At 42.7% G+C, this 144,179-nt stretch overlaps 3 protein-coding genes, 2 long non-coding RNA genes and 1 pseudogene across 12 annotated transcripts in view; 3 read left to right on the top strand and 3 right to left on the bottom strand.

Annotated features, from left to right (window-relative positions):
• LOC118380458 (zinc finger protein ZFP2-like) overlaps window positions 1-963 on the top strand; it is an 11,931-nt gene extending 10,968 nt beyond the window's left edge. Inside the window, exons 3-4 of one of the 3 annotated variants that reach the window (XR_008107953.1) lie at window positions 1-227; window positions 358-963. The exon at window positions 1-227 is cut by the window's left edge and continues 2,775 nt beyond it. The gene's annotated coding sequence lies outside the window, so the exon portion shown is untranslated. The other 2 variants (XR_008107952.1, XM_052504930.1) reach the window with 2 other exon arrangements.
• A 1,476-nt stretch (window positions 964-2,439) lies between these two features.
• Window positions 2,440-4,346, bottom strand: LOC127920918 (uncharacterized). Of its 5 annotated transcripts, none has more exons than XR_008107960.1 (4): window positions 4,279-4,319; window positions 4,114-4,225; window positions 3,848-4,004; window positions 2,440-3,794 (listed from the first exon to the last, which is right to left on the bottom strand). It is a non-coding gene; the product is annotated as an uncharacterized LOC127920918 (long non-coding RNA). The 5 variants fall into 5 exon arrangements; XR_008107957.1 differs by having other exon boundaries at window positions 2,441-3,794; window positions 4,114-4,236; window positions 4,304-4,342; XR_008107956.1 differs by lacking the exon at window positions 4,114-4,225 and having other exon boundaries at window positions 2,487-3,794; window positions 3,848-4,043; window positions 4,304-4,346.
• A 35,635-nt stretch (window positions 4,347-39,981) lies between these two features.
• On the top strand, window positions 39,982-60,241 carry LOC118380852 (myosin heavy chain, fast skeletal muscle). Its single transcript, XM_052504933.1, has 41 exons — window positions 39,982-39,998; window positions 40,544-40,589; window positions 40,722-40,949; window positions 41,306-41,452; window positions 41,644-41,800; window positions 42,279-42,306; window positions 42,571-42,685; window positions 42,808-42,900; window positions 43,078-43,138; window positions 43,260-43,358; window positions 43,687-43,790; window positions 44,220-44,358; window positions 44,639-44,757; window positions 44,925-45,074; window positions 45,169-45,339; window positions 45,556-45,859; window positions 46,183-46,247; window positions 46,343-46,430; window positions 46,547-46,664; window positions 46,824-46,947; window positions 47,328-47,464; window positions 48,017-48,272; window positions 48,459-48,701; window positions 49,052-49,228; window positions 49,325-49,470; window positions 49,930-50,020; window positions 50,357-50,746; window positions 50,868-50,994; window positions 52,470-52,588; window positions 53,569-53,765; window positions 53,924-54,107; window positions 54,224-54,389; window positions 54,703-54,827; window positions 54,989-55,297; window positions 55,505-55,708; window positions 55,857-55,982; window positions 56,110-56,280; window positions 59,194-59,298; window positions 59,395-59,490; window positions 59,609-59,740; window positions 60,109-60,241. The coding sequence occupies exons 3-41, from the start codon at window positions 40,734-40,736 to the stop codon at window positions 60,127-60,129; spliced, it is 5,820 nt and encodes a 1,939-aa protein (XP_052360893.1). The 5' UTR covers window positions 39,982-39,998; window positions 40,544-40,589; window positions 40,722-40,733; the 3' UTR covers window positions 60,130-60,241.
• Window positions 50,557-101,394, bottom strand: LOC127920919 (uncharacterized). The gene is made up of 2 exons (XR_008107962.1): window positions 101,355-101,394; window positions 50,557-50,710 (listed from the first exon to the last, which is right to left on the bottom strand). It is a non-coding gene; the product is annotated as an uncharacterized LOC127920919 (long non-coding RNA).
• Window positions 88,477-109,153, top strand: LOC118380854 (myosin heavy chain, fast skeletal muscle-like; annotated as a pseudogene). The gene is made up of 41 exons (XR_008107961.1): window positions 88,477-88,495; window positions 89,392-89,437; window positions 89,571-89,798; window positions 90,199-90,345; window positions 90,556-90,712; window positions 91,298-91,325; window positions 91,590-91,700; window positions 91,835-91,927; window positions 92,103-92,163; window positions 92,293-92,391; window positions 92,721-92,824; window positions 93,250-93,388; window positions 93,633-93,751; window positions 93,921-94,070; window positions 94,165-94,335; window positions 94,552-94,855; window positions 95,213-95,277; window positions 95,371-95,458; window positions 95,575-95,692; window positions 95,846-95,969; window positions 97,932-98,068; window positions 98,595-98,850; window positions 99,034-99,276; window positions 99,622-99,798; window positions 99,895-100,040; window positions 100,507-100,597; window positions 101,001-101,390; window positions 101,512-101,638; window positions 102,360-102,478; window positions 103,589-103,785; window positions 103,922-104,105; window positions 104,231-104,396; window positions 104,758-104,882; window positions 105,058-105,366; window positions 105,581-105,784; window positions 105,933-106,058; window positions 106,196-106,366; window positions 107,995-108,099; window positions 108,195-108,290; window positions 108,409-108,540; window positions 109,021-109,153. The product of XR_008107961.1 is annotated as a myosin heavy chain, fast skeletal muscle-like (transcript).
• An 8,167-nt stretch (window positions 109,154-117,320) lies between these two features.
• On the bottom strand, window positions 117,321-135,158 carry LOC118379277 (myosin heavy chain, fast skeletal muscle-like). Its single transcript, XM_052504932.1, has 40 exons — window positions 135,107-135,158; window positions 134,748-134,975; window positions 134,266-134,412; window positions 133,899-134,055; window positions 133,492-133,519; window positions 133,119-133,227; window positions 132,859-132,951; window positions 132,625-132,685; window positions 132,390-132,488; window positions 131,947-132,050; window positions 130,631-130,769; window positions 130,286-130,404; window positions 129,973-130,122; window positions 129,708-129,878; window positions 129,188-129,491; window positions 128,769-128,833; window positions 128,586-128,673; window positions 128,352-128,469; window positions 127,925-128,048; window positions 127,433-127,569; window positions 126,707-126,962; window positions 126,254-126,496; window positions 125,809-125,985; window positions 125,567-125,712; window positions 125,304-125,394; window positions 124,586-124,975; window positions 124,338-124,464; window positions 124,032-124,150; window positions 123,570-123,766; window positions 123,261-123,444; window positions 122,959-123,124; window positions 122,679-122,803; window positions 122,212-122,520; window positions 121,795-121,998; window positions 121,512-121,637; window positions 121,203-121,373; window positions 118,531-118,635; window positions 118,355-118,450; window positions 117,759-117,890; window positions 117,321-117,453 (listed from the first exon to the last, which is right to left on the bottom strand). The coding sequence occupies exons 2-40, from the start codon at window positions 134,961-134,963 to the stop codon at window positions 117,433-117,435; spliced, it is 5,814 nt and encodes a 1,937-aa protein (XP_052360892.1). The 5' UTR covers window positions 134,964-134,975; window positions 135,107-135,158; the 3' UTR covers window positions 117,321-117,432.
• Window positions 135,159-144,179: the final 9,021 nt, after the last annotated feature.

Here is a 144,179-nt window from a genome sequence, read left to right as displayed (position 1 = left end):
ATGTTAGCATGTCTTGGGGATCCCCTGTTATTGTAATGGTGAGATGTTAGCATGTCTTGGGGATCCTCTGTTATTGGTAAAGGTGAGATATTAGTATGTCTTGGGGATCCTCTGTTATGGTAACATCTCACCATTACCAATGTCTTGGTGATCCCCTGTTATTGTAATGGTGAGATGTTAGTATGTCTTGGGGATCCTCTGTTATTGTAATGGTGAGATGTTAGTATGTCTTGGGGATCCCCTGTTATTGTGATGGTGAGATGTTAGTATGTCTTGGGGATCCTCTGTTATTGTGATGGTGAGATGTTAGTATGTCTTGGGGATCCCCTGATATTGGTAATGATGAGATGTTACCAGGTCTTGGGGATCCCCTGTTATTGATAATAGTGAGAGGTTAGAATATCTTGAGGATCCCCTGTTATTGTAATGGTGAAAGGTTAGCATGTCCCCTGTTATTGGTAATGGTGAGGGTGTGATCTTTGTACCATTTTATATTTTTCTTGTCTCAAATGAAAATATCACATTTTGCCATCTCCATCTTGGGTTACAAACACTACACTGGTCTGTTCAGTGGCAGGGTAAGGCTTCGTCTTGGGGATCCCCTGTTATTGGTACTGGTGAGGAGTTAGCATGTTTTGGGGATCCCCTGTTATTGTAATGGAGAAAGGTTAGCATGTCCCCTGTTATTGGTACTGGTGAGGAGTTAGCATGTTTTGGGGTATAATATTTGTGCCTCTAATTTTCACACTCACCATTATTATTCATTGGTTCAGGATGATCTGTAATCATGGTAGCATCCACATGAATGTAGAAGTGTTCAGAAACCTATTCTATTATTTACAGTATGTGACTCAAATGAAACAACACATTATGTACCCTTTATTTACATTGGGCACGCCCAATTTTTCAGTTTTTGATTTGTTAAAAAAGTTTGAAATATCCAATAAATGTCGTTCCACTTCATGATTGTGTCCCACTTGTTGTTGATTCTTCACAAAAAAAATACAGTTTTATATCTTTATGTTTGAAGCCTGAAATGTGGCAAAAGGTCGCAAAGTTCAAGGGGGCCGAATACTTTCGCAAGGCACTGTATATCCATTGTTTTTGTCAAAATTGCTCAAGCTCATTAAATTTGTTTAGGAATCATTGATGGATTGCAGTATTCAAACCTAGTCTCTGTTTTTTTAGGCAAATTTAAATCAGGACTGAGACTAGACGATTCCAGAACACTTAACACCTCTTGGAAATCCATTTTGGTGTGTCTTTGGCAAAAACATTTGTGTAATTCTGGATAAGAGCGTCTGCTAAATGACTTAAATGTAAATGTAATTGTCTGGCTGAAAAGTTGTATCCTATCCCAGGGTTTTCAGAAGACAGGCTGTTTTTCTCCTTTCATATTTCATTGGATCCTGACAAACTTCCCACTCCCAGCCAACGGCAAGCATACCCATAACATGATGCTGCCACCACAATACTTGAAATTAGACTGTTTCAGTCTGTGTTGGATTGGATTTGAACCAACCTTGTAGTTTTTAATTTATGCCAAAAAGTTTTGTCTTGCAGTATTACTTAACAGCCTTGTTGCTAACAGAATGGGAGTGGATTCTTTAACACAGGCGTCTTCCTTTTCATTTTGTCATACAGGCCAGTAACATGGAGGGAATCAAATCAAATTGTATTGGTTACATGGTTAGCAGATGTTAATGCCAGTGTAGCGAATGCAATGATGTTAATCCCTTTTGGATTTTTTAAACTATTGTGGTGGCAGCATCATGTTATGGGTATGCTTGTCACCGGCAGGGAAGTGGATTATGAACAGGTTCTGAAAGAGGAAACATTAACTACTTGACAAAGGAAGGTTAGCTGGAAAGTCAGTCTGTGTGACACATTATTGTAGCTATTAGAAAGCTATTCATCACGAAACTTGAACAAAAAATGGATTTTCATGACATTTAATCCACAGATGGATTCTATAGAGGAAGGATTGTTGACATATATTTGACATTTGTATTATTTCAACTAATTGAAGTTGTAACATTCAGTAACAGCTGAACGGAACATGATGAGAGGCGGGGAGGCGGGGAGGCGGTGAGTGTGTTGTCCACTTCCATTCAAGTCGATTGGCGAAGTTACATTGACATTGTTGTCATATTGGCTTAGATGTGATTGATGGTAGAAGGACTTGAATTTAACATTGAGCATTGATCAAATCAAAGTTTATTTGTCACGTGCGCTGAATACAACAGGTGTAGGTAGACCTTACAGTGAAATGCTTACTTACAGGCTCTAACCAATAGTGCAAAAAATGTATTGGGTGAACAATAGGTAGGTAAAGAAATAAAACAACAGTAAAAAGACAGGCTATATACAGTAGTGAGGCTATATACAGTAGTGAGGCTATATAGAGTAGTGAGGCTATAAAAGCAGAGAGGCTATATACAGTAGAGAGGCTATAACAGCAGAGAGGCTATATACAGTAGAGAGGCTATAAAAGTAGCAAGGATACATACCGGTTAGTCAGACTGATAGAGGTAGTATGTACATGTAGATATGGTTAAAGTGACTATGCAAATATGATGAACAGAGAGTAGCAGTAGCCTAAAAGAGGGGTTGGTGGGTGGGACACAATGCAGATAGCCCGGATAGCCACTGTGCGGGAGCACTGGTTGGTCGGCCCAATTGAGGTAGTAGTTAAAGTGACTATGCATATATGATAACCAGAGAGTAGCAGCAGCGTAAAAAGAGGGGTTGGGGGAGGCACACAATGCAAATAGTCTGGGTAGCCATTTGATTACCTGTTCAGGGGTCTTATGGCTTGGGGGTAAAAACTGTTGAGAAGCCTTTTTGTCCTAGACTTGGCACTCCGGTACTGCTTGCCGTGCGGTAGTAGAGAGAACATTCAATGACTGGGGTGACTGGGGTCTTTGACAATTTTTAGAGCCTTCCTCTGACACCGCCTGGTGTAGAGGTACTGGATGGCAGGCAGCTTAGCCCCAGTGATGTACTGGGCCGTACACACTACCCTCTGTAGTGCCTTGCTGTCAGAGGTCGAGCTATTGCCGTACCAGGCAGTGATGCAACCAGTCAGGCAGGATGCTTTCGATGTTGCAGCTGTAGAACCTTTTGAGGATCTGAGGACCCATGCCAAATCTTTTTAGTTTCCTGAGGGGGAATAGGCTTTGTCGTGCCCTCTTCATGACTGTCTTGGTGTGTTTGGACCATTCTCGTTTGTTGTTGATGTGGACACCAAGGAACTTGAAACTCTCAACCTGCTCCACTACAGCCCTGTTGATGAGAATGGGGGCATGCTCGGTCCTCCTTTTTCTGTAGTCCACAATCATCGCCTTCTTAAGAAGCCGGTGGCCACCAGCTTTTTAATGTTTTGCTACACTGTACCTAATGAACACAACCCTGATTCTGATCCAACAAGTTGAGTACAACATTATTTAGATGATTGCGATACTAAAGTTGACTGTTATTATGACTGTTTGATATATTATGAGTTTTTTGGTACATGGCCCTGTTCGTGGGATAAATTGCAGGACTATTAATTAAGCAGAGGCTCCTGTCATCAGGTCTTCAGTCATCCCAGATATAACAGCTGCTATAGAGGTCAAAGCTGTTACCAAAGTAGCAGTTAATCTGGACAACCTTCTCTTCAACACCTTCTATTCAACTCATTGGTGGCCACCAGCTTCTTAATGTTTTGCTACACTGTGCCTAATGAACACAACCCTGGAGGTCAAGACTATTACCAAATCAGCAGTTAAACTGGACAACCTTCTATTCAACTCCTTCTATTCAACTCCTTCTATTCAACTCCTTCTATTCAACACCTATTCAACACCTTCTATTCAACTCCTTCTATTCAACTCCTTCTATTCAACTCCTTCTATTCAACACCTTCTATTCAACTCCTTCTATTCAACTCCTTCTATTCAACACCTTCTATTCAACTCCTTCTATTCAACACCTTCTATTCAACTCCTTCTATTCAACTCCTTCTATTCAACACCTTCTATTCAACTCCTTCTATTCAACACCTTCTATTCAACTCCTTCTATTCAACACCTTCTATTCAACTCCTTCTATTCAACTCCTTCTATTCAACACCTATTCAACTCCTTCTATTCAACACCTTCTATTCAACTCCTTCTATTCAACACCTTCTATTCAACTCCTTCTATTCAACTCCTTCTATTCAACTCCTTCTATTCAACACCTTCTATTCAACTCCTTCTATTCAACTCCTTCTATTCAACACCTTCTATTCAACACCTATTCAACTCCTTCTATTCAACACCTTCTATTCAACACCTTCACAGGTAGACATGATAATTTCTCATTTTCCCCATGATTTAAATCAGTCTTTCAATTGTGCGACTGAATGTGAAGTCTTTCATTTCTAAACAGTGATCTTTAGTGGGATCATCTAGTGGATTGGACTGTCACTTGTCCTTTCTGTTCCAAAAGGCTAGGCTAGGAAGAGTCCCCTGCTCCCCCAGAGACACTTGTGTTCCAACAGCTGCAGCTGAAGGGAGGTTGTGGGATTCCCAGTTTTATTGATGTTCTCTGTTATGGACTTTACTTTTCTTGTCCTTGACTGTGTCTTCCTGCGATCTCTGTTGTTTTTACATTTGAAAGTCTAAAAATAAAGCTGTCCAAAAGAAGCAGGTATTTGATTGGTCCGTTTAATGGACATATCAGATATAAGTCTGTTCCGTATATGGTCACATCCTCTGGTGCACAGCTCACATGGCATCAGATCTACCAATAAACCAATGTCAAAATACCTGAGATATATTGCTGTGGAAGCTGGATGTATTTCTGACACCCATTTCTGAACATGGCCATGTTGGGATTGTAAATGATCTGTTGCTTTGGAACACTTGTGACTACTATGGACTGTATGGGATCAGATTGGAGTTTCATGACCAGCTCAGCAGGTTTGATACCATCGCTATGAGGCAGGGTCATAAAGTAATCATAAAAAACTTTAGGCTGCATGTATTTCTGACATCCAGTTTTGGATCACGGCCATGTTAGAAGGTCACTGACGAGGTAATAATATGGACTATTTGTTTGTCTAAAGATGTTTCTCTTTGTAAATGTATTAGATTAATATTACATTTATCCCTCCATTGACTTCACACTGCATGCTGAAAGGTGAAGACCTCATACCTTTACTGTGGACCACAGAGAGATCCGATACAGGCCAGCACATTGTTTTGACCTTATTAGTCTACCATGAGGTCCTGACATTGCTGACACCGTCATAGATTTACAGCAAGACATGATCTGGGAAATAAGATCTGAATGAACCAAGCCAAGACTGGTTGTTTTGTGGATCCTTGCCACCTCATGTGACATTTCATATCCAGATTTAGATTTTTATTGGCTGTGACATTTGAATGGATTGAATCATGGTAAAAAAAAAATTGATGTGAGCCAAGGCTCTGGGGTGTCTCAGGTCAAGTCCTGTCTGTGGTGGTTAAACTACGTTGCGATCATTTAAAGCCTTAAAATGTATTGGATCAAGACTTACTATGCGATCCTCCCAAGGACCTACTAAAATACATAAAATATGTACAATAACAGTTTTATAATGACAGTTCACTCAACTTCTTAATGACATCTGTCAGTTAATAACAGTATATTAGGGGCCTGGAACTCCTGTTCTGGACAGACCATCCAGTTAATAACAGTATATCAGAGGCCTGTAACTCCTGTTCTGGACAGCCCATCCAGTTAATAACAGTATATCAGAGGCCTGTAACTCCTGTTCTGGACAGACCATCCAGTTAATAACAGTATATCAGGGGCCTGGAACTCCTGTTCTGGACAGCCCATCCACATGGTGTGCAGGCTCTTGTTCCACACCAGCACCACAGCAGGTTCAGCTAAATCAGAGAGGAAGAGGCAAAGTGAGAAGTTTTCCTCCTCTCAAATCTGCCCACGAAGTGAGGAATTTTTGCATGGAGGTCAATGAGAGTGTCGAATTGGTGTATGCTGTCACAGATGTATTAATGACACAAATATATGTATGTATGTATGTATGTATGTATGTATGTATGTATGTATGTATGTATGTATGTATGTATGTATGTATGTTAACCCATATATTTATCAGTTTATGCTAAATGCTATGACTTTGTTATGTTTATCCTGGTGGTCTCCTAAGTTTGTAGCTGTATGTTGCTGCAGTTGTAAACCCTTTCCCTTTATCTAGTCACCTTGAGCCACCTTTTATGTTGATGAACACTTTACTGTTCAGTCCATTCTCTCTACCTGGTCACCTGTGTAGCTGTTTACTGGGCACTTTACTGTTCAGTCCATTCTGTCTACCTGGTCACCTGTGTAGCTGTTTACTGGGCACTTTACTGTTCAGTCCATTCTCTCTACCTGGTCACCTGTGTAGCTGTTTACTGGGCACTTTACTGTTCAGTCCATTCTCTCTACCTGGTCACCTGTGTAGCTGTTTACTGGGCACTTTACTGTTCAGTCCATTCTCTCTACCTGGTCACCTGTGTAGCTGTTTACTGGGCACTTTACTGTTCAGTCCATTCTCTCTACCTGGTCACCTGTGTAGCTGTTTACTGGGCACTTTACTGTTCAGTCCATTCTCTCTACCTGGTCACCTGTGTAGCTGTTTACTGGGCACTTTACTGTTCAGTCCATTCTCTCTACCTGGTCACCTGTGTAGCTGTTTACTGGGCACTTTACTGTTCAGTCCATTCTCTCTACCTGGTCACCTGTGTAGCTGTTTACTGGGCACTTTACTGTTCAGTCCATTCTCTCTACCTGGTCACCTGTGTAGCTGTTTACTGGGCACTTTACTGTTCAGTCCATTCTCTCTACCTGGTCACCTGTGTAGCTGTTTACTGGGCACTTTACTGTTCAGTCCATTCTCTCTACCTGGTCACCTGTGTAGCTGTTTACTGGGCACTTTACTGTTCAGTCCATTCTCTCTACCTGGTCACCTGTGTAGCTGTTTACTGGGCACTTTACTGTTCAGTCCATTCTCTCTACCTGGTCACCTGTGTAGCTGTTTACTGGGCACTTTACTGTTCAGTCCATTCTCTCTACCTGGTCACCTGTGTAGCTGTTTACTGGGCACTTTACTGTTCAGTCCATTCTCTCTACCTGGTCACCTGTGTAGCTGTTTACTGGGCACTTTACTGTTCAGTCCATTCTCTCTACCTGGTCACCTGTGTAGCTGTTTACTGGGCACTTTACTGTTCAGTCCATTCTCTCTACCTGGTCACCTGTGTAGCTGTTTACTGGGCACTTTACTGTTCAGTCCATTCTCTCTACCTGGTCACCTGTGTAGCTGTTTACTGGGCACTTTACTGTTCAGTCCATTCTCTCTGGTCACCTGGTCACCTGTGGTCACCTGTGCTGTTTACTGGGCACTTTACTGTTCAGTCCATTCTCTCTACCTGGTCACCTGTGTAGCTGTTTACTTTTACTGTTCAGTCCATTCTCTCTACTGGTCACCTGTGTAGCTGTTTACTGGGCACTTTACTGTTCAGTCCATTCTCTCTACCTGGTCACCTGTGTAGCTGTTTACTGGGCACTTTACTGTTCAGTCCATTCTCTCTACCTGGTCACCTGTGTAGCTGTTTACTGGGCACTTTACTGTTCAGTCCATTCTCTCTACCTGGTCACTTTACTGTTCAGTCCATTCTCTCTACCTGGTCACCTGTGTAGCTGTTTACTGGGCACTTTACTGTTCAGTCCATTCTCTCTACCTGGTCACCTGTGTAGCTGTTTACTGGGCACTTTACTGTTCAGTCCATTCTCTCTACCTGGTCACCTGTGTAGCTGTTTACTGGGCACTTTACTGTTCAGTCCATTCTCTCTACCTGGTCACCTGTGTAGCTGTTTACTGGGCACTTTACTGTTCAGTCCATTCACCTGTGTAGCTGTTACCTGGTCACCTGTGTAGCTGTTTACTGGGCACTTTACTGTTCAGTCCATTCTCTCTACCTGGTCACCTGTGTAGCTGTTTACTGGGCACTTTACTGTTCAGTCCATTCTCTCTACCTGGTCACCTGTGTAGCTGTTTACTGGGCACTTTACTGTTCAGTCCATTCTCTCTACCTGGTCACCTGTGTAGCTGTTTACTGGGCACTTTACTGTTCAGTCCATTCTCTCTACCTGGTCACCTGTGTAGCTGTTTACTGGGCACTTTACTGTTCAGTCCATTCTCTCTACCTGGTCACCTGTGTAGCTGTTTACTGGGCACTTTACTGTTCAGTCCATTCTCTCTACCTGGTCACCTGTGTAGCTGTTTACTGGGCACTTTACTGTTCAGTCCATTCTCTCTACCTGGTCACCTGTGTAGCTGTTTACTGGGCACTTTACTGTTCAGTCCATTCTCTCTACCTGGTCACCTGTGTAGCTGTTTACTGGGCACTTTACTGTTCAGTCCATTCTCTCTACCTGGTCACCTGTGTAGCTGTTTACTGGGCACTTTACTGTTCAGTCCATTCTCTCTACCTGGTCACCTGTGTAGCTGTTTACTGGGCACTTTACTGTTCAGTCCATTCTCTCTACCTGGTCACCTGTGTAGCTGTTTACTGGGCACTTTACTGTTCAGTCCATTCTCTCTACCTGGTCACCTGTGTAGCTGTTTACTGGGCACTTTACTGTTCAGTCCATTCTCTCTACCTGGTCACCTGTGTAGCTGTTTACTGGGCACTTTACTGTTCAGTCCATTCTCTCTACCTGGTCACCTGTGTAGCTGTTTCTCTCTACTGGGCACTTTACTGTTCAGTCCATTCTCTCTACCTGGTCACCTGTGTAGCTGTTTACTGGGCACTTTACTGTTCAGTCCATTCTCTCTACCTGGTCACCTGTGTAGCTGTTTACTGGGCACTTTACTGTTCAGTCCATTCTCTCTACCTGGTCACCTGTGTAGCTGTTTACTGGGCACTTTACTGTTCAGTCCATTCTCTCCTGGTCACCTGGTCACCTGTCCATTCTCTCTACCTGTAGCTGTTTACTGGGCACTTTACTGTTCAGTCCATTCTCTCTACCTGGTCACCTGTGTAGCTGTTTACTGGGCACTTTACTGTTCAGTCCATTCTCTCTACCTGGTCACCTGTGTAGCTGTTTACTGGGCACTTTACTGTTCAGTCCATTCTCTCTACCTGGTCACCTGTGTAGCTGTTTACTGGGCACTTTACTGTTCAGTCCATTCTCTCTACCTGGTCACCTGTGTAGCTGTTTACTGGGCACTTTACTGTTCAGTCCATTCTCTCTACCTGGTCACCTGTGTAGCTGTTTACTGGGCACTTTACTGTTCAGTCCATTCTCTACCTGGTCACCTGTGTAGCTGTTTACTGGGCACTTTACTGTTCAGTCCATTCTCTCTACCTGGTCACCTGTGTAGCTGTTTACTGGGCACTTTACTGTTCAGTCCATTCTCTCTACCTGGTCACCTGTGTAGCTGTTTACTGGGCACTTTACTGTTCAGTCCATTCTCTCTACCTGGTCACCTGTGTAGCTGTTTACTGGGCACTTTACTGTTCAGTCCATTCTCTCTACCTGGTCACCTGTGTAGCTGTTTACTGGGCACTTTACTGTTCAGTCCATTCTCTCTACCTGGTCACCTGTGTAGCTGTTTACTGGGCACTTTACTGTTCAGTCCATTCTCTCTACCTGGTCACCTGTGTAGCTGTTTACTGGGCACTTTACTGTTCAGTCCATTCTCTCTACCTGGTCACCTGTGTAGCTGTTTACTGGGCACTTTACTGTTCAGTCCATTCTCTCTACCTGGTCACCTGTGTCCAGCTGTGTTACTGGGCACTTTACTGTTCAGTCCATTCTCTCTACCTGGTCACCTGTGTAGCTGTTTACTGGGCACTTTACTGTTCAGTCCATTCTCTCTACCTGGTCACCTGTGTAGCTGTTTACTGGGCACTTTACTGTTCAGTCCATTCTCTCTACCTGGTCACCTGTGTAGCTGTTTACTGGGCACTTTACTGTTCAGTCCATTCTCTCTACCTGGTCACCTGTGTAGCTGTTTACTGGGCACTTTACTGTTCAGTCCATTCTCTCTACCTGGTCACCTGTGTAGCTGTTTACTGGGCACTTTACTGTTCAGTCCATTCTCTCTACCTGGTCACCTGTGTAGCTGTTTACTGGGCACTTTACTGTTCAGTCCATTCTCTCCTGGTACCTGGTCACCTGTGTAGCTGTTTACTCTGGGCACTTTACTGTTCAGTCCATTCTCTCTACCTGGTCACCTGTGTAGCTGTTTACTGGGCACTTTACTGTTCAGTCCATTCTCTCTACCTGGTCACCTGTGTAGCTGTTTACTGGGCACTTTACTGTTCAGTCCATTCTCTCTACCTGGTCACCTGTGTAGCTGTTTACTGGGCACTTTACTGTTCAGTCCATTCTCTCTACCTGGTCACCTGTGTAGCTGTTTACTGGGCACTTTACTGTTCAGTCCATTCTCTCAGTCCATTCTCTACCTGGTCACCTGTGTAGCTGTTTACTGGGCACTTTACTGTTCAGTCCATTCTCTCTACCTGGTCACCTGTGTCCAGGTCTGTTTGTTTACTGGGCACTTTACTGTTCAGTCCATTCTCTCTACCTGGTCACCTGTGTAGCTGTTTACTGGGCACTTTACTGTTCAGTCCATTCTCTCTACCTGGTCACCTGTGTAGCTGTTTACTGGGCACTTTACTGTTCAGTCCATTCTCTCTACCTGGTCACCTGTGTAGCTGTTTACTGGGCACTTTACTGTTCAGTCCATTCTCTCTACCTGGTCACCTGTGTAGCTGTTTACTGGGCACTTTACTGTTCAGTCCATTCTCTCTACCTGGTCACCTGTGTAGCTGTTTACTGGGCACTTTACTGTTCAGTCCATTCTCTCTACCTGGTCACCTGTGTAGCTGTTTACTGGGCACTTTACTGTTCAGTCCATTCTCTCTACCTGGTCACCTGTGTAGCTGTTTACTGGGCACTTTACTGTTCAGTCCATTCTCTCTACCTGGTCACCTGTGTAGCTGTTTACTGGGCACTTTACTGTTCAGTCCATTCTCTCTACCTGGTCACCTGTGTAGCTGTTTACTGGGCACTTTACTGTTCAGTCCATTCTCTCTACCTGGTCACCTGTGTAGCTGTTTACTGGGCACTTTACTGTTCAGTCCATTCTCTCTACCTGGTCACCTGGCTCTACCTTGTAATTCATGCACCTTTTATGTTGATTTTCCTAATATGTTCCCCTCTTGTTTCTCCTCCAGACCACCACATCCTTCCACAACCTAACCTTCCTACCGGCCTCAAGCTCCAACTCTTAAACCTTAATCAACATCCGTTCCAAACCCTCCCCTATGAACTCTGTGTTCCTGTTCCACTGTGTAATAAATACCCTAAACCCTCCCCTATGAACTCTGTGTTCCTGTTCCACTGTGTAATAAATACCCTAAACCCTCCCCTATGTGCTCTGGGTTGGTGTTCAGATGTGTGTAATAAATACCCTAAACCTGGATTCCTACTTTAATCTCCGTCCCCTCATTGTTCCAAACCCTCCCCTATGAACTCTGTGTTCCTGTTCCACTGTGTAATAAATACCATAAACCCTCCCCTATGTGCTCTGGGTTGGTGTTCAGATGTGTGTAATAAATACCCTAAACCCTCCCCTATGAACTCTGGGTTGGTGTTCAGATGTGTTTAATAAATACCCTAAACCCTCCCCTATGAACTCTGGGTTGGTGTTCAGATGTGTGTAATAAATACCCTAAACCCTCCCCTATGAACTCTGGGTTGGTGTTCAGATGTGTTTAATAAATACCATAAACCTGGATTCCTCCTCTCCATCTCCTCAATGCATTATTCTTGCCGACTCGTCATGTTGGCAGCAGAAAATCCTAAACCAGTCAGTTATATAGAAAATGTCCTACTACATTTTGTTTTTAAAATCATAATCCTAAAAAATACATTTTCTTTAATGTAACGCTTAATTTCTTAAATATGGTTCAGTATGTTAGAAATTCAATTCAGTTAATTCAGGAAGTAAAACTGAAATTAAAATCTTTCACAATACTTTGAAATGACAAATAATTTCAGTTTGCTTCCTGAATTGACCCCAGCCCTGATCTCGATACAGCGCTCACTGCATTGTGAGAAGACCATTACTGTAAAGTCAGTTGAGATCTTTGTGGCCAAATGCACAGTTGTCTAGTTGGGTATGACAGCTGTATATTCCTCTGACACTGATCTAAGGTCAGTTTTATCCAGGAGGGTAACTTCTGCCCAGAGAAAGTTTGGAGCTAAACATGCCCCTCAAATACAAAAACGCAGGTCATAGATCATGCAAGATCTTTGCACATTAAAATCAATATCATAAACATTTAGTCTGCATGGTGCTAATGTTCTCTCCACCCACAAACACAGCAAGTAAATATATTGTCTAATAACAGTGGTATCGGTGCCAGAATTAGGCTGCGTTGGCAGATATACCAAACAATAAACCTTGGCTGCAGTGAAGATGAGATCACAGTCCAGGAAATGAAAAGGCCTTGATGGGATCCTTCCAGATGGTCACCCTGCTCAACTAGTGTATCCAGCAGATATGGGGCTTCTTGTACTGATGTGCTGGGTGGTTTGATGGGATCCTTCCAGATGGCCAGCCAGTATCCAGTAGCTCCCCCATACAAACAGGGTGTATTCAGTGAGGTGAAATGTTCTGAACATTGCTGATAGAAATGTATTGAATAAAGCTGACATGATTCCATGATTCCTGACAGACAGTGATATCTGTTGTTCACAATACATTTCTATCGAGCCGTTTCACTCTGTTGATCAGTAGTTTATCTGCACCATGTTAGACACAACATGCATTTAAACAACTATTTGAACTTAGAGGTTTGAAAACAGAAGAGGTGATCAACATTGAAGAATGTGAAATGCCTGGCTTGAAAGAAGAACTTGCTCAGTTACATGTATTAAAAATAATTTGAACCAAAATCTCTGCTGATGGTGACTCCTTTACAAGTTCCTTGAGCTGTGTTTTAGAAAGATTTTCAAACTGTAATGTAAAGGATTAATCAAGCCAGGTCCTTGCTATTCTTCGGGCCATAGATGAGACCAAAAAATGCTGCCCTTGCTAAAATAGATTCTTCCCAGTAAACAAAATTACGTTGAAAAGATGTCTGAAACACGTATTTTCCAGACTTTGAAGTTAGGCTCAATTTAGGTTCTGAATGAAAGGTGAAAATGTATTTTCCATGTGTTTAAAATACATATTTTACAGAACTAGAAAAGGCACATTTTCCAGAAGTTGAAGAATACGTATTTTCCAGACCTTGAAATCAGGTTCATTTTCGGTTCTGAATTGAAGTTCAAATATGTATTTTCTGGATGTTGAAATCAGGCAAATTTTTGGTTCTGAATGAAAGTTCAAAATAAGTAATATATAGACGTCTATGTTTGGGCCAAATCAAGGCTGGTCCAGCCCGAACAAAATCTGAACCAAACGTAGACGTCTATGATTGGGCCAAATCGAGGCTGGTCCAGACCGAACAAAATCTGAACCAAACGTAGACGTCTATGATTGGGCCAAATCAAGGCTGGTCCAGACCGAACAAAATCTGAACCAAACGTAGACGTCTATGATTGGGCCAAATCGAGGCTGGTCCAGACCGAACAAAATCTGAACCAAACGTAGATGTCTATGATTGGGCCAAATCAAGGCTGGTCCAGACCGGACAAAATCTGAACCAAACGTAGACGTCTATGATTGGGCCAAATCGAAGCTGGTCCAGACCGTACAAAATCTGAACCAAACGTAGACGTCTATGATTGAAGCCTAGACGTCTATGATTGAAGCTGGAGCCTATCATGTCGGCCTTCGTACTGGGCTGTAGCCTTTCATGTCAGCCTTCGTACTGGGCTGTAGCCTATCATGTCGGCCTTCATACTGGGCTGTAGCCTATCATGTCGTCCTTCGTACTGGGCTGTAGCCTATCATGACGGTCTTCGTACTGGGCTGTAGCCTATCATGTCGGCCTGCAATGGGATTTTATGAATGCCCATCCATGGGGAAGGCCCGGCGTTTGTAAAACAGGCCGTTGCATTGGCTTTATTAGTCCTGATTCCTGTGACTAATCAATTTGGCTATTTAAGCCCTGAATATCAGCTACCCAACTTTATCAGGCGTCATCATTGTCTTGTTTTGCACACTTTGCACAAAATAATAAAATGCGGTAATAGAGGATATTTCTTAACGTAGCTCTTTACTAGCTAGCTATAACTGCCATGTTCACGTATCTCCAACCAGGATCAAACTGACCATGACCTAACCATCTGGGTGGTCTTAACCAATCATAGCACAGTATGATATGGCGGTAAAATGTATCCAATTACACATATGAATATTACAATCATGAGCCTATTTACAATGTGTTTACACAGCAGGAAATCCAAAATAAGTATATTTTTCGGGGAGATGGAGGAGAGAGGAATGAGAGAAGAGGAAGAAGAGATACCTGTCAAGGAAGAAGAGGAGGAATCTGGACAAAGAAGTAAATACATTAGAAACCTCACTCACCAGAGGGGTCTATATGAGAGCTGTTTTAATATATTTGTATATAATGTGAGACCTCTTAGGGGTCTACTACACAGCAGAATCAATGAGTTAGCCAGTTAACTTTGACAACCAAAAAGACCTATTGATTTCCAAGTTAATTAAGAAATATAAACTTCAATATGTGTTTTTGGTTGTTGATTTAATTACACCATCCCAATTTCACACTTATCTTTCTAAAAAATGTTAAATCATTAATCATGTTAAGTAGTATACCTCTCTGAGCTCTCACATTTCTTAAAAACAATATTAAAAACAGCAACAAACACACACATATCACCTATAACGTCAACCTGCCATTAAATTCTATATATAATATTTACTATCTACACACACGCATGAATAGAATAGATTATAACTGTAATGACTGTGTTACTGACTGACTGTTCTCTCTCTTTCCAGGTGGGGGAGCTGTGGGCTGACCTGGTACCCAGTGTGACCAGTCTCCTGGGGGTCCTCCTGTGGTAACCAATGGACAAATCTCCATTGAAAAGGATTTTTAGGCTTAACTTGTGTTTAGTAAACCACCCTTTCAAGTTAGTCAGGTTTGTCAGGCATATGTTTTTGATAGGTTTAAATAGTGTACTGTGTATTCAGCCTTACCCATCGCCCCACCTTCCACTCTCAGACCCCCCTTCCACACCCAGACCCCTCTCCCAGACAACCACCCAGACCCCCTTCCACCCCCAGACCCCTTCCACCCCAGACCCCTCTCCCAGACCCACTTCCACCCCCAGACCCCCTTTCACTCCCAGACCCCTCTCCCAGACCCCCTTCCACACCCAGACCCCTCTCCCAGACAACCACCCAGACCCCCTTCCACCCCCAGACCCCTTTCACTCCCAGACCCCTCACCCAGACCCCCTTCCACACCCAGACCCCTCTCCCAGACAACCACCCAGACCCACTTCCACCCCCAGACCCCTCTCTCAGATCCCCTTCCACACCCAGACCCCTCTCAAAGACAACCACCCAGACCCCCTTCCACCCCAAGACCCCCTTCCACACCCAGACCCCTCTCCCAGACAACCACCCAGACCCCTCACCCAGACCCCCTTCCACTCCCAGACCCCTCTCTCAGACCCCCTTCCACCCCCAGACCCCTTTCCAACTCCAGCCCCCTCTCCCAGACCCCTTTCCACCCCCAGATCCCTCTCCCAGACCCCCTTCCACCCTCAAACCCTTCTCTCAGACCCCTTTCCACTCCCAGACCCCCATCCACTCCCAGACCCCTCTCCCACCCCCAGATTGGGAAAACATAGAATTATCGTTTATCAGTTTCTCTGTGACCGCTGATAACTACACAAAGTTGACTACGAATACAAAGTTGGCAATATATTTTCAATTGATACAAACAAGCAACATATAAAACGAAGCTTATAAAACTACATTCAATGTAAATAGTGTGCGGAAATAGGCCTATTTCAATCATATTGATATTCGTTTCATGTTCAATTAATTGGATTCTATTTTGCTACTTGTAGACTACTGTCTGTAATTTGTCTCAATTTATTTAATGATGGGTAGCCTAACATGTGCGCAATGATGCGCCAAATCGGTGATTTAGTGCCGTTTAATTGGGTAAGCATTACAATAAGCCACATCAAAATGTGGAAATACCTCTCTAGAAGCCGATCCGTCGTCGGTATGGTGAAATAATTGTAGTGTTAAGGTAAGATTTGAATGGAGAAAACTGATCCGAGAGCAGTGCTCCCTTTCTTCCGATCTTATATCAGTATCCACACATGCTCCAAGGACGCACTTAGCGACCGTTCTCTCTGCGTGGTGTTTTGTGAAACGCATTTTTACAACTTCGACGGTTGTAGGAAAGTTGCATCATTAAAACACTCCTAAGACTAAATTCCATCGCTATCTGGAAACTGGGCACTGAGCATTTCAATGGCAAAAGGAGGGTCGGGGAAATAAATAACGAAGTTATTTTCGTTAAATAAACACAATGATGATTTGAAAATAAAAAGAAGGCATGTGGGCTTTAACATTCTGTCATAGAAAGAACATGTTCAACTTCATAAAAAGCACGTTTTCCAATCTCAAGAGGTTAAATAAAAAATATATACTATAGTATGTGCCTACTATGTGCCAAATAAAGTAACAGAGTTGACTGTACCAGAGTTGACTAACATAGTTGACTGTAGCAGGGTTGACTGTACCAGTGTTGATTGTACCAGAGTTGACTGTACAGAGTTGACTGTAACAGGGTTGACTGTACCAGTGTTGATTGTACCAGAGTTGACTGTAAAAGAGTTGACTGTAAAAGAGTTGACTGTACCAGAGTTGACTGTAAAAGAGTTGACTGTAACAGAGTTGACTGTACCAGAGTTGATTGTAACAGAGTTGACTTTACCAGAGTTGACTGTAACAGGGTTGACTGTATCAGAGTTGACTGTAACAGAGTTGACTGTAACAGAGTTGACTGTAACAGAGTTGACTGTAACAGGGTTGACTGTAACAGGGTTGACTGTAACAGAGTTGACTGTAACAGGGTTGACTGTAACAGAGTTGACTGTAACAGGGTTGACTGTAACAGAGTTGACTGTAACAGAGTTGACTGTAACAGAGTTGACTGTACCAGAGTTGACTGTAACAGAGTTGACTGTAACAGGGTTGACTGTACCAGAGTTGACTGTAGCAGAGTTGACTGTAACAGGGTTGACTGTAACAGAGTTGACTGTAACAGAGTTGACTGTAACAGGGTTGACTGTAACAGAGTTGACTGTAACAGAGTTGACTGTAGCAGAGTTGACTGTAACAGAGTTGACTGTAACAGAGTTGACTGTAACAGAGTTGACTGTAACAGAGTTGACTGTAACAGGGTTGACTGTAACAGAGTTGACTGTAACAGAGTTGACTGTAACAGGGTTGACTGTAACAGAGTTGACTGTAACAGAGTTGACTGTAACAGAGTTGACTGTACCAGAGTTGACTGTAACAGGGTTGACTGTAGCAGAGTTGACTGTAACAGGGTTGACTGTAACAGAGTTGACTGTAACAGGGTTGACTGTAACAGAGTTGACTGTAACAGGGTTGACTGTAACAGAGTTGACTGTACCAGTGTTGACTGTAACAGAGTTGACTGTAACAGAGTTGACTGTAGCAGTGTTGACTGTAACAGAGTTGACTGTAACAGAGTTGACTGTAGCAGTGTTGACTGTAACAGAGTTGACTGTAACAGTAACAACAGAGTTGACTGTAACAGAGTTGACTGTAGCAGAGTTGACTGTAACAGGGTTGACTGTAACAGAGTTGACTAACATAGTTGACTGTAGCAGGGTTGACTGTAACAGAGTTGACTGTAACAGGGTTGACTGTAACAGAGTTGACTGTAACAGAGTTGACTGTACCAGAGTTGACTGTAACAGAGTTGACTGTAACAGAGTTGACTGTAACAGAGTTGACTGTAACAGGGTTGACTGTACAGAGTTGACTGTAACAGAGTTGACTGTAACAGGGTTGACTGTAACAGAGTTGACTGTAACAGAGTTGACTGTAACAGAGTTGACTGTACCAGAGTTGACTGTAACAGGGTTGACTGTAACAGAGTTGACTGTAACAGGGTTGACTGTAACAGAGTTGACTGTAACAGGGTTGACTGTAACAGAGTTGACTGTAACAGAGTTGACTGTAACAGAGTTGACTGTAACAGAGTTGACTGTAACAGAGTTGACTGTAACAGAGTTGACTGTAACAGAGTTGACTGTAACAGAGTTGACTGTACCAGAGTTGACTGTAACAGAGTTGACTGTAACAGAGTTGACTGTAACAGGGTTGAATGTACAGAGTTGACTGTAACAGAGTTGACTGTAACAGAGTTGACTGTAACAGAGTTGACTGTAGCAGGTTGACTGTAACAGGTTGACTGTTACAGAGTTGACTGTAACAGAGTTGACTGTAACAGAGTTGACTGTAACAGGGTTGACTGTACCAGAGTTGACTGTAACAGAGTTGACTGTAACAGGGTTGACTGTACCAGAGTTGACTGTTACAGAGTTGACTGTAACAGAGTTGACTGTAACAGAGTTGACTGTAACAGAGTTGACTGTAACAGAGTTGACTGTAACAGAGTTGACTGTAACAGAGTTGACTGTAACAGAGTTGACTGTAACAGAGTTGACTGTAACAGAGTTGACTGTAACAGAGTTGACTGTAGCAGGGTTGACTGTAACAGAGTTGACTGTAACAGAGTTGACTGTAACAGAGTTGACTGTAACAGAGTTGACTGTAGCAGAGTTGACTGTAACAGAGTTGACTGTAGCAGAGTTGACTGTAGCAGGGTTGACTGTAACAGAGTTGACTGTAGCAGGGTTGACTGTAACAGAGTTGACTGTAACAGAGTTGACTGTAACAGAGTTGACTGTAACAGAGTTGACTGTAACAGGGTTGACTGTAGCAGGGTTGACTGTAACAGAGTTGACGATTTCATCTTAAATCAGCCATAAATCCCCCTGTGAAGCTTGTTGTGTGCAACAGGGAGTGGCAATTGAGTGCAAGCTACACATTTTTTGTTGTTTTTAAACAATTTCTAGCCTGTATATCTATGGGTAACATGGTTGACCTATTATGCTCAGCCCACTCAGTTTTCCACCACAAAACACCAGAACATTTAACCAGCTCACCTGTTTAGAAACAGTTCAACTGTTTTTACACTATGACTTGACTATTATACTGAACAAAAATATAGAAACACTTCATGTAAAGTGTTGGTCCCATGTTTCATGAGGTGAAATAAAAGATCCCATAAATTTCCCATATGCACAAAAAAACATTTCTCTCACATTTTGTGCACAAATGTGTTTACATCCCTGTTAGTGAGAATATCTCGTTTGCCAAGATAATCCCTCCACCTGACAGGTGTGGCATATCAAGAAGCTGATTAAACAACATGATCATTACACAGGTGCACTTTGTGCTGGGGACAATAAAAGGCCACTCTAAAATGCTAGTCCACACCTGTTGTTTCTCTCTGCATTGCTGGGAAGGGCCCATAAGTAAGCATTTCACGGCTAGTCCACACCTGTTGTTTCTCTCTGCATTGAGTGGGTAGGGGCTGAGTTACAGTGACAGCATGGAATTCAAATGAGGAGATGGACAGGAGAGAGAGGGAAAAGAGAATCTCCATTTAAGTTATCCATGTCTCTGTCATGGACCAAAAAGGGCAGCATAGGCTGAAATGACCGCAGATGACCGCAGATCCACAGTTCAGACACTGCCGAAGTCCAGGAATTCCACATAGGCTGTGTGCGCGCAGGGTCCACTAAATTAGAAGGGTTGGCAGCCATGGGCAGTGGGGCGCCATGGACGTCTGTAGAACCTACAAGTAGAGGAACGAACAGAGATAGAAAACACACACATAGATGACAAAGCTACAAAATAGCCAAAATTATATAACCTAAAAATAATGAAGATACTCAAGTGAGAGCCTTCCTCTCTTTCCTTCCTCTGAATAACTCTGTACATCTTTGAATAACTCAGAACATTTTTGTTTCGGAGACAGTCTTAGTTTCGGAGACAACACCGCCTCTTACAGCTGCTGCTGAAAAAAACAAGGGAGACACTAAGTACCCAGTCTAATTGCTGATTGCCTAGCAGAGGTGAAGAAAAATACCCCCCTAGAAGACAACAGGCCTACGAATTAGCACGACAATTAGATAAACAGGCCTGAAAATGAATCTATGTCCACAGCAACAGTCACAAGTACTGACCAATAGACAGCTCAAACAACAATTATTAAGTAGGCTACTAGGTAGAGGGTCGGAACTTGAATTAAATTGCCCTAGCAACAACTTACTGAATCAAAAAAGACACTTGATACTCTTGAAGGAGCTGATGGCCTTAGATGAGACTGGGGTACAGAGACTGGGGTACAGAGACTGGAGCACTGAGACTGGGGTGCTGAGACTGGGACACAGAGACTGGGGCACAGAGACTGGGACACATAGACTGGGGCACAGAGACTGGGGCACAGAGACTGGGACACAGAGACTGGGGAACTGAGACTGGGGCACTGAGACTGGGGCACAGAGACTGGGGCACAGAGACTGGGGCACAGAGACTGGGACACAGAGACTGGGGCACAGAGACTGGGGCACAGAGACTGGGGCACAGAGACTGGGGCACAGAGACTGGGGCACAGAGACTGGGACACAGAGACTGGGGAACTGAGACTGGGGCACTGAGACTGGGGCACAGAGACTGGGGCACAGAGACTGGGACACTGAGACTGGGGCACTGAGACTGGGGCACAGAGACTGGGACACAGAGACTGGGACACTGACACTGGGACACTGAGACTGGGGCCAAGTGAGTCTCATGAAATAGTCAGGGAAGACAGGTAAGGACACTCCCTCTTAAAACACCCAACACTTACCAAGACTATAACACAAATTGTCCTGAAATGTTTCTTACATTTCTGCTGCTCAGCCTCCCCCTCCCTGCACATTTCTCTCTTTAATCCCCCTCTTCTGAACTGTGAACCAATATGATGACTGTATGTACAGAGTTGACTGGTGACTGTAACAGATTGACTGTACACAGTAGTTGACTGTAACCCTCAACCGATATGACTGTACGCAGATGTCTCACCCTCAACCGTAACAGATGTTGACTGTCTCAACCCTCAGGGTTGACTGTAACAGAGTTGACTCAACCCTCAACCGATATTGACTGATGACAGAGTTGACTGTAACCCTCAACCGATATGATCGTACGATGACAGCCGATGTCTCAACCCTCAACCGATATGATCAGATGGTTGACTGTAACCCTCAGATATGATGACTGATGACGTAGCCGATGTCTCAACCTCAACCGATATGATCGACACGATGACGTATGTCTCAACCCTCAGATATGATCTGTACACATGACGTTGACTCAACCCTCAACCGTATATGATCGTGACTGTAACAGAGTTGACTGTAACAGAGTTGATGACAGGATGACTGTAACTCAACCCTCAACCGATTGACTGTAACACGATTGACTGTAGCATGTCTCAACCCTCAACCGATTGATCGACACGATGACGTAGCCGATGTCTCAACCCTCAGCCGATATGATCGACACGATGACGTAGCCGATGTCTCAACCCTCAGTTGACTGTAACTCAACCCTCAGAGATATGATCTGACAGATGACGTAGCCGATGTCTCAGATTGACTGTACAGATGTTGACTGTCTCAACCCTCAACCGATATGATTGACTGACGTAGCCGATGTCTCAACCCTCAACAGAGTTGACTGTACGACCCTGATATGATCGACACGATTGACCCTCAACCGATATGACGTTGATGACGTAGCCGATGTCTCAACCCTCAACAGATCGACACGTTGACTGTAGCCGATGTCTCAACCCTGTATGATCAGAGTTGACTGTAGCCGATGTCTCAACCCTCAACCGATATGATCGACACGATGACGTAGCCGATGTCTCAACCCTCAACCGATATGATCGACACGATGACGTAGCCGATGTCTCAACCCTCAACCGATATGATCGACACGATGACTTAGCCTATGTCTCTGCCTCATATTTCTGAACAGCAGAAAGAACAACCCTGTGGCTATTTGAATGAACATTCCAAAAAATACATCTATTTTCTAGGCTAATTTAGGATGTAGGCTACAACCTTCTCTGTCTGTTTTCAGTGAGGATATTGCAGTAGCAGAATCAGGGCTCAGTCTACACATAGCATTGGGTCAAAACAATCTGCCTTCTAACCACACGTTTACATTTGTAATGATGGTGTAATATTTATATCGTTGCCTGAGTTGCTGAGTACCACATGATTTGATAGACTGTGCATGATTGAAATTCGCCACAGTAGCTGTTCCAACTCTGGGCAGCTGAAGCGTGTAGCCGCTAACCAGAGTTTGATAGTGGGAGAGTTCGTTTTGCAACAGGCCCCGTGCCTACTGCTATTTGTCATATCATGCTGAAAAAAAGAACACTACCTACTTTGAATGGCCTGTCTGCCTCCTGCTTAGCCATTGTGTGCAATGAATGAAAAATAAAATGTAATTGCTGTTTAGACTGCCTGTCTGTGTCTTGCTTGTGTTTGATATACTAACTATAAATAGACTGCCTGTTATTTGTGTCGTACTTATGTTAGCAATAGCCTACTGTTACTGTGACAATACAGATGCAAGATGCAAGCAACATGGTTTAATGACTACAGTTTACAACAGCAACAGGACAGACAGACTGTACTCAGACGGAATCCGACCCAGGGACTAGGCGCATCTTCCAATGATAGCGTGCTGAGAAATCCAGGGAGTGTGTCCGGATGGGTAGGAAGGAGCACAGCAGATAATCCACACAAGGGCGGCGAGAGAAGAGCACAGACACACGACACAACCTCAGGAAGTAACAACGATCTGACAACAAGAAACACTGGTTACAGAACATATAAAGGGAAGATAAGTGGTTCCAGCTGGAGCAGACAATCAGGCCGAGATTGGGAAAATGCACGCCCACACAAACGAGAGAGAGAGAGAGAGAGAGAGAAAAAGAGAGGCAGTGGATTCATGAACCGTGACATACCCCCCTAGGAACGCCTCTTGGCGTTCCCAGGCGAAGCCTGTCGATTGAAATCATCGATAAGGGAGTGATCCAGAATGTCCCTAGCAGGTACCCAACTTCTCTCCTCCGGGCATAACCCTCCCAGTCCACCAGGTACTGGAATCCGCGTCCCCTCCTTCTAGAGTCCAAAATACAATTGACAGAAAAGGTGGGTTCCCCATCAACAAGTCGTGGCGGCGGGGGAACCGGGACCGGCGGGTTAATGCGTGCCTGAAACACAGGTTTTATTTTAGACACATGAAAGGTAGGATGAATTCTCCTATACGCCGGAGGAAGTTATCCACCGCCACCGGACTAATGATCCTGGTGACTCTGAACGGGCATAAATTTGGGGGCAAGTTTGTTCCGGATCGGAGTGGAATGTTCTTAGTAGAAAGCCACACTCTTTGGCCAACGACGTATACCGGAGGCTTCGACATCGGCTGCCTGTGCGCGCCCCCACCCGGAGAAGAGTCTCACGGGCTCTGCTCCATGCGTAGGCACCTCTGGATGAAAGCGTGAGCCATGAAGGAACAGTGACCTCGGACTCCGTACTGGGAAAGATAGGTGGCTGGTAACCTAAACTACACTCAAATGGAGAGAGACCCGTAGCTGCCACTGGCACACATAGATGAGCGCTCAACCATAGAAGTTGTTGACTCCAGGAAGAGGGATTCTTAGAAACCAAACATAATGAAGATAAATCTTGGTTGGCCCTCTCCGTTTGACCGTTGCTCTGGGGATGAAACCCTGAAGACAGGCTGACACTTTGTAACCTACAAAACTCTTGCCAAAACTTGGACACAAATTGGGGCCCCTGTCAGAAACTACGTCCATCGGCAGGCCATGTAGCGAAAGACGTGATCCACGACAGCTACCGCTGTCTCCTTGGCAGATGGTAATTTAGGCAAGGGAATAAAATGAGGCCTTCGAGAACCGGTCCACCACGGTCACCACCGTCTTGCCCTGGGAGGGTGGGAGGCCGGTAACAAAATCTAGCGCGATGTGGGACCAGGGTCTCGAAGGGACCGACAGCGGTAGTAACCCATCTGGGGGTCGATTAGAAGTCTTCCCAGTGGCACAAACCGAGCAAGCCAAGACAAAACTGTGAATGTCACAGCCATCAGTGGCCATAAAAGCGTTGCTTAACCAAAAGCTAGTGCGGCTGACTCCTGGATGACACGCTACGTTGGAGCAATGGCCCCACCGAATAACATCGGACCGACACCCCTCCGGCACAAACAACCAATTAGGCGGGCAACCGGGCGGGTAGAGGCGTTACCCCTTCTAAGGCCGTTTTGACCCTCGATTCAACCTCCCATGTGAGTGTGGATACCACTAGGGTCCCGGGTAGGATGTACTCGGGAGTGGATGGGCGTTCGGAATGGTCAAAAATGCGAGAATCGGGTTTGACATTCTTGGAACCCGGGCGACGAGAGAGAGAAGTCAAAACGTCCGAAAAAGAGTGCCCACCGCGCCTGTCTGGAGTTGAGTCGCTGGGTTCTGATATATTCCAAATTCTTGTGATCGGTCCAAACTATAAAAGGTACCCCGAACCCTCTAACCAATGGCGCCACTCCTCCAGTGCTACTTCACTGCCAACAACTCTCTGGCCACTCGAGACTGCAGGTGATAACCGATGGGAAAGGAACACAGGGATCTTGTCGCAGAAGAGAACGTTGGGAAAGTACACCTACCCCCACCTCTGGGGCACCTCTAGAACTGACGGGGGACTAGAGGATGGGAGCACACAAAGCGGCTCTTGAGTTTGGCAATGCAGCCTCGAGGACCACCTGAACGGCACTCTGGGGAGGTTAAGGCGGTAAGAGGAGCGACTATCTGACTAAAGTGGGGCACTAGAGACTGGGAATCCCAGAAACCTCTGGGGCACTTAGGAATCTGGGCTTGGCCAATCCACCACAGCCTTAACCTTGTCAGGATCCATGAATACCTTCAGTCGAGACGATGAACCTAGGAATGGGGCATTTCTCCGTCTTGACAAAAGTCCATTCTCCAACAACCTCTGAAGCACTCGTCTGACGTGCTGGGCACGTGTTCCTGGAGAGAAGAAGAAAAAATCAGTATGTCATCCAGGTAAACATATATGAACTGATCAATCATATCTCTCAGCACGTCATTGACGAGTGCCTGGAAAACCGCTGGGGAGTTGGATAGCCCAAAAGGCATGACCAAATATTCAAGTGCCCTCTGGGGTGTTAAACATTCGTCCCCCCTTATGGGATACATTACGTAAATCCAACTTAGTGAACACGGATGCTCCCTGTAACCTTTCAAAGGCTGAGGACATCAACGGTAAGGGATAGGTATTCTTCACTGTGATGTTATTCAACCCACGGTAATCAACGCAAGGACGCAGAGATCCGTCCTTCTTTCCCACAAAGAAGAACCCCGCCCCGCTGGGAGAAGAGGAAGGACAATGAATCCAGATGCCAGAGAATCAGAGATGTATCTCTCCATAGCCTCCCTCTCAGGAACAGAGAGTGAATATAACTTGCCTTTAGGCGGAGACTCACCTGGCAATAATTCTATTGCACAGTCGTAGGGACGATGCGGAGGAAGAGAAGCAGCACGGGACTTACTGAACACCTCCTTCAGGTCGAGGTATTCAACGGGCACGTTAGACAAATCCACTGCCTCCTCTAGAAACACAGAATCAGACACAGACGAACAGGCAGACACTAAACAGGACTCAAGACACTTGTTACTCCACATGGATATAGAGTTATGACCCCAGTCAACTCTGGGGTTGTGTTGGGTGAGCCAAGGGTGGCCGAGAACTAATGGTGCAAGGGGTGAGTCCATGAGTAGAAATGATAGTGTCTCAGTGTGATTGCCAGAAGTGATGAGTGTGATAGGTTCAGTGGTGTGAGAAATGTTGGGGAGTTCTTGACCATTGAGAGCGTTGACGGATATCTTGTGCGTGAGTGAGGTGATAGGAATCTGGAGTTTGTGAGCGAGCTTGAAGTCCATGAAATTACCCTCTGCTCCTGAGTCCAGTAAGGCTTGGGTGTCGTGCGTGTGGGTGGCCCATCTTAGTCTTACCGGGAGGAGAGTAGATGATGAGGTCTTCTCTGTGGTGACACCACCCGATAGTAGCCTCATGTTTACTACCCCTGATCTTTTACCGGGCAGGAGTGGATAAAGTGGCCCGCTCTACCACAGTAGAGACAGAGTCCTTGGGATCTCCGCCTCTCCCTCTCTTCCCGGGAGGCGAGCTCTCCCCAGCTGCATGGGTTCGTGAGCGGAGGCTGAACTGTGTTCCCGCCGCTGGCATGCCCGCCCTCCGTGTTTATACGGTCTGTTAGGGCATGCTCAGAAACTCAGAACGTCGACCCTCAAGGCTAGTTCCACTAGTCCATTTAAACTCCTGGGAAGGTCCAGAACATAAATCTCCTTCTGGATCCGGTCCTCCAGCCCATGCAGGAACATGTCCCACTGCGCCTCCTCGTTCCACTGACACTCTGCGGCCAGAGTGCGGAATCTGGAGTATTCCGATACTGAACGGTCTCCTTGCGAAGGTCAGCGAGTAGGGCTGGCCGCCTCCCTACCCGCCACGGCCCGATCGAAGACCCTTCTCATCTCCTCGGAGAGTGTCTGGAAAGAGGTGCAGCATGGGTCCTGGTTCGCCCACACCGCCGTTCCCCAAAGAGCCGCTTTGCCTGAAGCAGTGTGAGTATGAATGCTACCTGATAGACTGTTCACGGTTGAAGGTCCGTGGCTGCAACGAGAAATGCATGGAACATCTCGTTCTGCAATAGTCAGGATCACCTGAATAACCCTCTGGTGTCGCATGATTGAAATCCGGCTCTGGCGGGGCGGGTTGAACTGCCGGTGTAGGTGGCGCAGCGGAACCCCTCAGATGTTGTAATTGTTGGATCAGCTGGGATACCTGCGTCGCAAGGGCTTGTACTGCCCGATCTGTGCTGGAGATGTTCTCCTCTTGTTGATCCATTCTCGTGATACTGCGGGAAATGAATTCGGTCAGACTCGTTGAACTCGCTGCATCCATGGTATGGTCAGATCGTTCTGTGACAATACAGGGCGGATGCAAGATGCAAGCAACGATGGTTTAATGACTACAGTTTACAATGCAATGGACAGACAATAAAAATGTAGGGACTGTTGTCTTCCAATGATAGCGTGCTGAGAAATCTGGGGAGTGTCCGGATGGGTAGGAAGGAGCACAGCAGATAATCCACACAAGGGTTTGATATAGCACAGACACTACACAACCTCAGGGAAGTAACAACGATCTGACAACAAGAAACACTGGTTACAGAACATATAAAGGGAAGATAAGTGGTTCCAGCTGGAGCAGACAATCAGGCCGAGATTGGGAACCACGCCCACACAAACCAGTGGATTCTGTTACAACAGACAAAGAAGTTTGTAGACTACGCTAAAATAGACAAAGGTGTCCGATCATTGCTGCTGGGAGGAAGGATGGGGAAGCGGTAGCAGAGTGAGCAGCAGCTACTTAATAAAATCTACGTAGAGAATCCCGCAGACGCGCAGAAGCTTCCGAGACTTTTAGCTGGTCAGCAGAAGAAATATAAAGGTCAGGGAATAGTCTGATCTGCAGCCACTCCGAAGAAAATATGACTTGTTCAAAAAATATCTCTGAGCAAGTGAATTAGTATAAAATATGAACATTTCCCAAAATGTTTTTTTTTTTGCGTATAACAATTATTTATTTTATACAGTATTTTTGCTCATTTTTATCAAGGGTGCCAATCATTTTGGAGGTGACTGCACTTCTAAGCAGTTGGCAAGACATGTTTCAGACACAGAAGCTTTTTATTATTTGTGCAACGTTCACTTTAAACCACGTGTAAAGGATGTCAGGCTGCTTGGCACCGACTGCCCTCCTGAAACATATTACCCTGTCGCGCCGCCCAAAACCTAGCTATTCAGTCGAGACACATCAGGCTGAGAGATCCTCATCTGCTACATTCACCCCCCAAACTCATGCCACCGTGACCCCCTAGATAGCTTCGTCAGCATAGCGTCGGCTTCAGACATAGCAGATGCTTCACACTTTTATGAGACGGCTATAAATAGAATCCACAGACTGTTTTGGCCATTAGGTTGGAATAAAGGCCTACACAGTCAGTCAACACAGACCAGATACATGGTGACAGAAGGCAGGTTTTGGAGCAGTGAACAGTTACCCACTCTGTCAGATTACATTAGTTGCATTTTTTTTTTTTTTTTTTTTTTTTACATCTGTGGTTCTTAAGCAAATGTCCACCGTCCAAGTTGACTACATTGCCAGATCTCAGAATGCCTGGATTGATGTTTAGGGATAGTTAATCCAAATTAAAAAATTACACATTGGTTTTCTAACCCTGTAAGAATTATATGGACCAGGCATTACAGAAATCCATGCTTGGGTTTAGTTTCCCTGGCACTGTTTCCAAATGCTAGAGTTTTAGCATTTGTGTCACAATTTCCATTCAAGTCATGGGACCGATTTTAGCATTTTTCGGGCATCATGTCCAAATCATTCGAAAGTATCAAAAATGTATTGTGAAGCTCAACAAAGTCACTTATAGATATTGATGCTTGAAAAGTGTCTCAGTCAAAGTCCTGTCTGTGGAGATAAAACCATTTGAAGCAGCCTTAAAATATATTGGATCAGGAGTTACTATCTGATCCTCCCAAGGCCTTGATAAAATACGACAAATATGTACAATAACAGTTTTATAATGACAGTTTACTCAACTTCTTATTGACATTTGGCAGTTAATAGCAGTATATCAGGGGGCTTGGAACTCCTGTTCTGGACAGCCCATCCACATGGCGTGCAGGCTTTTATTCCAGCCCAGCACTAACACAGTGGGTTCTTTTGGCCCATTCAGACAAGCTCTGAAAAAAGATCTGATGTGAAAAGATGTGATTGGTCAAAAGGCCAGTGAGGGAGTTCTATTACTGTCCCGGGCATGCCCCAGGGGAAGCATGTTAGTGTCTACTCCCGTGGTTCAACCGTTATGGCTGATGGCGAAATTGGCTCCAAATAAAAGTGACATAGGTTGAGTAATGAGTAGAATTCTAAGGTTTCACAATGTGATTGCTTTTGATTTAAAAAAAAAAAAAATGTCTTCCTTCCCAATGAAAATGAGTTTGAATGTTCGAACATGTATTTTATTGGCATGCCATGTTGGGTGTTTTAAGAGGGAGTGTCCTTACCTGTCTTCCCTGACTATTTCATGAGACTCACTTGGCCCCAGTCTCAGTGTCCCAGTCTCTGTGCCCCAGTCTCAGTGCCCCAGTCTCTGTGCCCCAGTCTCTGTGCCCCAGTCTCTGTGCCCCAGTCTCTGTGCCCCAGTCTCAGTGCCCCAGTCTCAGTGCCCCAGTCTCAGTGCCCCAGTCTCTGTGCCCCAGTCTCAGTGCCCCAGTCTCTGTGCCCAGTCTCAGTGCCCCAGTCTCAGTGCCCCAGTCTCTGTGCCCCAGTCTCAGTGCCCCAGTCTCAGTGCCCCAGTCTCAGTGCCCCAGTCTCAGTGCCCCAGTCTCAGTGCCCCAGTCTCTGTGCCCCAGTCTCTGTGCCCCAGTCTCTGTGCCCCAGTCTCAGTGCCCCAGTCTCAGTGCCCCAGTCTCAGTGCCCCAGTCTCAGTGCCCCAGTCTCTGTGCCCCAGTCTCAGTGCCCCAGTCTCAGTGCTCCAGTCTCAGTGCCCCAGTCTCAGTGCCCCAGTCTCTGTGCCCCAGTCTCAGTGTCCCAGTCTCAGTGCCCCAGTCTCTGTGCCCCAGTCTCAGTGCCCCAGTCTCATCTAGTGCCCCAGTCTCAGATGCCTGGGAAATAAAATCTCTTGGTTGTCATGTGGATACATGCCACAGCATGACCCCGTCTCCACAGCATGTGCATTTCATATCCAGATTTAGATTTTTACTGTCATTTGAATGGATTGAACTGTGCTGACCCAAGGCTGTGGGGTGTCTCAGTGCTCCTGTCTGTGGTGATAAAACTCTTTGTGCCCAGACTCATTTGCACCCTTAAAATGTCTCAGTGCCCCAGTCCCCCTGTGCTAAAATACAAATGTCAATCACAGTTTTATAATGCCCCAACTGTTAATGACATCTGTGCTAACAGTATATCAGGGGCCTGTAACTCCTGTTCTGGACAGACCATCCAGTTAATAACAGTATATCAGGGGCCTGTAACTCCTGTTCTGGACAGCTCATCCAGTTAATAACAGCCAGTCCTGGAACTCCTGTTCTGGACAGACCATCCAGTTAATAACAGTATATCAGTCTTCAACTCCTGTTCTGGACAGACCATCCAGTTAATAACAGTAATCAGAGGCCTGGAACTCCTGTTCTGGACAGTCTTAATAACAGTATATCAGAGGCCTGGAACTCCTGTTCTGGACAGACCATCCAGTTAATAACAGTATATCAGAGGCCTGGAACTCCTGTTCTGGACAGACCATCCAGTTAATAACAGTATATCAGAGGCCTGTAACTCCTGTTCTGGACAGCCCATCCAATATCAGAGGCCTGTAACTCCTGTTCTGGACAGACCATCCAGTTAATAACAGTATATCACCTGTAACTCCTTTCTGGACAGACCATCCAGTTAGATATCAGTGAACTCTGGGAAATAAAACAGTATATCAGCCAACTCCTGATCTGTCATGTTAATAACATATATCAGAGGCCTGTAAGCTGACCCCGCCTCTCCACAGACCATCCAGTTAATAACATTTATCAGGGGATTTAGATTTTTACTGTGTGGACAGACCATCCAGTTAATAACAGTATATCAGGGGCTTCAACTCCTGATCTGGACAGACCATCCAGTTAATAACAGTAAAGAGGCCTGTAACTCCTGTTCTGGACAGCCCATCCAGCCAAGGCCTGTAACTCCTGTTCTGGACAGACCATCCAGTTAATAACAGTATATCAGGCCTGTAACTCCTGTTCTGGACAGACCATCCAGTTAATAACATAAAACTCCTGTTCTGGACAGACCATCCAGTTAATAACAGTATATCAGGGGCTTCAACTCCTGATCTGGACTGCATCCAGTTAATAACAGATCAGAGGCCTGTAACTCCTGTTCTGGACAATCCAGTTAATAACAGTATATCAAAACTCCTGTTCTGGACAGACCATCCAGTTAATAACAGTATATCAGAGGCCTGTAACTCCTGTTCTGGACAGCCCATCCAGTTAATAACAGTATATCAGAGGCCTGTAACTCCTGTTCTGGACAGACCATCCAGTTAATAACAGACAGTGTTCCTGTTCTGGAAGACCATCCAGTTAATAACAGTATATCAGAGGCCTCTCCTGTTCTGGAGACCATCCAGTTAATAACAGTATATCAGAGGCCTGTAACTCCTGTTCTGGACAGACCATCCAGTTAATAACAGTATATCAGAGGCCTGTAACTCCTGTTCTGGACAGCCCATCCAGTTAATAACAGTATATCAGAGGCCTGTAACTCCTGTTCTGGACAGACCATCCAGTTAATAACAGTATATCAGGGGCCTGTAACTCCTGTTCTGGACAGACCATCCACATGGTGTGCAGGCTTTTATTCCGCCCCAGCACTAACACAGCAGCGTCAGATAAATCAAATGATCATAATCTTCAATTTAGCCATGAATTACTTGAAATCAGGTTCAGTATGTTAGACAGGCAGCCAAATTCAGATTTCTTCCCCCCAACATTTTTGACCAATCGGAACATCTCTGAAAAGGATCTGATGTGAAATTGTCTGTTGTGATTGATTAAAAGACCAGTGAGAGAGTTCTATTAATGTCCAGGGCCCCGGGGGATGCGGGTGCCTCTCGTGCATGAGCCAGGTGCCCCGTTTTGGCCGACAGCAACATTGGCTCAAAACTAAACTGACATAGGTTAACATGTGGAGTAATGAGTGGGATTCTGTGTTTTTACATACTAAACTGACATAGGTTAACATGTGGAGTAATGAGTGGGATTCTGTGTTTTTACATACTAAACTGACATAGGTTAACATGTGGAGTAATGAGTGGGATTCTGTGTTTTTACATACTAAACTGACATAGGTTAACATGTGGAGTAATGAGTGGGATTCTGTGTTTTTACATACTAAACTGACATAGGTTAACATGTGGAGTAATGAGTGGGATTCTGTGTTTTTACATACTAAACTGACATAGGTTAACATGTGGAGTAATGAGTGGGATTCTGTGTTTTTACATACTAAACTGACATAGGTTAACATGTGGAGTAATGAGTGGGATTCTGTGTTTTTACATACTAAACTGACATAGGTTAACATGTGGAGTAATGAGTGGGATTCTGTGTTTTTACATACTAAACTGACATAGGTTAACATGTGGAGTAATGAGTGGGATTCTGTGTTTTTACATACTAAACTGACATAGGTTAACATGTGGAGTAATGAGTGGGATTCTGTGTTTTTACATACTAAACTGACATAGGTTAACATGTGGAGTAATGAGTGGGATTCTGTGTTTTTACATACTAAACTGACATAGGTTAACATTTGGAGTAATGAGTGGGATTCTGTGTTTTTACATACTAAACTGACATAGGTTAACATTTGGAGTAATGAGTGGGATTCTGTGTTTTTACATACTAAACTGACATAGGTTAACATGTGGAGTAATGAGGAGGATTCTGTGTTTTCACATACTAAAGTGACATAGGTTAACATGTGGAGTAATGAGGAGGATTCTGTGTTTTCACATACTAAACTGACATAGGTTAACATGTGGAGTAATGAGTGGGATTCTGTGTTTTTACATACTAAACTGACATAGGTTAACATGTGGAGTAATGAGTGGGATTCTGTGTTTTTACATACTAAACTGACATAGGTTAACATGTGGAGTAATGAGTGGGATTCTGTGTTTTTACATACTAAACTGACATAGGTTAACATGTGGAGTAATGAGTGGGATTCTGTGTTTTTACATACTAAACTGACATAGGTTAACATGTGGAGTAATGAGTGGGATTCTGTGTTTTCACATACAAAACTGATCGCTTTATCTGAAGTCTTTATCTGCCTTCCCAGTGAAAACTAGTTTAGAAAATTCTGACATATATTTTATGGAAAAGAGAGGAGTTGGCTCTTTCGAAAAATCTGGGGTGGGGTTTGTTCGCAGTTGTTTTTGTGCAGCAGTGAGTGAGAGTGTCATTCCAGTTCATCTAATCTGTTGTGTCATGCCATTACATTTTTATATGATTATAGCCATTGACGGTGTCTTGTGAAAGACGTATGGCCTTGTATCAATAGAGAACGGTTGACTAAAGTCAGTGGTTCTCAATTCTCTCCCCTCCCCTACGGCGTTTTATTTTTGTATTTCTGACACACCCTTTTATGAACGTGGACATATTGGGCTTGTAAATGATCTGTTGCTTTAGTTTGCTTCCTGTAACTCTGCTATCGACTCTATGGGATCAACTTGGAGTTTCATGAACAGCTCAGCAGGTTTGATACCATCTCTATGAGGCAGGGTCATAAAGCAATCCTCAACGACTTCAGGCTGCATGTATTTCTGACAGCCAGTTCTGGATCATGGCCACGGTTGAAGAAGGTCACTGATAAGAGCTATATGTAAAACTGTTGACGGCGTCTTGTAACTGCCCTTTACGCCATTTAGTATGTTTGTCCAAAGATCTGTACAGTTTTCTGAACAACACAAGTGTCCAAGTGTTTCTCCTCGTAAATGTATTAGATTCATATTTACATTTAGTCCTGCATTGACTTCACACTGCATGCTGAAAGGTGAAGACCTCATAACCTATCTGTCACGTTCTGACCTTTATTTCCTTTGTTTTGTCATTATTTAGTACGGTCAGGTCGTGAGTTGGGTGGGCAGTCTATGTTTGTTTTTCTATGTTTTGGGGTATTTCTATGTTTCGGCCTAGTATGGTTCTCAATCAGAGGCAGGTGTCATTAGTTGTCTCTGATTGAGAATCATACTTAGGTAGCCTGGGTTTCACTGTGTGTTTGTGGGTGATTGTTCCTGTCTCTGCACCAGATAGGACTGTTTAGGTTTTCCATGTTTATTGTTTTGTAGTGTTCATGTGTACATTTACGTATTAAAAGAACCATGGACACTTACCACGCCGCATATTGGTCCTCTGATCCTTTTCGCCTCTCCTCTTCGGAAGAAGAGGAGGAAATCCCTGACACTATCAGCAGGGGCGAGTGGGTAAAATCTCTGGGGAAGCCAAGCCAGGAACAAAAAGTCATATTACAACCTATGTGTTGTGATAATTGCATTGTTTGCTCTATAACCTGTTGAAGTTCATGTGCCTTTTGCCACCGTGATATACAGGCCTAAGACCGAGACAATAAGAAGAAACAGCGGCAGAATAAAATCAACCACACCTTTGTTTAACCATGAAACCGGAGAGCAACATCTGTCCCGTAGAGTCGACAAAGCATATCGCATGTACAGTAACAGACAAGTACGTGACCTACAGCACGGTCAAGCAAGTTCATTTCTCCTACATTTTTGGACTACTAAACAACTATTGATTTAGAACCACAGAAAATTACCTCAAGTCGCGAAGAAAACAGAAGCTGCCTCTCTCCACTATTCCAGTACCATTTCAACATTTCAACATCATTAACTCACCTGTGCTTAGTCTAATACAGTGTCAACTAAAAGGTTGATACTTTGTTTTGGTGCGCCAGGACAATTCACATTTGAACTCACTCAGTTTAGCTCAACGCTGATTGGCTATTATTGTATGAAGAAGAAATATCAAGGGAGGTCAAATGCTCGCTGGCTTCCCCTTGCATTCAATGCTACGGGTCGCAACATTACCACACTCTTTTTGACCAGACAGCATCAGATAGATGGCTTACGCATACAGAGACAGAGGGGGCGCTTTTTCGCTCGAATGCTTTCTCCGGTGAGATACATTCAGCCTCTTGCAAGTTGAAGGAAAATTGTAAAAGCACAGAGAGACGAAAGATAATTTATGTTATATGTTAATTCATATTTTTATTGATAATTTTTTGGGAGGGAGAAGCCTGGTTTCCCTTGGCATCCATGAATACGTGGCAGGGTAGCCTAGTGGTTAGAGCATTGGATTAGTAACCGAAAGGTTGCAAGTTCAAATCCCTGAGCTGACAAGGTACAAAATCTGTCGTTCTGCCCCTGAACCCTGAACAGGCAGTTAACCCACTGTTCCTAGGCTGTCATTGAAAATAAGAATTTGTTCTTAACTGACTTGCCTAGTAAAATAAAGGTAAAAAAAATACACGCCACTCTAACCTATGCCGTGGAACACAGAGAGATCCGATACAGGCCAGCACATTATTTTGACCTTATTAGTCACATTGCTGACACCATAATAGATTTACAGAGAGACATGTGACTTGAAAAATAAGATCTGAATGAACCGAGCCAAGACTGGTTGTTTTGTGGATCCATGCCAAAGTATGTGACATTTCATTTCCAGATTTAGATTTTTATTGGCTGTGACATTTGAATGGATTGAATCATGTAAAGAAAATGCTGAGGTGAGCCAAAGCTCTGGAGTGTCTCAGGCAAACTCCTGTCTGTGGTTAAAAAACTACTTTGCGAGCACAGACTGTGTTGTTTAAAGCACCTTGAAATGTATTGGATCAAGAGTTGTTATGCAATGCCAAAATACATCAAATATGTACAATTAATTTAATAATGATAGTTTGCTCAACTGCTTAATAATGTCTGGCAGTTAATAACAGTATATCAGGGGCCTTCAACTCCTGTTCTGGACAGCCCATCCTCATGGAAGCGAAGTCGTCTCAAAACAAAAGTGAATTAATTAAGCACGTGGAGTGATGAGTACAATTCTGTGTTTTTACATACAAAAAAAAAAAGATTTATCTGCCTTCCCAATGAAAACTAGTTTGAAAATTCAAACATATTTTATGGAAAAGAGATGTTGTATGTTTCTGAACAATGAATCACGTTGCCTTGTTGACAACATGAGGGGTGCAGATTACTGTTAGATTTAAGAAGGGCGCTCCTCCCTCACCGCTTTTGCCTGTTCACATCACATCCGACTGTCGCTAAGGTGAAACTGCAACAAAACAATAAAAACAAACCGGTCTTTCCTTGCTGACCTCCAACTCCCAACTGCACTATTCAACAAACAGGTCTTTCCTTGCTGACCTCCAACTCCCAACTGCACTATTCAACAAACAGGTGTTTCCTTGCTGACCTCCAACTCCCAACTGCACTATTCAACAAACAGGTCTTTCCTTGCTGACCTCCAACTCCCAACTGCACTATTCAACAAACAGGTCTTTCCTTGCTGACCTCCAACTCCCAACTGCACTATTCAACAAACAGGTCTTTCCTTGCTGACCTCCAACTCCCAACTGCACTATTCAACAAACAGGTCTTTCCTTGCTGACCTCCAACTCCCAACTGCACTATTCAACAAACAGGTCTTTCCTTGCTGACCTCCAACTCCCAACTGCACTATTCAACAAACAGGTCTTTCCTTGCTGACCTCCAACTCCCAACTGCACTATTCAACAAACAGGTCTTTCCTTGCTGACCTCCAACTCCCAACTGCACTATTCAACAAACAGGTCTTTCCTTGCTGACCTCCAACTCCCAACTGCACTATTCAACAAACAGGTCTTTCCTTGCTGACCTCCAACTCCCAACTGCACTATTCAACAAACAGGTCTTTCCTTGCTGACCTCCAACTCCCAACTGCACTATTCAACAAACAGGTCTTTCCTTGCTGACCTCCAACTCCCAACTGCACTATTCAACAAACAGGTCTTTCCTTGCTGACCTCCAACTCCCAACTGCACTATTCAACAAACAGGTCTTTCCTTGCTGACCTCCAACTCCCAACTGCACTATTCAACAAACAGGTCTTTCCTTGCTGACCTCCAACTCCCAACTGCACTATTCAACAAACAGGTCTTTCCTTGCTGACCTCCAACTCCCAACTGCACTATTCAACAAACAGGTCTTTCCTTGCTGACCTCCAACTCCCAACTGCACTATTCAACAAACAGGTCTTTCCTTGCTGACCTCCAACTCCCAACTGCACTATTCAACAAACAGGTCTTTCCTTGCTGACCTCCAACTCCCAACCTGCACTATTCAACAAACAGGTCTTTCCTTGCTGACCTCCAACTCCCAACTGCACTATTCAACAAACAGGTCTTTCCTTGCTGACCTCCAACTCCCAACTGCACTATTCAACAAACAGGTCTTTCCTTGCTGACCTCCAACTCCCAACTGCACTATTCAACAAACAGGTCTTTCCTTGCTGACCTCCAACTCCCAACTGCACTATTCAACAAACAGGTCTTTTCTTGCTGACCTCCAACTCCCAACTGCACTATTCAACAAACAGGTCTTTCCTTGCTGACCTCCAACTCCCAACTGCACTATTCAACAAACAGGTCTTTCCTTGCTGACCTCCAACTCCCAACTGCACTATTCAACAAACATTTAAACACATGAGTTGCGTTTAGTTCACTTGAACGTTTGCTATGTTGCGGAATGGTTTGTACTGAACAACATGTAGAGAAATGTTGCAGTTTTAAAGCAGTTCTATGGGGCAGAGATACTTTTTTTTTGCTCTTTTAAACAAATTTCTCGCAATTCTACAAATTTTGCCATGACTTATGCCATGTTAATGATATCTGAGTGAGATTGTTTAACAAAATCGATAGGGGCCCCCCTGGAGTTTAGGGGTCCTCTGCACGTGCCCTACATGTCGGGTCGGTATTTGGCCATGATTACTACAAGTATAGATAGCTGGCTAGAATAACTTACCAATCTAAAAACTGTAAGTCGCTCTGGATAAGAGCGTCTGCTAAATGACTTAAATGTAAATGTTAGCTGACATGCATAGTTGAGTGATTGTCAGTGACTGACATAACAAGAGAAAAACTGCTGATGCATAACCACATGTATAACTTGCACCTTATTACACTATTGTAACTCTTAACAGTAAGTTGAGACCCTGACTGAATCTCCCTAGCAACCCCGGGGGCCCCCTTAGCAACCACACTGGTCACTTATGCTTGGAGCCGGCCCTGCAGGTGTACATATTACATTGTTGCACATTAAAATAACTTAATGTCATAAACATTTAGTCTGCATGGTGATAATGTTCTCTCCACCCACAAACACGTCAAGTAAATATCTTGTCTAATAACAGTGGCATTGGTGCCAGAATTAGGCTGTGTTGGCAGATATACCAAACAATAAACCTTGGCTGTCGTGAAGACGAAAGCACAGTCCAAGAAATGAAAAGTCCTTGTTGGGATCCTTCCAGATGGTCACCCTGCTCAACTAGTGTATCCAGCAGCTGCCCCCTATGGGGCTTCTTGTACTGATGTGCTGGGTGGACACTGAACCTGAACAAACAGGGTGTATTCAGTGAGGTGAAATGTTCTGAACATTGCTGATAGAAATGTATTGTATAGAGCTGACACGATTCCCTGTTCTACCTGACAGACAGTTCTATCTGTTCTTCACAATACATTTCTATCTGAACGTTCTGTAAGGTTTCGCCCTATTGAACATTAATTTAGCTGCACCATATTAGACACAAATAGCATTTAAACAACAATTTGAATGCAAAAGGTTTGAAATCAGAAGAGATATGATCGACATTGAAGAATGTGAAATGTCTGACTTGATAAAAGAACTTGCTCAACTGTTTAAAAAAAATTCTCTCTACAATTTGCTAAAGCTGACTTTTGTAAAAGTTATAAAACCTGTCATATTAATGATTGATTGAAATGTAATGTAAATGTAAAGGAATCTGTTACTTTATTGTAACTATTCCCTATTCATTTTATAACAGTTTTACTGAAGCCAGTTCAGCTGCCTAAGCGGTTAACTTCAGAGAGTAATAAATGTTTGAGGCAGCTATATCGCTGTCAGCAATATGAGTGGATAAGATGATTGAAATACTGGTATGGTGTTATGTAAGTCATAAGAATCCTACTGGACCGTTTTAGCCAACTGACATGTGAGACAAATAAAAGTGCCTCCAGAATCTTCAATATATCAAACTGTAGATAAAAACTACACATTAGATTTAAAAGCTTTATAAGCTGATATAGAACTGTTTTCATTCTAGATTTTAAATCTTAATTCATTATGGTTCCACCAGGGTGATAAATCAAATTGAGCAAAGCACGAGGTAACGACCATCTACGTCACAATGAGGTGAGGAGACAGTTCAGATGTGTTTACAAGCTAAACAATATAAATAACAGGTAAACATATATATAAAGTTGTTGATGAGGATTAATTCCACTAAAATGGAACTAAATCAGGTCAGATTAGATTTAATGAAAACTATTTTAGTTGTAGTGGGGCAACATGGACTCACTACATTACAGTATATTGCAAGTTCAAATCCCTGAGCTGACAAGGTACAAATCTGTCGTTCTGCCCCTGAACAGGCAGTTAACCCACCGTTCCTAGGCCGTCATTGAAAATAAGAATGTGTTCTTAACTGACTTGCCTAGTTAAATGAAGGTAAAACAAATATGAGGGTCAGTAGAACTAACTTTGGAATGAATCAAACTTTTGACATTGTTATAACTATTAGTAATCAAATCTCGCTTCAGAGACAAATATGACATTAAAAAGTAATGTCATGGGAGTGTGGTGTTCCTGGAAGTGGGAGGTGCTAGCGAGACACAGACACACAGAGATCTCTCATCCAATTCATTTCCTTTCCCAGAGTGGTCCATAATTAACTTTTGCCTGGTTGGCACTTCCAACCAGATATAAGGAGGCTGAGGCCCCAGCATCCATAAGTCAGATACCTTCTTCCTCTGTGGTAAGACCTCTCCACCTCCTTAGAGTTGTATATTTGTCTCATCTTTGTACTCAGCATCTGAGGCAGTAGCTAACTGCACTGTTTGAATTGACTTCTGCATGTCTCTTGTAAGATTTGACAATATGCAATCAAATAGCATTGGTATACAACGTTACATTTTTTAAAATTACTTTAAATGTTTTATTTTAAATCAGTAACTTTCATTTATGGTCTTGCTTATAAATTGAGGGTAGGGGGGGTCTAGAATGTAACTGGGGTTTCAGTGGTATTCATTTTAATAAAAATATCCCTTTCTATCCCTTCGGGGACTAAATGATGAGGCTTTGGACCACAGGAGGATGGTGGTACCTTAATTGGGGAGGATGGGCTTGTGGTAGTGACTGGAGAGGAAAAGGTGGAATGGTATCAAATACATCAAACATATGGCTTCCAGGTCTGATGCCATTCCATTTGCTACGCTCCAGTCATTACTATGAGCCGTCCTCCCCTCAGCAGCCTCCACTGCTTTAGACTTGTGCTTTTTCACAACACCTTATGTTTCACAGGGTCCTTTAAGAAGTACACATTCATCTGTAGGAGGGGAAAAAGAAGGTGAGACATGGTTTGACTCTTCACATAAAAAGTGAGAGAATATTTGGTTAGAGATACCGCTCACATAACTCTGTTGACTGGGGAGGAAGCACCACAGAGTCAATCATGTTTATTGTTTCATCTCTTTCCTAGTTATCCGTCACCATGAGTACGGACGCGGAGATGCAGATCTACGGCAAGGCTGCCATATACCTTCGTAAATCTGAGAAGGAGAGGATGGAGGCACAAGCCGCACCCTTTGATTCAAAGAACGCCTGCTATGTGGCAGACAAGAAGGAGCTGTACCTTAAGGGTCTGATCACTGCCAGGGCCGACGGGAAGTGTACTGTAACAGTCACAAACCCTGACGGCACTAAGGATGTAAGTCTGATCTGAAAAGTATTCAAGTTTGTGTAATTACTCTAATTCTTGAAAAATCCTCAAAATGATCAAAAACATTTCAATATAAAATCTTTAACAAAATAAATATTATGAAGCATTTCTTGTTTTTTTGTAGCCAGAATATAACATTCAATCACATCAACACAGCTATTTAAAAATGGCATAGATTTTTTGTTATTGACTAGTCAAAAATATGTCAGTGGCTGAAAACAAAGTAGTTGGATTACATTTTGATATGCATTTTTTAAAACGATTGTAATTGTATTTAATGAGCAAAAATCATTCAGTCATGTCCAGTTTGATCTGTGTATAATCTAGTTTTCTGACTGTTTCAGGAAGGAAAAGAGTTCAAAGAGGCAGACATCTATGAGATGAACCCCCCTAAGTACGACAAGATTGAGGACATGGCCATGATGACCTACCTGAATGAAGCCTCTGTGTTGTATAACCTCAAAGAGCGTTATGCAGCATGGATGATCTATGTAAGAAACCTGCACATACAAACACACACATACATGAACATAATAAATATACACATACAGTACTACACATAAATGGACGGTAGAAACCAAAACATATCAGTTTACCAAAGTACACCCACATCATCACATAATTCCAGGTAAAAGTACATCTGACTTTAGTAATCCCCTCATTTAATTATGCTTTCATCCAGACCTACTCTGGGCTCTTCTGCGCCACGGTGAACCCCTACAAGTGGCTCCCTGTGTATGATGAAGAGGTTGTCAACGCCTACAGAGGGAAGAAGAGGATGGAGGCTCCACCCCATATCTTCTCCGTCTCTGACAACGCCTTTCAGTTCATGCTGATTGGTAAGAGCTCTCATGGATGGATGGATGGATGGATGGATGGATGGATGGATGGATGGATGGATGAAGGATGGATGGTTGGATGGATGGATGGATGGATGGATGGATGGATGAAGGATGGATGGTTGGTTGGTTGGATGGATGGATGAAGGATGGATGGTTGGATGGATGGATGGATGGATGAAGGATGGATGGTTGGATGGATGGATGGATGGATGGATGAAGGATGGATGGTTGGTTGGTTGGATGGATGGATGAAGGATGGATGGTTGGTTGGTTGGATGGATGGGATGTTGAAATATGCTTCAGAGAGGTATCTACTGTTTTCTAGTCTAGGTTCGAACAGTTTGCTAGGAATATCTAATTTCACTACCCTTGAATGGAAAATGTTCCAAATTGAAATTCATGATGATGCTATGAATACAATAATGTCCCCATAATGTTTCTTGAGTATGATAAGCAATATGTTTTTTGGTTCCAGATAAGGAGAACCAGTCCGTCCTGATTACGTAAGTTGTTTACCAAAATGTCACTTGAGAAAGTGTTTCTATTGTAATAAGTTGGGTCAGTTGGTGTGATGAAATACATGACATTATGAATGGATTAGAGCATCAGGCTCTGTGTAATAACGAGTCGATTAGAAGGATTATTTGTTCAAGACTTATGTCAGAACACAGGTTAACAGTGGATTTTTCTACGCTATTTCTTAGTAAAAGACAATCTGACACTCAAACATGTAACTAAAACCCCTCTTTCTCTGTCATATAAACCAGTGGAGAATCCGGTGCAGGAAAGACTGTCAACACCAAGCGTGTCATCCAGTACTTTGCCACCATTGCAGTGTCTGGTGGAGAGAAGAAGAAGGAAGTAGACCCCAGCAAAATGCAGGTAGGTTGTTCTTATGTTTGACTTCTTATTTCGGTTTGGTTGAATCATGTTTCAAAAAATGTGTTCAATCGAGAAAAACGTGCTATATCAGTTTCTGAGCAAGTTGTGTTTGTCTCAATCAGGGGTCTCTTGAGGATCAGATCATTGCAGCTAACCCTCTGCTGGAGGCTTACGGTAATGCCAAGACAGTGAGGAACGACAACTCGTCTCGCTTTGTAAGTAGTATGAAGGGCATACTGTGGAAGTTACCTTATATTGGAAAATGTATTTCAGTAGTTCACTATTGTTATATCAATAGATGAACAACAAACTGTAAAGTTTAAAGAGGTCTATCAAAGTAAAATGCTAGATTAATTTGTTGGCCTATTTTTAACACCCATAATCGTCAACAGGGTAAATTCATCAGGATTCACTTCCAAGGTGGTAAACTGGCTAAAGCTGACATTGAAACCTGTGAGTTGGTTTTGATTGTTTCTCAATGCTTTCCTAAATTCACACAGATAATTTTTAGGAGATCATATCATCAAATTAAATATAATATTACAATCTCTTTCTCTCTCTCTTTCTCTCTCAGACCTGCTGGAGAAGTCCAGAGTGTCCTTCCAGCTGCCCGATGAGAGAGGCTACCACATCTTCTTCCAGATGATGACAGGCCACAAACCTGAGATAGTTGGTACGGCAAAGTAGAGTTTCGTGGGAAATTATTCCCACCCCCATCTGTGGAACTTCTAAAAAATATTCATAGTCCACACTAATAATACTATTACAATGAGTACATCCAAGGTAACAAGGCATCTAGACATGAGTCAGGTCTCTGGGAAATATCTATCAAGTAATGCACTGTGATGCACTAGTCCACAAGTCTCAGTCTTTATGCTATTCATTATATACTACATGTATTATTGAGTCCATCTATTGAGTAAAGGAGGGAGAGATACTATAAATGTAAGACAGCAGAATTCTAAGAGATTAACTGACAAGCTGCTCTCCGTTGTCCACAGAAATGTCGCTCATCTCCACCAACCCCTACGACTTCCCCATGTGCAGTCAGGGACAGATCGCTGTGGCCAGCATCGACGACAAGGAAGAGCTGGATGCCACAGATGTGAGTCAAACAAAGGGTTAACCAAAGTCTAGATAGGGAATGGGTAGGACCACCATACACACTGAATGCAATGTGCAATTCCAACTTGGTGGCAGTTGAGAATTTTCAGATATTTTTTGTTTGATTCTAAATGCCTTGTGTTAGTTAGACATGTGCCTCAAGGAACTCTTCAGGCTTTCACACTTCGCCTTGAGGCACATACATGTAAGACATCCACAAGAGAGCGCCATTATGTGCCCTTTGGAACTGTGTAAAACTCCTTTTGTGCTGCCATCTACTAATGTGTTTTCCAAGCGTAATCATGTGGAACAGAGAAGCCAGTCAAATCTATCCATCCCATTTGTTCTGCAGTGAGCAGCACAGAACTGTAGTGTAACTGAGCAAACTACCGTTCAGTTCATCTCTGTTGTACTTCCTCTTTAATGCCAGGATGCCATTACAATCCTGGGATTCACTAATGAAGAGAAGATTGGTATCTACAAGTTGACAGGAGCTGTAGTGCACCATGGAAACTTGAAATTCAAGCAGAAGCAGCGTGAGGAGCAGGCCGAGCCAGACGGCACAGAGGGTGAGTCCCACTCATAGATATACAATATGTAGAGCATTAGTCCCATTCCCAGTCCCCAACATAGAAATAGAACACCTAAGACAGACAGTGCCACATGAAAGTCAGGCAGGAGATCATTTTTGGAAGACAAATTAAAACCTCCACAAATGATTTGAAATGATGGATGTGGGTGAATCAAAACCTAACCCACAAAGAAGTTATCCAAACTATTTTGCCAGTTTGACATCATAAAAAAGCGATATTGTGTCACTGAGTCTGTTGTTGTTGGTTCTCTCTCCAGTGGCTGATAAAATTGGCTACCTGCTGGGACTGAACTCAGCTGAGATGTTGAAAGCTCTGTGCTACCCCAGAGTGAAGGTCGGCAACGAGTATGTGACCAAGGGACAGACTGTGCCTCAGGTAAGGAAGTAAACAAAGCATCTACCATTCTCTGTGAACCGGAATTATTTTGGGGACGAGTGCATTTATTTTTTTGAACAGTGTTGTTGTTTTCCCAAATGTATCCTCACCTCATCACTGGACATGGTCAATATCTCATGTATTAATTTGAGGTATTATCATTGCAGGTTAATAACTCAGTCATGGCTCTGGCCAAGTCCATCTATGAGAGGATGTTCTTGTGGATGGTCATCCGGATCAATGAGATGTTGGACACCAAGAATCCAAGGCAGTTCTATATCGGTGTGCTTGACATTGCCGGGTTTGAGATCTTTGATGTGAGTATGAGACCAGTACAAGACAATTAGTTCTGATTGAGATGGATTACAGTCTTGTATGATGAAATGATCCCTTTTAAAATTCCATCAACAGTACAACAGCATGGAGCAGCTGTGCATCAACTTCACCAATGAGAAACTGCAACAGTTTTTCAACCACACCATGTTCGTCCTGGAGCAAGAGGAGTACAAGAAGGAGGGAATCGTCTGGGCCTTCATTGACTTCGGCATGGACTTGGCTGCCTGCATTGAGCTTATTGAGAAGGTAAGATGTCTGTGAGGATTATAATGGACCTCAACAGCAAAGCTCAAATGGAACGCTGTGTGAGATATTATCAGTATCTGACTGTTGAGATCTCAATAGGTTTCCTATTATGTGCCTCTAAATGAATATAATCCTATAACAGCATGTTTACTAAAGGAATTAATGTGATCCTAAATGTAAATATCACTAATTTGATATACATCTCCTTTCGTAAAGCCATTGGGCATCTTCTCCATCCTTGAAGAGGAGTGCATGTTCCCCAAGTCTTCAGACACTACCTTCAAGGACAAGCTGTACTCCCAGCATCTTGGCAAAACACAGGCGTTTGAGAAGCCCAAGCCTGCCAAAGGCAAGGCAGAGGCCCACTTCTCCCTGGTGCACTACGCCGGAACTGTGGACTACAACATCACTGGGTGGCTGGAGAAGAACAAGGACCCCCTGAACGACTCAGTTTGTCAACTGTACGGGAAGTCAGGAGTCAAAATTCTGGCTGTCCTCTATCCTGCTGCCCCACCTGAGGGTAAGACTAGCATCACGTCACAAGATTTAATTAAGCACTAGTTACAATTTCCTTTAAAGTCAGAATATATCACAATTTCTCAGGGTTTATTACTGGGTTCATTTACTCATACAATAGGTGTTATTCTACACAATCTGATTGGCAGCATTTGCCTCTAGATAAGTATGAAGTTAACCAGAGATTCTCTGGTTTATAATTAGTGTGTTTGCTGAAGACAAGACCACTCTAGATTTCTTACATACTTTTTAAATGATTCTATTTATTCCACCCGCTCTAGGAAATGTACTTTTCTAGTTATCTTTAACTTTCCCCCATTTTAACAGATAAAGCCAAGAAAGGAGGCAAGAAGAAGGGTGGTTCCATGCAGACTGTGTCCTCCCAGTTCAGGGTGAGCTTTTGAAATGTGTAGATTCAGTCCTTCAAAAGGTGCAATTATTCTAAATTACAGTCGGCCTGAGAAAATGGTTTGTAACCCTCTTACAGGAGAACTTACATAAGCTGATGACCAACTTGAGGAGCACTCATCCTCACTTTGTGCGCTGCCTGATCCCCAATGAGTCAAAGACTCCAGGTACAAGAAATATTGAGTTAAATATGTAATCTTATCAGTATAATATCAGTAACCTTAACAATCCCAATCTATAATCTGTTTATGAGTATTAAAAGAGACTTGTTTTGTTTTACCAGGTCTGATGGAGAACTTCCTGGTTATCCACCAGCTCAGGTGTAATGGTGTACTGGAGGGTATCAGGATCTGCAGAAAGGGCTTCCCCAGCAGAATCATCTATGCTGACTTTAAGCAGAGGTACATGCTCACACATACACAGACACACACACACATACATACACAATCACAGAAAGATCTGCTCCAAGGGTTTTCCCAGCATCAGAATAATCTGAACTTTTATGTAATATAACCAACATATTACAACTTGACATATGTTACACGTTTCTCCTCATTCAGGTACAAAGTACTGAATGCCAGTGTCATCCCTGAGGGCCAGTTCATGGACAACAAGAAGGCTTCTGAGAAGCTGCTTGGGTCCATTGATGTGAATCACGAGGATTACAAGTTTGGACACACCAAGGTCAGTCAAAACACAACTTCAATGATAATTTAAAATCTCTTCAGTTGGTATATCCATTATTTTCTTCTTTCTTCTTCAGTTAACTAATGGAAAATTGTAGTTTTTTCTTCAAATTCATGCATCACAAGTATAGAAGATAAACTAAACTCATCATCATGTGCATTGTGCTAGAGTGGTATGGCTGCAGTTATCTGCATCTGTGTACATTATTATTATACAACTGTACAATAACTAACAACTTAGACACAACCTCTCCCATGGTTTGTTTGTAACCATTGCAGAGTTAATGTTGTTTAAATCAATCTAGTGGTGTTGTTCCCCTCTTTTGATTCAACCCTTTCTATCTGTGGTTCCATTGACCATGTTAACCTGTGTCTCAGGTGTTCTTCAAAGCCGGTCTGCTGGGTGTCCTGGAGGAGATGAGAGATGAGAAGCTGGCCACTCTGGTCGGCATGGTCCAGGCTCTCAGCCGTGGATTCCTCATGAGGAGAGAGTTCACCAAGATGATGGAGAGGAGGTGAGGAATAGTAGACATCTTGGCAAAGCTTTCTGTCAACCACCTGTATCTAATGCATTATGATTACATACTGTATATGCTGTGAGTTGTTCAGAATGAGAAAGTACACGACTGTCAGTCGTTGCATCTTGAGAGCTGTCTATGAGTTTAAGTGTGGTTACATTTCCCTACACCAATTCCTCAGCTGTTAACAAAAGGGGTTAGAGGTTTTGTTGTTCTTCGACTCCCAGAAAGACGCTTTTTAAAGCATCCCAATAGGTAAAAAAATGGTAACGTGAATCACGTTATATCTACATAATTTCAACCAAAAAATGTAATGTGATAATGTGAAAAAGTGGATTTCAAAAATATCATCAACCTTCGGGAATTTCATATTTTTTCACCCAACTTTTAACAGAAAACCAATAACATGGTGAAATAATTTGTTGATTTCACGTTGAATTCACGTTAGTTGACAACTCAACCAAATGTAAATCAAAACTAGATGTTGAACTGACGTCTGTTCCCAGTGGGATGTCACTGACATGCCACTCTGTCCTTTCTGTCGACCAGAGAGTCTGTCTTCGCCATCCAGTACAACATCCGCTCATTCATGAATGTCAAAACCTGGCCATGGATGAAGTTGTACTTCAAGATCAAGCCCCTGCTGCAGAGCGCTGAGACTGAGAAGGAGCTGGCCAACATGAAGGAGAACTATGAGAAGATGACAGCAGACCTGGCCAAGGCTCTGTCCACGAAGAAGCAAATGGAGGAGAAGCTGGTGGCCCTGACGCAGGAGAAGAACGATCTGGCGCTCCAAGTCGCATCTGTGAGTCAGCAACGACCTTCATAAGGGCACATTTACACAAACATTTAAACACACACACAGGCACACTGTTATTGCCCATATTATGTATATATTTCATGATTTGGTCCGACCAATTTGACTAAATTAACTCTATATTTTCATAAATGAAGTTAGGCTGATGATTTTTTTCTCCTGTTCTGAAACCAGGAAGGAGAGAGTCTGAACGATGCTGAGGAAAGGTGTGAGGGGCTCATCAAGAGCAAGATCCAGCTGGAGGCCAAACTCAAAGAGACGACCGAGAGGCTGGAGGATGAGGAGGAGATCAATGCTGAGTTGACTGCCAAAAAGAGGAAGCTGGAGGATGAGTGTTCTGAGCTGAAGAAGGACATTGATGACCTGGAGCTCACCCTGGCCAAAGTGGAGAAGGAGAAGCATGCCACTGAAAACAAGGTCTTGTGTCTTACTATAGACAGTCTAACCAACAATAATCCAAACATTATTCAACTCAAAACATAGCTTAACAGAAATGGAATTAAAGTTGTATTATGGGTGCAGAAAATATTATGACACAATAGGGGAATTTCAGTTGTGGGTTACTTCCAACATTCATTGCATGTTCTGCTACCCCTCATTTATGACTTCCATTGGAAATATAGCCATGGTGTACACTTCCATCTAGTGTTGAATCTATAGTACAGTAGTTGTTGATTCATTTCTAATCTAAATTAAATGAATGTAATATTTAACAAACTAAATCTCCCCTTTATGTATAATTATAATTATGTTGTGGCCATTTACAGGTTAAAAACCTGACAGAGGAGATGGCGTCTATGGATGAGAGTGTTGCCAAGCTGACCAAGGAGAAGAAATCCCTCCAAGAGGCCCACCAGCAGACACTGGATGACCTGCAGGCAGAGGAGGACAAAGTCAACACTCTGACCAAGGCCAAGACCAAGCTGGAACAGCAAGTGGACGACGTGAGTGGAGTTTGACATTTTGGCCATGATAGTATGTAAGATGATATTATCTTCAGATGTTTAGATTTTAATAATATATGTGTTTTTATCTTCTAGCTTGAGGGTTCTCTGGAGCAAGAGAAGAAGCTCCGTATGGACCTTGAGAGAGCCAAGAGAAAGCTGGAGGGAGATCTGAAACTGGCCCAGGAGTCCATAATGGACCTGGAGAATGACAAGCAGCAAGCTGATGAGAAAATCAAGAAGTAAACACAAACAAATGACTACAGTATTACCTGCTATAATGGTTGTTTTTGGCTAATTCTTGAAATTGTGAATCAGCATTTACATGTGATTCTTAAAGAGGTACTTCAGGGTTTTGGAAGCCCTTTATCTACTTCCCCAGAGCCAGATGAACTTGTGAATACCATTTTTACATCTCTGCATGCAGTTTGAAGTTGCTAACTGTTAGCGCAATGACTGGAATTATATTGTAACTGCTAGCATGCTAGTAAGCATTGGCTCGCAAAACTACTTCTAACTTCCTTCATACTGGATGCAGAGACATACAACTGGTATCCACAAGTTCATCTGACTCTGAGGAAGTAGATACATTGCCAAAATGCTGAAGTATTCCTTTAAAAGCAATATGAATGGTATGATACCCTCCCTTTACACTATCGAACCACAACTAACTCTGCAATCGGCGAATTTGTGTTTCTCAGGAAGGAGTTTGAGACCACTCAGCTCCTCAGCAAGATTGAGGATGAGCAGTCTCTGGGAGCTCAGCTGCAGAAGAAGATCAAGGAACTCCAGGTACAGTAGAGGATCAGGGGTCTAAGCTCCAGACTCACCCAGGTACAAAGCTCCAGAACAGAAAAGCACAGACTTGAAAAACATTATTCTGGTAGCACACATGTTTCCCAATAGATTCTGATGGCTGAACAAGTTGGAACGTGGTGCTTCTTACTGTTGTAAAGATGGTGTTTCAAAATGGTAGTTTGGATCCTGCATTGGACACTCTACTGAATATATTAACTGTCTTTGTATTAACACATTAATGCAAAATATACATATTATTATTATTTTGTGAGGTTCAATTGTTTCAACTGTATTGTAGTGTTCATCCCCCTGCTCCTACCCCTGTTCTAGGCCCGTATTGAGGAGCTGGAGGAGGAAATTGAGGCTGAGCGTGCTGCCAGGGCTAAGGTTGAGAAGCAGAGGGCCGATCTCTCCAGGGAACTTGAGGAGATCAGCGAGAGGCTGGAGGAGGCCGGAGGCGCCACTGCTGCTCAGATTGAGATGAACAAGAAGCGTGAGGCTGAGTTCCAGAAGCTGCGTCGTGATCTTGAAGAGTCCACCCTGCAGCATGAGGCCACAGCCGCCGCTCTGCGCAAGAAGCAGGCCGACAGTGTGGCTGAGCTCGGGGAGCAGATCGACAACCTGCAGCGCGTCAAGCAGAAGCTGGAGAAGGAGAAGAGCGAGTACAAGATGGAGATTGATGACCTCTCTAGCAACATGGAGGCTGTCGCCAAGGCTAAGGTGAGTAGTGATGTTTTGATCAAGCAGTGTTGAGGAGGGTCAACTACATCACCATTCAAGTGAACTGAAGTTGACAGGAGTCATGTATATAAAGTAATGATGGAACATGTTTCACTAACAGGGCAATCTGGAGAAGATGTGCCGTACTCTTGAGGACCAGCTGAGTGAGCTGAAGACTAAGAATGATGAGAATGTTCGCCAGGTCAACGACATCAGCGGACAGAGGGCCAGACTCCTGACAGAAAATGGTACCATCAACAACAAGCCAATGCTTTCCTTCAGTAGAACAGAATAAAATGTGTTGGGGATTTATGTCCATAGTCCACATTAGTGCCGGTCGGTGATTTTAAAGATGAAGGAGGACAATCATTTTTTTTAGGAGCTTGGCCTTACTTCTATTAGATTAATCCAGCTCAATGTAACATCGATAGGTTTAGAGTACTACATGATACTCAAATGTTCCATATACCCCCATCATGAGGTTGCTTCAACCTAGCCTATGAATGACAGTTTACAACGTATGTGCACAGGTCGAGAGAAGAATTTGAGTAATCGAGATGAAAGACCGTGATACATTCAATACCGCCTTGCACACTCTTGCCTGCAGCCAGCTGATTTAGGTTGTAATCATTAGTCCAACAGTTGCAAACAAGAGTTTCTATTGGACAAATTCAGGTATGTTTATCCTAATTTTGTTCCGTTTGCTTCCGTTTAAGAAACGTTTTTCAACAGAAATCGACGGAATGAATACCCCGATCACACGAAAAACACAGTTCACTTTCATAGAAGCCACATACAAACAGCATGATCATTTTGCTCGTTGTATACTTCCTTCTCGCCTCACCTTTTACCTTCTGGACTTCAGTGCAAAACACATCAGCTGTCTGTGATCAGGCAAAATAAAAACGTTCCAAGCCAAACCTTCATAGCATAACCACTAACCGCTACACACAGCCTAAATCGATGTCACCATATTAGCTAACGTCATAGCTAGTCAACGTAGCTACTGTAACTAACACTTTAGTAAACCCGCTACAATAATGCAGTACAGTCAGCAAGCAGTTTAGCAGTTACACAATGGCTCCCACTGGCAATAAATTAATAAAACCAAAAGCTTACCTTAGCTTGGAAGAGTTCTATTGTTGGATAGCCACAGACAGCTAACGAACATAGCATCCCTCTCTGTTTGAGCCGGGTGTTTGAGTAGACTAAACTAGCTAACTGCATTTGCTAGCTAAGTGAAAGTGAAAAAAATACATCTCTCTCTCTCTTGCTTCTCCTTCATTTTTAAAGAAATTAATCTGTTAAACTATGTTCTTTCTCTCTCTTTGAGTCAACTACTCACCACATTTTATGCACTGCAGTGCTAACTGTAGCATATGCTTTCTTTACTAGATTCATTCTCTGGTCCTTTGATTGAGTGGACAACATGTCAGTTCATGCTGCAAGAGCTATGATAGGTTGCAGTACGTTGTCGTTATTACTGTGTAAGTCTCTGGAAGGGGGTGAGAACCATGAGCCTCCTTGGTTTTGTATTGAAGTCATGTAATTTCACTGAGGAGGATGGTCCTCCCCTTCCTCTTCTGAGGAGCCTCTACTGGTCCACATTGTTTCTATTGTACTATTCACCACCGAACAACATTGCCCCCAAGATACATAAAAATACATTTTCAATCTTAGAAAACAAAGACGTCATTAACAAGATGTCCCTCTGTCCCTACAGGTGAGTTTGGCCGCCAGCTGGAGGAGAAGGAAGCCCTGGTGTCTCAGCTGACCAGAGGAAAACAGGCCTTCACCCAGCAGGTGGAGGAGCTGAAGAGGGCGATTGAGGAGGAGGTCAAGGTAAGGGATCCAAGATGGACTCCACCGACCCCAGAGTTTAGTGCAGGGATCATCAACTAGATTCAGCCATGTGCTGATTTATTTTCTTGAGTGGATGGTCAGGACATAATTACAAATAATTTGTAGACTGCCAATTGAACGGAAGAAGCATAAACAAATATAATATTTGCCAAAAACATAATGCGTTTTGCAAACACCCAAAACAGCTTTTTCCTGCAATCTATAGCCAAAATATTTATACTTAATTCAATGTAAAAAAAATATATATGTCTGTTTTTCAACATATCTAAGCATACCTCTTCAGCTGTCTGTAACTGGTGGTTGTTTTTTTAAAGAAACTAAATATGCTTCTCTTCGTCTCTGCTAAAATCTGGGTAAAAGATTGAAAGGAATTTGAGACTCATTCAGTACATTTAGTTATTGCTTGCTTTTCTTAAGTCTACCAGCCTTTCTAGCAGGCATGCAAACTAAGATAGTTAGACAAGCTAGCCACTCTACCTCGATTTATAGCCTGAAATGGCTTCTTGGTAGCTAGTTATGAGGTTGGGATTTTGGGAACCTATGGTATCTGGGCTGACTAAAGCCAACATCAGAAAATTGCAAGGTAACTAGTAGTATTACAGAGAAACAACAACAGGACAAATCTGAGGGGGCACGTGCCCCTGTGCCCCCTATGGGCATGACGCCTCTGATCACATAGATCTGTCTGTTGTTCAAGGGAATACTTTGGAACAGATTTCCTAAATTAAAATCACGGAGCAGATTTGTTGGTGTTTTTACAGTCTTTTATGGTCCCCCCCGCCAAAATATTATTTTATTCAGAAAACTTGAGGGGCCAAATAAAATTGCGCCACGCCAGTTGGAGAACCCTCGTTTAAAGACATATCTTCATATACATGGTGACTACACCACCCTCAGAGAGCTCTACTATAATTTGTTTGACTATCTCTCCAATCTCTCTGTGTCTTTCTCTCTCACAGGCTAAAAACGCACTGGCCCACGGTGTCCAGTCTGCCCGCCATGACTGTGACCTCCTGAGGGAGCAGTTTGAGGAGGAGCAGGAGGCCAAGGCAGAGCTGCAACGCGGCATGTCCAAGGCCAACAGTGAGGTGGCTCAGTGGAGGACTAAGTATGAAACTGATGCTATCCAGCGGACAGAGGAGCTGGAGGAGGCCAAGTGAGTCCCACAGATCAGCAAAACTAAAATATAGGGTATTGATGGTTATGGTGGATTGGATTGATGGTGATGGTGGATTGGGCTCTGGGAAAATGTTACATCAACATGTATTGTAACATTTGTTTCAGCCCCTAAAACCTCCCTCTGTTGTCCAATAGGAAGAAGCTGGCCCAGCGTCTTCAGGATGCTGAGGAGACCATTGAGGCGACCAACTCCAAGTGCGCCTCCCTGGAAAAGACCAAGCAGAGGCTGCAGGGAGAGGTGGAGGACCTCATGATTGATGTTGAGAGAGCCAACGCATTGGCCGCCAACCTCGACAAGAAGCAGAGGAACTTTGACAAGGTGAAAACAAAGAAACCTCACCCAAGGGTGATATTTTCTGTTTGCTATATGATTACTTGGAGCATATTTCTGATTCAAAACTCTTCATCTAATGAAACTCCCATGGATTCTCCTAGGTTCTGGCAGAGTGGAAGCAGAAGTATGAGGAGGGCCAGGCTGAGCTGGAAGGAGCTCAGAAGGAGGCTCGCTCTATGAGCACTGAACTCTTCAAGATGAAGAACTCCTATGAGGAGGCTCTGGATCATCTGGAGACTCTGAAGAGAGAGAACAAGAACCTGCAACGTGAGCATTTGACAGCAGTTCTATTTGGCCCATGTTTGACTCGTGTTTTGAAAATGGAGGGAACTGCAAACATCAAAACTACTATTACACCATTTCAGAGTTTTAATGTACAGTTCAAAATATATATATTTTTAACCTGTGATCACTATTCCTTTGAAACCCCAAGGGATGTGGAGGGCAATAGATTTGCAAGACCATATGAAGTGTTGTTAATTAATTCATGGTTATTATGATTCAATGTCAACTTCAGTACATTGACAATACCCACTTAAAACCCCCCAAGTCTAAACTGCTCCTGTATGTGTGTGCACAGAGGAGATCTCTGACCTGACTGAGCAGATCGGAGAGACTGGCAAGAGCATTCATGAGCTGGAGAAGGCCAAGAAGACCGTAGAGACAGAGAAGTCTGAGATCCAGACCGCTCTGGAGGAGGCTGAGGTACAACCTACAGCTAATTGATGGGGAAAGCAGTGTTATACTAGCCAACGCCAGCTACAGTCCAATGATCCCTGTATTGGTGTTTATTGTAGTCATATATATTTAATTCCTACATCCAAATATATTGAACACAATTGGCCTGACTGCCTCTGTTTGTCCAGGGAACACTGGAGCACGAGGAATCCAAGATTCTGCGTGTGCAGCTGGAGTTGAACCAGATCAAGGGTGAGGTGGACAGGAAGATCGCTGAGAAGGACGAGGAGATGGAGCAGATCAAGAGGAACAGCCAGAGAGTGGTTGACTCCATGCAGAGCACCCTGGACTCTGAGGTCAGGAGCAGGAATGATGCCCTGAGGGTGAAGAAGAAGATGGAGGGAGACCTGAACGAGATGGAGATCCAGCTGAGCCACTCCAACAGGCAGGCCGCTGAGGCCCAGAAACAGCTGAGGAACGTCCAGGGACAGCTCAAGGTAAAGGGACTGGGACATCAGGTTCAAACACCTGAACATGGAGAGGGATTTGTTTGTGAATCTAGAAAATAATAGAACAGAGGAATTGAATAGATTGAACTATGTACTGTAGAACGGTAGGGATATTGAGTAAATTCTTCACAATGAACATTTCTATCAGCCCTACTTCCACACGTCCCAATGAACGTATGTCATTGTGAACCCCAGGATGCCCAATTGCACCTTGATGACGCCGTCCGTGCTGCAGAGGACATGAAGGAGCAGGCAGCCATGGTGGAGCGCAGAAACGGTCTGATGGTGGCTGAAATCGAGGAGCTGAGAGTTGCTCTGGAGCAGACAGAGAGAGGCCGCAAAGTGGCTGAGACTGAGCTGGTAGACGCCAGCGAGCGTGTTGGACTGCTGCACTCCCAGGTATGGATCAGATATTTCTAATAAAACTCAACCAAGTATACCGTTTACACACACCTGGGATTCGACAGTCCTTACTTTCACATTTTCAGAATTTGTGACTTGTCAGTTCTCTTGAGAGTCAAACAAATCATCTTGTTTCCTCCTTCAGAACACCAGCCTTCTGAACACCAAGAAGAAGCTGGAGACTGACCTGGTGCAGGTGCAGGGAGAGGTGGACGACATCGTCCAGGAGGCCAGGAATGCAGAAGATAAGGCCAAAAAGGCCATCACTGACGTGAGTACTTGGATGACATCAATTTGATTTGTCCTCAAGGGAAATGGTAGCTGTGCTGGTTAACCACAATAAAGATGTCAGAAGGATGTTATGATTTGTGCATAAATTAAACAAACTACCATTCCAGGCGGCCATGATGGCTGAGGAGCTGAAGAAGGAGCAGGACACCAGTTCTCACCTGGAGAGAATGAAGAAGAACCTGGAGGTCACAGTCAAGGACCTGCAGCACCGCCTGGATGAGGCTGAGAATCTGGCCATGAAGGGAGGCAAGAAGCAGCTCCAGAAACTGGAGTCCAGGGTGAGTTATCAGCAGGGTGGATTAAAAGACTGATTGCTGGACATGCATTTGATCCTATAAAGTCATATACACCGGATAGGTGATAATTAGGGTCAAGTGCCTTGGACATCAACACAATTTTCACATTGAAGACTCAGGTATTTGAACCAGCAACATTTAACTGCTAGGATACCTGCCACCCTAAACCACCTCGATCAAGGTTCCTAAACTTTTTGACACGGGAACCCTTTTGTGATAGAAAATTAATTAGTGCCCCCCTCATAATATCAGAATACAATTCCTACTTTAGAGTGTAGCAAAAATAGCATCCAGGTAGTTTTACCACAGTGTTTCTAACCCCAGAGGTGCAACATTGCAAGACTTCCGGGAACGCTTGCGATTCAGACCAGACCAGGGTTTGAGATGTCTATGGGAGAAGTGAAAAATTAATCGTTGGTTGTTAATTTTCTTGAAATCTAAAGGCAAGACCTAGACTCGAGTAAATGTATTAAGATACTGGAGTGCATCTTTAAGTAGCTGAAACTGTCATTACTACAACCTAGTGAAAGTAACAGACTAACACACTTTAATTTTCATCAAAAACAGCTATCTACCGAAGGAGTGCTTTTGACTGCATGTGCAGTTCAGCACCACTGTTAGACCCGATGATGTGTTTCTGTGCATGAGCTTAGCTAGCTATGGTCGCAATGGGATTGTCTACAAGTCCTCATCTTTTGGATTTGCTACGACTTCTCCAGTGCATGGCTGGACTAATCATGTCTCGGCCCCTGGGAAAGAACATTTTAACTCACCTTTTGGCATCAGAAACATCATTTGCAGTTTTAAAACAAATGTTCAGCTATTCTATTCATTTAGCCTTTGGACAGAAATGGCATTTGGTTATTTTAGAGCTAATGTCATGAAATTCTACACATTTTGCCATGTGGCGGAGAGAAAATGTAGCAGTTTTAAAAGCTTAATTCAGGATGCATTTATCTTCAAAATATACATTTTGGGGAATATGTTACACTTTAAAAAACTTTTTTTTTTACTTAACTTTTATTTAACTGGGTAGGTTACTTGAGAACAAGTTCTCATTTACAACTGCGACCCATCCAAGATAAAGCAAAGCAATGCGACACAAACAACAACACAGAGTTACACATGGAATAAACAAACATACAGTCAATAACACAATATAGAAAAAGTACAGTGTGTGAAAATAAGGCAAGATAAGGAAGGTAGGCAATAAAACGGACATAGTGGTGAAATAATTACAATTTAGCAATTAAACACTGGATTGATAGATGTGCAAAAGATGAATGTGCAGGTAGAGATAATGGGGTGCAAAGGAACAAAAATAAAAATAACAGTTTGCGGATGAGGAAATTGGATGGGCTGTTTACAGATGTGCTATGTACAGGTGCAGTGATCTGTGAGCTGCTTTGACAGCTGGTGCTTAAAGTTAGTGAGGGAGATATGGGTCTCCAGCTACAGTGATTTTTGCAACTCACTTTTAGTGGAGTTGAGAAGAATTGTAGCCAAGACCTTAAAATAAAGATATACAAATGTATGTATCTAGTTGCTTCGTTCAGGCTTGTACAGTTGCCTTGGCAGACTTCTTCTAAACTGCCATTTCAATTCATAATAATAATAATAATAAATAACAATTCTCAATAAATATCAACACACGATATAATTTACTGTACATGAATCAAATTCATCTCATTGTAATAATTTGTTAGGCTTCATCTCGTTACACTGTTTAATTTCTCTCTCTCTCTAGATCGCGAGCTTCTCATTCACTCTGCTGCAAAAGGGCTGTTGCTAGGGAAGCCAGTGTTGCTATGCGGGGCTACAAGCTATAAGGCTAAATTAGCTTGTCGGCTAGCGGACTTTCACAAGTTCATAAAAACGTGAAAAAACAACATAACATCTTAACAAACATATTTACATTCGGCGGAAACATTACTGTCTTTAATATGGTGCTTTCCCACTTACCTGCCAAATGAATTCATGACATAAATGTTATGTCGGTGCTTCTGTCTCGCTGTTGACTCACTTGGCAAACGTCTCTTAATAAATGCCATAGCACGAGCTCCCCACGGTAGAAACATTGTTCTATCTGTGGTGGAAGCAACCTCACGACATTAAAACAGGCCACTGTCGGCCTCTAGAGGCCATACGGGTACTGAACTATACACCGCTAAATACATGCCACAATGTATAAATAGTAATATACAATATATTACAAATACAAGATGAATTGACTTGGGAAAAAATTATCAGTGATTGAGTACTGTGGATACCAATTATCACCGTTTATTTTTTTATTTTTAATTTCACCTTTATTTAAACCAGGTAGGCTAGTTGAGAACAAGTTCTCATTTACAACTGTGACCTGGCCAGGATAAAGCATAGCAGTGTGAACAGACAACAACACAGAGTTACACATGGAGTAAACAATAAACAAATCAAAAACACTGTAGAAAAAAAGGGAAAAAAGAGTCTATATACATTGTGTGCAAAATGCATTAGGAGGTAGGCGAATAATTACAATTTAGCAGATTAACACTGGAGTGACAACTGATCAGATGGTCATGTGCAGGTAGAGATACTCCCAGGCTCATGTTGTGAACATCAATTGTGGATTAATATTATTACATTGTATTGTATTGCACACAATTTCCACGGTTCCATGTTAGTTTACCCTGCTGTTGCTATCAATATTCTTAACATTTGAAGTGTAAATTACACCTTGGGAACCACTGACCTTGATAACGAAAAGTTGTTATAATAACAGACGACTTCAATAAAAATTGTGAAAAGGAACAGACCTCCTTGATTAGGTAGAATATTACCTGTGTTACAAAGATTTGTTACATCTGATTTCACCAGCTCAAACAAATGCCTATGTTTATCTTTTTCACAAAGGTGCGTGAGCTCGAGACTGAGGTGGAGGCTGAGCAGAGAAGAGGTGTAGACGCAGTCAAGGGAGTCCGCAAGTATGAGCGCAGAGTCAAGGAGCTCACTTACCAGGTAAGAGAAAGTGCATTCTTTACACTCTTGACACTAACACACACAGGTTTGTGTATAAAACTATTGGGACATTGATTATTTGATCTTCTCCCACAGACTGAGGAGGATAAGAAGAACGTTGGCAGACTTCAGGACCTGGTAGATAAGCTGCAGATGAAAGTGAAGGCCTACAAGAGGCACGCTGAGGAAGCGGTGAGTCACAAACTTAGTCAAATACTCTGAATGCATACAATCGAAAACATATTTATCTTTAGAAAAAATTATATGATGAATGCTGATGTTCTGCTCTCCGTCTCCTTTCCTCACCCAGGAGGAAGCAGCAAACCAGCACATGTCTAAGTTCAGGAAGGTTCAGCATGAGCTGGAGGAGGCTGAGGAGCGTGCTGACATCGCTGAGACTCAGGTCAACAAGCTCAGAGCCAAGACCCGTGACTCTGGAAAGGTACAGAACTGCTGCTAAACCTGTACCTGACTCATGTTCAGATATGACCACATCAACACCACCTATGATTCAGTCTCCTCAGACGTCAATACAGACCTTTTACACTCAACTGTTTCGAAGATCTCTAAGAATCACATGTTAAGTCGGGCAAAAAATATGATTATTTCAAACTAAGCTGGTACTTAAAAGTTGAAAATCCAGGCTGAGGCCTGAGCCTTAAAATGCTTGTTCCATTATACAATATTCTTTAAGTGTTCATAATATATTTATCATGTTAATAATTATTACTGATCCATTATATTCTATCCATATATTTATCATGTTCATTATTATTACTGATCCATTACATTATTTCTTTCTTCTTACAGGGAAAAGAGGTTGCTGAATAAACAAGACCAAAGTATTGAATATCAAAGTCTTACCATTTTCCTGTGTTTCATAAAATATGATTTTCATGGTGAAATGTTGAGCATTGATTAAAAACATATGGATCTACATACACTTCCTTTGTGACTGTGGATTTATTACTCAACAAACAACTTTTTAATACCATAAAAATATTGTACTTTAATTAAAGGAGCAATCTGGGATTCCAACAACAACAAAGCAGACACTAGTTTTGGTAAACATCTGAGGGATGAGGCTGGAGAAATGTAAACATTCAAATTCATAGACTGAGCTATGGATGTAAGGACTGACCATTCACAACATCAAAATGATAGTTTTAACCCTTTACACTTGCAGAAATAGGCTCATATGGACTGGCCCAAATATAAATGCTTCTAAAATAAATACAAATATGGGAAGAACATGCATAACTGTGGAAGCAATTGAAGGGGAACAGTTTGGATATTGTGGGGAAACAATAGAACGGATTTTTGCATTTAAATTTTTGTCACAGATTATTCGCACATTAATCACATGTGGAAGTACTATGAAAAAAATACATGTTTATCGAGCATCTGAAGAAATGACGTGAGAGTTTACTTCTGTGTTTAACTGATATTTTGCGTCAACTTTCTAATTTGGATTACCAATAGATTATTTGGGATATATATACAAACTTCCATAATGATTAGCCCTCTACTGAGAGATGGTGGACTGAACGTAGTTATGTAGAGCACCTCAAGATAAAAACGTCATGTTCAATATCGGTAAATTAGACTAAATATTAGCACTACACAATTTGGTGGGTGACAACCTTCAATCTGGATAACAACAAAAAACAAATCTTACAACTAGAGAAATTTATCGACAAAATATTACGAAAACAAGCAACACCCAAACATGAGAATAAGACAGGGGAAGCCTTTATTTCTGTGTTTAACTGATATTATGCGCCAAATTTTCCCATTTGGATTACCAATAGATTTTTGGGCACATATACACATCCATAATGATGAGTCCTCTCGTGGTGAAATTACGGTAATACACATTACAAACACAGTAATACACAAACACAGTAATAAACACGGTAATATGCATTATGAACACAGTAATGCACATTATTCTGCCCTTGAATTGCGTTCCCATGCAAAACTAGACAGACAGCTAACAACGTCTTCAATAAAACTCCCAAGGCGTGACTTTTCTTTAATTAATATATTGAAAACGTTTATGATGTGAAACTGCAAAATACAGAAAATAATATAATTTAGTATTCAATTCACATGGACATACTGCAGCTGTACATTTACATATCAAGTTAAAGTCACATAAATATAAAGCGCGTGCCAAGGTCCCATGCATCTGGCATGATGCCAAACCATATAGCTAATTGTTACTCATATGAGAATTAGCTAACTCCTATAATTACTCTAATAATGTGCAACCACCTCTGTACAATAACAAAGCATGTTACACTAGAAACAGTAACAAAACATCAGTATTGTATGTTTTACAATTCGTTTACATGACGCACGAGCAAAGTAATACAGCTGAATGCATACATGAAAGGCAATTTGTGTGAGTAAATGCAACCAACTAACATGAATAAGTAAGCAATTCTATCAATAACAAGATTATCATCACTAACAATATGATTGAATCGAACTTACAAACAAATATTGTCCCGAGTCTGAAGCGTGACAAGAAATAACGGCACTGAAAGACCTGCACCGTAGAGTTGTTTTTAGCTGCTTCTCTGCGTGCAGAACTACTACTCTACTTCCTGTTTCCGTACAGTCTTTCTAAGTACCAGAAAGTTTCACTAGGGGGCGATAAACATCACGGAACACAACAAACATTTTAACCACTGTAATAAAATCATCTGTTACCTTCTAACAGTATGGCAGCACACTCCCCGCCTGGTATAATGAAATTGTGCCACTATGAAATAAAACATGTATCAAGAAACAAACAATGTTATTTTTCTATTTTTATCTTTTGTCTCTAGGATGCTTCAGAAAGAAGAACAACAATCTCTGAGATTGGTCTCAGAAACCTGAGCAGCTCCTTGCTTGACACTTTTTAGTCCTACTTTCCTAACCTTTTTGTCAGTACTGGGAAAGGTTTTGACCACAAGCCCGTCTGGCCAGTCATTTCTGTGCACCTGACTGTCTTTCGATAAGACAACATCTCCCACTTTTACATTTGGTTTTTCTGCATCTCTGCAGCGCTGTCAGGTACTCCTGTCTCCACCTTTTCCAAAAGGTGTCAGCGAGACACTGGACCTGCTTCCACTGTTTTCCATGAAGGCCATTCATGCTGAGGTATCCAGAAGGGGCTGAGGTAGCGCTGGTCTTTTGTATCAGTAACATTGAGGGTGTGTGAATGTCAGGGTCAGTTGACACTGACACTAGGGGTCTCGCATTGATTATTGCCATAACTTCAAACATAAGAGTGCTCATGACCTCATGTGTGAGACGAGTGGAGCCCGTCTGAAACAGCATAGCATCTAGGATACGTCTGGCAACCCCAATGAGTCTCTCCCAAGAACCACCCATATGAGATGAGTGTGGGGGATTAAATATCCAAGTACATCCCTTGTCTGAGAGGTATTTAGTCAGTTCTGAGTCATTTGTGTCGACACCCAGTTCCCCGCAGGCACCTATAACGTTTGTACCTCGATCAGAGCGTAGCACTTTTGCTGGACCACAGATAGAGAAAAAAACGCCTCAGCGCATTGATGAAGCTGGATGTGGACATGGATTCGATGAGCTCAATATGGACTGTTCTAGTAGAGCACCGGCCATTCCTTGAAGTCTGCACTACCACCTCTAGTGTCACAAGTGATGACATTCCATGATGACATTCCATGATGACATTCCATGATGACATTCCATGATGACATTCCATGATGACATTCCATGATGACATTCCATGGTCCAAACACATCAAGTCCAACGCTGGTGAATGACGGTTCAGATGTGAGTCTGTCTCCAGGCAAGTCAGCCATCTTTTGGTCAACTAACCTCCATCTAACTTTGCGGCAGGTGACACACTTGTAAATGATAGCAGACGTTTGCTCCCAATAATCCAGAAGCCTGCTGCTCGAATAGCTCCATCTGAAAAATGACGGCCCTGATGAGCCACTTGCTCATGATAATGTCTTACCAGCAGGTGGCGACATGATGTGTCCGTGGGATGATGAGAGGATGTTTTTCGTCTTGTGACGTGTCGGCAGAGGATAAGCGGCCTCCCACCCTCAGCAACCCATCCTCATCAATCACCGGGTTCAGCTTTTTGACTCTACTTTGTTTTGGGAACTCTTTTCCCTTTTCAAGGCATTTGAATTCCTCTTTGAAGGCTTCATATTGCACACAGTGAATGATTGCTGTTTTGGCTTGTAACAACTCACTTGTACTGCATGGTTTATTACAGTCATGCCAGCCTCTGCAGCTGGTGTTGTCCGCACCTTCATGGAAGGATCTGGCAACATGAATGAGTCTTGCTGTGACTCGATTTAGAGCTTTCCAGCTTGTGAACCTCTCAAAGCGATGAGAGCCGATTTGAGCTCCAGGAACCTTAGTGGCGAAGGCAGTGACGTCTGGTCGAATCTCTGCGTCTGCGTGAGCCTCTACAAGGTCAAAATGTATGGTCTCAGGCTCTTGTGGATGGTAAACACCAAATATGGGCAGATACCAGCGTTCTTTGTCTCTCCCTAGTGGCGGTTTGGCTTGGTCGTTATCCAGCATCTTATGCGTGAAGTCAATAAAATGACGTTTCATGTCAGGCTTTTTGTCTAAAGTCCTGCGAAGTGATGTGAGACGGTTCATGACCTGCTCCCTGTTATTAGGAAGTGATGTGAGACGGTTCATGACCTGCTCCCTGTTATTAGGAAGTGATGTGAGATGGTTCATGACCTGCTCCCTGTTATTAGGAAGTGATGTGAGATGGTTCATGACCTGCTCCCTGTTATTAGGAAGTGATGTGAGATGGTTCATGACCTGCTCCATGTTATTAGGAAGTGATGTGAGACGGTTTATGACCTGCTCCCTGTTATTAGGAAGTGATGTGAGACGGTTCATGACCTGCTCCCTGTTATTAGGAAGTGATGTGAGACGGTTCATGGCCTGCTCCCTGTTATTAGGAAGTGATGTGAGACGGTTTATGACCTGCTCCCTGTTATTAGGAAGTGATGTGAGACGGTTCATGACCTGCTCCCTGTTATTAGGAAGTGATGTGAGACGGTTCATGACCTGCTCCCTGTTATTAGGAAGTGATGTGAGACGGTTCGGTTCATGACCTGCTCCCTGTTATTAGGAAGTGATGTGAGATGGTTCATGACCTGCTCCCTGTTATTAGGAAGTGATGTGAGACGGTTCATGACCTGCTCCCTGTTATTAGGAAGTGATGTGAGATGGTTTATGACCTGCTCCCTGTTATTAGGAAGTGATGTGAGATGGTTCATGACCTGCTCCATGTTATTAGGAAGTGATGTGAGACGGTTCATGACCTGCTCCCTGTTATTAGGAAGTGATGTGAGACGGTTCATGACCTGCTCCCTGTTATTAGGAAGTGATGTGAGATGGTTTATGACCTGCTCCCTGTTATTAGGAAGTGATGTGAGACGGTTCATGACCTGCTCCCTGTTATTAGGAAGTGATGTGAGACGGTTCATGACCTGCTCCCTGTTATTAGGAAGTGATGCGAGACGGTTCATGGCCTGCTCCCTGTTATTAGGAAGTGATGTGAGACGGTTCATGACCTGCTCCCTGTTATTAGGAAGTGATGTTCATGACCTGAGAAGTGATGTGAGACGGTTCATGACCTGCTCCCTGTTATTAGGAAGTGATGTGAGACGGTTCATGACCTGCTCCCCCTGTTATTAGGAAGTGATGTGAGATGGTTCATGACCTGCTCCCTGTTATTAGGAAGTGATGTGAGACGGTTCATGGCCTGCTCCCTGTTATTAGGAAGTGATGTGAGATTTTTTTATTTTTTATTTCACCTTTATTTAACCAGGTAGGCTAGTTGAGAACAAGTTCTCATTTGCAACTGCGACCTGGCCAAGATAAAGCATAGCAGTGTGAACAGACAACACAGAGTTACACATGGAGTAAACAATTAGCAAGTCAATAACACAGTAGAAAAAAATGGGCAGTCTATATACAATGTGTGCAAAAGGCATGAGGAGGTAGGCGAATAATACAATTTTGCAGATTAACACTGGAGTGATAAATGATCAGATGGGCATGTACAGGTAGAGATATTGGTGTGCAAAAGAGCAGAAAAGTAAATAAATAAAAACAGTATAAAAACAGTATGGGAATGAGGTAGGTGAAAAAGGGTGAGCTATTTACCTATAGACTATGTACAGCTGCAGCGATCGGTTAGCTGCTCGGATAGCTGATGTTTGAAGTTGGAGAGGAGATAAAAGTCTCCAACTTCAGCGATTTTTGCAATTCGTTCCAGTCACAGGCAGCAGAGTACTGGAACGAAAGGCGGCCAAATGAGGTGTTGGCTTTAGGGATGATCAGTGAGATACACCTGCTGGAGCGCGTGCTACGGATGGGTGTTGCCATCGTGACCAGTGAACTGAGATAAGGCGGAGCTTTACCTAGCATGGACTTGTAGATGACCTGGAGCCAGTGGGTCTGGCGACGAATATGTAGTGAGGGCCAGCCGACTAGAGCATACAAGTCGCAGTGGTGGGTGGTATAAGGTGCTTTAGTGACAAAACGGATGGCACTGTGATAGACTGCATCCAGTTTGCTGAGTAGAGTGTTGGAAGCCATTTTGTAGATGACATCGCCGAAGTCGAGGATCGGTAGGATAGTCAGTTTTACTAGGTAAGCTTGGCAGCGTGAGTGAAGGAGGCTTTGTTGCGGAATAGAAAGCCGACTCTGGATTTGATTTTTGATTGGAGATGTTTGATGAGTCTGGAAGGAGAGTTTGCAGTCTAGCCAGACACCTAGGTACTTATAGATGTCCACATATTTAAGGTTGGAACCATCCAGGGTGGTGATGCTAGTCGGGCATGCGGGTGCAGGCAGCGATCGGTTGAAAAGCATGCATTTGGTTTTACTCGCGTTTAAGAGCAGTTGGAGGCCACGGAAGGAGTGCTGTATGGCATTGAAGCTCGTTTGGAGGTTGGATAGCACAGTGTCCAATGACGGGCCGAAAGTATATAGAATGGTGTCGTCTGCGTAGAGGTGGATCAGGGAATCGCCCGCAGCAAGAGCAACATCATTGATATATACAGAGAAAAGAGTCGGCCCGAGAATTGAACCCTGTGGCACCCCCATAGAGACTGCCAGAGGACCGGACAGCATGCCCTCTGATTTGACACACTGAACTCTGTCTGCAAAGTAATTGGTGAACCAGGCAAGGCAGTCATCCGAAAACCCGAGGCTGTTGAGTCTGCCGATAAGAATTTGGTGATTGACAGAGTCGAAAGCCTTGGCGAGGTCGATGAAGACGGCTGCACAGTACTGTCTTTTATCGATGGCGGTTATGATATCATTTAGTACCTTGAGTGTGGCTGAGGTGCACCCGTGACCGGCTCGGAAACCAGATTGCACAGCGGAGAAGGTACGGTGGGATTCGAGATGGTCAGTGACCTGTTTGTTGACTTGGCTTTCAAGACCTTAGATAGGCAGGGCAGGATGGATATAGGTCTATAGCAGTTTGGGTCCAGGGTGTCTCCCCCTTTGAAGAGGGGGATGACTGCGGCAGCTTTCCAATCCTTGGGGATCTCAGACGATATGAAAGAGAGGTTGAACAGGCTGGTAATAGGGGTTGCGACAATGGCGGCAGATAGTTTCAGAAATAGCGGGTCCAGATTGTCAAGCCCAGCTGATTTGTACGGGTCCAGGTTTTGCAGCTCTTTCAGAACATCTGCTATCTGGATTTGGGTAAAGGAGAACCTGGAGAGGCTTGGGTGAGGAACTACGGGGGGCGGAGCTGTTGGCCGAGGTTGGAGTAGCCAGGCGGAAGGCATGGCCAGCCGTTGAGAAGTGCTTATTGAAGTTTTCGATAATCATGGATTTATCGGTGGAGACCGTGTTTCCTAGCCTCAGTGCAGTGGGCAGCTGGGAGGAGGTGCTCTTGTTCTCCATGGACTTCACAGTGTCCCAGAACTTTTTGGAGTTGGAGCTACAGGATGCAAACTTCTGCCTGAAGAAGCTGGCCTTAGCTTTCCTGACTGACTGCGTGTATTGGTTCCTGACTTCCCTGAACAGTTGCATATCACGGGGCTATTCGATGCTATTGCAGTCCGCCACAGGATGTTTTTGTGCTGGTCGAGGGCAGTCAGGTCTGGAGTGAACCAAGGGCTGTATCTGTTCTTGGTTCTGCATTTTTTGAACGGAGCATGCTTATCTAAAATGGTGAGGAAGTTACTTTTAAAGAATGACCAGGCATCCTCAACTGACGGGATGAGGTCAATGTCCTTCCAGGATACACGGGCCAGGTCGATTAGAAAGGCCTGCTCACAGAAGTGTTTTAGGGAGCGTTTGACAGTGATGAGGGGTGGTCGTTTGACTGCGGCTCCGTGGCGGATACAGGCGATGAGGCAGTGATCGCTGAGATCCTGGTTGAAGACAGCGGAGGTATATTTGGAGGGCCAGTTGGTCAGGATGACGTCTATGAGGGTGCCCTTGTTTACAGAGTTAGGGTTGTACCTGGTGGGTTCCTTGACGATTTGAGTGAGATTGAGGGCATCTAGCTTAGATTGTAGGACTGCCGGGGTGTTAAGCATATCCCAGTTTAGGTCACCTAACAGAACAAACTCTGAAGCTAGATGGGGGGCGATCAATTCACAAATGGTGTCCAGGGCACAGCTGGGAGCTGACGGGGGTCGGTAGCAGGCGGCAACAGTGAGAGACTTGTTTCTGGAGAGAGTAATTTTCAAAATTAGTAGTTCAAACTGTTTGGGTATGGACCTGGAAAGTATGACATTACTTTGCAGGCTATCTCTGCAGTAGACTGCGACTCCGCCCCCTTTGGCAGTTCTATCTTGACGGAAGATGTTATAGTTGGGTATGGAAATCTCTGAATTTTGGTGGCCTTCCTGAGCCAGGATTCAGACACGGCAAGGACATCAGGGTTAGCAGAGTGTGCTAAAGCAGTGAGTAAAACAAACTTAGGGAGGAGGCTTCTGATGTTGACATGCATAAAACCAATACTTTTTCGATCACAGAAGTCAACAAATGAGGGTACCTGGGGGCATGCAGGGCCTGGGTTTACCTCCACATCACCCGCGAACAGAGAAGGAGTAGTATGAGGGTGCGGCTAAAGGCTATCAAAACTGGTCGCCTAGAGCGTTGGGGGCAGAGGATAAGAGGAGCAGGTTTCTGGGCATGGTAGAATATATTCAGGGCATAATGCGCAGACAGGGGTATGGTGGGGTGCGGGTACAGCGGAGGTAAGCCCAGGCACTGGGTGATGATGAGAGAGGTTGTATCTCTGGACATGCTGGTTGTAATGGGTGAGGTCACCGCATGTGTGGGGGGGTGGGACAAAGGAGGTAACAGGGGTATGCAGAGTGGATCTAGGGGCTCCATTGTGAACTAAAACAATGATAACTAACCTGAACAACAGTATACAAGGCATATTGACATTTGGGAGAGACATACAGCGAGGCATACAGTAATCACAGGTGTTGAATTGGGAAAGCTAGCTAAAAACAGTAGGCGAGGCTAATCAGCTAGCACAACAAACAGCAGGTAAAATGGCGTTGACTAGGCAACTGGGCCGACAGATAAACAAACAAGCAGAATGGGGTACCGTGATTAATGGACAGTCCAGCGTCGTCAGCTATGTAGCCAAGAGATCAGTGTCCAGGGGCAGCGGTGGATGGGCAGGGAAGCTGGGCTGGCGAGTGTTATCCAGGTTTTTTTTTTTTTTTTTAAACTAACAATGACTAAATAGCTTGTAGCTAGTTAGCTGGTTAGCGTCTGGAGGTTCTTGAGTGTGTCATAAAAATAAAATAAAAATTAAAAGTGATAGCGAATCCGTATCACAGTGGGTGAGGCAGGTTTCCGGAAGGTATAAACAAATAAAAATCAAAGAGAGATGGAAAGTAAATGGGTTCAGAAGTGTTTGGGATGAGGTGAGTCAGATGGTTAGCAGGCCTGTGCTAACAAGCTAACAGTTCGTAGGCCGGGCTAGACAAGCTAGCCGTTAGCAGGCCGAATTAGCAAGCAGTGAGATAGCGAGGGCTAGAGAGCTAACCTTTGGGGGACGTCGCGATGGGGTGAGTCTGTTTATTCCTCTTCTTGCGGTGACATCGACAGACCGGTCGTGGGCCCGGGTAATTGACCTGCTCCCTGTTATTAGGAAGTGATGTGAGATGGTTCATGACCTGCTCCCTGTTATTAGGAAGTGATGTGAGACGGTTCATGACCTGCTCCCTGTTATTAGGAAGTGATGTGAGACGGTTCATGACCTGCTCCATGTTATTAGGAAGTGATGTGAGACGGTTCATGACCTGCTCCATGTTATTAGGAAGTGATGTGAGACGGTTCATGACCTGCTCCCTGTTATTAGGAAGTGATGTGAGACGGTTCATGACCTGCTCCCTGTTATTAGGAAGTGATGTGAGACGGTTCATGACCTGCTCCCTGTTATTAGGAAGTGATGTGAGATGGTTCATGACCTGCTCCCTGTTATTAGGAAGTGATGTGAGACGGCTCATGACCTGCTCCATGTTATTAGGAAGTGATGTGAGATGGTTCATGACCTGCTCCATGTTATTAGGAAGTGATGTGAGAAGGTTCATGACCTGCTCCCTGTTATTAGGAAGTGATGTGAGACGGTTCATGACCTGCTCCATGTTATTAGGAAGTGATGTGAGACGGTTCATGACCTGCTCCATGTTATTAGGAAGTGATGTGAGATGGTTCATGACCTGCTCCCTGTTATTAGGAAGTGATGTGAGACGGTTCATGACCTGCTCCCTGTTATTAGGAAGTGATGTGAGATGGTTCAGGCCTGCTCCCTGTTATTAGGAAGTGATGTGAGACCGTTCATGACCTGCTCCCTGTTATTAGGAAGTGATGTGAGATGGTTCATGACCTGCTCCCTGTTATTAGGAAGTGATGTGAGATGGTTCATGACCTGCTCCCTGTTATTAGGAAGTGATGTGAGACGGTTCATGACCTGCTCCCTGTTATTAGGAAGTGATGTGAGATGGTTCATGACCTGCTCCCTGTTATTAGGAAGTGATGTGAGACGGTTCATGACCTGCTCCCTGTTATTAGGAAGTGATGTGAGACGGTTCATGACCTGCTCCCTGTTATTAGGAAGTGATGTGAGACGGTTCATGACCTGCTCCCTGTTATTAGGAAGTGATGTGAGACGGTTCATGACCTGCTCCCTGTTATTAGGAAGTGATGTGAGACGGTTCATGACCTGCTCCCTGTTATTAGGAAGTGATGTGAGATGGTTCATGACCTGCTCCCTGTTATTAGGAAGTGATGTGAGATGGTTCATGACCTGCTCCCTGTTATTAGGAAGTGATGTGAGACGGTTCATGACCTGCTCCCTGTTATTAGGAAGTGATGTGAGACGGTTCATGACCTGCTCCCTGTTATTAGGAAGTGATGTGAGACGGTTCATGACCTGCTCCCTGTTATTAGGAAGTGATGTGAGACGGTTCATGGCCTGCTCCCTGTTATTAGGAAGTGATGTGAGATGGTTCATGACCTGCTCCATGTTATTAGGAAGTGATGTGAGACGGTTCATGACCTGCTCCTGTTATTAGGAAGTGATGTGAGACGGTTCATGGCCTGCTCCCTGTTATTAGGAAGTGATGTGAGACGGTTCATGGCCTGCTCCCTGTTATTAGGAAGTGATGTGAGACGGTTCATGACCTGCTCCCTGTTATTAGGAAGTGATGTGAGACGGTTCATGACCTGCTCCCTGTTATTAGGAAGTGATGTGAGACGGTTCATGACCTGCTCCCTGTTATTAGGAAGTGATGTGAGACGGTTCATGACCTGCTCCCTGTTATTAGGAAGTGATGTGAGACGGTTCATGACCTGCTCCATGTTATTAGGAAGTGATGTGAGACGGTTCATGGCCTGCTCCCTGTTATTAGGAAGTGATGTGAGACCATGGCCTGCTCCCTGTTATTAGGAAGTGATGTGAGACGGTTCATGACCTGCTCCCTGTTATTAGGAAGTGATGTGAGATGGTTCATGACCTGCTCCATGTTATTAGGAAGTGATGTGAGACGGTTCATGACCTGCTCCCTGTTATTAGGAAGTGATGTGAGACGGTTCATGGCCTGCTCCCTGTTATTAGGAAGTGATGTGAGACGGTTCATGACCTGCTCCCTGTTATTAGGAAGTGATGTGAGACGGTTCATGACCTGCTCCATGTTATTAGGAAGTGATGTGAGACGGTTCATGGCCTGCTCCCTGTTATTAGGAAGTGATGTGAGACGGTTCATGGCCTGCTCCCTGTTATTAGGAAGTGATGTGAGATGGTTCATGACCTGCTCCCTGTTATTAGGAAGTGATGTGAGATGGTTCATGACCTGCTCCCTGTTATTAGGAAGTGATGTGAGATGGTTCATGACCTGCTCCCTGTTATTAGGAAGTGATGTGAGATGGTTCATGACCTGCTCCATGTTATTAGGAAGTGATGTGAGACGGTTCATGGCCTGCTCCCTGTTATTAGGAAGTGATGTGAGATGGTTCATGACCTGCTCCCTGTTATTAGGAAGTGATGTGAGACGGTTCATGGCCTGCTCCCTGTTATTAGGAAGTGATGTGAGATGGTTCATGACCTGCTCCCTGTTATTAGGAAGTGATGTGAGACGGTTCATGACCTGCTCCCTGTTATTAGGAAGTGATGTGAGATGGTTCATGACCTGCTCCCTGTTATTAGGAAGTGATGTGAGATGGTTCATGACCTGCTCCCTGTTATTAGGAAGTGATGTGAGATGGTTCATGACCTGCTCCCTGTTATTAGGAAGTGATGTGAGACGGTTCATGACCTGCTCCCTGTTATTAGGAAGTGATGTGAGATGGTTCATGACCTGCTCCCTGTTATTAGGAAGTGATGTGAGATGGTTCATGACCTGCTCCCTGTTATTAGGAAGTGATGTGAGATGGTTCATGACCTGCTCCCTGTTATTAGGAAGTGATGTGAGACCGTTCATGACCTGCTCCCTGTTATTAGGAAGTGATGTGAGATGGTTCATGGCCTGCTCCCTGTTATTAGGAAGTGATGTGAGATGGTTCATGACCTGCTCCATGTTATTAGGAAGTGATGTGAGACGGTTCATGACCTGCTCCATGTTATTAGGAAGTGATGTGAGATGGTTCATGACCTGCTCCCTGTTATTAGGAAGTGATGTGAGATGGTTCATGACCTGCTCCCTGTTATTAGGAAGTGATGTGAGATGGTTCATGACCTGCTCCCTGTTATTAGGAAGTGATGTGAGATGGTTCATGACCTGCTCCCTGTTATTAGGAAGTGATGTGAGACGGTTCATGGCCTGCTCCCTGTTATTAGGAAGTGATGTGAGACGGTTCATGACCTGCTCCCTGTTATTAGGAAGGCAACGTCTCGTGGGGTGAAAGGGTAGTGGAGCCACCCAGTTGTTTCCATCATCCTGGAAAAGCTGTTCATCCATGATGTCGAAAAAGGCTTTCTCCTCCACTGAAGGTGCTCGTTTATCATCGTCTTGTGTTTTGTCGAACACGGAACATCCCAGACAGTTGTGCTTGGATCTCTCGAGTGCACTGTAGAGGGAGAGATGTGTTTCTGTGCTACGCTGTTGTAGTTCTCTTTCACCTGCATGATGTCAGGGCTCAGATAGGATGTGTGACCATTTTGAAGTATGTTTGTCCTGAACACGTTGACACTGGGTGGTCGGTGAGCCGTTCCCAGATAGACCTCACCCACGATGACCCACCCGAGGTCAAGTCGCTGTGCCTAAGAAGTGTCGTGGGGCCCATTGATTTGCTCTCGTACCTTGTGTACCCTTAAGATGTCTTGTCCTAAGAGAAGGAGGATGGGAGCGTCTGGGTCCACAGCTGGAGTTTTGTCCGTCACTGGTTGCAGATGGGGATGATGTTATGCAATGTCGGGGGAGGGAATCTCCATCCTATTGTCTGGCATCATATCACACTCAATCAGAGTAGGGAGAGTGAGCTGCATGTGTCCATCTATAGACTCCACCATGAAGTTGACGGCTCTCCTGCCTGAAGTCTCTGTTACCCCAGAACAGCTGCTGGTGTATGGAGCAGAGTTGTCATTGACGTTGAAGAGACTGAAACTCTGTCTTGGCCAGAGACTTGTTGCTCTGTTCATCAAGCAATACATACATTTTGACAGCTTTCCCTCTTTTCCCAGATGGATAAGCTTTGACTAGGCATATTTTTGAACATGATCTTGGATTCACTGCCTCACCACAGATCTCGGGACACTTTGAGGTGACAGATAGAAGAGCATCGTCACCTTGCTCCCCGCCATGCTCTGTCTCTGCTGTAGCGGTGTCTGTATTTGAAGGAGCTGGGCCTGGATGCAGAGCAACAAGATGTCTGTAGCTGTCGCACTCGGAGCACTTGATTGACACCTTTGTATTTAGCTTTGTGCCGAGTTGACCCACAACATCGGAAACAAATGCAATTCTCTTTGAGATATGATTTACGCTCATCTAGAGTTTTCAAAAAAATCTAAACCCACAACACTTTTTAAGAGGATGAGGCTTGTTATGTATTGGGCAGTGATGGTCAGGGCTTTCAACCTTTATCTTACTGGGTTTGGTTTGGTGGTCTGAGGGCTCAGATGACACATCTGTTTTGTATACAGTCACAGGTGTCTTGCTGCTGTACCTAGTAGGGTTCTCACTTTTCGTAGACACCTGGGTAGTTGAGGTGTAGAGGGTGAAACTGGGGTCGTTTCTAGATTTCACCTGGTTCCTGATGAATCTCGAGGAGAACGAGAATGTTGGGAATGCTACCCGATAGTCCTCCTTGTATATGGATCCCTGTGCTATCCATTTTTCTTGTAAATGGAATGGAAGTTTCTCTACTATAGGGTTTACCCCCTGAGATGTGTCCAGATAGGCGAGGCCTGGAACGTACCCTTCTACTTTAGCACACTCCAGTTCGAGAAGAATGCAACCTTGTTCTCTTAGTTTGTGATTGTCTTTGTTAGCCAGTTTTGGAAAATCATACATTTTCTTCAACAGTGCGTTCTTGATCACTTCGGGTGTACCATAGCAATCTTCTAGTCATTGCCCGACCATGTTAAGGCCCTGCTGTTGCGTAGAAAATATGGGCAGATATTGTTCTCTTTGCTTACTCAGACGACTCTGCCCCCCTATAGCCTCTTGGTAATTAGATCTAACTCTTCCCTGGCTGATAAATTCAAGTCTCTGGTCGCATTGAGAAAGGATCCTTTCCATGCCCAATCATTTTCAGGGCGATTATCAAACCTCAGGAGTCCGGAACTCACCATCTCACGGCGTAGGAGGTTCTAGATGAGGTCTGGTGACACCTGTGACTCAGGGAAGCTTTGTGTGTGTGACTGAAAGTGGGCTTGTTTTCCATTTCCACTGTGCTGCTGTTCAGTTCTTTTGACCGGAGTGTCTCTGTTCATGCTACTTTCTAGATTGTGGCATGTAGCTGGGTCAACACTAAGCTCTTGTGTCTACTTCAAATGGAAGTTCAGCAAAGTAGGGCCTAGCATGTTGTTGCACATACTCACATGTACGTTGGACTGGACTTAAGGGCTGTGTCCCTGTGTCTAGTTCTTTGCGATGCTCTCTGCGTTCTGATCTTACAGCTTCTTCAAAGGCTGCAGCTTCAGCCAATGCAGCAGCTTCAGCCAACGCAGCAGCTTCAGCCAATGCAGCAGCTTCAGCCAACGCAGCAGCTTCAGCCAACGCAGCAGCTTCAGCCAACGCAGCAGCTTCAGCCAACGCAGCAGCTTCAGCCAACGCAGCAGCTTCAGCCAATGCAGCAGCTTCAGCCAACGCAGCAGGAGCTGTTCTCTCAACTTGGAGAACATATAAACTTGCCTTGAGGTCAGCTTTTTGATTCAACAAGCTGGCCTCTATTTCCGCCTTTTGTTTCATCACAGAAGCTTCCTTATCAGTATAGGAGACTTGAGCACGCACTGCTTCCACCTTGGCGCGTGCTTTGATGGCTGCAGAACTCGCCGTTAAGGATCTGCTTGACTGTTTTGATGACCTTGAACTTGTAGAGTGAGACTTGGTCTCCAAGGCGTGACTTTTCTTGAATGAATATTTTTTTCACAACATAAACGTTTTCAATATATTCATTCATGAAAAGAAACGCCTTGGGAGTTTTATTGAAGACTTAGTTGTTAGCTATCTGTCCAGTTTTGCATGGGAATGCGATTCAAAGGCAGAATACACATTATAAACCAGGTAATACACATCATTAACAGGCTAAATACATTGCTCTGTTTCTGTTCCTCTGAAAATTATGTTATTTTGCGGTTTTTGGTTCTGCTCCCTGAAATGGTTAAAACCCCTAATATAATATACCATTGCTTGTACTAGCTAGCCATTACATACAGTTGAAGTCGGAAGTTTACATACACCTTCGCCAAATACATTTAAACTCTGTTTTTCCACAATTCCTGACATTTAATCCTAGTAAATATTCCATGTCTTAGGTCAGTTAGGATCACCACTTTATTTTAAGAATGTGAAATGTCAGAATAATAGTAGAGAGAATTATTTATTTCAGATTTGATTGATTTTATCACATTCCCAGTGGGTCAGAAGTTTACATACACTCAATTAGTATTTGGTAGCATTGCCTTTAAATTGTTTAACTTCGGTCAAATGTTTTGGGTAGCCTTCCACAAGCTTCCCACAATAAGTTGGGTGAATTTTGGCCCATTCCTCCTGACAGAGCTGGTGTGACTTAATCAGGCTTGTAGGCCTCCTTGCTCGCACCTGCTTTTTAAGTACACATTTTCTATAGGATTGAGGTCAGGGCTTTCTGATGGCCACTCCAATACCTTGACTTTGTTGTCCTTTCCACAACTTTGGAAGTATGCTTGTGGTCATCGTCCATTTGGACCCATTTGCGACCAAGCTTTAACTTCCTGACTGACGTCTTGAGATGTTGCGTAAATATATCCACATAAACATCCCTCTTCATGATGACATCTGTTTTGTGAAGTGCACCAGTCCCCCCTGCAGCAAAGCACCCCCACAACATGATCCTGCCACCCCCATGCTTCACGGTTGGGATGGTGTTCTTCGGCTTGCAAGCCTCCCCCTTTTTCCTCCAAACATAACGATGGTCATTATAGCAAAACAGTCCTATTTTGGTTTCATCAGACCAGAGGATATTTCTCCAAAAAGTATGATCTTTGTTCCCATGTGCAGTTGCAAACCGTAGTCTGGCTTTTTAATGGTGGTTTTGGAGCAGTGGTTTCTTCCTTGCTGAGCGGCCTTTCAGGTGTAGGACCCGTTTTTCTGTGGATATAGATACTTTTGTACCTGTTTCCTCCAGCATCTCCACAATGTCTTTTGCTGTTGTTCTGGGATTGATTTGCACTTTTCGCACCAAAGTACGTTCATCTCTAGAAGACAGAACGGGTCTCCTTCCTGAGCGGTATGACGGCTGCGTGGTCCCATGGTGTTTATACTTACTATTGTTTGTACAGATGAACGTGGTACCCTCAGGCGTTTGGAAATTGCTCCCAAGGATGAACCAGACTTGTGGAGTTCTACACTTTTTTTCTGAGGTTGTGGCTGATTTCTTTTGATTTTCCCATGATGTCAAGCAAAGAGGCACTGAGTTTGAAGGTAGGCCTTTGAGCATTGAACAATATCTTCCTCTACAGCAATCGTTCCCAAACTTTATATAGTCCCGTACCCCTTCAAACATTCAACCTCCGGCTATACCCCCTTTAGCATCAGGGTCAGCACACTCTCAAATGTTGTTTTTTGCCATCATTGTAAGCCTGCCACACACACACTATACATTTATTAAACATAAGAATGAGTGTGAGTCTTTGTCACAATCCGGCTCGTGGGAAGTGACAAAGAGATCTTATAGGTACAGGACACAAATAATAATATAACAATAATCAATAATTTTGCTCTTTATTTAACCAACTTGTTCTCAACCTGCCTACCTGGTTAAATAAAGGTGGAAAAAAAAACATCTTACAATATAAAATCTTATTTGTTCGTTGAAAATGGTGAATAACTCACCACAGGTTAATGAGAAGGGTGTGCTTGAAAGGATGCACATAACTCTGCAATGTTGGGTTGTATTGGAGAGTCTCAGTCTTAAATCATTTTCATGCTAGTGATGGCCGAGAATCCACTCTCACATAGATAGTGGTTGCGCGATTTGCTAAGGCAGGATACTCTGAGCGCAGCCCAATCCAGAAATCTGTCTGTGGCTTCTGATTAAATTGAATTTTCACAGAACCGCTTGTTACAATTTCGATGAGGCTCTCTTGTTCAGATATCGGTAAGTGGACTGGAGGCAGGGCATGAAAGGGATAACGAATCCGGTTGTTTGTGTCATCCATTTCAGGAAAGTAGATGCGTAATTGCGCACCCAACTCACTTAGGAGCGAAAGTGAAAAACATCACCCAGATAGGAGAAGCAGTCAGACAAGTGAAAAATATCACACAGATAGGAGAAGCAGTCAGACAAGTGAAAAACATCACCCAGATAGGAGAAGCAGTCAGACAAGTGAAAAAAACATCACCCAGATAGGAGAAGCAGTCAGACAAGTGAAAAATATCACCCAGATAGGAGAAGCAGTCAGACAAGTGAAAAACATCACCCAGATAGGAGAAGCATCACCCAGATAGGAGAAGCAGTCAGACAAGTGAAAAACATCACCCAGATAGAAGCAGAGACAAGCATCACCCAGATCAGACAAGTGAAAAACATCACCCAGATAGGAGAAGCAGTCAGACAAGTGAAAAATATCACCCAGATAGGAGAAGCAGTCAGACAAGTGAAAAACATCACCCAGATAGGAGAAGCAGTCAGACAAGTGAAAAACATCACCCAGATAGGAGAAGCAGTCAGACAAGTGAAAAACATCACCCAGATAGGAGAAGCAGATCAGAGACAAGTGAAAAACATCACCCAGATAGGAGAAGCAGTCAGACAAGTGAAAAACATCACCCAGATAGGAGAAGCAGTCAGACAAGTGAAAAACATCACCCAGATAGAAGAGACAGCAGTCAGACAAGTGAAAAACATCACCCAGATAGGAGAAGCAGTCAGACAAGTGAAAAACATCACCCAGATAGGAGAAGCAGTCAGACAAGTGAAAAACATCACCCAGATAGGAGAAGCAGTCAGACAAGTGAAAAACATCACCCAGATAGGAGAAGCAGTCAGACAAGTGAAAAACATCACCCAGATAGGAGAAGCAGTCAGACAAGTGAAAAACATCACCCAGATAGGAGAAGCAGTCAGACAAGTGAAAAACATCACCCAGATAGGAGAAGCAGTCAGACAAGTGAAAAACATCACCCAGATAAGAGAAGCAGTCAGACAAGTGAAAAACATCACCCAGATAGGAGAAGCAGTCAGACAAGTGAAAAACATCACCCAGATAGGAGAAGCAGTCAGACAAGTGAAAAACATCACCCAGATAGGAGAAGCAGTCAGACAAGTGAAAAACATCACCCAGATAGGAGAAGCAGTCAGACAAGTGAAAAACATCACCCAGATAGGAGAAGCAGTCAGACAAGTGAAAAACATCACCCAGATAGGAGAAGCAGTCAGACAAGTGAAAAACATCACCCAGATAGGAGAAGCAGTCAGACAAGTGAAAAACATGGTCAGTAAAGAAAAAGCTTGTCTCTCAATTTTAAAAAACGTGTCAATACTTTGGTAACCAGCGCACCTCTGTATGTTGTAAAAGCGTTACATGGTCGCTGCCCATATCATTGCATAACGCAGAAAATGCACGTGAGTTCAGGGGCCTTGCTATAACAAAGTTAACCATTTTCACTGTAGTGTCCAAAACGTCTTTCAAGCTGTCAGACATTCCCTTTGGCAGCAAGAGCCTCTCGGTGGATGCTGCAGTGTCCCCAAGTGTCGTCGGGAGCAACTGCATACACACGCGTTACCACTCGACTATGTCTCCCTGTCATGGCTTACAGATACCAACACGAGCAACCTGCTCTACAGGATCGGTGTCCCCCCCCCCGTGGGACGGTTGAGCTAACGTACGCTAATGTGATTAGCATGATGCTGAACATTTCCCAGGACATAGACATATCTGACATGGGCAGCACTGTCCAATTTACAGTAGCTATTACAGTGAAATAATACCATGCTATAGTTTGAGTAGAGTGTATAGTTATGAACTTGAAAATGTATTAATAAACCAATTAAGCACATTTGGGCCGACTTGATACAACAGTTTGAACAGAAATGCAATGGTTCATTGGGTCAGTCTAAAACTGTGCACATACACTACTGCCAACTAGTGGCCAAAATCTAAATTGCGGCCTTTCTCTTGGATTTCAAAGATGATGCTACAAAAACATGAAATGATAATAATAAATACGTTTTTTTCTTTGTATTATCTTTCACCAGATCTAATGTGTTATATTTTCCTACATTAATTTAACATTTCCACAAACTTCAAAGTGTTTCCATTCAAATGGTTTCCCGAATATTCATATCCTTGCTTCAGGTCCTAAGCTACAGGCAGTTAGATTTGGGTATGTCATTTGAGCTGAAAATTGAAAAAAAGGCCATACGTTTGGCTACATACGGACTGTTAGTGGAATTCCCACGAGAGAGTAACGGTTAATGTGATTGGATGTTAATTATTTGTTAATTATGTTTGCTTTTTTGCTGAACACTAGATGGTTCAATTTTATTTTTGGCAGTGAAACGAGGCTACTCAGGCGAGAAAATAAACTCTACCAAATGTATGTGTGTGTAGCCCTGTCGGAAAACATAAATGGACTGTTTGAAAATGTGAAGATTTAAAATAATAATAATAATAATAAAGATTTAAAAAATATAAAATGTGAATCATGTTTTTATTTGGCGTACCCCCAACGACATTGTGCGTACCCCTTGTAGGAATACCTGATCTAGTGGAATGGACTGTCACTTGTCCTGACTCTTCAACAGGCTTGGCTAGGATGAGTCCCCTGCTCCCCCAGAGACGCTTGTGTTCCAACAGCTGCAGCTGAAAGGAGGTTGTGGGATTCCTGTTTTATTTATGTTCTCTGTTATGGACCTGACTGTGTCTTCCTACAATCTATATCATATATGGTCATATCCTCTGGTGTACGGCTCAAATGGAAGCAGATCTGCTGATGAAGCAATAAAGCAATGCCAAATTAACTGAGATATATTGCTGTGGAAACAGGGATTATTTCTGACTCAACCATTTCTGAACATGTCCATGGGCTTGTACATTATCTGTGGCGCTTGTACATTATCGGTGGCTTTGGTAACTCTGCTATGGACTGTATTGGGATCAAATTGGTGTTTCAAGAACAGTTCAGAAGATGTGGTTTGATACCATCTCTTTGACGGAGGGTCATAGAGCAGGCTGCATGTATTTCTGACAGCCAGTTGTGGATCATGGCCAGTTGGAGGTCACTGACAGCCAGTTGTGGATCGTGGCCAGTTGGAGGTCACTGACAGCCAGTTGTGGATCGTGGCCAGTTGGAGGTCACTGTCAGCCAGTTGTGGATCATGGCCAGTTGGAGGTCACTGACAGCCAGTTGTGGATCATGGCCAGTTGGAGGTCACTGACAGCCAGTTGTGGATCATGGCCAGTTGGAGGTCACTGACAGCCAGTTGTGGATCATGGCCAGTTGTGGATCATGGCCAGTTGGAGGTCACTGACAGCCAGTTGTGGATCATGGCCAGTTGGAGGTCACTGACAGCCAGTTGTGGATCATGGCCAGTTGGAGGTCACTGACAGCCAGTTGTGGATCATGGCCAGTTGGAGGTCACTGACAGCCAGTTGTGGATCATGGCCAGTTGGAGGTCACTGACAGCCAGTTGTGGATCATGGCCAGTTGGAGGTCACTGACAGCCAGTTGTGGATCATGGCCAGTTGTGGATCATGGCCAGTTGGAGGTCACTGACAGCCAGTTGTGGATCATGGCCAGTTGGAGGTCACTGACAGCCAGTTGTGGATCATGGCCAGTTGGAGGTCACTGACAGCCAGTTGTGGATAATGACATCATAGTTGGAGGTCACTGACAGCGAGTAATCATTTGGACAAAGAGTTTATCCATGTAAATGCATTAGATTAATATTACATTTATCCCTCCATTGACTTCACACTGCATGCTGAAGGGTGAAGACCTCATACATTTACTGTGGACCACAGAGAGATCTGATACAGGCCAGCACAGTATTTTGACCTTTTTAGTCGACCAGAAGGTCCTCACATTGCTGACACCCTAATAGATCTACAGCGAAATATGTGACCTGGAAAACAAAACCTTAATTAGTCATTCTTGGTTGTCATGTGAATCCATGTCACAGCATGACCCCGCCTCTCATATTACTGGCTGTGACATTTGAATGGAATCATGTAAAGAAAATGCTGACGTGAGCCAAAGCGCTGGAGTGTCTCAGGCAAACTCCTGTCTGTGGTTAAAAAACTACTTCGTGAGCACAGACTGAGTTGTTTAAAGCACCTTTAAAATGTATTGGATCAAGAGATGCTATTGTCCCAAGGCAATGCCAAAATACATCAAATATGTACAATTACCTTTATAATGATAGTTTGCTCAACTGCTTAATAATGTCTGGCAGTTAATAACAGTATATCAGGGGCCTTCAACACCTGTTCTGGACAGCCCATCCTCATGGTGGGCAGACTCTTATTCCACCCAGCAATAACACAGCAGGTTCATCTAAATCAAATGATCATAATCTAAAATATTGCCCTTAATTATTTGAAATCAGATTCAGTATGTTAGGATGGGTTTAGACAGGCAGACCAAGTCTGAACTTTTTTTCAATCATTGGTATTTTCACCAATCAGATCAGCTCTTAAAAGGGGTGGTGAAAATACCAGTGAGGGAGTTCTATTAATGTCCAGTGCCCCGGGTCAAAGGGGTTAGTGTCTATTGCATTAATTTTGGAACCAGGCTGCCTCCCGGGTGTGAGCCAGGTTCCCCATTTTGTCCGAAGGCGAAGTCGTCTCAAAACAAAAGTGAATTAAATAAGAACGTGGAGTGATGAGTACGATTCCATGATTTCACATACAAAAGTGATTACTTTTGATAAAAAGTCTATCTGCCTTCCCAATGAAAACTAGTTTGAAAATTCAAACATATCTTATGGAAAAGAGATGTTGTATGTTTCTGATCTATGAATCACATTGCCTTGTTGACAGCGTGACCGTGCGGCACATATTACTGTTAGACATGGGGCAGAGATACTTTTTTTGCTATTTTAAGCTCATTTCCTTAAATTCTACCCATTTTGCCTTAGGGTAGAGAGATTTTTTTTACCTTTATTTAACTCTGTAAGTCAGTTACAAACAAATTCTTATTTTCAATGACAGCCTAGGAACAGTGGGTTAACTGCCTTGTTCAGGGGCAGAACAACAGATTTTTTACCTTGTCAGCTCAGGGATTCGATCCAGCAACCTTTCGGTTACTGGCCCAACGCTCTAACCACTAGGCTACCTGCCGACCTTATGTTGGCAAAAATATAAATAGTATATAAAGTACAGATACCCCAAAAAACTACTTAAGTAGTACTTTAATGTATTTTTACTTAAGTACTTTACACACTGCTAATTTGATATACATCTCTTTTCGTAAAGACATTGGGCATCTTCTCCATCCTTGAAGAGGAGTGCATGTTCCCCAAGTCTTCAGACACTACCTTCAAGGACAAGCTGTACGCCCAGCATCTTGGCAAAACAAAGGTGTTTGAGAAGCCCAAGCCTGCCAAAGGCAAGGCAGAGGCCCACTTCTCCCTGGTGCACTACGCCAGTATTGTGGACTACAAGATCACTGGTCCAACGCTCTATCCACTAGGATACCAGTTCTACACATTTTGCAATGGGGCAGAGTTTTTTGTTTGTTGCTCTTTTAAGCACATTTTTTGCAAATCTAAACATTTTGCCATGACTTATGCCATGTTAATGATATCTGAGTGAGATTGTTTAACAAAATCGATAGGGGCCCCCCTGGAGTTTAGGGGTCCTCGGCACGTGCCCTACATGCCGGGTCGGTATTTGGCCATGATTACTACAAGTATAGATAGCTGGCTAGAATAACTTACCAATCTAAAATCTGTTAGCTGACATGCATAGTTGAGTGATTGTCAGTGACTGACATAACAAGAGAAAAACTGCTGACGCATAACCACATGTATAACTTGCACCTTATTACACTATTGTAACTCTTAACAGTAAGTTGAGACCCTGACTGAATCTCCCTAGCAACCCCTGGGGCCCCCTTAGCAACCACACTGGTCACTTATGCTTGGAGCCGGCCCTGCAGGTGTACATATTACATTGTTGCACATTAAAATAACTTAATGTCATAAACATTTAGTCTGCATGGTGCTAATGTTCTCTCCACCCACAAACACGTCAAGTAAATATCTTGTCTAATAACAGTGGTATCGGTGCCAGAATTAGGCTGTGTTGGCAGATATATCAAACAATAAACCTTGGCTGTCGTGAAGATGAGATCACAGTCCAAGAAATGAAAAGTCCTTGTTGGGGTCCCTCCAGATGGTCACCCTGCTCAACTAGTGTATCCAGCAGCTGCCCCTATGGGGCTTCTTGTACTGATGTGCTGGGTGGACACTGAACCTGAACAAACAGGGTGTATTCAGTGAGGTGAAATGTTCTGAACATTGCTGATAGAAATGTATTGTATAGAGCTGACACGATTCCCTGTTCTACCTGACAGACAGTTCTATCTGTTCTTCACAATACATTTCTATCTGAATGTTCTGTAAGGTTTTGAACATTAATTTAGGTGCACCATATTAGACACAAGTAATTTAAAGGACTAATTGAATGTGAAGGTTTGAAAGCAGAAGAGATGTGATCAACACTGAAGAATGTGTGAGATAACTGACTTCAAAAAAGAACTTGCTTTAATTACTTAAAAATATTTTCTCTCTACAAATTGCTAGAGCTGTCTTTTATAAAAGTTATAAAACCTGTAATATTAATGATTGACTGAGATGTAATGTAAATGTAAAGTAATCTGTTACTTTATTGTAACTATTACCTATTCATTTTATAACAGTTTTACTGAAGCCAGTTCAGCTGCTAAGCGGTTAACCTCAGAGAGTAATAAATGTTTGAGGCAGCTATATCGCTGTCAGCAATATGAGTGGATAAGATGATTGAAATACTGGTATGGTGTTATGTAAGTCATAAGAGGTTTTTACAAACTGAAATGTGAGACAAATAGAACAAGCCTCCAGTATCTTCAATATATCAAACTGTAGATAAAAACGACACATTCAATTTATACGTTTTATAAACTGAAATTGAAATGTTTCCATTCTACCTGTTAAATATGAATTTAATGTGGTTCCACGGGGGTGATACATCAAAGTGAGCAAAGCACGAGGTAACGACCATCTACGTCACAATGAGGTGAGGAGACACTTCAGATGTGTTTACAAGCTAAACAATATAAATAACAGGTAAACATATATATATAAAGTTGTTGATGAGGATTAATGTCACTAAAATGGAACTAAATCAGGTCAGATTAGATTTAATGAAAACTATTTTAGTTGAAGTGGGGCAACATGGACTCAGTCCATTACAGTATATGAGGTTCAGTAGAAGTAACGTGGACTCAGTCCATTACAGTATATGAGGTTCAGTAGAAGTAACATGGACTCAGTCCATTACAGTATATGAGGTTCAGTAGAAGTAACATGGACTCAGTCCATTACAGTATATGAGATTCAGTAGAAGTAACATGGACTCAGTCCATTACAGTATATGAGGTTCAGTAGAATTAACATGGACTCAGTCCATTACAGTATATGAGATTCAGTAGAAGTAACGTGGACTCAGTCCATTACAGTATATGAGGTTCAGTAGAAGTAACGTGGACTCAGTCCATTACAGTATATGAGATTCAGTAGAAGTAACATGGACTCAGTCCATTACAGTATATGAGGTTCAGTAGAAGTAACATGGACTCAGTCCATTACAGTATATGAGATTCAGTAGAAGTAACGTGGACTCAGTCCATTACAGTATATGAGGTTCAGTAGAAGTAACGTGGACTCAGTCCATTACAGTATATGAGATTCAGTAGAAGTAACATGGACTCAGTCCATTACAGTATATGAGGTTCAGTAGAAGTAACATGGACTCAGTCCATTACACTATATGAGGTTCAGTAGAAGTAACATGGACTCAGTCCATTACAGTATATGAGGTTCAGTAGAAGTAACATGGACTCAGTCCATTACAGTATATGAGGTTCAGTAGAAGTAACGTGGACTCAGTCCATTACAGTATATGAGGTTCAGTAGAAGTAACGTGGACTCAGTCCATTACAGTATATGAGGTTCAGTAGAAGTAACAGGACTCAGTCCATTACAGTATATGAGGTTCAGTAGAAGTAACATGACTCAGTCCATTACAGTTATGAGGTTCAGTAGAAGTAACGTGGACTCAGTCCATTACAGTATATGAGGTTCCATGGACTCAGTCCATTACAGTATATGAGGTTCAGTAGAAGTAACGTGGACTCAGTCCATTACAGTATATGAGGTTCAGTAGAAGTAACATGGACTCAGTCCATTACAGTATATGAGGTTCAGTAGAAGTAACATGGACTCAGTCCATTACAGTATATGAGGTTCAGTAGAAGTAACATGGACTCAGTCCATTACAGTATATGAGGTTCATAGAAGTAACATGGACTCAGTCCATTCAGTAGAGGTTCAGTAGAAGTAACAACTCAGTCCATTACAGGAGGTTCTAGAAGTAACAGTCAGTCCATTACAGTATATGAGGTTCAGTAGAAGTAACATGGACTCAGTCCATTACAGTATATGAGGTTCAGTAGAAGTAACATGGACTCAGTCCATTACAGTATATGAGGTTCAGTAGAAGTAACGTGGACTCAGTCCATTACAGTATATGAGGTTCAGTAGAAGTAACATGGACTCAGTCCATTACAGTATATGAGGTTCAGTAGAAGTAACATGGACTCAGTCCATTACAGTATATGAGGTTCAGTAGAAGTAACATGGACTCAGTCCATTACAGTATATGAGGTTCAGTAGAAGTAACATGGACTCAGTCCATTACAGTATATGAGGTTCAGTAGAAGTAACATGGACTCAGTCCATTACAGTATATGAGGTTCAGTAGAAGTAACGTGGACTCAGTCCATTACAGTATATGAGGTTCAGTAGAAGTAACATGGACTCAGTCCATTACAGTATATGAGGTTCAGTAGAAGTAACATGGACTCAGTCCATTACAGTATATGAGGTTCAGTAGAAGTAACATGGACTCAGTCCATTACAGTATATGAGGTTCAGTAGAAGTAACATGGACTCAGTCCATTACAGTATATGAGGTTCAGTAGAAGTAACGTGGACTCAGTCCATTACAGTATATGAGGTTCAGTAGAAGTAACGTGGACTCAGTCCATTACAGTATATGAGGTTCAGTAGAAGTAACGTGGACTCAGTCCATTACAGTATATGAGGTTCAGTAGAAGTAACATGGACTCAGTCCATTACAGTATATGAGGTTCAGTATGGACTCAGGTTCAGTAGAAGTAACGTGGACTCAGTCCATTACAGTATATGAGGTTCAGTAGAAGTAACATGGACTCAGTCCATTACAGTATATGAGGTTCAGTAGAAGTAACATGGACTCAGTCCATTACATTATGAGGTTCAGTAGAAGTAACATGGACTCAGTCCATTACAGTATATGAGGTTCAGTAGAAGTAACATGGACTCAGTCCATTACAGTATATGAGGTTCAGTAGAAGTAACATGGACTCAGTCCATTACAGTATATGAGGTTCAGTAGAAGTAACATGGACTCAGTCCATTACAGTATATGAGGTTCAGTAGAAGTAACACTCAGTCCATTACAGTATATGAGGTTCAGTAGAAGTAACATGGACTCAGTCCATTACAGTATATGAGGTTCAGTAGAAGTAACGTGGACTCAGTCCATTACAGTATATGAGGTTCAGTAGAAGTAACGTGGACTCAGTCCATTACAGTATATGAGGTTCAGTAGAAGTAACGTGGACTCAGTCCATTACAGTATATGAGGTTCAGTAGAAGTAACATGGACTCAGTCCATTACAGTATATGAGGTTCAGTAGAAGTAACATGGACTCAGTCCATTACAGTATATGAGGTTCAGTAGAAGTAATGTGACTCAGTCCATTACAGTATATGAGGTTCAGTAGAAGTAACATGGACTCAGTCCATTACAGTATATGAGGTTCAGTAGAAGTAACGTGGACTCAGTCCATTACAGTATATGAGGTTCAGTAGAAGTAACATGGACTCAGTCCATTACAGTATATGAGGTTCAGTAGAAGTAACATGGACTCAGTCCATTACAGTATATGAGGTTCAGTAGAAGTAACGTGGACTCAATCCATTACAGTATATGAGGTTCAGTAGAAGTAACATGGACTCAGTCCATTACAGTATATGAGGTTCATGGACTAGTCCATTACAGTAATGAGGTTCAGTGGACTCAGTCCATTACAGTATATGAGGTTCAGTAGAAGTAACATGGACTCAGTCCATTACAGTATATGAGGTTCAGTAGAAGTAACATGGACTCAGTCCATTACAGTATATGAGGTTCAGTAGAAGTAACATGGACTCAGTCCATTACAGTATATGAGGTTCAGTAGAAGTAACATGGACTCAGTCCATTACAGTATATGAGGTTCAGTAGAAGCAACGTGGACTCAGTCCATTACAGTATATGAGGTTCAGTAGAAGTAACGTGGACTCAGTCCATTACAGTATATGAGGTTCAGTAGAAGTAACATGGACTCAGTCCATTACAGTATATGAGGTTCAGTAGAAGTAACATTGGAATCTCTTTGATAAATCAAACTTTTGATATTGTTATAACAATTAGTAATGAAATCTTGCTTAAGTAAATTCAGTGAAATTCAACTCAGAGACAAATATGACATTAAAAAGTCATGTCATGGGAGTGTGGTGCTCCTGGAAGTGGGAGGGGCTAGTGAGACACAGACACACAGAGGTCTCTCAGTCAATACATGTCCTTTCCCAGAGTGGTCCATAATTAACTTTTGCTTGGTTGGCACTTCCAACCAGATATAAGGAGGCTGAGGCCCCAGCATCCATAAGTCAGATACCTTCTTCCTCTGTGGTAAGACCTCTCCACCTCCTTAGATTTGTATATTTGTCTCATCTTTGTACTCAGCATCTGAGGCAGTAGCTAACTGCACTGTTTGAATTGACTTCTGCATGTCTCTTGTAAGATTTGACAATATGCAATCAAATGTAACAATTTTTTGTTACTCATAAATGCTTTACTTTAAATCTCTAATTTTTATTTGTTTGTAAATTGAAGGGTCTTGAATGTAACTGGGTTTTCAGCGGTATTCATTTTAATCAAATAACAAAATAGTGGTAAAGTGTGTTGTCACTAGGACAATGAAAGTTACCAGTGGCACCTCAGATCCTCAGTCTTTTATTTCACCTTCATTTAACCAGGTAGACTGGTTGAGAACACGTTCTCATTTGCAACTGCGGCCTGGTCTAAGTCACCGCAACTCAGTGCTAGAGGTGTCACTGCAGGCCTTGGTTCGATTCCGGGCTGTATCACAAACGGCTGTGATCGGGAGTCCCATAGGGCAGTGCACAGTTGGCACAGCCCGGGTTAGGGGAGGGATTGGCGGGGTTAGGCTGTTATTGCAAAATAAGTATTTGTTCTTAACTGCCTTGCCTAGTTAAATGAAGGTATAAATGATGAATTGGACATGGCTGTAATGATTGAGATAAATGCTTTCTATGCCTTCAGGGACTAAATGATGAGGCTTTGGACCACAGGAGGATGGTGGTACCTTAATTGGGGAGGATGGGCTTGTGGTAGTGACTGGAGAGGAAAAGGTGGAATGGTATCAAACACATCAAACATATGGCTTCCAGGTGTCTGATGCCATTCCATTTGCTACGCTCCAGTCATTACTATGAGCCGTCCTCCCCTCAGCAGCCTCCACTGCTTTAGACTTGTGCTTTTTCACAACAACTTATGTTTCACAGGGTCCTCCAAGAAGTACACATTCATCTGTAGGAGGGGAAAAAGAAGGTGAGACACGGTTTGACTATTCAAATAAAAAGTGATGAGAATATTCTGAGAGAGATACCACTCACCTAACTCTGTTGACTGGGGAGGAAGCACCACAGAGTCAATCATGTTTCTTGTTTAATCTCTTTCCTAGTTATCCATCACCATGAGTACGGACGCTGAGATGAAAATCTACGGCAAGGCTGCCATATACCTCCGTAAATCTGAGAAGGAGAGGATGGAGGCACAAGCCGCACCCTTTGATTCAAAGAATGCCTGCTATGTGACAGACAAGGTGGAGCTGTACCTTAAGGGTTTAGTCACCGCCAGGGCCGACGGGAAGTGTACTGTAACAGTCACCAAACCTGACGGCAGTAAGGAGGTAAGTCTGATCTGAAAAGTATTCAAGTTCAAGTTTGTGCAATTTCTCAATTTCTTGAAAACTCATCGAATTGATCAAAAACATTTCAATATAAAATATTTAACAAAATAAATATTATGAAGCATTTCTTGTTTTTTTTGTAAGCAGAATATAACCTTCAAACACATCATCTTTAACACAGCTACTTAACAATGGCATAGATTGTTTGTACTTAACAATGGTATAGATTGTTTGTAATAGTCAAGAAACACCAGTTATGTGTCAGTGGGTGATAACAAAGTAGTTGGATTAAATGTTGATGTGCATTTTTTAAAAGATTCAACATGTATTTAATGAGCAAAAAGCATTTCAGTCATGTCTACTTTGATCTGTGTATAATCTAGTTTTCTGACTGTTTCAGGAAGGAAAAGTGTTCAAAGAGGCAGACATCTATGAGATGAACCCCCCTAAGTACGACAAGATTGAGGACATGGCCATGATGACCTACCTGAATGAAGCCTCTGTGTTGTATAACCTCAAAGAGCGTTATGCAGCATGGATGATCTATGTAAGAAACCTGCACATACAAACACACACATACATGAACATAATAAATATACACATACAGTACTACACATAAATGAATGGTAGAAACCAAAACATATCAATACAGTAAACCCACATCAGTTTACCAAAGTACACCCACATCCTCACATAAATCCAGGTAAAAGTACATCTGACTCTGTTAATCTCCTAAATTAATTATGCTTTCATCCAGACCTACTCTGGGCTCTTCTGTGCCACGGTGAACCCCTACAAGTGGCTCCCTGTGTACGACTCAGATGTTGTCAACGCCTACAGAGGGAAGAAGAGGATGGAGGCTCCACCCCATATCTTCTCCGTGTCTGACAACGCCTTTCAGTTCATGCTGATTGGTACGAAATCTCATGTATGGATGGATGGATGGATGGATGGATGGATGGATGGATGGTTGGATGGATGGACGATTGGATGGATGGTTGGTTGGATGGATGGATGGATGGATGGATGGATGGATGGATGGATGGATGGATGGATGGATGGATGGATGGATGGATGGAAGATGGATGGATGGATGGATGGAAGGATGGATGGATATGGATGGATGGATGGATCACAGTGGAAGAATGGATTGTTGGATGGATGGATGATTGGATGGATGGTTGGATGGATGGACGGATGAAAGGATGGTCGGTTGGATGAATGGATGATTGGATGGATGGACAAATGGATGCTCATGGATGGATGTCCATTAAGTGCTCATGGATAGATGAACGGATGCATCAATGGAAATTAAAATATGCTTCAGAGAGGTATCCACTATTTTCTAGTCTAGGTAATAACAGTTTGCTGGGAATATCTGATTTCACTAACCTTGAATGGAAAATGTTCCAAATTGAAAGTCGTGATGATGCTTTGAATTAAATAATGTCCCCTGAATGTTGCTTGAGTATGATAAGCAATGTGTTTTTTTGTTCCAGATAAGGAGAACCAGTCCATCCTGATTACGTAAGTTGTTTACTAAAATGTCACTTGAGAAAGTGTTTCTATTGTAATAAGTTGGGTCACTTGGTGTGATGAAATACATGACATTATGAATGGATTAGAGCATCAGGCTCTGTGTAATAACGAGTCGATGAGAAGGATTATTTGTTAAAGACTTATGTCAGAACACAGGTTAATAGTGTATTTTTCTACGCTATTTCTTAGTAAAAGACAATCTGACACTCAAACATGTAACTAAAACCCCTCTTTCTCTGTCATATAAACCAGTGGAGAATCCGGTGCAGGAAAGACTGTCAACACCAAGCGTGTCATCCAGTACTTTGCCACCATTGCAGTGTCTGGTGGCAAGAAGAAGAAGCAGACCCCAGCAAAATGCAGGTAGGTTGTTCTTATGTTTGACTTTTTTTCATTTGGTTTGGTTTTTTCCAGCTGAATCATGTTTCAAGGAAATTGTTCAATCAAAAAAACTTGCTATTATCAGTTTCTGAGCAAGTTGTGTTTGTCTCAATCAGGGGTCTCTTGAGGATCAGATCATTGCAGCTAACCCTCTGCTGGAGGCTTACGGTAATGCCAAGACAGTGAGGAACGACAACTCGTCTCGCTTTGTAAGTAGTATGAAGGGCATACTGTGGAATTGACCTTATATTGGAAAAATGTATTTCAGTAGTTCCCTATTGTCATTTCAATAGATGTGCAACAAACGGTAATGTTTAAAGGGGTCTATCAAAGTAAAATGTTTATTTATTTGTTGGCCTATACTACTACTATGCTCTACTACAGGGTAAATTCATCAGGATTCACTTCCAAGGTGGTAAACTGGCTAAAGCTGACATTGAGACCTGTGAGTTGGTTTTGATTATTTTTCAATGCCTTCCTAAATCCACACAGATATTTTTTGTGAAGTTCATATAGACAAATATAATCTAATATTATATTATATTATAATATAATCTCTCTCTTTCTCTCTCAGACCTGCTGGAGAAGTCCAGAGTGTCCTTCCAGCTGCCCGATGAGAGAGGCTACCACATCTTCTTCCAGATGATGACAGGCCACAAACCTGACATAGTTGGTACGACAAAGTAGAGGTTCATGGGAAATTATTCCCACCCCCATCTGTGGAACTTCAAAAAAAATATTCATAGTCAAAATTAATAATACTATTACAATGATTACATCCAAGTTAACAAAGCATCTAGACATGAGTCAGGTCTCTGGGAAATATCTATAAAGTAATACACTGTGATGCACTAGTCCACAAGTCTCAGTCTTTATGCTATTCATTATATACTACATGTATCATTGAGTCCATCTATTGAGTAAAAGAGGGAGAGATAATGTAAAGTAGGAGAGCAGAATTCTAAGAGATTTACCTGTCAAGCTGTTCTCCTTTGTCCACAGAAATGTCGCTCATCACCACCAACCCCTACGACTTCCCCATGTGCAGTCAGGGACAGATTACTGTGGCCAGCATCAACGACAATGAAGAGCTGGATGCCACAGATGTGAGTCAAACAAAGGGTTAACCAAACTCTAGATATGGAATGGATAGGACCACCATACACACTGAATGTACTGTGAAAGTCCAACTTGCAGCTAGGAATTTTCATGTATGTTTTAGTTTGTTTCTAAATGCCTTGTGTTAGTTAAGCATGAACGTAAAGGAACTTCTCATACCTTCACACTTTGCCTTGAGGCACATACATTTAAGACATCCACAAGAGAGCGCCACTAAGTGTCCTGTGGAACTGTGAAAACTACTTTTGTGCTGCCATCTACTAATGTGTTTTCCAAGCGTAATCATGTGGAACAGAGAAGCCAGTCAAATCTATCCATCCCATTTGTTCTGCAGTGAGCAGCACAGAACTGTAGTGTAACTGAGCAAACTACCGTTCAGTTCATCTCTGTTGTACTTCCTCTTTAATGCCAGGATGCCATTACAATCCTGGGATTCACTAATGAAGAGAAGCTTGGCATCTACAAGCTGACAGGAGCTGTATTGCACCATGGAAACTTGAAATTCAAGCAGAAGCAGCGTGAGGAGCAGGCCGAGCCAGACGGCACAGAGGGTGAGTCCCACTCATAGATATACAATATGTAGAGCATTAGTCCCATTCCCAGTCCCCAACATAGAAATAGAACACCTAAGACAGACAGTGCCACATGAAAATCAGGCAGGAGATCATTTTTGGAGAACAAAAAATGACTACAAAACCTTCAAAGATATGATTTGGCCAAACTATTTTGTCAGTGTGAAATCAGAAACAAGTGATCTTGTGTCCCTGAGTCTGTTGTTATTGGTTCTCTCTCCAGTGGCTGATAAAATCGGCTACCTGCTGGGCCTGAACTCAGCTGAGATGTTGAAGGCTCTGTGCTACCCCAGAGTGAAGGTCGGCAACGAGTATGTGACCAAGGGACAGACTGTGCCTCAGGTAAGTCAGCCAAACACAGCATCTACCATTTTCTGAGCACCATAATTATTTTGGGGATGAGTGCATTGCTTTTTTTGAATAGTGATGTTTTTCCCAAGCTCGTATAACCTGATCACTCACTACACATGGTCAATATCTCATGTATTAATTTGAGGTATTATCATTGCAGGTTAATAACTCAGTCAGTGCTCTGGCCAAGTCCATCTATGAGAGGATGTTCTTGTGGATGGTCATCCGGATCAATGAGATGTTGGACACCAAGAATCCAAGGCAGTTCTATATCGGTGTTCTTGACATTGCCGGGTTTGAGATCTTTGATGTGAGTATGAGACCAGAACAAGACAATTAGATGTGATTGAGATGGATTACAGTCTTGTATGATGAAATGATCCCTTTTAAAACTCCATCAACAGTACAACAGCATGGAGCAGCTGTGCATCAACTTCACCAATGAGAAACTGCAACAGTTTTTCAACCACACCATGTTCGTCCTGGAGCAAGAGGAGTACAAGAAGGAGGGAATCGTCTGGGCCTTCATTGACTTCGGCATGGACTTGGCTGCCTGCATTGAGCTTATTGAGAAGGTAAGATGTCTGTGAGGATTATAATGGACCTCAACAGCAAAGCTCAAATGGAACGCTGTGTGAGATATTATCAGTATCTGACTGTTGAGATCTCAATAGGTTTCCTATTATGTGCCTCTAAAGGAATATAATCCTATAACAGCATGTTTACTAAAGGAATGAATGTGACCCTAAATGGAAATATCACTAATTTGATATACATCTCCTTTCGTAAAGCCATTGGGCATCTTCTCCATCCTTGAAGAGGAGTGCATGTTCCCCAAGTCTTCAGACACTACCTTCAAAGACAAGCTGTACTCCCAGCATCTTGGCAAAACAAAGTCGTTTGAGAAGCCCAAGCCTGCCAAAGGCAAGCAAGAGGCCCACTTCTCCCTGGTGCACTACGCCGGAACTGTGGACTACAACATCACTGGCTGGCTGGAGAAGAACAAGGACCCCCTGAACGACTCAGTTTGTCAGTTGTACGGGAAGTCAGGAGTCAAAATTCTGGCTGCCCTGTATCCCCCTCCCCCTCCTGAGGGTAAGACTAGCATCACGTCACAATATTTAACTAAATACTAGTTACAACTCAGACCCAAATGTTCTTTAAAGTCTTTGAATGTATCACAATTTCTCAGGGTTTATCACTGGGTTGATTTACTAATACACTTGGTTAATTTAATCATACAATAGATGTTATTCTACACAATCTCATTGGCAGCATTTGCCTCTAGATAAGTGTGAAGTTAACCAGAGATTCTCTGGTTTATAATTAGTGTGCTTGCTGAAGACAAGACCACTCTAGATTTCTTACATACTCTTATTATTTTTCTATTATTCCACCCGCTCTAGGAAATGTACTTTTCTAGTTATCTTTAACTTTTCCCCATTTTAACAGATAAAGCCAAGAAAGGAGGCAAGAAGAAGGGTGGTTCCATGCAGACTGTGTCCTCCCAGTTCAGGGTGAGCTTTTGAAATTTGCATATTTAGTCCTTCAAAAGATGCATTGATTATCATAAATGATGTCTGAGAAAATGGTTTGTAACCCTCTTACAGGAGAATTTACAAAAGCTGATGACCAACTTGAGGAGCACTCATCCTCACTTTGTGCGCTGCCTGATCCCCAACGAGTCAAAGACTCCAGGTACAAGAAATATTGAGTTAAATATGGCATCTTATCAGTACAGTATCAGTGACTTTAACAATCCCAATATATAATCTGTTTATGAGTATTAAAAGAGACTTGGTTTGTTTTACCAGGTCTGATGGAGAACTTCCTGGTTATCCACCAGCTCAGGTGTAATGGTGTACTGGAGGGTATCAGGATCTGCAGAAAGGGATTCCCCAGCAGAATCATCTATGCTGACTTCAAGCAGAGGTACATACGCACTCAAACACAACTGCACACACACACCCACCACATAACATATCTGCTCCAAGGGTTTTCCCAGCATCATAATATTCTTACCTTGTATGTAATATAACCAACTTATTACAACTTGACATACTTTAAAACTGTCTTCTCATTCAGGTACAAAGTACTGAATGCCAGCGTCATCCCTGAGGGCCAGTTCATGGACAACAAGAAGGCTTCTGAGAAGCTGCTTGGGTCCATTGATGTGAATCACGAGGATTACAAGTTTGGACACACCAAGGTCAGTCAAAAACCCCCAGGAAAAGATGACAACAAAACATAACTATTATGATAATTTAAAATCACTTCAGTTGGTATACACACTATTTTATTATTTCTTCTTCAGTTAACTAATGGAAAAAGTGGAAAATCATTGTAGTTTTGTTTTCTTCTTCAAAGTCATTAATTACAAGTTTGGAAGAGAAACTAAAGTCATTCTCATGTGCATGGTGTTAGAGTGGTATGGCTGCAGTTGTCTGTATCTGTGTACATTATTCATCTACAGAGCCTTCAGAAAGTATTCACACCCCTTGATTAAAAAAAACATTTTTTTTGTGAAAAGTTGTGATGTAAAAATATTTATTTGTGATTTATTGTCAATGAGCTACGCAAAATATTTGAATGTCAAAGTGGAAGAAAAATTCTAACATTTGTAAAAAAAAAAGCAATTATGAAAAATAAAACACTAATACATCTTGGTTATTCAACCCTCTGAGCAAACACATGTTAGACTTCCTTTTGGCAGCGATTACAGCTGTGAGCCTTTCTGGGTAAGTCTAAGAGTTTTCCACACCTGGATTGTACAATATTTGAACATTATTCTTTAAAGATTTCCTCAAGCTCTCTCAAGCTAGTTGTTAATCATTGCTAGATGATGTGTCTGTTTTCAGCCATTTTCAATTCTTGCCATATATTTTCATGCCGATTTAAGACAAAACTGAACTTGGCAACTCAGGAACATTCAGTGTCATCTTGGTAACAACTCCAGTGTAGATTTGGCCTTCTGCTTTGGGTTATTGTCCTGCTGAAAGGTGCATTTGTCTCCCAGTGTCTATTGTAAAGCAAATTGAACCAGGTTCTCCTTTAGGGTTTTTGCCTGTGCTTAGCTCTACTCCGTTTCTTTTTATCGTAAAAAAACTGCCTAGTTTTTGTCAACAACAAGCATACCCACAACATGATGCAGCCACCACCATGCTTGGAAAATGAGGAGTGATTCTCAGTGTTGTGTTGGATTTGCCATAATGTGTTGTATTCAGGACATAAAGTACATTTCTTTGCCACATTCTTTTGCAGTTTTACTTAAGCGCCTTATTGCAAACAGGATGCATGTTTTGGAATATTATCAATCTGTACAGGCTTCCATTTTTTCACTCGGTCATTTACATTAGTGTTGTGGAGTAACTACATGTTAATCCATCCTCAGTTAAATTCTGTTTTAATGTCACCATTGGCCTCATGGTGAAATCCCTGAGAGGTTTCCTTCCGCTCTGGTAACTGAGTTAGGAAGGATGCCTATATCTTAGTATTGAGTGGGTGTATTTATACACCATCCAAGGTGTGATCAATAACTTCACCCTGCTCAAATGGTTACTCAATCTCTTTTTTTTTACCCATCTACCAATAGGTGCCTTTCTTTGCAAGTCAAGGGAAAAACCTCCCTGGTCTTTGTGGTTGAATCTGTGTTTGAAATGTACTGCTCGATTGAGGGACCTTACAGATAATTGTATATGTGGGGTAGAGATGAGAAAGTCATTCAAATTTCATGTTAAACACTATTATTGCACACGGAGTCCATGCAACTTATTATGTGACTTGTTAAGCACATTTTTACTCCTGAACTTAATTAGGCTTGACATAACAAAGGGGTTGAATACTTATTGACCGAAGACATTTCAGCTTTTCATTTCAAATTAATAAATTTGTAAAAATGTAACATATTTCCACTTTGACATTATGGGCTATTATGTGAAGGCCAGTGACACAACATCTCAATGTAATTAATTTTAAATTCAGGCTGGAAAAAGTTGATCTGTGTACATTATGAATCTACAACTGTACAATAACTAACAACTTAGAAACAACCTGTCACATGGTTTGTTTGTAACCATTGCAAAGTTAATGTTGTTTAAATCAATCTAGTGGTTTGACCCTTTCTATCTGTCACCATCTGTGGTTCCATTGACCATGTTAACCTGTGTCTCAGGTGTTCTTCAAAGCCGGTCTGCTGGGTGTCCTGGAGGAGATGAGAGATGAGAAGCTGGCCACTCTGGTCGGCATGGTCCAGGCTCTCAGCCGTGGATTCCTCATGAGGAGAGAGTTCACCAAGATGATGGAGAGGAGGTGAGGAATAATAGACATCTTGGCAAAGCTTTCTGTCAACAACCAGTATCTAATGCATTATGATTACATACTGTATATGCTGTGAGTTGTTCAGAATGAGAAAGTACATCTTATAATGGTCTACTAAAGATGTTGGGTTCATTCATTTAGTCCAGAAATGGATGTAGCAACTAAGGATTCTAGCTTTATAGCTGCAGTTGGGGATTTGGCTGTTCGATTGTCATTTACATTTGTGATATTAACCCATTCGTTTTTTGAAAAATATCAAATTCTTGTTGAGCTTAACATGCATGACCTGTCAGTCGTTGCATGTAGAGAGCTGTCTGTGAGTTTAAGATGGGTTACATTTCCCTACACCGATTCCTCAGCTGTTAACAAAAGGGGCAGAGGATTTGTTGTTCTTTTACTCCGACTTCAATTTCATGTTGAATTCACGTTAGTTGACAACTCAACCAAATGTAAATGAAAACAAAACGTTGAACTGAAGTGTGACGTCACTCACCACTATGTCCTTTCTGTTGAACAGAGATTCCATCTTCGCCATCCAGTACAACATCCGCTCATTCATGAATGTCAAAACCTGGCCATGGATGAAGTTGTACTTCAAGATCAAGCCCCTGCTGCAGAGCGCTGAGACTGAGAAGGAGCTGGCCAACATGAAGGAGAACTATGAGAAGATGAAGACAGACCTGGCCAAGGCTCTGTCCACGAAGAAGCAAATGGAGGAGAAGTTGGTGGCCCTGACGCAGGAGAAGAACGACCTGTCGCTCCAAGTAACATCTGTGAGTGAGCAACGACCTACATGAGGGCACATTTAAACACACATTTACATACACACAGGCACCCTGTTATCGCCCATGTTATTTATATATTTCATGATTTGGTCTGACATATTTGACTAAATGAAGTCTATATTTTCATACACAAAAGTAGGCCGCTGATTTTTTCTCCTGTTCTGAAACCAGGAAGGAGAGAGTCTGAACGATGCTGAGGAAAGGTGTGAGGGGCTCATCAAGAGCAAGATCCAGCAGGAGGCCAAAATCAAAGAGACGACCGAGAGGCTGGAGGATGAGGAGGAGATCAATGCTGAGTTGACTGCCAAGAAGAGGAAGCTGGAGGATGAGTGCTCTGAGCTGAAGAAGGATATTGATGACCTGGAGCTCACCCTGGCCAAAGTGGAGAAGGAGAAGCACGCCACTGAAAACAAGGTCTTGTGTCTTACCATAGACAGTCTAACCAAACAATAATCAACTCAAAACATAGCTTAACAGAAATGGAATTCAAGTTGTATTGTGGGTGCAGGAAAAATTAAGACACAATAGTAGAATTTCAGTTGTGGGGTACTTCCAACATTCATTGTATGTTCTGCTACCCCTCATTTATGACTTCCATTCAGTACACTGGCGTGGTGAACACTGCCATCTATTGTTGAATCTATAGTACAGTAATTGCTGATGCAGTTCTAATCTAAACGAACTGAATGCAATATATAAGAATATATATACATAACTCCCCTTTATGGTGAAGTATAATTATGTTGTGGCCATTTAAAGGTTAAAAACCTGACAGAGGAGATGGCGTCTATGGATGAGAGTGTTGCCAAGCTCACCAAGGAGAAGAAATCCCTCCAAGAGGCCCACCAGCAGACACTGGATGACCTGCAGGCAGAGGAGGACAAAGTCAACACTCTGACCAAGGCCAAGACCAAGCTGGAACAGCAAGTGGACGACGTGAGTGGAGTTTGACATTTTGGCCATGATAGTATGTAAGATGATATTATCTTCAGATATTTAGTTTTGAATAATATATGTGTTTTTATCTTCTAGCTTGAGGGTTCTCTGGAGCAAGAGAAGAAGCTCCGTATGGACCTTGAGAGATCCAAGAGAAAGCTGGAGGGAGATCTGAAACTGGCCCAGGAGTCCATAATGGACCTGGAGAATGACAAGCAGCAAGCTGATGAGAAAATCAAGAAGTAAACACAAACAAATGACTACAGTATTACCTGCAATAGTGGTTGTTCTTGACTAATTATTGTAATTGTGAATCAGCATTTACATGTGATTCTTAAAGAGATACTTCAGGATTTTGGAAGCCCTTTATCTACTTCCCCAGAGCCAGATGAACTTGTGAATACCATTTTTACATCTCTGCATGCAGTTTGAAGTTGCTAACTGTTAGCGCAATGACTGGAATTATATGGTAACTGCTAGCATGCTAGTAAGCGTTGGCTCGCAAAACTACTTCTAACTTCCTTCATACTGGATGCAGAGACATACAACTGGTATCCACAAGTTCATCTGACTGTAGGGAAGTAGATACAGGCCATCATTGCCAAAATACTGAAGTATCCCTTTAAAAGAAATGTGAATGGTATGATACCCTCCCTTTACACTTCGAAATGAAACTAACTCTGCAATCGGCATATTTGTTTTTCTTAGGAAGGACTTTGAGACCACTCAGCTCCTCAGCAAGATTGAGGATGAGCAGTCTCTGGGAGCTCAGCTGCAGAAGAAGATCAAGGAACTCCAGGTACAGTACAGGATCTAGGGGTCTCAGCTCCAGACTCACCCAGGTACAAAGCTCCAGAACAGAAAAGCACAGACTTGAAAAACATTATTCTGGTAGCACATATTTTTCCCGGTGGATTCTGATGGATGAATAGGTTGGAACGTGGTGCTTCTTACTGTTGTAAAGATGGTGATTCTTGCCGTTGTAAAGATGGTGATTCTTGCCGTTGTAAAGATGGTGCTTCTTACTGTTGTAAAGACGGTGCATCAAAATGGTAGTTTGGTTCCTAAATTGGACACTCTACTGAATATATTAACTGTCTTTGCATTAACACATTTAATATACATACTATTATTATTTTGTGAGGTTCAATTGTTTCAACTGTATTGTAGTGTTCATCCCCCTGCTCCTACACCTGTTCTAGGCCCGTATTGAGGAGCTGGAGGAGGAAATTGAGGCTGAGCGTGCTGCCAGGGCTAAGGTTGAGAAGCAGAGGGCCGATCTCTCCAGGGAACTTGAGGAGATCAGCGAGAGGCTGGAGGAGGCCGGAGGCGCCACTGCTGCTCAGATTGAGATGAACAAGAAGCGTGAGGCTGAGTTCCAGAAGCTGCGTCGTGATCTTGAAGAGTCCACCCTGCAGCATGAGGCCACAGCCGCCGCTCTGCGCAAGAAGCAGGCCGACAGTGTGGCTGAGCTCGGGGAGCAGATCGACAACCTGCAGCGTGTCAAGCAGAAGCTGGAGAAGGAGAAGAGCGAGTACAAGATGGAGATTGATGACCTCTCTAGCAACATGGAGGCCGTCGCCAAGGCTAAGGTGAGTAGTGATGTTTTGATCAAGCAGTGTTGAGGAGGGTCAACTACATCACCATTCAAGTGAACTGAAGTTGACAGGAGTCATGTATATAAAGTAATGATGGAACATGTTTCACTAACAGGGCAATCTGGAGAAGATGTGCCGTACTCTTGAGGACCAGCTGAGTGAGCTGAAGACTAAGAATGATGAGAATGTTCGCCAGGTCAACGACATCAGCGGACAGAGGGCCAGACTCCTGACAGAAAATGGTACCATCAGCAATGAACAACAAACTAATGCTTTACTTCACTAAACCACAATAAAATGTGTTGGGGATTTATGTCCATAGTCCACATTAGTGCCGGTCGGTGATGTTTAAGATGAAGGAGGACAATCATTCCTCCTTTTCCCTTCTGGACTTCAGTTCAAAACACATCAGCTGTCTGTGATCAGATGAAAAAAAATCTCTTAATTCTCTAGTCCTTTGATTGAGTGGACAACATGTCAGTTCATGCTGCAAGACCTGTGATAGGTTGCAGTTCGTAGTCGTTATTACTGTGTAAGTCTCTGGAAGGGGGTGGGAACCATGAGCCTCCTTGGTTTTGTATTGAAGTCAATGTCACCCGAGGAGGATGGAAACTAGCTGTTGAATGGAAACATGGCTACACCATGGTGCTACGCTACAGATTGCTGTTGAGGCTACTGTAGACCTTCATTGCATAACATTGTGTTTTAATCAATGATTTGGTGGTGTGAATATATTTGGTATAGTTTTATCTAACTTTTTTAATGTTTCAATATTTGTATTTTTGTTAATTTCACTGAGGAGGATGGTCCTCCCCTTCCTCTTCTGAGGAGCCTCTACTGGTCCACATTGTTTCTATTGTACTATTCACCACCGAACAACATTGCCCCCAAGATACATAAAAATACATTTTCAATCTTAGAAAACAAAGACGTCATTAACAAGATGTCCCTCTGTCCCTACAGGTGAGTTTGGCCGCCAGCTGGAGGAGAAGGAAGCCCTGGTGTCTCAGCTGACCAGAGGAAAACAGGCCTTCACCCAGCAGGTGGAGGAGCTGAAGAGGGCGATTGAGGAGGAGGTCAAGGTAAGGGACCCAAGATAGACTCCACCGACCCGAGTTTAGTGCAGGGATCATCGACTAGATTCATCCGTGTGCTGATTTTTTTTTCTTGTGGGGATGGTCAGGACATAATTACAAATCATTTGTAGACTTCCAATTGAATGCAAGAAACGCAGACAGATATAATATTTGACTAAAACATAATATTTTCAAACCTTGCTTACATTTGTATACGATCACGTACAGGGACATAATACACCCCCCAACCCCCCCAAAAAATCTGATGGGTCACAAAGTATGTGATGGTGACTGGGGGTCCAGTCAGGTTAGGCCCCTATCCTGAAGTTGGAGATTTTTGCATTTTTCAAACACCTGAAACAGCTTTTCCTGCAATCTATGGTCATAATCTTTATACTTAATTCATTGTAAAAAACAACAACAACAGTTTCAGCTGTCTGTGTCTTCCTGACTGGTGGTTCTTTTTTTAAAAGAAACTAAATATGCTTCTCTTCATCTCTGCTAAAATCTGGGTAAAAGATTGAAAGGAATTTGAGTCTTATTCAGTACATTTAGTTATTGCTTGCTTATCTTAAGTCTACCAGCCTTTCTAGCAGGCATGCAAACTAAGATAGTTAGACAAGCTAGCCACTCTACCTCGATTGATAGCCTGAAATGGCTTCTTGGTAGCTAGTTATGAGGTTGGGATTTTGGGAACCTATGGTATCTGGGCTGACTAAAGCCAACATCAGAAAATTGCAAGGTAACTAGTAGTATTACAGAGAAACAACAACAGGACAAATCTGAGGAGGCACGTGCCCCTGTGCCCCCTATGGGCATGACGCCTCTGATCACATAGATCTGTCTGTTGTTCAAGGGAAAACTTTGGATTGGATTTCCCAAAATAAAATCACTTGGAGCTGATTTGTTGGTGTTTTTACAGTCTTTTACAGTCCCCCTGCCCAAAATTATATTTTTTATTCAGAAAACGTGAGGGGCCAAATAAAATCGTGGCCTTCCAGCTCGAGAACCCTGGTTTAAAGACATATCTTGATATACATGGTGACTACACCACCATCAGAGACTTCTACTATAATTTGTTTGACTCTAATCTTTCTTTGTCTTTCTCTCTCACAGGCTAAAAACGCACTGGCCCACGGTGTCCAGTCTGCCCGCCATGACTGTGACCTCCTGAGGGAGCAGTTTGAGGAGGAGCAGGAGGCCAAGGCAGAGCTGCAACGCGGCATGTCCAAGGCCAACAGTGAGGTGGCTCAGTGGAGGACTAAGTATGAAACTGATGCCATCCAGCGCACAGAGGAGCTGGAGGAGGCCAAGTGAGTCGCACGCAACACAAAAACTCAAATATAGGGTATTGACGGTGAGGGTGGATTGGGCTCTGGGAAAATGTTACATCAACATGTATTGTAACATTTGTTTCAGCTCATTAAACCTCCCTCTGTTGTCCAATAGGAAGAAGCTGGCCCAGCGTCTGCAGGAGGCAGAGGAGACCATTGAGGCGACCAACTCCAAGTGCGCCTCCCTGGAAAAGACCAAGCAGAGGCTGCAGGGAGAGGTGGAGGACCTCATGATTGATGTTGAGAGAGCCAACGCATTGGCCGCCAACCTCGACAAGAAGCAGAGGAACTTTGACAAGGTGAAAACAAATAAACCTCACCCAAGGGTGATATTTTCTGTTTGCTATATGATTACTTGGAGCATATTTCTAATTCAAAACTCTTCATCAATGACTTCTGATGAAAATCCCATGGATTCTCCTAGGTTCTGGCAGAGTGGAAGCAGAAGTATGAGGAGGGCCAGGCTGAGCTGGAAGGAGCTCAGAAGGAGGCTCGCTCTATGAGCACTGAACTCTTCAAGATGAAGAACTCCTATGAGGAGGCTCTGGATCATCTGGAGACTCTGAAGAGAGAGAACAAGAACCTGCAACGTGAGCATTTGATAGCAGTTCTATTTGGCTCATGTTTGACTAGTGTTTTGAAAATGGAGAGAACTGTAAGCATCAAATGTACAGATCAAAATATATATTTAATTTTACTTGTGATCACTATTCCCTTGAACAACCAAAGGATGTGGAGGGCAATTAGATTTGCAAGACCATATGAATTGCTGTTAATTAATTAACTGTTATTATGATTCAATGTCAACTTCAGTACATTGGCATATCCACTTAACATCCCCCAAGTCTAAACTGCTCCTGTGTGTGTGTGTGTGTGTGTGTGTGTGTGTGTGTGTGTGTGTGTGTGTGTGTGTGTGTGTGTGTGTGTGTGTGTGTGTGTGTGTGTGTACAGAGGAGATCTCTGAACTGACTGAGCAGATTGGAGAGACTGGCAAGAGCATCCATGAGCTGGAGAAGGCCAAGAAGACCGTGGAGACAGAGAAGTCTGAGATCCAGACCGCTCTGGAGGAGGCTGAGGTACAAACTACAGCTGTTTGATGGGGAAAGCAGTGTTACACTAGCCAACACCAGCTACAGTCCAATGATCCCTGTATTGGAGTTTATTGTAGTCATATATATATATTTACATCATTGTGTTATATACATACAAATGTATTTAACACAATTCACATGACTGCTTCTGTTTGTCCAGGGAACACTGGAGCACGAGGAATCCAAGATTCTGCGTGTGCAGCTGGAGCTGAACCAGATCAAGGGTGAGGTGGACAGGAAGATCGCTGAGAAGGATGAGGAGATGGAGCAGATCAAGAGGAACAGCCAGAGGGTGGTTGACTCCATGCAGAGCACCCTGGACTCTGAGATCAGGAGCAGGAATGATGCCCTGAGGGTGAAGAAGAAGATGGAGGGAGACCTGAATGAGATGGAGATCCAGCTGAGCCACTCCAACAGACAGGCCTCTGAGGCCCAGAAACAGCTGAGGAACATCCAGGGACAGTTCAAGGTAAAGGGACATCAGGTTCAAACACCTGAACATGGAGAGGGATTTGTTTGTGAATCTGTAGAAAATAAAGAACAGAGGAATTGAATAGATTGAACTATATACTGTAGAAAGGTAGGGATATTGAGTAAATTCTTCCCAATGAACATTTCTATCACCCATCCTATCACCTCTACTTCCACAAGTCCTAATGAACGTATGTCATTGTGAACCCCAGGATGCCCAATTGCACCTTGATGACGCCGTCCGTGCTGCAGAGGACATGAAGGAGCAGGCAGCCATGGTGGAGCGCAGAAACGGTCTGATGGTGGCTGAAATCGAGGAGCTGAGAGTTGCTCTGGAGCAGACAGAGAGAGGCCGCAAAGTGGCTGAGACTGAGCTGGTAGACGCCAGCGAGCGTGTTGGACTGCTGCACTCCCAGGTATGGATCAGATATTTCTAATAAAACTCAACCAAGTATACCGTTTACACACACCTGGGATTCGACAGTCTTTGCTTGAAGATTTTCTTTATTTCAGCATTGTAAATTCTCTTTAGAGCTAAACAAACCGTCTTGTTTCCTCCTTCAGAACACCAGCCTTCTGAACACCAAGAAGAAGCTGGAGACTGACCTGGTGCAGGTGCAGGGAGAGGTGGACGACATCATCCAGGAAGCCAGGAATGCAGAGGAGAAGGCCAAGAAGGCCATCACTGATGTGAGTCCTTGAATTACATCAACTTGACTTGTCCTCAAGAGAAATGGTAGCTGTGCTGGTTAACCACAATAAAGATGTCAGAGGGATGTTATGATTGGTGCCAATTGGTGCATAAATTAAACAAACTACTTTTCCAGGCGGCCATGATGGCTGAGGAGCTGAAGAAGGAGCAGGACACCAGCTCTCACCTGGAGAGGATGAAGAAGAACCTGGAGGTCACAGTCAAGGACCTGCAGCACCGCCTGGATGAGGCTGAGAATCTGGCCATGAAGGGAGGCAAGAAGCAGCTGCAGAAACTGGAGTCCAGGGTGAGTTATCAGCAGGGTGGATTATAAGACTGATTGCTGGACATGTAGTTATTTTTCACATTGAAGACTCAGGTATTTGAACCAGCAACATTTAACTGCTAGGATACCTGCCACCCTAAACCACCTCGATCAAGGGTTCCCAAACTTTTTGACACAGGACCCCTTTGGTGATAGAAAATTAATTAGTGACCCCCTCATAATATCAGAATACAATTCCTACTTCAGAGTGTAGTAAAAATAGCATCCAGGTAGTTTTACCACCGTGTTTCTAACCCCAGAGGTGCAACATTGCAAGACGTCCGGGAACGCTTGTGATTCAGACCAGACCAGGGTTTGAGATGTCTATGGGAGAAGTGAAACATTCATCCTTCTTTGTTAATTTTCTTGAAATCTCAAGGCAAGACCTAGACTTGAGTAAATGTATTAAGATACTGGAGTGCATCTTTAAGTAGCTGAAACTGTCATTACTAATTTTCATCAAAAACAGCTATCTACCGAAGGAGTGCTTTTGACTGCATGAACATGTGCAGTTCAACACAACCGTTAGACCCAATTTTTCTGTGCATGAGCTTAGCTAGCTAAGGTCGCAATGGGATTGTCTACAAGTCTTCATCTTTTGGATTTGCTACGATTTCTGCAGTGCATGGCCGGACTAATCATGTCTTGGCCCCTGGGAAAGGACATTTTAAAGTCACCTTCTGGCATCAGAAACAACATTTTGCAGTTTTAAAACAAATGTTCAGCTATTCTACACATTTTTCCTTTGGACAGAAATAATATTTTGTAATTTTAGAGCTAATTTCTTGAAATTCTACACATTTTGCCATGTGGCGGAGAGAAAATGTAGCAGTTTTAAAAGCTTAAATCAGGATGTATTTACATTCAAAATCAACATTTTGGGGAATGTGTTACACTTATTTAGTGGAGTTGAGAAGAATTGTAGCCAAGACCTTAAAATATAGATATACAACTGTATTAATCTAGTTGCTTCGTTCAAGCTTGTACAGTTGTCTTGGCAGACTTCTTCTAAACTGCCATTTCATTCATAATAATAATCAACACACGATATAATATACTGTACATTAATCAAATTCATCTCATTGTAATAATTTGTTAGGCTTCATCTAGTTACATTGTTTAATTTCTCTCTCTCGAGATCGCGAGCTTCTCATTCACTCTGCTGCAAAAGGGCTGTTGCTAGGGAAGCCAGTGTTGCTATGCGGGGCTACAAGCTAGAAGGCTAAATTAGCTTGTAGGCTAGCGGACTTTCACAAGTTCATAAAAACGTGATAAAACAACATAAAATCGTAGCAAACATATGTACATACTCTGGAAACATTACTTTAATATGGTGCTTTCCCACTTACCTTCCAAATTAATGTATGAATTGAATGTGCTTCTGTCTGGCTTCTGACTATCAATATTCATAACAATTGAAATGTAAATTCCACTTTAGGAACCACTGACCGAGAAAATGAAAAGTTGTTATAATTATAGACCCCTTCAATAAAAATTGTAAATAGTACATAGGAACAGTCAACAATTGTGCCTCCTTGACTAGGTAGAAGATTTTTTACATCTGATTTCACCAGCTCAAACAAATGCCTACATGTATTTGTTCCACAAAGGTGCGTGAGCTCGAGACTGAGGTGGAGGTCGAGCAGAGAAGAGGTGTAGATGCAGTCAAGGGAGTCCGGAAGTATGAGCGCAGAGTCAAGGAGCTCACTTACCAGGTAAGAGAAAGTGTATTCTTCACACACTTGACACTAAAACAGATAGGTTTGTGTATATAATTATGGGGCATTGATCATTTGATCTTCTCCCACAGACTGAGGAGGATAAGAAGAACATTGGCAGACTTCAGGACCTGGTAGATAAGCTGCAGATGAAAGTGAAGGCCTACAAGAGGCATTCTGAGGAAGCAGTGAGTCACAGTCTTAGTCAAATACTCTGAAAGCATAGATTCGAAAACATATCCATCTTCAGAAAAAGGTATATAATGAATGCTGATGTTCTGCTCTCCGTCTCCTTTCCTCACCCAGGAGGAAGCAGCAAACCAGCACATGTCTAAGTTCAGGAAGGTTCAGCATGAGCTGGAGGAGGCTGAGGAGCGTGCTGACATCGCTGAGACTCAGGTCAACAAGCTCAGAGCCAAGACCCGTGACTCTGGAAAGGTACAGAACTGCTGCTAAACCTGTACCTGACTCATGTTCAGATATGACCACATCAACACCACCTATGATTCAGTCTTCTCAGACGTCAATACAGACCTTTTACACTCAACTGTATTGAAGATCCCTAAGAAGAACATTTCAGGAAGGGCTAAACAATCTAATGAGAGTAATTCAGTTGGTACTTCAACATCAAATATCCAAGCTGAGTACTGAGCACTAAAGACTTGATCCATTATATTCTATCCATATATTTATCATGTTCATTATATTCTATCCATATATTTATCATGTTCATTATTATTACTGATCCATTATATTCTATCCATATATTTATCATGTTCATTATTATTACTGATCCATTATATTCTATGCATATATTTATCATGTTCATTATTATTACTGATCCATTATATTCTATCCATATATTTATCATGTTGATTATTATTACTGATCCATTATATTATTTATTTCTTCTTACAGGGAAAAGAAGTTGCTGAATAAACAAGACCAAAGTATTGAAGATCAAAGTCTTACCATTTTCCTGTGTTGCATAAAATATGATTTTCATGGTGAAATGTTGAGCATTGATTAAAAACATGTGGATCTACATACACTTCCTTTGTGACTGTGGATTTATTACTCAGCAAACAGCTTTTTCATACCATAAAATATAGTGTACTTTAATTAAAGGAGCAATCTGGGATTCCAACAACAACAAAGTGGTACCCCAACAAAGCAGTCACTTTTTTTGGTAAACAGCTGAGGGATGAGGCTGGAGAAATGCAGGTTTGGGTAGGTTATTTTCTAAATGTAATCCATTACAGGCGGGAGACTCCGGCAGCGCAGGAGAGGAGAAAGGCTCTGATAGCGCTGAACAGGGCTATCAGGGCTTCCATCCGCTCTGCCGTGCTAGCTCCTCATAATGCCGCCTCTCTGCTTTTGCTGCCTCCAGCTCGGCTTTGGGGCGACAATAATCTCCAGGCTGTTCCCAGGGTCCTTTCCCGTCTAGAATCTCCTCCCAAGTCCATTTCTCCAGGTAGTGCAGCCTCTCCCACTGCAGCTGCTGCTGCTCCTGCTGCTGCTGCCTCTGTTGCCTCTCCTGTGGCTCCTGCCTGTTGACACGCTGCTTGGTCCATTTGTGGTGGGTGATTCTGTCACGGTTTTCTAATGGTGAAGGAGAGTCGGACCAAACTGCAGCGTGTCGATTGCGATCCATGTTTATTTAAACAAACGTAAAACACGACTAAACATGAACACTACAAAACAATAAACTAAACGAAAACAGCCTATACATGTGTCATCTAACAAGGCCATCAAGACACTCAGGACAATCACCCACAATACAACCAAAGAATATGGCTGCCTAAATATGGTTCCCAATCAGAGACAACGATAAACACCTGCCTCTGATTGAGAACCACTTCAGACAGCCATAGACTTTCCTAGAACACTCCACTAAGCTACAACCCCACTAAGCTACACACCACATACAAAAACCCATGTCACACCCTGGCCTGACCAAATACATGAAGAAAAACACAAAATACTTCGACCAGGGCGTGACAGTTACCTGTCCAAAAAATGTAATCAGTAATGTAACTTTTGGATTACCCAAACTCAGTAATGTAATTAAATTTCATTACTTTTAGATTACTTTCCCCTGAAGAGCCATTAGAAGAAGACAATAATGTATGTTAACATTTGAACGACATCTAATGCAGGATCAAAAATCCTGCTAAATCAAGTTAATTTTTTATTTTAATTTTTTACTAGGCAAGTCGGTTAAGAACAAATTCTTATTTTCAATGACGGCCTAGGAAAAGTGGGTGAACTGCCTGTTCAGGGGCAGAACGACAGATTTTGTACCTTGTCAGCTCGGGGATTTGAACCTTTCGGCTGCTAGTCCAATGCTCTAACGACTAGGCTACCCTGCCGCCCGTTAATGTTTCCATAGCTGGCCATACATAGATGTTACATTTTACTTTGTGGTGGTTATGTAAGCTTCTTCTAACCCATCGATTTCCACTTCATATAATAATACGATTCATTTATATCTTTACATTCAAAACCAAAGTCTATCAGAATTCCAGGCATTCCATTAATGTTATACCCCTTGATCTTCAAGAATAGGACTTGGAAATAGGGGAGTATAGATTAGCCTAATTGTTTTACCAGAGCTTAACCCCAAAACGGAGGACTTGTTAGCCAGCCCTACTCTGTTGTTTATGATTTTGTTGTCATGTAGGACTGATTTGGCTCATTGATTCGAGCTGAAAAGGAAATGCTGCGCTCCTGCTTTGAGCTCGACTGAAAAGTGCTATTTACATGTGACAAATGAATGCCATATGCTACATTTGCTCTTGACCTTTTTGTTGGTAACAATTTGTTATCTTGGTAACTTTAATTGCAGGTTTTGTGAAATCTGTGGTTCTTAAACACAATTGCAGATGCATGCTAGATCTCATAACCGCTTGAATTGATGTTTACAAAATTACACATTAGTTTCCTTACACTGTATGACAGCAATGCATACTTTGGTTTAGTTTCCTTGGCACTGTTTCCAAATGCTAACGTTTTAGAATTTGTGGCACAAATCCCATTTATGTCCTGGGAACGATATTATATATTTTTTTGCCCAAATCATTAAAAACTATCTATAAATGAATTGTGGAGGTCAACAAAGTCCCTTATAGATGATTTGAACATGATGCATAAAAATATTGGTCCGATGAGATTTGTACCACAAAATGTTATTTAGCCACTGCCAAGGAAACTTAACCAAAGCATAGATTGCTGTCATACCTTGTCCATAGACTGCTTACAGGGTTAAGGAAACAAATGTGTACTTTGGGTGAACTATCCCTTTAACAAAGCAGCTAAAAGCATCATATGATATTGCAATCTGACGTGGCACGCAACCATTAAGAGACTCTGGAATCATGATTCTATATGACCTAAAGAGAAAGGTCCTGTCCCAGGGCCTTGGAGTGCGAGGGGAAGTTGATCAGACACATTGGTTCCACACTGATGTCATTTCAATGTTGAGATTTTAAACAGATGTAGTGTTCATCATGTAAATAGGAAGAGGGAGGTGGATTATGAACAGGTTCTGAAAGAGGAAACATTAACTACTGGAGAAAGGAAGATTAGCTAGAAAGTCAGTCTGTGTGCCACATTATTCTAGCTATCAGAAAGCTGTTGGGGTGATTCCTCACCAAACTGGAACAAAAACAATACCATGATTTCTTAGGGGATTTAAACAACATTTAATCCATAGATAATATATTCACAGTCCCCAAATTCTAAACAAATTCAAGGAAACCCATAGTATTATATAGAGCCATGATCACATCAAAATGAGCTACAGAAAATACATTTAAAATAACGCCTCTCCCCTATCTGACCTAAATAACTTGTAGGCCTGTATACTGATAGGTATCTGTGTACCTGATAGATGCTAATGTGTGTAAATGTAACATATGCATGTTAATGTAGGTCTACAGTAATAAGTCTCTCTGTTTATCTCAGTGTTGTGTCTGTACAGGACTTTTTAACTTCTATTCTTATTGTTTTAAATGTACCGTAATTGCTGGACTATTAAGCGCACCTGAATATAAACCGTACCCACTGAATTATTAAAAAATATGTATTTTGTACATAAATAAGCCGCACATGGTGCCTACCGGTACATTGAAACAAATGAACTTTACACAGCCTTTAAACGAAACACGGCTTGTAACAAAAATTAAACAGTGGCCTACCAAGAAAGTCATTGGTCACTATCTCCTCCTGTGCACTGAAACCACTGCTTCGGTGTCGGGAGTTGAATAGCCTCAGAATTGCATCATCCGATGTTGGATGTTTTCATTGTAGCTCTCCTCACTTTCATCCGGAGGCAAATACCCCGCTGAGCTCATGCTGCCCCTTCAACACGCAGCAGTCCAGCCTTTCGAAACCTGTTGATAGTGGATTTTTTGACAATGCTCCACGCTGTCAGGACCCACTGGCAGACTTGACCGTAAGTTGCTCTTCCGTTTTAGTGAAGGATTTCTCCCCAAAGCCTCCCACTGAACAAGGAGCGCCACCTTAAATGCACGATTTACACTGATGTCGAGTGTCTGCAAATACTTTGGGACATCTGCTTTTCTTCCCTCTGAAAGCTGTTGTTGTCTTTTTGCACTGAGGCAGTTCCCCACGCTGCTTTCCAACGTCTTATCATCGACTCATTAAGGCCAAGCTCCCGTGCAGCAGCTCTATTTCCTTTTCCAACAGCCAGATCGATCGCCTTCAACTTGAAAGCTGCATCATATGCATTTCTCCGTGTCTTTGCCATGATGAGGGTGACAAAATTACTACCGTAATCAGAATGATGGGAAGTTTGAGCGCGCTCGATTTATGTCACATTATGTGACGGTGCTCAGTTTTTTGGCGGCATGAATCTTGTGAAAGCGGGGAAAATCCATAAATTAGCCTTGTCATTGTATAAACTGCGAGGTTCAAAGCGTGGGAATAAAGTAGCGACTTATAGTCCGGAAATGACGGTATGTAGGTCTGTCCTTGAGCTGTTCTTGTCTATTAAAGTTCTGTATGATGTCATGTTTTGTGTTGTGTGGACCCCAGGAAGAGTAGCTGCTGCTTTAGCAACAGCTAATGAAATTCTAACCCTAGAAGGGTTGTTGACATCTGTATCTTAACGCATTTTTGAGAAATAATTAAATTAATTCAATTAAAAATCAGGTGGTTCTCGGAAACGGAACATGACGAGAGGCTCAAGGCTCATTGAAATTGTTGTCATATTGGCTTAGATGTGATGGAATTTAACATTGAGCATTGAACAATGCCTTCTTAAGAAGCCGGTGGCCACCAACTTAATGTTTTGCAACGGTGTGCCTAATGAACACAACCCTGATTCTGATCCAACAAGTTGAGTACAACATTATTTAGATGATTGCAATACTAAAGTTGACTGTTATTATGACTGTTTAACATATTATGACTTTTTGGTACATGGCCCTGTTCGTGGGATAAATTACAGGACTATTAAGCAGAGGCTCCTATCATCAGGTCTTCAGTCATCCCAGATATAACAGCTGCTATAGAGGTCAAAGCTATTACCAGAGCAGCAGTTAAACTGAACAAACTTCTATTCAACACCTTCTATTCAACTCATTCACAGGCAACTCATTCACAGGCAACTCATTGGTAGATCGGTCTGCCACTTGTCCTGACCCTTCAAAAGGCTTGGCTAGGAAGAGTCCCCTGCTCCCCCAGAGACACTTGTGTTCCAACAGGCTTGGCTAGGAAGAGTCCCCTGCTCTCCCAGAGACACTTGTGTTCCAACAGCTGCAGCTGAAAGGAGGTTGTGGGATTCCAGTTTTATTTATGTTCTCTGTTATGGATCTGACTGTGTTTTCCTACAATCTATATCATATATGGTCATATCCTCTGGTGTCCGGCTCAAATGGAAGCAGATCTGCTGATGAAGCAATAAAGCAATGCCAAATTACCTGAGATATATTGCTGTGGAAGCTGGATGTATTTCTGACACACCTGTTTCTGAAAATGTCTATATTGGGCTTGTAAATGATCTGTTGATTTAGTTTGCTTCCTGTAACTCTGTCATGGACTGTATGGGATCAACTTGGAGTTTCAAGAACAGCTCAGAACATGTGGTTTGATACCATCTCTATGAGGGAGGGTCATGAATCGATCCTAAACGACCTCAGGCTGCATGTATTTCTGACACCCAGTTTCATGGTTGGAGAAGGTAACTGACAGTAATAATTTTGACTACTTGTTTGTCCAAAGATCTGTAAATCTTGCTGAAAAACACAACTCCCCATTTTATCCAAGTGTTCAACGTTGTAAATGTATTAGATTATTTTACATTTAACCCTCCACGTCACGCTGCATGTTGAAAAGTGAAGACCTCATACCTTTACTGTAGACCACAGAGAGATCTGATACAGGCCAGCACATTATATTGACCTTATTAGTCTACCATGAGGTCCTGACATTGCTGCCACCGTAATAGATTTACAGCGAGATATGTGATCTGGGAAATAAAATCTGAATTAACCGAGCCAAGACTGGTTGTTTTGTGGATCCATGCCACAAGCATTTGACATTTCACATCCAGATTTAGATTTTTACTGGCTGTGACATTTTAATGGATTGAATCATGAAAATAATTCTGATGTGAGCCAAGGCTCTGGGGTGTCTCAGGTCAAACTCCTGTCTGTGGTGATAAAACTACTTTGTGAGCACAGACTGAGTTGTTTAAAGCCTTAAAATGTATTGGATCAAGAGTTGCTATCCAATCCTCCCAAAGCCCTGCTAAAATACATCAATTGTGTACAAACAGTTTTATAATGACAGTCACCTCAAATGCTTAATGACAGTTTATTACAGTATATCAGGGGCCTGCAACTCCAGTTCTGGACAGCCCATCCACATGGTGTGCAGGCTCTTGTTCCATCCCAGCACTAACACAGCACTAACACAGTGCAGCCCCCCACCCCGTTCTATATTAAATGTTTTACCTGCTTCGTCTCTCCAGCATCATTCCATGTGACAGAATGCAGCAGCCAACACACAAAGTATCGGGGAGTACTGGTATGGTGGCATCCGCTCTGGGTTGCCACCAATGCCACCAATGGAACCAGGGATCCCTAACACGGAACCCAAACCGGCTGTGTGTGTGCGCCATCGTGCATACATGTATTTGTCCCCCCACACCAAACACGATCACGACACGCAGGTTAAAATATCAAAACAAACTCTGAACCAATTACATTAATTGGGGACAGGTCGAAAATAATGAAACATTTATGGCAATTTAGCTAGCTTGCACTTGCTAGCTAAATTTCCTATTTAGCTAGCTTGCTGTTGCTAGCTAATTTGTCCTGGGATATAAATATTAAGTTGTTATTTTACCTGAAATGCACAAGGTCCTCTACTCTGACAATTAATCCACACATAAAGCGGTCAACTGAATAGTTTCTATTCATCTCTCCTCCTTCTAGGCTTTTTCTTCTCTTGACTTTATATTGCGATTGGCAACTTAAAAAAATTAGGTGCATTATCACCACCGACCTCGTTCCTCTTTCAGTCACCCACTTGGATGTAACCAATGAGGAGATGGCACGTGGGTACCTACTTCTATAAACCAATGAGGAGATGGGAGAGGCAGGACTTGCAGCACAATCTGCATGCAGAACAGAACTGACTTCTATTTTAGCCCTTGTGCAATAATTGAATAATATAGATTTCGAAATTTATTCCATGTCTGTTCTATATTAAATGTTTTACTCCCCGTACCTGCTTCGTCTCTCCAGCGTCATTCCATGTGACAACGTGAAGCTTATTTGATCGAATAGAAATTTCATAATGCTAAGTTTGTAACGAATGCACTGATATAAGTGGATGCAAGCAAAGCTGATGGAAATATGTTCTTGTGTCTTGAATTTACGGATAGCCAGAGGCACACTCCAACACTCAGACATGATTTACAAACAAAGCGTTCGTGTTAGTGAGTCCGCCAGATCAGAGGAAGTAGGGAGGAGTAGGGATGTTCTCTTGATAAGTACGTGAATGATGGGACCATTTTCTTGTCCTGCTTAGCATTCAAAATGCAACGAGTACTTTTGGGTGTCAGGGAAAATATATGGAGTAAAAAGTACACCATCTTCTTTATGAATATAGTGGAGTAAAAATGGTCAAAAATATATTTAAACTTAAAGTAGGTTTACTTAAGTACTTTACATCACTGAAATGTGCTTTAGCCTTTCCCCTGGCCTGATATTGGCTACACTGTCTAACTACACTGTCTAACTTCTTCCCATTTCTTACTGAGGAAAGCAGGAACACTGTGCCTGCCTCATGTCATTGTGTTGCCGGAGAAAACTCTCCCCATTGAGCAGTGTAGACTGTATCATCGTGGCATCCAAACGGTGACTACCAATATTACAAGTCTTTTCTTGTGTAAACTAGCCTGACGTCTCACACTAAATTCTTCCGCTGATCTGTCGTTTGCTACACACTTCATTGCGGAGAGAAAACTAGCGTCCGCGGACGTGGCGTAGTGTTTGGCCGGAGCATGGAGTCTGGGAAGCTAGGCAACATGTAGGCTGCCATCTTACTCCAAATAAAATCAAGTGCGATGGAACAAATTGGAGAGAGTGACTAAAATATCACTGTAAGCCTCCCAGGGACGTTGTGACTCTAAGTGTTAAGAACTAACATCGTGGAGTCAATCACCACCTTCCGGAGACACCTGAAACCCCACCTCTTTAAGGAATACCTAGGATAGGATAAAGTAATCCTTCTCACCCCCCTTAAAAGATTTAGATGCACTATTGTAAAGTGGCTGTTCTACTGGATGTCATAAGGTGAATGCACCAATTTGTAAGTCGCTCTGGATAAGAGCGTCTGCTAAATGACTTAAATGTAATGTAATGTAAATGGATTAATAATTTTGTATTGTATTACACTCTCTAAACGTTTTCTTACAGGAACATTCACATTTGGGCCTGTCCATACAGGCCAATTCCCCTGACTGTAAAGGGTTAAAACTATAATTAGATGTTTAGCTGGTCAGATCTTACATCCATAGCTCAGTCTATTCATTTGACTGGTTACATTTCTCCATTCTAATCCCTCAGCTGATGTGAAGGCTTTGTTGTTGTTGGAATCCCAGAATGCTCCTTTAATTAAAGTACAATATTTTATGGTATGAAAAAGCTGTTTGCTGAGTAATAAATCCACAGTCACAAAGGAAGTGTATGTAGATCCACATGTTTTTAATCAATGCTCAACATTTCACCATGAAAATCATATTTTATGCAACACAGGAAAATGGTAAGACTTTGATCTTCAATACTTTGGTCTTGTTTATTCAGCAACTTCTTTTCCCTGTAAGAAGAAAGAAATAATATAATGGATCAGTAATAATAATGAACATGATAAATATATGGATAGAATATAATGGATCAAGTCTTTAGTGCTCAGTACTCAGCTTGGTTATTTGATGTTGAAGTACCAACTGAATAAATCTCATTAGATTGTTTAGCCCTTCCTGAAATGTTCTTCTTAGGGATCTTCGAAACAGTTGAGTGTAAAAGGTCTGTATTGACCTCTGAGAAGACTGAATCATAGGTGGTGTTGATGTGGTCATATCTGAACATGAGTCAGGTATAGGATTAGAAGCAGTTCTGTACCTTTCCAGAGTCACGGGTCTTGGCTCTGAGCTTGTTGACCTGAGTCTCAGCGATGTCAGCACGCTCCTCAGCCTCCTCCAGCTCATGCTGAACCTTCCTGAACTTAGACATGTGCTGGTTTGCTGCTTCCTCCTGGGTGAGGAAAGGAGACGGAGAGCAGAACATCAGCATTTAAAGTTTGAAGCTTCAGGTAGGAAATTAATATTCTGTTTTTAAAGGTATTAAAAAAAACAAATGCAAAAAAGACAGATTTAGGATAACAATGTATACAGGGAGCTGGATGATACAGCAGAGGAAGTGAGTGGCAGAACAGGGGATCAAACCACTGCCTCCAGAAGGATCACTAGACCAGCCCCTGGTGCAGCTAATTCATATTCAACCCCACCTCCATTATGTTGGTAACGAATAGGAGGCATTTAGAAATGTGTACAATTTCATCAGAAATTACTTGCACTATCAATTGTCATTGTTGACTGATGTGCTGCAGCAACACTTACTTCAAACTACATTTTATGGACATTAAGTTTTATAATGTTTACTAGGGATTTTTTTCTTTAATGTTTTTTTCAGAGTATTTGACTAAGTCTGTGACTCACCGCTTCCTCAGAATGCCTCTTGTAGGCCTTCACTTTCATCTGCAGCTTATCTACCAGGTCCTGAAGTCTGCTAACGTTCTTCTTATCCTCCTCAGTCTGTGGGAGAAGATCAAAGAATCAATATCCCATAGTTATATACACAAACCTATCTGTGTGAAGAATGTACTTTCTCTTACCTGGTAAGTGAGCTCCTTGACTCTGCGCTCATACTTCCGGACTCCCTTGACAGCGTCTGCACCTCTTCTCTGCTCGGCCTCCACCTCAGTCTCAAGCTCACGCACCTTTGTGGAACAAATACATTTAGGCATTTGTTTCAGGTGGTGAAATCAGATGTAACAAATCTTGTAAAACAGGTAGAGTCTTCTACCCAGTCAAGGAGGCACAATTGTCTGTTCCTATGTAATTTTACAAGTGGTTCCCAATGGTGTTACAACAATGACCAATTGTTTCAACTCAATTCTCATTTTATTTATAATACATTTGACTTTTTATACATTTTGCCATGCATTTAGCGGTGTATGATGCAGTACCAGTATGACCACTAGATCGTCACTACAGACACCCTGGTTCGATTCCAGGCTGAATCTCAACCGGCTGTGATAAGGAGTCTTATAGTGCGGCGCACAATTGCCCCAGCGACACCGGGTATGGCCGGTGTCGGCTGTCATTGTAAGTAAGAATATGTTCTTTACCGACATGCCTAGTTAAATAAAGGTTACATATATATATATATATTTTTTATTTTTATTGAATTGCGTGGTGGGGAAGTGGAGGGCCAGATGGGTGTGCTTGCACGTCATAACAACTTCTTACCAGTTGTAGGTAGGCAATTTAGATTGTCATTATGGAGACACCCATTTCCAACCCCTTTTCCATAAAACATATTAACGCGCTAGAGCTGATGTGCATCCAGAAATAACTCCAGAAATAACTCATTTTTCTAACACAGGAGAACGACTTTAGGCGCTCTAGAGCGCATTAGATACATTTGGTCGGAGGTGGTTTAAACAACATTCTAATGTCGACGTTGTTTATAACAAGCAAAATATTTTGGGTCTGGAGTGCTGCGCGAGTGGATATTTTAGACTAGGAAAAGTCTAGTATAGGCATATGTAGGGTACTGTAGCCTACAATTTGATACAATAAATATGTGGAAATGACGACATCACGGGAGTAATTGCAAATCAATTTGTGCCACTTGTGTAGCCTACATGGTGCTGGCAAAATTATTTAATAAATAACGTTGTGTTCCTATTCAATTATAAATTACCATGTTTAGTTACTGAAATGTGATGTTGAAAATTGTGATCAGGGTCACAATTCTATATTAATTAGTTTTTGAGAGAATGCATTCGACTGAAGGTAACAGTCAGTCAGATTAGGCTACAGGTTAAAAAAAGTTCTCTCAATTTTCATCCCTCAAACTCTACTGTTGGAATGATCTATAGTTATGCACATACGCATAAGGGATTTATTGACCATCATTGCAGTCAAACAAGTTAACATCCATTGATTAAAAAATGCCTAGCGAGTTTAATTATATTTTCTCTTGCAACATATTTCCTTTATCAGTCACATTAGCTCACAATAATGATTATTTAAATGTGCCAACTCCTCTCTTGCTGTTGAATGATTATTTTTGGCTTGTTTTCAGGCCTTGTGGGCAGGTTTTGGGTCGTCATTGGTCTAGAAATTTTGGCTGAGCCTGACAACCCTGGTTGTGACGTGACTTCAATTATGGGCTCGCGCTGTTGACAGAGGTTTGTCAAGTGAGTCAACAGCAAGACAAAAGCAGCTAAATTAATACATTTTTGATGTATTTATTTTGAAGGTAAGCAAATGGAGAAGCACCATATTTAAGTGTAATGTTTCCGGGGTATGTACATATGTTTGTTGAGATTTTATGTTTTTATGAACTTATGAAAGTCCTCTAGCCTACAAGCTAATTTAGCCGTTAGCCTTCTAGCTGGTAGCTCCGCATAGCAACGCTCGCTTCCCTAGTAACGGCCCTTTTGCAGCAGAGTGAATGAGACATGAAGCTCGATCTAGAGAGAGAGAGAAATTAAACAACTGTAACTAGATGTAAATCAAATATCACTATGAGATGAATTGGATGAATGTGTGTTTATGTATCAGAAATTGTATTATTATTATTATTATTATTGATTCTATTAATTGAATAGCAGTTTAGAAGAAATGTACAAGCCTAAATGAAACAACTTGATAAATACATTTTTTATGTCTTCAATTTATTTGAAGGTCTTGGTTCCAATTCTTCTCATCTCCACTGCATAAGTGTAACACATTCCCAACGTGTTTTATTTGAACATAATTGCACTGTAATTATTTGTATTTATTTAACCTTTATTTAACTAGGTAAGTCAGTTAAGAACACATACTTATTTACAATGATGGCCTACCAAAAGACAAAAGACCTCTGCGGGGACAGGGGCTGGGATTAAAAATGACAAAATAAATAACATATAAATATAGGATAAAACACACATCAATGATAACTGAGACAACACAACGCTACATACAGAGAGACAAATTTAAGCTGTATAATGTTCTTTACCAGGGTCCGAGACTTCATTAGTCCAACCATGCACTGCAGAAGTAATAGTAAAACTGCTTGGAAGCTATGTTTTATCACACTCTCATGTAGGAATTGTGTTCTGATATTATGAAGGAGTCCCTGATAACAAAATGGGTCCCCAATGCAAAGAAGTTTGGGACCCCCTGATCGAGAAAAGTCATGACACAATGCTCCTTTGTATTTTACATGATCAAATACTTTTCCAGCAATCAGTCTTTCAATCCACCCTAATCCACCCTGCTGGTAACTCACCCTGGACTCCAGTTTCTGGAGCTGCTTCTTGCCTCCCTTCATGGCCAGATTCTCAGCCTCATCCAGGCGGTGCTGCAGGTCCTTGACTGTGATCTCCAGGTTCTTCTTCATCCTCTCCAGGTGAGAACTGGTGTCCTGCTCCTTCTTCAGCTCCTCAGCCATCATGGCCGCCTGGAAAAGTAGTTTGTTTAATTTAAGGACCAATTGGCAAAAATCATAACGTTCCTCTGAGATCTTTGTTGTTCTTAACCAGCCCAGCTACCATTGGCACTTGGGGACAAATCAAGTTGATGTAAATCAAGGACTCACGTCAGTGATGGCCTTCTTGGCCTTCTCCTCTGCATTCCTGGCCTCCTGGACGATGTCGTCCACCTCTCCCTGCACCTGCACCAGGTCAGTCTCCAGCTTCTTCTTGGTGTTCAGAAGGCTGGTGTTCTGAAGGAAGAAACAAGACAATTTGTTTGACTCTCAAGATAACCTATAAGCACAAGCCTGGAATTATGAAGGTATAAGAGCAAGAACTGTTGAATTCCAGGTGTGTGTAAACGGTATGCTTGGTTGAGTTTCATTAGAAATGGCTTTTGACAGATACCTGGGAGTGCAGCAGTCCAACACGCTCACTGGCGTCTACCAGCTCAGTCTCAGCCACTTTGCGGCCTCTCTCTGTCTGCTCCAGAGCAACTCTCAGCTCCTCGATTTCAGCCACCATCAGACCGTTTCTGCGCTCCACCATGGCTGCCTGCTCCTTCATGTCCTCTGCAACACGGACGGCGTCATCAAGGTGCAATTGGGCATCCTGGGGTTCACAATGACATACGTTCATTGGGACTTGTGGAAGTAGAGGTGATAGGATGGGTGATAGAAATGTTCACTGGGAAGAATTTCCCCAATATCCCTACTGTTCTACAGTATATAGTTCAATCTATTCAATTCCTCTGTTCTGTTATTTTCTAGATTCACGAACAAATCCCTCTCCATGTTCAGGTGTTTGAGCCTGATGTCCCTTTACCTTGAGCTGTCCCTGGACATTCCTCAGCTGTTTCTGGGCCTCAGAGGCCTGTCTGTTGGAGTGGCTCAGCTGGATCTCCATCTCGTTCAGGTCTCCCTCCATCTTCTTCTTCACCCTCAGGGCATCATTCCTGCTCCTGACCTCAGAGTCCAGGGTGCTCTGCATGGAGTCAACCACTCTCTGGCTGTTCCTCTTGATCTGCTCCATCTCCTCGTCCTTCTCAGCGATCTTCCTGTCCACCTCACCCTTGATCTGGTTCAGCTCCAGCTGCACACGCAGAATCTTGGATTCCTCGTGCTCCAGTGTTCCCTGGACAAACAGAGGCAGTCAGGCCAATTGTGTTAAATACATTTGGATGTAGGAATTAAATATATATGACTACAATAACACCAATACAGAGGGCATTTCACTCTAGCTGGCATTGGTTAGTTAATACTGCTTTCCCATCAAACAGCTGTAGTTTGTACCTCAGCCTCCTCCAGAGCGGTCTGGATCTCAGACTTCTCTGTCTCCACAGTCTTCTTGGCCTTCTCCAGCTCATGGATGCTCTTGCCAGTCTCTCCGATCTGCTCAGTCAAGTCAGAGATCTCCTCTGCACACACACACACACACACGAAAAGTTTAGACTTGGGAGATTTTAAGTGGATATCGCCAATGTTGACATTGAATCATGAACAACAGTTTATTAACAGCAAATCATATTGCTAATAAAACATAAGACAAATAGAATTGCTATCAAATGCTCACGTTGCAGGTTCTTGTTCTCTCTCTTCAGAGTCTCCAGATGATCCAGAGCCTCCTCGTAGGAGTTCTTCATCTTGAAGAGTTCAGTGCTCATAGAGCGAGCCTCCTTCTGAGCTCCTTCCAGCTCAGCCTGGCCCTCTTCATACTTCTGCTTCCACTCTGCCAGAACCTAGCGAAATACATGGGATTTTCATCAGAAGTCATTGATGAAGAGTTTTGAATCAGAAATATGCTCAAATTTTACTACAATTGATCATATAGCAGACAGTAAATATCAGCCTATGGTGAGGTTTATTCATATTCACCTTGTCAAAGTTCCTCTGCTTCTTGTCGAGGTTGGCGGCCAATGCGTTGGCTCTCTCAACATCAATCATGAGGTCCTCCACCTCTCCCTGCAGCCTCTGCTTGGTCTTCTCCAGGGAGGCACACTTGGAGTTGGTCGCCTCAATGGTCTCCTCAGCATCCTGCAGACGCTGGGCCAGCTTCTTCCTGTTAGACAATAGAGGTCGGTTTTACAGTTTGAAAGAAATGTTAAATCATATACTGACCCCATCATATACCACCCTCACCATCAATACCCTATATTTGAGTTTTTTCTGTTGCGTGCGACTCACTTGGCCTCCTCCAGCTCCTCTGTGCGCTGGATAGCATCAGTTTCATACTTAGTCCTCCACTGAGCCACCTCACTGTTGGCCTTGGACATGCCGCGTTGCAGCTCTGCCTTGGCCTCCTGCTCCTCCTCAAACTGCTCCCTCAGGAGGTCACAGTCATGGCGGGCAGACTGAACACCGTGGGCCAGTGCGTTTTTAGCCTGTGAGAAAGAAAGACAAAATGCAAAGAGAGATGAGAGAGAAAGCCAAACAAATGACAGTAGGGGTCTCTGATGATGGAGAGACAGTAGGAGTCTATGAGGGTTTAGAGACAGTAGGAGTCTCTGAGGGTGGAGAGACACTAGGAGTCTGAGGGTGGAGAGACACTAGGAGTCTGAGGGTGGAGAGACACTAGGAGTCTGAGGGTGGCGTAGTCACCGTCTATGTAAATATATGGCTCTAAACTCTCCATCTTGGGTCCCTTACCTTGACCTCCTCCTCAATCGCCCTCTTCAGCTCCTCCACCTGCTGGGTGAAGGCCTGTTTTCCTCTGGTCAGCTGAGACACCAGGGCTTCCTTCTCCTCCAGCTGGCGACCAAACTCACCTGCAGGGACAGAGGGACATCTTGTTAATAGGGTCTCTGTTCTCTTGGATTGAAAATGGATTCTGAGGTATCATAGGGCAATGTTAGTTTATACTGCACAATTCACCACCTATGTGGATATAGCCCCTAATACATGTTGTGTTCTACAGAAGGAAAGCATTGGCTTGTTTTTCATTGTTGATGGTACCATTTTCTGTCAGGAGTCTGGCCCTCTGTCCGCTGATGTCGTTGATCTGGCGAACATTCTCATCATTCTTAGTCTTCAGCTCACTCAGCTGGTCCTCAAGAGTACGGCACATCTTCTCCAGATTGCCCTGTTAGTGAAACATGTTCCATCATTACTTTATATGTGGGACTCCTGTCAACTTCAGTTTACTTGAATGGTGATGTAGTTGACCATCCTCAACACTGCTTGATCAAAACATCACTACTCACCTTTGCCTTGGCGACGGCCTCCATGTTGCTGGAGAGGTCATCAATCTCCATCTTGTACTCGCTCTTCTCCTTCTCCAGCTTCTGCTTGACACGCTGCAGATTGTCGATCTGCTCCCCGAGCTCAGCCACACTGTCGGCCTGCTTCTTGCGCAGAGCGGCGGCTGTGGCCTCATGCTGCAGGGTGGACTCTTCAAGATCACGACGCAGCTTCTGGAACTCAGCCTCACGCTTCTTGTTCATCTCAATCTGAGCAGCAGTGGCGCCTCCGGCCTCCTCCAACCTCTCGCTGATCTCCTCAAGTTCCCTGGAGAGATCGGCCCTCTGCTTCTCAACCTTAGCCCTGGCAGCACGCTCAGCCTCAATTTCCTCCTCCAGCTCCTCAATACGGGCCTAGAACAGGGGCAGGAGCAGGGGGATGAACACTACAATACAGTTGAAACAATTGAAACTCACAAAATTATAATAGTATGTATATTTTTCATAAATGTGTTACGACAAGGATAGTTACACTAATTTATTCAGCAGACAGCGTTCCATGCAGGATCAAAAACCACAATGTTAATAAGCACCATCTTTACAACTAGTAAACAGCATCACCTTCCAACCTACTCAGCCATCAGAAGCCACCGGGAAAAATGTCTGCTTCCAGAATAATGTTGTTAAGGAACTGATTCAAGTCTGTGCTTTTCTGTACTGGAGCTTATATCCTGTACTGTACCTGGAGTTCCTTGATCTTCTTCTGCAGCTGAGCTCCCAGAGACTGCTCATCCTCAACCTTGCTGAGGAGCTGGGTGGTCTCAAACTCCTTCCTAAGAAACACAAACAGGTCAATTGCAGAGTTGGTTTTGTTTCTATAGTGTAAAGGCAGAGGATCATACCATTCACTTTCCTTACTGAATCAAATGCTGATTCACAATTACAATACTTCGTCAAGAACAACCATTAGAGCAGATAATACTGTAGTCATTTGTTTGTGTTTACTTCTTGATTTTCTCATCAGCTTGCTGCTTGTCATTCTCCAGGTCCATTATGGACTCCTGGGCCAGTTTCAGATCTCCCTCCAGCTTTCTCTTGGATCTCTCAAGGTCCATACGGAGCTTCTTCTCTTGCTCCAGAGAACCCTCAAGCTAGAAGATAAAAACACATATATTATTAAAATCTAAACAACTGAAGATAATATCATCTTACATACTATCATGGCCAAAATGTCAAACTCCACTCACGTCGTCCACTTGCTGTTCCAGCTTGGTCTTGGCCTTGGTCAGAGTGTTGACTTTGTCCTCCTCTGCCTGCAGGTCATCCAGTGTCTGCTGGTGGGCCTCTTGGAGGGCTTTCTTCTCCTTGGTGAGCTTGGCAACACTCTCATCCATAGACGCCATCTCCTCTGTCAGGTTTTTAACCTGTAAATGGCCACAACATAATTATACTTCACCATAAAGGGGAGATTTAGTTTGTTAAATATTACATTCATTTAATTTAGATTAGAAATGTGTCAACAATTACTGTACTGTAGATTCAACACTAGATGGGAAGTAACCCACAACTGAAATTCTACTATTGTGTCTTCATTTTTCCTGCACCCACAATACAACTTGAATTCCATTTCTGTTATGTTATGTTTTGAGTTGATTATTGTTTGGTTAGACTGTCTATGGCAAGACACAAGACCTTGTTTTCAGTGGCGTGCTTCTCCTTCTCCACTTTGGCCAGGGTGAGCTCCAGGTCATCAATGTCCTTCTTCAGCTCAGAGCACTCATCTTCCAGCTTCCTCTTCTTGGCAGTCAACTCAGCATTGATCTCCTCCTCATCCTCCAGCCTCTCGGTCGTCTCTTTGAGCTTGGCCTCCAGCTGGATCTTGCTCTTGATGAGCCCCTCGCACCTTTCCTCAGCATCGTTCAGACTCTCTCCTTCCTGGTTTCAGAAAAGGAGGAAGAATCAGAGGAATCAGAGGCCTCACTTTAGTGAAAGATGTCAGAGCAAATCAATAGACATTCATGAAACATACACAGCATATAATATGGGCAATAGAAATGTGAGTTGGCCACATACTTCACAGAGTGTTTATGTGTTTCTATTCATGTGTGTGTAAATTTGCCCATTTGAGGGTAGTTTTTCACTCACAGATGCTATTTGGAGCGACAGGTCGTTCTTCTCCTGCGTCAGGGCCACCAACTTCTCCTCCATTTGCTTCTTCGTGGACAGAGCCTTGGCCAGGTCTGCTGTCATCTTCTCATAGTTCTCCTTCATGTTGGCCAGCTCCTTCTCAGTCTCAGCGCTCTGCAGCAGGGGCTTGATCTTGAAGTACAACTTCATCCATGGCCAGGTTTTGACATTCATGAATGAGCGGATGTTGTACTGGATGGCGAAGATGGAATCTCTGGTCGACAGAAAGGACAGAGTGACATGGTGAGTGACATACTTAAAGCTACATTCTGGGATTAGATGAACAACAAAACAGAACCACCTGCCACTGTTTGTTTACAGCTGAGGAAGGGGGCTAGGGACATGTAACCCCTCCTAAATTCATAGACAGTGGTCTAGATGCAAGGCGGGTCATGCATTTTAAGCTGAATGAGGCATTTTATATACTTCAAGAATGAATATTTAAATGCAACACATTTAAATGACAATTGAACATCCACATCCCAAACTGCAGCTATAAAGCTAGAATCCTTAGTTGCTATATCCATTTCTGGACTAACTGAATTCACCCAAAAGCTGTAGTAGAGAATTATAAGATGTACTTTCTCATTCTGAACAACTCACAGCATATACAGTATGTAATCATAATGCATTAGATACAGGTGGTTAACAGAAAGCTTTGCCAAGATGTCTATTATTCCTCACCTCCTCTCCATCATCTTGGTGAACTCTCTCCTCATGAGGAATCCACGGCTGAGAGCCTGGACCATGCCGACCAGAGTGGCCAGCTTCTCATCTCTCATCTCCTCCAGGACACCCAGCAGACCGGCTTTGAAGAACACCTGAGACACAGGTTAACATGGTCAATGGAACCACAGATTGTGACAGATAGAAAGGGTCAAACCACTAGATTGATTTAAACAACATGAACTTTTACAAACACACCATGGGATGGGTTGTTTCCAAGTTGTTAGTACAGTTGTAGATTAATAATGTACACAGATGCAGATAACTGCAGCCATACCACTCTAGCACAATGCACATGATGATGAGTTTAGTTTATCTTCTATACTTGTGATGAATGAATTTGAAGAAAAACACTACAATTTTCCATTAGTTAACTGAAGAAAGAAGAAAATAATGGATATACCAACTGAAGAGATTTTAAATTATCATTGAAGTTGTGTTTTGACTGACCTTGGTGTGTCCAAACTTGTAATCCTCGTGATTCACATCAATGGACCCAAGCAGCTTCTCAGAAGCCTTCTTGTTGTCCATGAACTGGCCCTCAGGGATGACACTGGCATTCAGTACTTTGTACCTGAATGAGAAGACAGTTTTAAAGTATGTCAAGTTGTAATAGGTTGGTTATATTTTGTAAAAGGTAAGCCTGTTCTGATGCCGGGACAACCCTTGGAGCAGATATTTTATGTGGTGTGTGTGTGTGTGTGTGTGTGTGTGTGTGTGTGTGTGTGTGTGTGTGTGTGTGTGTGTGTGTGTGTGTGTGTGTGTGTGTGTGTGTGTGTGTGTGTGTGTGTGTGTGTGTGTGTGTGTGTGTGTGTGTGTGTGTGTGTGTGTGTGTGTGTGTGTGTGTGTGTGTGTGCTTGTGCTTGTGCGTATGTACCTCTGCTTGAAGTCAGCATAGAGGATTCTGCTGGGGAATCCCTTTCTGCAGATCCTGATACCCTCCAGTACACCATTACACCTGAGCTGGTGGATAACCAGGAAGTTCTCCATCAGACCTGGTAAAACAAAACAAGTCTCTTTTAATACTAATAAACAGGTTATAGATTGGGATCGTTAAGGTTACTGATACTGTACTGATAAGATGACATATTTAACTCAATATTTCTTGTACCTGGAGTCTTTGACTCGTTGGGGATCAAGCAGCGCACAAAGTGAGGATGAGTGCTCCTCAAGTTGGTCATCAGCTTATGTAAGTTCTCCTGTAAGAGGGTTACAAACCATTTTCTCAGGCCGACTGTCATTTAGAATAATTGCACCTTTTGAAGGACTGAATCTACACATTTCAAAAGCTCACCCTGAACTGGGAGGACACAGTCTGCATGGAACCACCCTTCTTCTTGCCTCCTTTCTTGGCTTTATCTGTTAAAATGGGGAAAAGTAAAAGAAAACTAGAAAAGTACATTTCCTAGAGCGGGTGGAATAAATAGAATCATAATAAGAGTATGTAAGAAATCTAGAGTGGTCTTGTCTTCAGCAAACACACTAATTATAAACCAGAGAATCTCTGGTTAACTTCACACGTATCTAGAGGCAAATGCTGCCAATGAGATTGTGTAAAATAAGACCAATTGTATGATTAAATTAACCAAGTGTATTAGTAAATCAACACAGTGATTAACCCCGAGAAATTGTGATACATTCAAAGACTTTAAAGAACATTTCGATCGGAGTTGTAACTAGTGCTTAATTATTTTGATGTGATGCCAGTCTTACCCTCAGGTGGGGCAGCAGGATACAGGGCAGCCAGAATTTTGACTGCGGACTTCCCGTACAGTTGACAAACTGAGTCGTTCAGGGGATCCTTGTTCTTCTCCAGCCAGCCAGTGATGTTGTAGTCCACAGTTCCGGCGTAGTGCACCAGGGAGAAGTGGGCCTCTGCCTTGCCTTTGGCAGGCTTGGGCTTCTCAAACGCCTGTGTTTTGCCAAGATGCTGGGAGTACAGCTTGTCCTTGAAGGTAGTGTCTGAAGACTTGGGGAACATGCACTCCTCTTCAAGGATGGAGAAGATGCCCAATGGCTTTACAAAAAGAGATGTATATCAAATTAGTGATATTTCCATTTAGGATCACATTAACTCCTTTAGTAAACATGCTGTTATAGGATTATATTCCTTTAGGGACACATAATAGGAAACATATTGAGATCTCAACAGTCAGATGCTGATAATATCTCACACAGCGTTCCATTTGAGCTTTGCTGTTGAGGTCCATTATAATCCTCACAGACATCTTACCTTCTCAATAAGCTCAATGCAGGCAGCCAAGTCCATACCGAAGTCAATGAAGGCCCAGACGATTCCCTCCTTCTTGTACTCCTCTTGCTCCAGGACGAACATGGTGTGGTTGAAAAACTGTTGCAGTTTCTCATTGGTGAAGTTGATGCACAGCTGCTCCATGCTGTTGTACTGTTGATGGAGTTTTAAAAGGGATAATTTCATCATACAAGACTGTAATCCATCTCAATCAGAACTAATTGTCTTGTTCTGGTCTCATACTCACATCAAAGATCTCAAACCCGGCAATGTCAAGCACACCAATATAGAACTGCCTTGGATTCTTGGTGTCCAACATCTCATTGATCCGGATGACCATCCACAAGAACATCCTCTCATAGATGGACTTGGCCAGAGCACTGACTGAGTTATTAACCTGCAATGATAATACCTCAAATTAATTCATGAGATATTGACCATGTCCAGTGATGAGGTGATACGAGCTTGGAAAAAACAACACTGTTCAAAAAGCATAGCACTCATCTCCACAAAGATTCCTGTGCTCAGAAAATGTTAGATGCTGTGTTTGGCAGTCTTACCTGAGCCACAGTCTGTCCCTTGGTCACATACTCGTTGCCGACCTTCACTCTGGGGTAGCACAGAGCCTTCAACATCTCAGCTGAGTTCAGGCCCAGCAGGTAGGCGATTTTATCAGCCACTGGAGAGAGAACCAACAACAACAGACTCAGGGACACAAGATCACTTGTTTATGATGTCACACTGACAAAATAGTTTGGCCAAATCATATCCGAATGTAGTATTTTGGTCTCCAAACTGATCTCCTGCCTGACTTTCATGTGGCACTGTCTGTCTTAGGTGTTCTATTTTATGTTGGGGAATGGGACTAATGCTCTACATATTTTATATCTATGAGTGGGACTCACCCTCTGTGCCGTCTGGCTCGGCCTGCTCCTCACGCTGCTTCTGCTTGAATTTCAAGTTTCCATGGTGCACTACAGCTCCTGTCAGCTTGTAGATGCCAAGCTTCTCTTCATTAGTGAAGCCCAGGATTGTTATGGCATCCTGGCATTAAAGAGGAAGTACAACAGAGATGAACTGAACTGTAATTTTCTCAGTTACACTAGAGTTCTGGGCTCACTCTGTAGGAGTAAGCGCTTAGACATAGAGACAGATATGACAAAATAGAGTAAGGACAGGTGTACATTAGACCAGAAACAGAAAGCGGACAGGAAACCAAAGATTAAACAGACATAAGTGTAATGGCCGAAGCCATACGTGCTTAATAAAGTGCATAAGGGCTTAGGGCAAAGAGGAGGAGGTGACCCTTAAATACATTATCTATTATGGAATGAGCAGGACACCATTATAAAGATTAGATAGAGAGGAGCAAACATAAGTGTTTAGGGTAAAGGCCATAAGTGTTTAGGGTAAAGGACATAAATGCTTAGGTTAAAGGCCATAAGTGCTTAGGGTAAAATAGACATATATTAATTTTAGGACACAAGAGGGTCCTGCCACCATTGTACTCTAATCAAGAGCGGATACAGGCATTATTGGGCATGAACAAGCAGGAAGTCTGGACTGAAAGATAATGGTGGCAGATGACCTGAGGGAAGTAAATTCATTAACATATGGAATGGACTCATATGCTGTATGTGTATAAATACAGAGCCAGTGCTCTGGGAAAGTGTGTGTTCCGCCGACCATCTAGGCTTCTGATATACTTGTATTAAAAGCCTATATTGAATTCACAAGTTCTTGTAAGTGTTATATTTTGAAACGATCCTCCACGACAACTCCAGAGCGAATGTGATGAATAGATATGACTCTGTGCCAACACATTAGTGATGGAAACACAAAAGGAGTTTTACACAGTTCCACAAGGCACTTAGCTCTCTTATGGAAGCCTTACATGACGGAATGTGAAGTTATGAAGAGTGGCTTGAGGCACATGCCTAACTAACACAAGTAATTTGTCCCATGTAGCTCAGTTGGTAGAGCAGGACACTTGCTACCCCAGGGTTGTGGGTTCAAATCCCACGGGGACCAGTATGAAAATGTATGCACTCACTTACAGTAAGTCTCTCTGGATAATGGAGTCTCCAAAATGACAAAATTGCAAATAAAAAATCATACATTCTCAGCTGCTACCAACTTTTAATTTCACAGTGCATTCAGTGTGTATGGTGGTCCTATCCATTCTATATCTAGAGTTTGGTTAACCCTTTGTTTGACTCACATCTGTGGCATCCAGCTCTTCATTGTCATTGATGCTGGCCACAGTGATCTGTCCCTGACTGCACATGGGGAAGTCGTAGGGGTTGGTGGTAATGAGCGCCAATTCTGTGGGCAACAAAGAACAACAGCTTGTCAGTTAAATATCTTAGAATTCTGCTCTCCTACCTTTATAGTATCTCTCCCTCCTTTACTCAATAGATGGACTCAATAATACATGTAGTATATAATGAATAATATCAAAAGAGGAGACTGAGACTTGTGGACTAGTGCATCACAGTGCATTACTTGATAGATATTTCCCAAAGACCTGACTCATGTCTAGATGCCTTGTTACCTTGGATGTAATCATTGTAATAGTATTATTAGTGTGGACTATGAATATTTTTAGCAAGTTCCATAGATGGGGGTGGGAGTAATTTCCCCTGAACCTCTACTTTGTCGTACCAACTATCTCAGGTTTGTGGCCTGTCATCATCTGGAAGAAGATGTGGTAGCCTCTCTCATCGGGCAGCTGGAAGGACACTCTGGACTTCTCCAGCAGATCTGGGAGAGAAAGTTTTAGTGACACAAGGAGAGTGAGAAAGAGAGAGAGAACATGAGATAACATTTCATTATATAATCTCCCCAAAAAAGTATTTGAATTTAGGAAAGAATTGAGAAACAATCAAAACCAACTCACAGGTTTCAATGTCAGCTTTAGCCAGTTTACCAGCTTGGAAGTGAATCCTGATGAATTTACCCTGTAGTAGAGTATGGGGGTTATAAATAGGTCAGCAAATTAATCAACATTTTAATTTGAAGACTCTTTTAAATGTTACAGTTTGTTGGACATCTATTGATTTAACAAAAGGGAACAACTGAAATAAATGTTTCCAATATGAGGTATCTTCCACAGTATGCCCTTCATACTTACAAAGCGAGACGAGTTGTCGTTCCTCACTGTCTTGGCATTACCGTAAGACTCCAGCAGAGGGTTAGCTGCAATGATCTGATCCTCAAGAGACCCCTGATTGAGACAAACACAAGTTGCTCAGAAACTGGGAAAGTGTTCAAGTTTGTTTTCGCTCGATTGCTTGAACACATTTCTTGAAACATGATTCACAGCTGGAAAAAAAGTTTGCTCAGAAAACCAAACAGAAATGTGATTAAAAGTCAAACATAAGAACAACCTACCTGCATTTTGTTGGGGTCTGCTTCCTTCTTGCCACCAGACACTGCAATGGTGGCAAAGTACTGGATGACACGCTTGGTGTTGACAGTCTTTCCTGCACCGGATTCTCCACTGGTTTATATGACAGAGAAAGAGGGGTTTTAGTTACATGTTTGAGTGTCAGATTGTCTTTTACTAAGAAATAGCATAGAAAAATCCACTGTTAACCTGTGTTCTGACATAAGTCTTGAACAAATAATCCTTCTCATCGACTCGTTATTACACAGAGCCTGATGCTCTAATCCATTCATATTGTCATGTATTTCATCACACCAAGTGACCCAATATATTACAATAGAAACACTTTCTCAAGTGACATTTTAGTAAACAACTTACGTAATCAGGACGGACTGGTTCTCCTTATCTGGAACCAAAAAACACATTGCTTATTATACTCAAGCAACATTCAGGGGACATTATTTAATTCATAGCATCATCATGAATTTCATTTTGGAACATTTTCCATTCAAGGGTAGTGAAATCAGATATTCCCAGCAAACTTATTACCTAAACTAGAAAACAGTAGATACCGACCTCTCTGAGGTATATTTTAATCCATCCATCGGCACTTGTGGACATTTTTATGTATTGGTCTGTCTATCCATGTGAGAGACGCAGACTCGGTCTCAACCTTTCAGTCTTTACTGAAGAATAGGGGTTGGGTCTGTAAAAATTGCTTTATAAATAAATGTGACTGATTGATCCATCCATCCATCCATGTATCCATCCATGAGATTTCGTACCAATCATCATGAACTGAAAGGCGTTGTCAGACACGGAGAAGATATGGGGTGGGGCCTCCATCCTCTTCTTCCCTCTGTAGGCGTTGACAACCTCTTCATCATACACAGGGAGCCACTTGTAGGGGTTCACCGTGGCACAGAAGAGCCCAGAGTAGGTCTGGATGAAAGCATAATTAATTTAGGAGATTAACAAAGTCAGATTGACATTTACCTGGATTTATGTGAGGATGTGGGTGTACTTTGGTAAACTGATGTGGGTTTACTGTATTGATATGTTTTGGTTTCTACCTTTCATTTATGTGTAGTACAGTATGTGTATATTTATTATGTTCATGTATGTGTGTGTTTGTATGTGCAGGTTTCTTACATAGATCATCCATGCTGCATAACGCTCTTTGAGGTTATACAACACAGAGGCTTCATTCAGGTAGGTCATCATGGCCATGTCCTCAATCTTGTCGTACTTAGGGGGGTTCATCTCATAGATGTCTGCAACTTTGAACTCTTTTCCTTCCTGAAACAGTCAGAAATCTAGATTACAACACAGGTCAAAGTGGACATGACTGAATGCTTTTTGCTCATTAAATAGAAGTATAATCAGTAACAAAATGCATACCCACATTAATCCAACTACTTTTTCTACCACCCACTGACACATAACTGTTTTTTTTACTAGTCAATAACAAACAATCCATGCCATTTTTAAATAGCAGCGATGAAAATGATGTACTTGAAGGTTATATTCTGCTTACAAAAAACATGAGTATTTCTTTGTTGTTGCATTTAGTAGATTTTAAAATAATTAGAGTGCACATACTTGAATTTGAATACTTTTCAGATGAGACTTACCTCCTTAGTGCCGTCAGGTTTCGTGACTGTTACAGTACACTTCCCTTCTGTCCTGGCAGTGACCAGACCCTTAAGGTACAGCTCCACCTTGTCTGCCACATAGCAGGCGTTCTTTGAATCAAAGGGTGTGGCTTGTGCCTCCATCCGCTCCTTCTCAGACTTACGGAGGTATATGGCAGCCTTGCCGTAGATTTGCATCTCAGCGTCCGTACTCATGGTGACGGATAACTAGGAAAGAGATGAAACAAGAAACATGATTGACTCTGTGGTGCTTCCTCCCCAGTCAACAGAGTTAGGTGAGCGGTATCTCTCAGAATATTCTCATCACTTTTTATGTGAAGACTCAAACCATGTCTCACCTTCTTTTCCCCTTCCTACAGATGAATGTGTACTTCTTGGAGGACCCTGTGAAACATGAGAGTGTTGTGAAAACACACATAACCAAAGCCTTATCAATTAGCCCCGAATGGCTAGAAAACATGTAACTCAATCATTACAGCCATGTCAAATTCAACTACAGGTGCAACTGATATCTTTTATTTTTCTATTGGCAACTCACTTTACTACACATTCTTTCAGGGATTCAAATAAATTCCCATAAAACCCAGTTACATTCTAGAACACCCTTTCAAGTGCAGGAGCACCACTTTTGACTGTAAATGAAAGTTACCAATTTGAAATAAAACACATTTATTAAAGTAAAACACATAATACAAATATATATATTTTTTAACATATTTTTTTTTAGAAATGCCACTTGATTGCATATTGTCAAATCTTACAAGAGACATGCAGAAGTCAATTCAAACAGTGCAGTTAGCTACTGCCTCAGATGCTGAGTACAAAGATGAGATACATGTAAAAATCTAAGGAGGTGGAGAGGTCTTACCACAGAGGAAGAAGGTATCTGACTTATGGATGCTGGGGCCTCAGCCTCCTTATATCTGGTTGGAAGTGCCAACCAGGCAAAAGTTAATTATGGACCACTCTGGGAAAGGACATGTATTGACTGAGAGACCTCTGTGTGTCTGTGTCTCACTAGCACCTCCCACTGAGTCCATGTTGCCCCACTACAACTAATACAGTTTTCTTGAAAATCTAAGCCTTATTTAGTTCAACTTTAGTGGCATTAATCCTTATCAACCACTTTACATATACAGTACATACAGTACCAGTCAAAAGTTTGGACACACCTACTCATTACAGGGTTTTTCTTTATTTTTACTATTGTCTACATTGTAGAATAATAGTGAAGACATCAAAACTATGAAATATCACATGGAATGATCTAGTAACCAAAAAAGTCTTAAACAAATCAAAATAGATTTGAGATTCTTCAAAGTAGCCACCCTTTGCCTTGATGACAGCTTTGCATACTCTTGGCATTCTCTCAACCAGCTTCATGGGGTAGTCACCTGGAATGCATTTCAATTAACAAGTGTGAAATGTATTTCCTTCTTAATGTGTTTGAGCCAATGAGTTGTGTTGTGACAAGGTAGGGGTGGTATACAGAAGATAGCCCTATTTGGTAAAAGACCAAGTCCATATTACGGCAAGAACACCTCAAATAAGCAAAGAGAAATGACAGCCCATCAATACTTTGATATTGAGTGGAGATTGATGAGGGCCATTTTTTAAAAACATTTTTTTTTTAGAATAAGGCTTAACGTAACATCATGTGGAAAAAGGGGAGGGGTCTGAAAACTTTCTGAATGTAAATAGAAAAGTATTTGGACATCCCTTCAAATTAGTGGATTCGGAAATTCACCCGTTACTTACAGGTGTATAAAATCGAGCAGACATCCATGCAATCTCCAAAGACAAACATTGGCAGTAGAATGGCCTTACTGAAGAGCTCATTGACTTTCAACGTGGCACCCTCTTAGAAATCCAACTTTCGAACAAGTCAGTTTGTCGAATTTCTGCCCTGCTAGAGCTGCCACGGTCTGGAAGTAAAGTCAGCGCAAGAACTGTTCGTCGGTAGCTTCATGAAATGGGTTTCCATGGCCGAGCAGCCGCACACAAGCCTAAGATCACCATGCCCAACGCCAAGCGTTGGCTGGAGTTGTGTAAAGATTGCCGCCATTGGACTCTGGAGCAGTGGAAGCGTGTTCTATGGAGTGATGAATCACGCTTCGTGATCTGGTAGTCCGACAGACTAATCTGAGTTTGGCGGAACGCTACCTGCCCAAATGCATAGTGCCAACTGTAAAGTTTGGTGGAGGAGGAATAATTGTCTGGGGCTCTTTTTCATGGTTCGGGCTAATGATTTTTGGAATTAGCTGGTCGAAGGCAGTCCACATACTTTTGGTCATGTAAGTGTATTGCTCTTGTTTTGAATCTCTCCATGTTCATTATTATTAAACTCACCACTCTACCTGCTTCCTGACTCCCTGCATCTCTGTTAAAACTCTCGTTTTAATATAATGAATCTATTCCTTTTAAAATATTTTTTTCAAAGCAAACAAACATCTTATAGTCAAAACTTGATGTATAAGCAGGTGAGCTGGTTCTACTCTTATTGTTTTGTGCTGGAAATCTAAAGGGGTCAAGAATTACATGTCAAGCCTCTTACCATAGATAAACAGGCTAGAAATGTTCTAACCATTTTTTTTTATTGTGAAGCTTGCATTCAATTGCCCTTCCCTGTTGCACACAACAAGCTTCCATAGCCCCTGTCACGAGGGGATTTATGGCTGATTTCAAACCCTGTTACGGTCCACCCTGTTACTTTATTTGGCACTTAATAGCGACATATTTATTTGATTTAACCTCTTGAGATGGTTAAACATGTGTTTTATTAAGTTGAACACATGCTGTCTATGAAGGAATGTTAAACTTAGGCAAAATCAAATGTTTTCATTCACCAAGTTTCACTACCCAAAAGTACTCATTTCGTGGAATGACCCATGTTTCACTACCCAAAAGGGACTCATTTCGTGGAATGACCCATGATCTATTAAAGATTCTGGAGGCACTTTTATTTGTCTCACATGTCAGTTGGCTAAAACGGTCCAGTCGGATTCTTATGACTTACATATCACCAGTACAGTATTTCAACAATCTTTTCCACTCATATTGCTGACAGCGATATAACTGCCTCAAACGTTTATTACACTCTGAAGTTAACCGCTTAGCAGCTGAGCTGGCTTCAATGATGACCTTTATTTATGACCTTTTCTGTTGGACATACATTTTCTGAGCGATAACTGAGCTTCACTCAGGGCAAAATATGCATACCCTACAAAGGGCTAAATGTATGAAAATAAATGTGTCACAATATTCTCTATGCTCTGAAATGGCACACTGAGAGAACTCATCAAAACTCTGCTTGGATTTCGAGAGACACAATTTGATTTATACGATTGGTATGAAACATTTTGTGATGTCATATATTTTGAGATGGGGGGTTATCTGAATAAAGAATACACCCCCAAGTCAGGAACATTTACTTTACAGGTACTTAATGAAGAGCAGGGGGAGGTTGAACTCTGATAACACACAGGTACTTAATGAAGAGCAGGGGAGGTTGAACTCTGATAACACACAGGTACTTAATGAAGAGCAGGGGGAGGTTGAACTCTGATAACACACAGGTACTTAATGAAGAGCAGAAACTCTGATAACACACAGGTACTTAATGAAGAGCAGGGAGAGGTTGAACTCTGATAACACACAGGTACTTGATGAAGAGCAGGGAGAGGTTGAACTCTGATAACACACAGGTACTTAATGAAGAGCAGGAGAGGTTGAACTCTGATAACACACAGGTACTTAATGAAGAGCAGGGGAGGTTGAACTCTGATATCACCAGCTGGCAGTCCGACGGACTAATCTGAGTTTGGCGGATGCCAAGAGAACGTTACCTACCCGAATGCATAGTGCCAATTATAACGTTTGGTGGAGGAGGAATAAAGCTTCTGGAGCTGTTTTTCATGGTTCGAGCTAGGCCCCTTAGTTCCAGTGAAGGGAAATCTTAACACTACAACATACAATGACATTCTAGACTATTCTGTGCTTACAACTTTGTGGGAACACTATGGGGATGGCCCTTTCCTATTTCAGCATGACAATGCCCCCATGCATAAAGCGAGATCCGTGTGGTGTGGAGGTCGATGTGGAAGAACTTGACTGGCCTGCACAGAGCCCTGATCTCAACCCCATCGAATACCTTTGTGATGAATTGGAACGCCGACTGTGAGCCAGGCCTAATCGCCCAAATTAGTGCCAGACCTCACTTGTGTGGCTGATTGGAAGCAAGTCCCTACAGCAATGTTCCAACATCTAGTGGAAAACCTTCCCAGAAGAGTGGAGGCTGTCATAGTAGCAAAAGGGGGACCAACTCCATATTAATACCCATGATTTTGAAATGAGATGTTCGACGAGCTTCTAGTGCATGTTATGTACAACCTACCTAAAAGCCAAAATACGCAACGTACACAGGTAAGGTCAGGGACATTTCCCCTGCGTATTGAAACAGGTAAGATCAGGGACATTTACCCTGCACTTTGAAACAGGTAAGATCAGGGACATTTCCCCTGCGTATTGAAACAGGTAAGATCAGGGACATTTCCCCTGCGTATTGAAACAGGTAAGATCAGGGACATTTCCCCTGCGCATTGAAACAGGTAAGATCAGGGACATTTCCCCTGCGTATTGAAACAGGTAAGATCAGGGACATTTCCCCTGCGCATTGAAACAGGTAAGATCAGGGACATTTCGCCCTGCGTATTGAAACAGGTAAGATCAGGGACATTTCCCCTGCGCATTGAAACAGGTAAGATCAGGGACATTTCCCCTGCGTATTGAAACAGGTAAGATCAGGGACATTTCCCCTGCGCATTGAAACAGGTAAGATCAGGGACATTTCCCCTGCGCATTGAAACAGGTAAGATCAGGGACATTTCCCTGCGCATTGAAACTGGTAAGATCAGGGACATTTCCCCTGCGCATTGAAACAGGTAAGATCAGGGACATTTCACCTGCGCATTGAAACAGGTAAGATCAGGGACATTTCCCCTGCGCATTGAAACAGGTAAGATCAGGGACATTTCCCCTGCGCATTGAAACAGGGAAGATCAGGGACATTTCTCTGCGTATTGAAACAGGTAAGATCAGGGACATTTCCCCTGCGCATTGAAACAGGTAAGATCAGGGACATTTCCCTGCGCATTGAAACAGGTAAGATCAGGGACATTTCCCCTGCGCATTGAAACAGGTAAGATCAGGGACATTTCCCCTGCGCATTGAAACAGGTAAGATCAGGGACATTTCCCCTGCGTATTGAAACAGGTCAATATTGTGGTGAGATAGAAGAGGAAAGACTGTTAGAGGATGAAATACATGTATCCTTACTGCAGAAAGCTCACCATCTATACCCTGGCATTATGTGGCTGAGCCATGAGGGGAAGCCCACCATCTATACCCTGGCATTATGTGGCTGAGCCATGAGGGGAAGCCCACCATCTATACCCTGGCATTATGTGGCTGAGCCATGAGGGGAAGCCCACCATCTATACCCTGGCATTATGTGGCTGAACCGTGAGGGGAAGCCCACCATGTATACCCTGGTATTATGTGGCTGAGCCGTGAGGGGAAGCCCACCATCTATACCCTGGCATTATGTGGCTGAATCGTGAGGGGAAGCCCACCATCTATACCCTGGCATTATGTGGCTGAGCCATGAGGGGAAGCCCACCATGTATACCCTGGCATTATGTGGCTGAGCCGTGAGGGGAAGCCCACCATATATACCCTGGCATTATGTGGCTGAGCCATGAGGGGAAGCCCACCATGTATACCCTGGCATTATGTGGCTGAGCCGTGAGGGGAAGCCCACCATCTATACCCTGGCATTATGTGGCTGAATCGTGAGGGGAAGCCCACCATCTATACCCTGGCATTATGTGGCTGAGCCATGAGGGGAAGCCCACCATGTATACCCTGGCATTATGTGGCTGAGCCGTGAGGGGAAGCCCACCATCTATACCCTGGCATTATGTGGCTGAGCCGTGAGGGGAAGCCCACCATCTATACCCTGGCATTATGTGGCTGAGCCATGAGGGGAAGCCCACCATCTATACCCTGGCATTATGTGGCTGAGCCATGAGGGGAAGCCCACCATCTATACCCTGGCATTATGTGGCTGAGCCATGAGGGGAAGCCCACCATCTATACCCTGGCATTATGTGGCTGAGCCATGAGGGGAAGCCCACCATCTATACCCTGGCATTATGTGGCTGAACCGTGAGGGGAAGCCCACCATCTATACCCTGGCATTATGTGGCTGAACCGTGAGGGGAAAGGCCTTTTCATTTCCTGGACTGTGATCTCATCTTCACTGCAGCCAGCGTTTATTGTTTGGTACATCTGCCAACGCAGCCTAATTCTGGCACCGATGCCACTGTTATTAGACAATATATTTACTTAACGTGTTTGTGGGTGGAGAGAAAATTAGCACCATGCAGACTAAATGTTTATGACATTAAGTTATTTTAATGTGCAAAGATCTTGCATGATCTATGACCTGTGTTTTTGTATTTGAGGGACATGTTTCTCTATGCTCCAAACTTGCTCTTGGCAGAAGTTACCCTCTGGGATAAAACTGACCTTAGATCAGTGTCAGAGGAGTATGTACAGCTGTCATACCCAACTAGACAACTGTGCATTTGGCCACAAAGACCTCAACTGACTTTACAGCCATGGGTCTTCTCACTATGCATATCAGGTGGTAATTTCAAGTCAATTCAGGAAGTGAACTGAAATATATTTTTTAAAGGAACGCATTGTGACAATGTTTCATTTCAGTTTACTTCCTGAATTAAATTAATTGTATTTCTTCCACTCCAGCACTAACATACTGGATCTGATTTCAAGTAATTAAGGGCTGAATTGAGATCATGATTAGTTGTAAATCAAATGTTATTGGTCACGTAGCACATATTTTACACATGTTATCACAGGTGCAGCGAAACACTTCTGTTCCTATCAGTGCAGTAATACCTAACAATACAATACAGGCAAATCCCCCCAAATAAGATGTTTTCATTGGTCAGAATGCAATGAGCAGATTGAGATTAAGAATCCAGGTTCTGTATTTATTACACAGCGGAACAGGAACACAGAGCAACATGAGGGGAGGGTTTGATTGAGGTTGATTAAGGTTTAGGATTTGGGGGGGCTTGTTAAGGCCGATAGGAAGGTTAGGTCGTGGAAACATAAAGTTGTATTTTTAAACATTTGACAAACCACTTCCCATGTGACATTGGCTTGTCATCTCGTGGGTTAAAGCCAATAGTCTACCCTTTTGCAGTGTGACTTATCAAGGAATCTTATCACGTGTACAAACTGGTGTTGGTACTTTAATAGATGTGCAGTGAAATCAAGTGGGACATTTATCCTAACTGAGTGCAGTGAACCTCTTCTTTATATCAGTAAGTCTTGGCCTCTCTATTTGAGTCTAGTTCATTGGAATCAAGCTATTTGTTGTTTTGTACATGAAATATTTCCCTATCAAAGATCAGAACTTAACCATTACTCAATCAAAGAGTAATATTACAAATAAAAGCTATTTTCTGGTATTTGGGTGTACTCCTATCATTCATTCAGAAGGCTTGTGTTGGGAACCTTAAATGTCTTAGCGTTTTGGAGCTCCACTTTGCTCCTGTGAAAATCAAGGAGTGGCATAGTACAGCTACAGTCATAAACATTACATAGGAGCAATAGCATTTAGCATAAACTGAGGGCATGAGTATAAGGATGAACATAGGGCAAGTTCAAGGCAGAATTACTTTCTCATGTTCCACACAAAGAACAGACAGAATCAGGCATCAACCAGCATGAACTAGTACTCAGGTAGAAGCATGCTGCTTATATGGGAAATGAAAGGGGTGGAAAAGGGCAGCAACAGGTGATTAGGGAGTGGGAACAGGTGTGGAGGGAAGGGGCGTGGCCTAGGGTAATTAGGAGCAATTGGGAGTCCTGTCGGAGTGGCATGACTCTTCACAACAAGTTGATTTATCCAAAGATTGTATACTATATTGACAAGAAATTTGAGTGAACACTCTAACATTGGAAATACATGTCCTCAAAGATGGAAAGCAGGTGGGAGGAGGCGAGACGAGGTGGGAACAATTTAGCCAATGAAAGGGCAGATACTGTGTGTTAACAACAGATAGATAGAGGACTCATATTCATATCTGTGCCATTATAGTGTCTGTGACATCATGGGCAGTGCCATTGAGGCTATCATTTTAGAGTGGTCAATTATATTCTTCTTCATTGGCTGATGGCTCCCAACTCATAGGAATCCCAACCTGATTTCTAGTAATTAAGGGCTAAATGGAAGGTTATGATCATTTGATTCAGCTGAACCTGCTGTGTTATTGCTGGGGCAGAATAAAAGCCTGCACTCCATGTGGATGGGCTGTCCAGAAAAGGAGTTGAATTCCCCTGATATACTGATATTAACTGTCAGTTGTCATTAAGCAGTTGAGTAAACTGTCATCATAAAACTGTGATTGTACATTTGTATTTTAGCAGGGCCTTGGGGGGGATCGGATAGTAACTGCTGATCCAATACATTTTGCTCTGTAAAATGACCTGCAAAGTAGTTTTGCCTGTCGCACCAGAGCCTTGGATCACATCAGCATTTCTTTTAACATGATTCAATCCATTAAAATGTCATACCCATTAAAAATCTAAATCTGGATGTGAAATGTCACATGCTGTGGCATGGATCCACAAAACCAACAAGCTTGGCTCGGATAATTCACATCTTATTTTCCAGGTCACATATCTCTCTGTAAATCTATTACGGTGTCAGCAATGTGAGGATCTCAGGGCTGACTTATAAGGTCAAAATAATGTGCTGGCCTGTATCGGATCTCTCTGTGGTCCACAGTAAATGTATGAGGTGTTCACCTTTCAGCATGCAGTGTGAAGTCAATGGAGGGATAAATGTAATATGAATCTAATGCATTTACAAGGAGAAACACTTGGATCAAATGGGGAGCTGTTGTGTTTTTCAGCAAGTTGTACAAATCTTTGGACAAACAAGTCCACAGTTATTATCCCCTGCCTAGTGACCGTCTCCAACCATGACCGTGATCCAGAACTGGCAGCCCAGAGTCATTTGGGATTTCTTCATGACCCTGCGTCATAGAGATGGTATCAAACCACATTGCTGATCTGTTCATTAAACTCCAATTTGATCCCATGCAGTCCATGGCAGAGTTTCAGTAAGCGAACTAAAGCAGATCATTTACAAGCCCAATATGTCCATGTTCAGAAAGGTTGTGTCAGAAATACATGCAGCCTCCACACCAATACAGTACATTCAGAAAGTATTCAGAGCCTTGACTTTTTTACACATTTTGTTACATTACAGCCTTGTTCAAAAATGTATGAAATAGTTGTTTTTCCTCATCAATC

This window comes from Oncorhynchus keta, unplaced genomic scaffold, assembly GCF_023373465.1.
Source record: "Oncorhynchus keta strain PuntledgeMale-10-30-2019 unplaced genomic scaffold, Oket_V2 Un_contig_2122_pilon_pilon, whole genome shotgun sequence".
NCBI classification, from domain to species: Eukaryota; Metazoa; Chordata; class Actinopteri; order Salmoniformes; family Salmonidae; genus Oncorhynchus; species Oncorhynchus keta.
Note: the sequence above shows the minus strand (reverse complement) of the source record. Positions and strands in the feature narration are given on the sequence as shown.

Coding starts and splice junctions, on each gene's coding strand:
- LOC118380852 (XM_052504933.1), top strand. CDS start 40,734: ATGAGTACGGACGCGGAGATGCAGATCTACGGCAAGGCTGCCATATAC. Junction 45,340..45,555: donor GCATTGAGCTTATTGAGAAG/GTAAGATGTCTG, acceptor CCTTTCGTAAAG/CCATTGGGCATCTTCTCCAT. Junction 49,229..49,324: donor TGGAACAGCAAGTGGACGAC/GTGAGTGGAGTT, acceptor TTTATCTTCTAG/CTTGAGGGTTCTCTGGAGCA.
- LOC118379277 (XM_052504932.1), bottom strand. CDS start 134,963: ATGAGTACGGACGCTGAGATGCAAATCTACGGCAAGGCTGCCATATAC. Junction 128,470..128,585: donor CAACGAGTCAAAGACTCCAG/GTACAAGAAATA, acceptor TTGTTTTACCAG/GTCTGATGGAGAACTTCCTG. Junction 125,713..125,808: donor TGGAACAGCAAGTGGACGAC/GTGAGTGGAGTT, acceptor TTTATCTTCTAG/CTTGAGGGTTCTCTGGAGCA.